The 122,419-nt window shown below is 45.8% G+C and overlaps 1 protein-coding gene across 1 annotated transcript; it reads left to right on the top strand.

Annotated features, from left to right (window-relative positions):
* The first annotated feature begins 14,498 nt into the window (after positions 1-14,498).
* trpc6b (transient receptor potential cation channel, subfamily C, member 6b) lies at positions 14,499-114,409 on the top strand. Its single transcript, XM_065024149.1, has 12 exons — positions 14,499-14,657; positions 45,547-46,312; positions 52,837-53,022; positions 53,245-53,409; positions 54,501-54,717; positions 93,127-93,354; positions 96,262-96,526; positions 104,380-104,575; positions 108,418-108,621; positions 109,189-109,245; positions 109,394-109,469; positions 112,605-114,409. The coding sequence occupies exons 1-12, from the start codon at positions 14,515-14,517 to the stop codon at positions 112,754-112,756; spliced, it is 2,655 nt and encodes an 884-aa protein (XP_064880221.1). The 5' UTR covers positions 14,499-14,514; the 3' UTR covers positions 112,757-114,409.
* Positions 114,410-122,419: the final 8,010 nt, after the last annotated feature.

The following is a 122,419-nucleotide window of genomic DNA, read 5'->3' as shown; positions in this document are numbered from 1 at the left end:
GCTATATATACAGGGTACCAGTACTGAGTCGATGATAACCAGGCTATATACACAGGGTACCAGTACCGAGTCAATGATAACTTGGCTATATACTATATACACAGGGTACCAGTACAGAGTCAATGATAACTTGGCTATATATACAGGGTACCAGTACTGAGTCGATGATAACCAGGCTATATATACAGGGTACCAGTACTGAGTCGATGATAACCAGGCTATATACACAGGGTACCAGTACCGAGTCAATGATAACTTGGCTATATATACAGGGTACCAGTACAGAGTCAATGATAACTTGGCTATATACACAGGGTACCAGTACAGAGTCAATGATAACTTGGCTATATATACAGGGTACCAGTACTGAGTCGATGATAACCAGGCTATATATACAGGGTACCAGTACTGAGTCAATGATAACCAGGCTATATACACAGGGTACCAGTACAGAGTCAATGATAACTTGGCTATATACAGGGTACCAGTACAGAGTCAATGATAACTTGGCTATATACACAGGGTACCAGTACAGAGTCAATGATAACTTGGCTATATACACAGGGTACCAGTACAGAGTCAATGATAACTTGGCTATATACACAGGGTACCAGTACCGAGTCAATGATAACTTGGCTATATACACAGTGTACCAGTACAGAGTCAATGATAACTTGGCTATATACACAGGTCAATGATAACCATATACAGAGGGTCAAGTCAATGATAACTTGGCTATATACACAGGGTACCAGTACAGAGTCAATGATAACTTGGCTATATACACAGGGTACCAGTACAGAGTCAATGATAACTTGGCTATATACACAGGGTACCAGTACAGAGTCAATGATAACTTGGCTATATACACAGGGTACCAGTACAGAGTCAATGATAACTTGGCTATATACACAGGGTACCAGTACAGAGTCAATGATAACTTGGCTATATACACAGGGTACCAGTACTGAGTCAATGATAACTTGGCTATATACACAGGGTACCAGTACAGAGTCAATGATAACTTGGCTATATACACAGGGTACCAGTACAGAGTCAATGATAACTTGGCTATATACACAGGGTACCAGTACAGAGTCAATGATAACTTGGCTATATACACAGGGTACCAGTACTGAGTCAATGATAACTTGGCTATATATACAGGGTACCAGTACAGAGTCAATGATAACTTGGCTATATATACAGGGTACCAGTACAGAGTCAATGAGTAATGATAACTTGGCTATATATACAGGGTACCAGTACAGAGTCAATGATAACTTGGCTATATACACAGGGTACCAGTACAGAGTCAATGATAACTTGGCTATATACACAGGGTACCAGTACAGAGTCAATGATAACTTGGCTATATACACAGGGTACCAGTACAGAGTCAATGATAACTTGGCTATATACACAGGGTACCAGTACAGAGTCAATGATAACTTGGCTATATACACAGGGTACCAGTACAGAGTCAATGATAACTTGGCTATATACACAGGGTACCAGTACAGAGTCAATGATAACTTGGCTATATACACAGGGTACCAGTACAGAGTCAATGATAACTTGGCTATATACACAGGGTACCAGTACAGAGTCAATGATAACTTGGCTATATACACAGGGTACCAGTACAGAGTCAATGATAACTTGGCTATATACACAGGGTACCAGTACAGAGTCAATGATAACTTGGCTATATACACAGGTACCAGTACAGAGTCAATGATAACTTGGCTATATACACAGGGTACCAGTACAGAGTCAATGATAACTTGGCTATATACACAGGGTACCAGTACAGAGTCAATGATAACTATATATTGGCTATATATACAGGGTACCAGTACCGAGTCAATGATAACTTGGCTATATACACAGGGTACCAGTACAGAGTCAATGATAACTTGGCTATATACACAGGGTACCAGTACAGAGTCAATGATAACTTGGCTATATATACAGGGTACCAGTACAGAGTCAATGATAACTTGGCTATATATACAGGGTACCAGTACCGAGTCAATGATAACTTGGCTATATACACAGGGTACCAGTACAGAGTCAATGATAACTTGGCTATATACACAGGGTACCAGTACAGAGTCAATGATAACTTGGCTATATACACAGGGTACCAGTACAGAGTCAATGATAACTTGGCTATATATACAGGGTACCAGTACAGAGTCAATGATAACTTGGCTATATACACAGGGTACCAGTACAGAGTCAATGATAACTTGGCTATATACACAGGGTACCAGTACAGAGTCAATGATAACTTGGCTATATATACAGGGTACCAGTACAGAGTCAATGATAACTTGGCTATATACACAGGGTACCAGTACAGAGTCAATGATAACTTGGCTATATACACAGGGTACCAGTACAGAGTCAATGATAACTTGGCTATATATACAGGGTACCAGTACAGAGTCAATGATAACTTGGCTATATACACAGGGTACCAGTACAGAGTCAATGATAACTTGGCTATATATACAGGGTACCAGTACAGAGTCAATGATAACTTGGCTATATATACAGGGTACCAGTACCGAGTCAATGATAACTTGGCTATATACACAGGGTACCAGTACAGAGTCAATGATAACTTGGCTATATACACAGGGTACCAGTACAGAGTCAATGATAACTTGGCTATATACACAGGGTACCAGTACAGAGTCAATGATAACTTGGCTATATACACAGGGTACCAGTACAGAGTCAATGATAACTTGGCTATATATACAGGGTACCAGTACAGAGTCAATGATAACTTGGCTATATACACAGGGTACCAGTACAGAGTCAATGATAACTTGGCTATATACACAGGGTACCAGTACAGAGTCAATGATAACTTGGCTATATATACAGGGTACCAGTACAGAGTCAATGATAACTTGGCTATATACACAGGGTACCAGTACAGAGTCAATGATAACTTGGCTATATACACAGGGTACCAGTACAGAGTCAATGATAACTTGGCTATATACACAGGGTACCAGTACAGAGTCAATGATAACTTGGCTATATACACAGGGTACCAGTACCGAGTCAATGATAACTTGGCTATATACACAGGGTACCAGTACCGAGTCAATGATAACTTGGCTATATACACAGGGTACCAGTACAGAGTCAATGATAACTTGGCTATATACACAGGGTACCAGTACAGAGTCAATGATAACTTGGCTATATACACGGGGTACCAGTACCGAGTCAATGATAACTTGGCTATATACACAGGGTACCAGTACTGAGTCAATGATAACTTGGCTATATATACAGGGTACCAGTACAGAGTCAATGATAACTTGGCTATATACACAGGGTACCAGTACAGAGTCAATGATAACTTGGCTATATACACAGGGTACCAGTACAGAGTCAATGATAACTTGGCTATATACACAGGGTACCAGTACAGAGTCAATGATAACTTGGCTATATACACAGGGTACCAGTACAGAGTCAATGATAACTTGGCTATATACACAGGGTACCAGTACAGAGTCAATGATAACTTGGCTATATACACAGGGTACCAGTACAGAGTCAATGATAACTTGGCTATATACACAGGGTACCAGTACAGAGTCAATGATAACTTGGCTATATACACAGGGTACCAGTACAGAGTCAATGATAACTTGGCTATATACACAGGGTACCAGTACGAGTCAATGATAACTTGGCTATATACACAGGGTACCAGTACAGAGTCAATGATAACTTGGCTATATATACAGGGTACCAGTACAGAGTCAATGATAACTTGGCTATATACACAGGGTACCAGTACAGAGTCAATGATAACTTGGCTATATACACAGGGTACCAGTACAGAGTCAATGATAACTTGGCTATATACACAGGGTACCAGTACAGAGTCAATGATAACTTGGCTATATATACAGGGTACCAGTACAGAGTCAATGATAACTTGGCTATATATACAGGGTACCAGTACCGAGTCAATGATAACTTGGCTATATACACAGGGTACCAGTACAGAGTCAATGATAACTTGGCTATATACACAGGGTACCAGTACAGAGTCAATGATAACTTGGCTATATATACAGGGTACCAGTACAGAGTCAATGATAACTTGGCTATATATACAGGGTACCAGTACAGAGTCAATGAGTAATGATAACTTGGCTATATATACAGGGTACCAGTACAGAGTCAATGATAACTTGGCTATATACACAGGGTACCAGTACAGAGTCAATGATAACTTGGCTATATATACAGGGTACCAGTACAGAGTCAATGATAACTTGGCTATATATACAGGGTACCAGTACCGAGTCAATGATAACTTGGCTATATACACAGGGTACCAGTACAGAGTCAATGATAACTTGGCTATATATACAGGGTACCAGTACAGAGTCAATGATAACTTGGCTATATACACAGGGTACCAGTACAGAGTCAATGATAACTTGGCTATATATACAGGGTACCAGTACAGAGTCAATGATAACTTGGCTATATATACAGGGTACCAGTACCGAGTCGATGATAACTTGGCTATATACACAGGGTACCAGTACAGAGTCAATGATAACTTGGCTATATACACAGGGTACCAGTACCGAGTCAATGATAACTTGGCTATATATACAGGGTACCAGTACAGAGTCAATGATAACTTGGCTATATACACAGGGTACCAGTACAGAGTCAATGATAACTTGGCTATATACACAGGGTACCAGTACAGAGTCAATGATAACTTGGCTATATACACAGGGTACCAGTACCGAGTCAATGATAACTTGGCTATATACACAGGGTACCAGTACAGAGTCAATGATAACTTGGCTATATATACAGGGTACCAGTACCGAGTCAATGATAACTTGGCTATATATACAGGGTACCAGTACCGAGTCAATGATAACTTGGCTATATACACAGGGTACCAGTACAGAGTCAATGATAACTTGGCTATATACACAGGGTACCAGTACAGAGTCAATGATAACTTGGCTATATATACAGGGTACCAGTACAGAGTCAATGATAACTTGGCTATATACACAGGGTACCAGTACAGAGTCAATGATAACTTGGCTATATATACAGGGTACCAGTACAGAGTCAATGATAACTTGGCTATATACACAGGGTACCAGTACAGAGTCAATGATAACTTGGCTATATACACAGGGTACCAGTACAGAGTCAATGATAACTTGGCTATATACACAGGGTACCGGTACAGAGTCAATGATAACTTGGCTATATACACAGGGTACCAGTACAGAGTCAATGATAACTTGGCTATATATACAGGGTACCAGTACAGAGTCAATGATAACTTGGCTATATACACAGGGTACCAGTACCGAGTCAATGATAACTTGGCTATATACACAGGGTACCAGTACAGAGTCAATGATAACTTGGCTATATATACAGGGTACCAGTACAGAGTCAATGATAACTTGGCTATATATACAGGGTACCAGTACCGAGTCAATGATAACTTGGCTATATACACAGGGTACCAGTACCGAGTCAATGAGTAATGATAACTTGGCTATATACACAGGGTACCAGTACAGAGTCAATGATAACTTGGCTATATACACAGGGTACCAGTACAGAGTCAATGATAACTAGGCTATATACACTGGGTACCAGTACCGAGTCAATTATAACTTGGCTATATATACAGGGAACTGTCATGACGTGCCCTGGGGGCAGGATCACAGCGCCCCCCCCCTCACCCCCAGTTTATGACAGTCGTAAATACTCTGCTTCTGGGTCTGTAGAATTGATATTGGAATGTGTGACTGTGGGACACAGAGAGAGACTTGGCCAAACTCCTAATTCCCCAAAATCAAAGAACTAAACAATATTTATATTTTTGAGAATGGTCCGTGGACACTTAAGGGACAGTTGTGACGAGTGTGTTTCATTTGGTGATCTCACGAAGGACAGGAAACACACATAACTGTATCTCTTAAAGTGACCGTTTCCCAGCTATCAGGTTTATATCTAAATATTGTGAAATGTATGTGATTAACCTCTTCAACCTATGGGGGGCGCTATGTCATTTATGTGATTAACCTCTTCAACCTATGGGGGGCGCTATGTCATTTATGTGATTAACCTCTTCAACCTATGGGGGGCGCTATGTCATTTATGTGATTAACCTCTTCAACCTATGGGGGCGCTATGTCATTTATGTGATTAACCTCTTCAACCTATGGGGGGCGCTATGTCATTTATGTGATTAACCTCTTCAACCTATGGGGGCGCTATGTCATTTATGTGATTAACCTCTTCAACCTATGGGGGGCGCTATTTCATTTATGTGATTAACCTCTTCAACCTATGGGGGCGCTATGTCATTTTTGTGATTAAACATGAAACTATTTGTGAAAAGATGCAATGTGATGTCAACCTTCTAAACGAGAGTATGGGTTTTTCATATAAAGATGAACTAGTCAGTGGCCACGCCCCCGTGAGCCCAGACATCACATTAGGAGTCATAGAACTGCCCCCTTTTTCCAAAGAGCATAAAACCCACTTCCTACAAAATGTACATTAAGTCAGAGAAGGCCGGGACAGAGTCCCCACGTTGGAATGACTACAATTCTATTGACCATTAGACCATACAGCTGTAGTTTTGGTTACATAGCTGGAAATGGTTCAAGTCTGAGACAATCGATCACGACAGAATAAGAGCAAATCTTAGACGTATAATTACTAGTATGCAGCTAGAAATTATGTAAGTCTAATACGGGAATAACGACAACTGCCGAAGCATCTATTCTATGAGAACATTTCCAATTTGTACCCTGAAGTATCCATTCTAACCACCTACAGCCACAAAAGACATTGTCAAAATCAAATCAAATCAAATGTATTTATATAGCCCTTCTTACATCAGCTGATATCTCATAGCAAGCAATGCAGGTGTAGAAGCACGGTGGCTAGGAAAAACTCCCTAGAAAGGCCAAAACCTAGGAAGAAACCTAGAGAGGAACCAGGCTATGAGGGGTGGCCAGTCCTCTTCTGGCTGTGCCGGATGGAGATTATAACAGAACATGGCCAAGATGTTCAAATGTTCATAAATGACCAGCATGGTCAAATAATAATAATCACAGTAGTTGTCGAGGGTGCAGCAAGTCAGCACCTCAGGAGTAAATGTCAGTTGGCTTTTCATAGCTGATCATTCAGAGTATCTCTACCACTCCTGCTGTCTCTAGAGAGTTGAAAGCAGCAGGTCTGGGACAGGTAGCACGTCCGGTGAACAGGGCAGGGTTCCATAGCCGCAGGCAGAACAGTTGAAACTGGAGCAGCAGCACGGCCAGGTGGACTGGGGACAGCAAGGAGTCATCATTCCAGGTAGTCCTTAGGCATGGCCCTAGGGCTCAGGTCCTCCGAGAGAGAGAAAGAAAGAGAGAATTAGAGAGAGCATACTTAAATTCACACAGGACACCAGATAAGACAGGAGAAGTACTCCAGATATAACAAAGTGACCCCAGCCTCCCGACACATAAACTACTGCAGCATAAATACTGGAGGCTGAGACAGGAGGGGTCAGGAGACACTGTGGCCCCATCCGATGATAACTCCAGACAGGGCCAAACAGGAATGGATATAACCCCACCCACTTTGCCAAAGCACAGACCCCACACCACTAGAGGGATATCTTCAACCACCAATTTACCATCCTGAGACAAGGCCGAGTATAGCCCACAAAGATCTCCGCCACGGCACAACCAAAGGAGGGAGGCACCAACCCAGACAGGAAGATCACGTCAGTGACTCAACCCACTCAAGTGACGCACCTCTCCTAGGGATGGCATGGAAGAGCACCAGTAAGCCAGTGACTCAGCCCCTGTAATAGGGTTAGAGGCAGAGAATCCCAGTGGAGAGAGGGGAACCGGCCAGGCAGAGACAGCAAGGGCGATTCATTGCCCCAGAGCCTTTCCATTCACCTTCACACTCCTGGGCCAGACTACACTCAATCATATGACCCACTGAAGAGATGAGTCTTCAGTAAAGACTTATAGGTTGAGACAGAGTCTGCGTCTCTGACATGGGTAGGCAGAGCATTCCATAAAAATGGAGCTCTATAGGAGAAAGCCCTGCCTCCAGCTGTTTGCTTAGGGACAATTAGGAGACCTGCATCTTGTGACCGTAGCGTACGTGTAGGTATGTACGGCAGGACCAAATCAGAGCGATGGGTAGGAGCAAGCCCATGTAATGCTTTGTAGGTTAGCAGTAAAACCTTGAAATCAGCCCTTGCCTTAACAGGAAGCCAGTGTAGGGAGGCTAGCACTGGAGTAATATGATCAAATTGTTTGGTTCTAGTCAGGATTCTAGCAGCCGTATTTAGCACTAACTAATTAACTGAAACTAAAACTTAAACTAACTAACTGAAGTTAATTTAGTGCTTTACACGGGTAGCCGGAAAGTAGAGCATTGAAGCAGTCTTACCTAGAAGTGACAAAAGCATGGATTCATTTTTTTGCATATTTTTTTGACAGAAAGTTTCAGATTTTTGCAATGTTGCGTAGATGGAAAAAAGCTGTCCTTGAAACAGTCTTGATATGTTCGTCAAAAGAGAGTAGGGTCCAGAGTAACGCCGAGGTCCTTCACAGTTTTATTTGAGACGACTGTACAACCATCAAGATTAATTGTCAGATTCAAGTTTGCAGCCATCCACTTCCACTTCCTTATGTCTGAAACACAGGCTTCTAGCGAGGGCAATTTTGGGGAACACCGAAATGTACAGTTGATTTGTCAGAGGACAAACCATTCACTGAGACAAACTGATATCTTTCCGACAGATAAGATCTAAACCAGGCCAGAACCTGTCCGTGTAGACCAATTTGGGTTTCCAATCTCACCAAAAGAATGTGGTGATCGATGGTATCAAAAGCAGCACTAAGGTCTAGGAGCACGAGGACAGATGCAGAGCCTTGGTCAGACGCCATTAAAATATAATTTACCACCTTCACAAGTGCCGTCTCAGTGCTATGATGGGGTCTAAAACCAGACTGAAGCATTTGGTAGTAAGTTGCTGAGCAACAGCTTTTTCTAACATTTTTGAGAGGAATGGAAGATTCGATATAGGCCGATTAGTTTTTTATATTTTCTGGATCAAATTTTGGCTTTTTCAAGAGAGGCTTTATTACTGCCACTTTTAGTGAGTTTGGTACACATCCGGTGGATAGAGAGCCGTTTATTATGTTCAACATAGGAGGGCCAAGCACAGAAAGCAGCTCTTTCAGTAGTTTAGTTGGAATAGTGACTTCTGGGAAAGTTAACCAGAGACTCTGATGAACTCTACAGGACGATCGAGAGACAACAACGACATTACAGGCGTAAATATGTATAATGCAATATATTTCAGAATGAGTGGCCGTTCATGTGCAAAGTACATGTCCATGAGTACCATTATCCACTGTGTGTAGTACAGGTAGATATGTACATATAGGTAGGGGTGAAGACACGCATGTCCATGAGGTAGATATGTACATATAGGTAGGGGTGAAGTTACTGGGCAACAGGATAGATAATAAACAGTAACAGCAGCGTATGTGATGAGTGTGGAAGTGTGTGTGTGTGTGTGTGTGTGTGTGTGTGTGTGTGTGTGTGTGTGTGTGTGTGTGTGTGTGTGTGTGTGTGTGTGTGTGTGTGTGTGTGTGTGTGTGTGTGTATTGGTAGAGCCCAGTGTGTGAGTGTATTGGTAGAGTCCAGTGTGTGAGTGTATTGGTAGAGTCCAGTGTGTGAGTGTATTGGTAGAGTCCAGTGTGTGAGTGTATTAGTAGAGTCCAGTGTGTGAGTGTATTGGTAGAGTCCAGTGTGAGTGTATTGGTAGAGTCCAGTGTGTGAGTGTATTGGTAGAGTCCAGTGTGTGAGTGTATTGGTAGAGTCCAGTGTGTGAGTGTATTGGTAGAGTCCAGTGTGTGAGTGTATTGGTAGAGTCCAGTGTGTGAGTGTATTGGTAGAGTCCAGTGTGTGAGTGTATTGGTAGAGTCCAGTGTGTGAGTGTATTGGTAGAGACCAGTGTGTGAGTGTATTGGTAGAGACCAGTGTGTGAGTGTATTGGTAGAGTCCAGTGTGTGAGTGTATTGGTAGAGTCCAGTGTGTGAGTGTATTGGTAGAGTCCAGTGTGTGAGTGTATTGGTAGAGTCCAGTGTGTGAGTGTATTGGTAGAGTCCAGTGTGTGAGTGTATTGGTAGAGTCCAGTGTGTGAGTGTATTGGTAGAGTCCAGTGTGTGAGTGTATGGGTAGAGTCCAGTGTGAGTGTGGGTAGAGTCCAGTATGAGTGTGGGTAGAGTCCAGTGTGAGTGTATTGGTAGAGTCCAGTGTGAGTGTATTGGTAGAGTCCAGTGTGTGAGTGTGGGTAGAGTCCAGTGTGAGTGTGGGTAGAGTCCAGTGTGAGTGTGGGTAGAGTCCAGTGTGTAAGTTTATGGGTAGAGTCCAGTGTGAGTGTATTGGTAGAGTCCAGTGTGTGAGTGTATTGGTAGAGTCCAGTGTGAGTGTATTGGTAGAGTCCAGTGTGAGTGTATTGGTAGAGTCCAGTGTGTGAGTGTATTGGTAGAGTCCAGTGTGAGTGTATTGGTAGAGTCCAGTGTGAGTGTATTGGTAGAGTCCAGTGTGAGTGTATTGGTAGAGTCCAGTGTGTGAGTGTATTGGTAGAGTCCAGTGTGTGAGTGTATTGGTAGAGTCCAGTGTGTGAGTGTATTGGTAGAGTCCAGTGTGTGAGTGTATTGGTAGAGTCCAGTGTGTGAGTGTATTGGTAGAGTCCAGTGTGAGTGTATTGGTAGAGTCCAGTGTGAGTGTATTGGTAGAGTCCAGTGTGAGTGTATTGGTAGAGTCCAGTGTGTGAGTGTATTGGTAGAGTCCAGTGTGAGTGTATTGGTAGATTCCAGTGTGAGTGTATTGGTAGAGTCCAGTGTGTGAGTGTATTGGTAGAGTCCAGTGTGAGTGTGGGTAGAGTCCAGTGTGTGAGTGTATTGGTAAAGTCCAGTGTGAGTGTATTGGTAGAGTCCAGTGTGAGTGTATTGGTAGAGTCCAGTGTGAGTGTATTGGTAGAGTCCAGTGTGTGAGTGTATTGGTAGAGTCCAGTGTGTGAGTGTATTGGTAGAGTCCAGTGTGAGTGTATTGGTAGAATCCAGTGTGAGTGTGGGTAGAGTCCAGTGTGAGTGTGGGTAGAGTCCAGTGTGAGTGTGGGTAGAGTCCAGTGTGAGTGTATTGGTAAAGTCCAGTGTGAGTGTATTGGTAGAGTCCAGTGTGTGAGTGTATTGGTAGAGTCCAGTGTGTGAGTGTATTGGTAGAGTCCAGTGTGAGTGTGGGTAGAGTCCAGTGTGTAAGTGTATTGGTAGAGTCCAGTGTGAGTGTATTGGTAGAGTCCAGTGTGTGAGTGTGGGTAGAGTCCAGTGTGAGTGTGGGTAGAGTCCAGTGTGAGTGTGGGTAGAGTCCAGTGTGAGTGTGGGTAGAGTCCAGTGTGAGTGTGGGTAGAGTCCAGTGTGAGTGTGGGTAGAGTCCAGTGTGAGTGTGGGTAGAGTCCAGTGTGAGTGTATTGGTAGAGTCCAGTGTGAGTGTGGGTAGAGTCCAGTGTGAGTGTGGGTAGAGTCCAGTGTGAGTGTGGGTAGAGTCCAGTGTGAGTGTGGGTAGAGTCCAGTGTGAGTGGGTCAGTGCAGATAGTCCAGGTAGCTATTTGCTTAACTGTTTAGCAGTCTCATGGATTGGGGGTAGACGCTGTCCAGGAGCCTTTGGGTCCTAGACTTGGCGTTCCGGTACCGCTTGCCGTGCGGTAGCAGAGAGAACAGCCTATGACTTGGGTGGCTGGAGTCCTGTCAGCAGATTACAAGATGAAGTGTTGACATTCAACATTCATTAATTGGAGAGGGGTTACATTTCCACGGTCTCATTCCTCAGCTGTATTAGAATGTTCTGGACTGTGATGCACATTATCGAAAGTCACACTGGTGTCCTTTTCCACAAAGCTCAGAAAATGAGCTATGAGAGTGTATGGCCTAATGGAGATTTAAGTGTTCAGAACCCTCAACTTTTTCCACATTTTGTTTCAGTACAGCCTGAAATCAAAGTGTATTTGTCACGTGCTGAATACAACAGGTGTAGTAGACCTTACAGTGAAATGCTGAATACAACAGGTGTAGTAGACCTTACAGTGAAATGCTGAATACAACAGGTGTAGTAGACCTCACAGTGAAATGCTGAATACAACAGGTGTAGTAGACCTTACAGTGAAATGCTGAATACAACAGGTGTAGTAGACCTTACAGTGAAATGCTGGACAACCATCTCTGCAGCACTACACCAATCAGGCCTTTATGGTAGTGGCCAGATGGAAGCCACTCCTCAGTAAAAGGCACTTGACAACCCGCTTGGAGGCACCTAAAGGACTCTCAGACGATGAGAAACAAGATGATCTTTTCTGATGACACCAAGATTGCCAAGTGTCACGTCTGGAGGAAACCTGACACCATCCAAACGGTGAAGCCGGGTGGTGGCAGCATCATGCTGTGGGGATGTTTTTCATCGGCAGGGACTCGGAGACTAGTCAGGATGGAGGGAAAGATGAATGGAGAAAAGTACAGAGAGATCCTTGATGTAAATCTGAACTTCAGACTAGGGCAAAGGTTCACCGTCCAACAGGACATTGACCCTAAGCACACAGCTAAGACAACGCAAGAGTGGCTTCGGGACACGTCTCTGAATGTCCTTGAGTGGCCCAGCCAGAGCCCGGACTTGAACCTGATCGAACATCTCGGGAAAAACCTGAAAATAGCTGCAACGCTCCCCATACGACGCACCCCTCTGAATCTCAGTGCTAGAGGCGTCACTACAGACCCTGGTTCGATCCCAGGCTGTATCACAACTGGCCATAATTGGGTGCCCCATAGGGCGGCTCACAATTGGCCCAGCGTCGTCTGGGTTTGACCGGAGCAGGTCGTCATTGTAAAATAAGAATTTGCTCTTAACTGACTTGCCTAGTTAAATAAAGGTAAAATAAAATACAATTTAAAAAAAAATCTAATTTATTTGTTAGAAGAAATGATGGCAGATACAAATTAGTATTTTAAACAGTTATTCAATACAATGCATGAGAGCCAATGTTTTACGGTATTTGTGATACAAGGATACAATTTATAGGCTTCACAACGTTATTTGTCTGTGTGTATTTAATGCATGGTAATGCTATACTTACAGTATATGTTTAGTTTAGGCACAGAGTTTCTAAACCCAAGAGGCGCAACATCGCAGGACTTCCGGGAATGCTTGCAAAGCAGACCAAACAAAACAGGCCGGGGTTTGAGAAGTCAATGAGAGAAGTGAAACGTTCTTCCTTAGTTGTTAATGATTAGATTCCCCCGCCCCCTCCCCATCTTGTACTTCTGAGTGGGAGACCTGCCTAGCTCACAAACTAGAACCAGGGCGCCCACTCCGACAAGGTTAAAACTGACTCATAAGTCCCACACGGTGACATGATATCATAGACGTGATGTGAAAATGAGCGATAGAAAACAGGTCGTTTTTTTTGTGCGGCCGCCCGGTGCCGCCCCCGGCAAGATGCTGCGGATGTCGCCTATACCTAAACCTGCCACTGGACCCCACTGTGCAAAGGGGAGATTCTCACAAAAATCATGGTGTTCTCCCACAAGTGTCACAAGACTCATCCGAAGGTTAAAAAAAAAACAAGGTAGTATTGAGGTAGTTTTGTTGCTACCAAGAAATGGGGTTAAATATGTGTAAAAAATGGTTTAGATTTCCTGAGCGTTCTTATATTTCCTAGAAATAGGACAGACACCGAATCATGTTTTTACTGTCTGTTTTGCCATTTATGAATGTTAGTCAATGCATTTCTATGGGCTATAGTAGTAAAGGCCAAATTCAATGTTTTATCATGTCATTTTTTGAATAAATCATTGTAATACCTAAAGGGATCCTACAATTCAAAATCCAATAACTAAATGATCCGTGGTATGACCTTAAAACAATTCCAGATGCTCCCCATCCCCCATTAGTCAATTATAGTAAAAAGCAATATTGTCTGTATATGTTCGATTTGGGAAATCCACACCGAGTGAGATTTTAGACACAGGAGGGGGGGGGGGGGGCTATGGCTTTTACCCATGGGAGTGAAAACTCAACTTGTGCCCTGAGCCCTAGGATTTGTAGGCCTATGTGGGAAAACATGTTCCGACAAGTTGGCAATAAACAAGAGCACTTCAAACTGGACCCCATTCACAACGGCAGTGAGTTGATTAACCTACCACAGCACACACAATTATTATCGTCAAAAGAACGTCACCATCAACCGTCTACGGTCGACTGTTCTGGGGTCAGGGTACAGACGCGCTCATTCTGCGCTCAGCGTCAGTCCATTCCAAGAGTGGATTTTAGGAGGTTTGTAAGCGTCTTTGTCTGTGCGCTTCTGTTGATGATCAGCTGGGTTGAGATTGACAAGAAATGACTCACAGAAGACTGTATTTCAATGAAAGTGATTCAACAAAACGATGTTCTACCGAAGGAAATTCTGCTAGAGATCATCCACCGTTGAAGACAGACTCATCTGCTAACAGTAGCGCAAACTGCCACGGACACGACAAGAGGTGAGTGTCATCATTTCAGAGTTGTATCAATGATAGCCTTACTATAAAGACAAAACAACATCCTGACCGTTACGCGTTGTTGTATGAAGGCTATATCGATGGTTAGACTATGAAAAAGGAAAATACAGTCATAATATCGCTATTAAAAAATGTTTAGACTACAGTCCCCAAAAGTATTTTTAGTCGATGATTGGACAGTATCTGTGTCCTCGTGGATGAAGAAACACAGCGGATGTTAAGTAGCCTTTCTCCGTGTCCAAAGGGACCCGATGGAAAAGGAAATACCTTGGACTCTATAGCCCAAGATGGACTGTTTAGGAGTGCTTAACATTGACAGTCCATGACATTGACTAATTGGACACTAGCTCTTGCTATTCATTTGATGTAATGTCAAGAGGACACTGTCTGTCCGTGTCCCCTTGATTTTGTGAAGGAAGCCTATACTTAAAGAAGATTGGATAAGATCTGCTTATCCAATGTATAGCCTACTTTTCTATACTGAAAATTAAAATATAAATGCAATCATTTAAATAATTTTTCAGATTTACAGTTCATATAATGAAATCAATCAATTGAAATGAATTCATTAGTTCCTAATCTATGGATTTCACATGACTGGCCAGGTGGAGCCGCCCTGGGAGGGCATAGGCCCACCCACTTTGGAGACAGACCCACCCACTGGGGAGCCAGGCCCAGCCAATCAGAATGAGTTTTTTCCCCACAAAAGGGCTTTATTACAGACAGAAATACTCCTAAGTTTCATCAGCTGTCCGGGTGGCTGGTCTGATGAATACGGATGTGGAGGTCCTGGGTTGGTGTGGTTACACATGGTCTGTGGTTGTGGAGGTCCTGGGTTGGCGTGGTTACACGTGGTCTGTGGTTGTGGAGGTCCTGGGTTGGCGTGGTTACACGTGGTCTGTGGTTGTGGAGGTCCTGGCCTGGTGTGGTTACATGTGGTCTGTGGTTGTGGAGGTCCTGGCATGGTGTGGTTACACGTGGTCTGTGGTTGTGGAGGTCATGGGTTGGTGTGGTTACATGTGGTCTGTGGTTGTGGAGGTCCTGGGTTGGTGTGGTTACACGTGGTCTGTGGTTGTGGAGGTCCTGGCCTGGTGTGGTTACACGTGGTCTGTGGTTGTGGAGGTCCTGGGTTGGCGTGGTTACACGTGGTCTGTGGTTGTGGAGGTCCTGGGTTTGTGTGGTTACACGTGGTCTGTGGTTGTGGAGGTCCTGGCCTGGCGTGGTTACACGTGGTCTGTGGTTGTGAGGCCAGTTGGATGTACTGACAAGTTCTCTAAAACAACTTTGGAGGTGGTTTATGGTAGAAAAACGAACGTACAATTCTCTGGCAACAGCTCTCGTGGACATTCCTGCAGTCAGCATGCCAACAGCTCTGGTGGACATTCCTGCAGTCAGCATGCCAACAGCTCTCGTGGACATTCCTGCAGTCAGCATGCCAATTGCACTCTCCTTCAAAACTTTAGACATCTATGGCATTGTGTTGTGTGACAAAACTGCACATTTTAGAGTGGCCTTTTATTGTCCCCAGCGCAAGGTGCACCTGTGTAATGATCATGCTGTTTAATCAGCTTCTTGATACGCCACACCTGTCAGGTGGATGGATTATCTTGGCAAAGGAGAAATGCTCACTAACATTGATATAAACACATTTTCGAGAAATAAGCTTTTTGTGCTTAATGAAAATGTATAGGATGTTTTATTTCGATTCATAAAACAAAGGAACCAACTGGTTCATGTTGCGTTTTATATTTTTGTTCAGTGTGATATATTGTAATAGGTTTGAACCCTCAACCTTCTGGCCCGAAGCCCAGTGCGCCATCGACTGTGCCGCAAACATGTGCTCAAGAGTCAGAGACTTTATGTGTGTTTATAAACCAGGGTCAAACATATGCTCAAGAGTCAGAGACTTTATGTGTGTTTATAAACCAGGGTCAAACATATGCTCAAGAGTCAGAGACTTTATGTGTGTTTATAAACCAGGGTCAAACATATGCTCAAGAGTCAGAGACTTCATGTACGTTTATAAACCGGGGTCGATACAGAGCCTTCAGGAAGTATTCACACCCCTGGGCTAGTCCCACATTTTGTTACGTTACTTGTTTTCAACGCCCGGGGAACAGTGGGTTAACTGCTTTGCTCAGGGCCAGAATGACAGATTTTTACCTTGTCAGCTCAGGGATTCGATCCAGCAACCATTCGGTTACTGGCCCAACGCCCTAACCACTAGGCTACCTGCCGAAGGGGCCCAAGTATATACAAAGTGGTCTAGTTAACCCAGAAGCGAGTAGCAAACTCTCTCATAAAGCCCAGCGTTGCCATGGTAGTGACCCACTCACCAAAGGGAAGGGGAGAGTCTTTTTTCCAATGCCTTCAGAGTAAGCGCTTAACCTTGTTTAGGTGGTCAGATATTTCTTCCTGTAGCAGGTGATCTCAGAGCCACCCCCTTGTGTGTTAATGGCTTGGTTAGTAATTCTTCAATGGTGCTGGCGATGGGACAGGCTGGCGTTGGGACAGGCTGGCTATGGGACAGGCTGGCGATGGGACAGGCTGGATGGGACAGGCTGGCGTTGTGACAGGCTGGCTATGGGACAGGCTTGATGGGGCTGGATGGGACAGGCTATGGGACAGGCTGGCTATGGGACAGGCTGGCGATGGGACAGGCTGGCGATGGGACAGGCTTGCTATGGGACGGGCTGGCGTTGGGACAGGCTGGCGATGGGACAGGCTGGGTGGGGCTGGATGGGACAGGCTGGATGGGACAGGCTGGCGTTGTGACAGGCTGGCTATGGGACAGGCTGGCGATGGGACCGGCTGGCTATGGGACAGGCTGGATGGGGCTGGATGGGACAGGCTGGCGATGGGACGGGCTGGATGGGGCTGGATGGGACAGGCTGGCTATGGGACAGGCTGGCTATGGGACAGGCTGGCTATGGGACAGGCTGGCGTTGTGACAGGCTGGCGATGGGTAAGGCTGGCTATGGGACAGGCTGGCGATGGGACAGGCTTGCTATGGGACGGGCTGGCGTTGGGACAGGCTGGCGATGGGACAGGCTGGATGGGGCTGGATGGGACAGGCTGGCGATGGGACGGGCTGGCGATGGGACAGGCTGGCATTGTGACGGGCTGGCGATGGGACAGGCTGGCATTGTGATGGGCTGGCGATGGGACAGGCTGGCATTGTGACGGGCTGGCGATGGGACAGGCTGGATGGGGCTGGATGGGACAGGCTGGATGGGGCTGGCGATGGGACAGGCTGGCGATGGGACAGGCTGGCGATGGGACAGGCTGGCATTGTGACAGGCTGGCGATGGGACAGGCTGGCTATGGGACAGGCTGGCGTTGTGACAGGCTGGCGTTGGGACAGGCTGGCTATGGGACAGGCTGGCGTTGTGACAGGCTGGCTATGGGACAGGCTGGCTATGGGACAGGCTGGCGTGGGGACAGGCTGGCTATGGGACAGGCTGGCGTTGGGACAGGCTGGCGATGGGACAGGCTGGCTATGGGACAGGCTGGCGTGGGGACAGGCTGGCTATGGGACAGGCTGGTGTTGGGACAGGCTGGCGATGGGACAGGCTGGCTATGGGACAGGCTGGCGTTGGGACAGGCTGGCGTTGGGACAGGCTGGCGATGGGACAGGCTGGCGATGGGACAGGCTGGCGTTGGGACAGGCTAGCGTTGTGACTGGCTGGCTCTGGGACCGGCTGGCTATGGGACAGGCTGGCGTTGGGACAGGCTGGCGTTGTGACAGGCTGGCGATGGGACAGGCTGGCGATGGGACAGGCTGGCGTTGGGACAGGCTAGCGTTGTGACAGGCTGGCTCTGGGACCGGCTGGCTATGGGACAGGCTGGCTATGGGACAGGCTGGCGATGGGACAGGCTGGCGTGGGGACAGGCTGGCGATGGGACAGGCTAGCGTTGTGACAGGCTGGCTCTGGGACAGGCTGGCTATGGGACAGGCTGGCGATGGGACAGGCTTGCTATGGGACAGGCTGGCGATGGGACAGGCTGGCGATGGGACAGGCTGGCGATGGGACAGGCTGGCGATGGGACAGGCTGGCGATGGGACAGGTTAGAGAGCTTCCCAGTCATTTTGACAAAGACTTTGCAATTGGAGATGACTCCAATATTGATCCTGTGGCAGATGATATTTATTAGAAATCTGGGCCAAGTTTAAGAATAGCTTAATACGGTTAAATAGAGCCTCCCTACATGTTACCACGGTTCCCAAAGGATGGTTTTACCTCCAAATAGGAAACGCTTATTGTGCCACAGAGGGGCCTGAGGTGATTTCTTCTGGTCCCAACGTCCACCTCTGTGCAATTTACCCCACAATGTTTTGGAGTTTCTAACAGTGGGGAGGTCCTTCGGCAGTGGTCTCACTGTGCTAAATATTCTGAGCCAGGGCTCCCCCACAGGGTTTAGCTCCTCCCTTCCATCTGGTACCAGCCTGGTTTAGAGCCTCCCATCTGGTACCAGCCTGGTTTAGCCCCTCCCTTCCATCTGGTACCAGCCTGGTTTAGCCCCTCCCTTCCATCTGGTACCAGCCTGGTTTAGCCCCTCCCTTCCATCTGGTACCAGCCTGGTTTAGCCCCTCCCTTCCATCTGGTACCAGCCTGGTTTAGCCCCTCCCATCTGGTACCAGCCTGGTTTAGCCCCTCCCTTCCATATGGTAGTAGCCTGGTTTAGCCCCTCCCATATGGTACCAGTCTGGTTTAGCCCCTCCCTTCCATCTGGTACCAGCCTGGTTTAGCCCCTCCCATATGGTACCAGCCTGGTTTAGCCTCTCCCTTCCATCTGGTACCAGCCTGGTTTAGCCCCTCCCATCTGGTACCAGCCTGGTTTAGCCCCTCCCTTCCATATGGTACCAGCCTGGTTTAGCCCCTCCTATCTGGTACCAGCCTGGTTTAGCACCTACCTACCATCTGGTACCAGCCTGGTTTAGCCCCCCCTCCCATCTGGTACCAGCCTGGTTTAGCCCCTCCCTCCCATCTAGTACCAGCCTGGTTTATCCCCTCCCATCTGGTAGAATAGTCTGAGGACATAGTCCCAGCCATGTCAACTTTAGAATAGTCTGAGGACATAGTCCCAGTCATGTCAACTTTAGAATAGTCTGAGGACATAGTCCCAGCCTTGTCAACTTTAGAATAGTCTGAGGACATAGTCCCAGCCATGTCAACTTTAGAATAGTCTGAGGACATAGTCCCAGCCATGTCAACTTTAGAATAGTCTGAGGACATAGTCCCAGCCATGACAACGTTCTTCTCTTTCGCTGCTCTGAGAATTTCCTCCTTTACCTGATGATGTCGCATGTTGACCATGATGGGCCGTGGCCAGCCTCCCTCTTTCTGCTGTCTTCTGGTCGGGCCTGTGGGGACTCTGGTATCTTAAGTGGCATTTCCCTCTGTAGAAACTATATCATGTCTTTCTCTTCTGCCATTTTAGGAACCCCTAAGATTTCAAAACGTCAGAGACACCCCCTGTTATCTAAATTATCAACATGGTCCTGTCATTTTTGCAATTCCTTCTGGATTTTGTCTACCTGACCTTTTGTTGTGAAGGCGCCCGTTCTTCAATGTTGCAACACGGTCCTCTGCTTCACTGTAGCGGGTGGCCAGCGTATCCAACTTTCCCTTCCGTTTACTCCATCGCCGTCTTTGTTTCTGACATGTCTTGTTCAATATTTTGGGTGGACAAACTCATTTCTCAGATTTACGGAAGGCAAGAAAGGTCCGAGTGGGCTTGCAAGTTGCAGTGTCTGGCTTTGCTGGCCCGTAAGCCTCCATTTTCTTGCTAAGCTTGGACCGTTGTGTCTGCAGTGAATCCTTTATGCGCTGTGGTTTGCAGCTATTCCCGGTTAGACATGTGTAATGTTTGGTTGTAACAAAAATCTGTCTTTCACTTGCATGCGTATCACTATGCCCCATAAATAAATGTTAAATAATTATTATAAAATTATTAAATATTGTTGCCAAAATCAATTTTAGTGTCGAGTTCGATGAAGCTCCTCATCTACACAGCCATCCTCGTTGAGAGCACACTTGGTTACCCTAGTAACAGTTTTGTTTTAAATCAGCTTGAAAATCTATGGCAAGAATTGAAAATGTCTGTCTTGCAATGATCAACAACCAACATATAACAGAGTTAAAATATTTTTTTAAAGAATTTGAAAAATATTGTACATTCCACGTGCGCAAATCTTTTAGAGACCTACCCAAAAAGACTCACAGATGTAATCATTGCCAAAGGTGATTCTAACGTGTGTTAACTCAAGGGTGTGAATATTTATGTAAATGAGATATTTATGTATTTAATTCTCAATACATTTCTAAAAACATGTTTTTACTTGGTCATTACGGAGTATAGTGTGGAAATGGGTGAGAGGAAAATGCAACAATTGAAATCATGTTGAATTCAGGCTGTAACACAACTAAGTGTGGAATAAATCAAGGGGGTATGAATACTTTCTGAAGGCTCAGTCCTTCCAAACCTGTTCTTCCATTACACATTAGACCGGGTGCATATGACCAAACATAGGTACACTTACAGCCACAGTGTTTGTATTAGCATGCCAATTCCTTGGCTTATTTTGTCATTCCAAATTTAAAACATGTTGGCTTGACGAGGAGAAATGGAGTTAGCAAGAGCACAAACAGATCAGGGAGCAGGCCGTGTCTGGGAGCAGGCTAGGGTCTGGGAGCAGGCCGTGTCTGGGAGCAGGCTAGGGTCAGGGAGCAGGCTAGGGTCAGGGAGCAGGCTAGGGTCAGGGAGCAGGCTAGGGTCTGGGAGCAGGCTAGGGTCTGGGAGCAGGCTAGGGTCTGGGAGCAGGCCGTGTCTGGGAGCAGGCCGTGTCTGGGAGCAGGCTAGGGTCAGGGAGCAGGCTAAGGTCAGGGAGCAGGCTAGGGTCAGGGAGCAGGCTAGGGTCTGGGAGCAGGCTAGGGTCTGGGAGCAGGCTAGGGTCAGGATGCAGGCTAGAGTCAGGGAGCAGGCTAGGGTCTGGGAGCAGGCTAGGGTCTGGGAGCAGGCTAGGGTCAGGATGCAGGCTAGGGTCAGGGAGCAGGCTAGGGTCTGGGAGCAGGCTAGGGTCTGGGAGCAGGCTAGGGTCTGGGAGCAGGCTAGGGTCTGGGAGCAGGCTAGGGTCTGGGAGCAGGCTAGGGTCAGGGAGCAGGCTAGGGTCAGGATGCAGGCTAGGGTCAGGGAGCAGGCTAGGGTCAGGATGCATGCTAGGGTCAGGGAGCAGGCTAGGGTCAGGATGCAGGCTAGGGTCAGGGTGCAGGCTAGGGTCAGGGAGCAGGCTAGGGTCAGGATGCAGGCTAGGGTCAGGATGCAGGCTAGGGTCAGGGAGCAGGCCGTGTCTGGGAGCAGGCTCTGGTCTGGGAGCAGGCTCTGGTCTGGGAGCAGGCTAGGGTCAGGATGCAGGCTAGGGTCAGGGAGCAGGCCGTGTCTGGGAGCAGGCTCTGGTCTGGGAGCAGGCTAGGGTCTGGGAGCAGGCTAGGGTCTGGGAGCAGGCTAGGGTCTGGGAGCAGGCTAGGGTCAGGGAGCAGGCTAGGGTCAGGGAGCAGGCTAGGGTCAGGGAGCAGGCTAGGGTCAGGGAGCAGGCTCAGATCAGGGAGCAGGCTAGGGTCAGGGAGCAGGCTAGGGTCAGGGAGCAGGCTAGGGTCAGGGAGCAGGCTAGGGTCTGGGAGCAGGCTAGGGTCAGGATGCAGGCTAGGGTCAGGGAGCAGGCTCTGGTCTGGGAGCAGGCTAGGGTCTGGGAGCAGGCTAGGGTCTGGGAGCAGGCTAGGGTCTGGGAGCAGGCTAGGGTCTGGGAGCAGGCTAGGGTCAGGATGCAGGCTAGGGTCTGGGAGCAGGCTAGGGTCTGGGAGCAGGCTAGGGTCAGGGAGCAGGCTAGGGTCAGGATGCAGGCTAGGGTCTGGGAGCAGGCTAGGGTCAGGATGCAGGCTAGGGTCTGGGAGCAGGCTAGGGTCAGGATGCAGGCTAGGGTCTGGGAGCAGGCTAGGGTCTGGGAGCAGGCTAGGGTCAGGGAGCAGGCTAGGGTCAGGGAGCAGGCTAGGGTCAGGGAGCAGGCTCAGATCAGGGAGCAGGCTAGGGCCTGGGAGCAGGCTAGGGTCAGGGAGCAGGCTAGGGTCAGGGAGCAGGCTAGGGTCTGGGAGCAGGCTAGGGTCAGGATGCAGGCTAGAGTCAGGGAGCAGGCTAGGGTCTGGGAGCAGGCTAGGGTCTGGGAGCAGGCTAGGGTCAGGATGCAGGCTAGGGTCAGGGAGCAGGCTAGGGTCTGGGAGCAGGCTAGGGTCTGGGAGCAGGCTAGGGTCTGGGAGCAGGCTAGGGTCTGGGAGCAGGCTAGGGTCAGGATGCAGGCTAGGGTCAGGGAGCAGGCTAGGGTCTGGGAGCAGGCTAGGGTCTGGGAGCAGGCTAGGGTCTGGGAGCAGGCTAGGGTCTGGGTACAGGCTAGGGTCTGGGAGCAGGCTAGGGTCAGGGAGTAGGCTAGGGTCAGGGAGCAGGCTAGGGTCAGGGAGCAGGCTAGGGTCAGGGAGCAGGCTAGGGTCAGGATGCATGCTAGGGTCAGGGAGCAGGCTAGGGTCAGGATGCAGGCTAGGGTCAGGATGCAGGCTAGGGTCAGGGAGCAGGCTAGGGTCAGGATGCAGGCTAGGGTCAGGATGCAGGCTAGGGTCAGGGAGCAGGCCGTGTCTGGGAGCAGGCTCTGGTCTGGGAGCAGGCTCTGGTCTGGGAGCAGGCTAGGGTCAGGATGCAGGCTAGGGTCAGGGAGCAGGCCGTGTCTGGGAGCAGGCTCTGGTCTGGGAGAAGGCTAGGGTCTGGGAGCAGGCTAGGGTCTGGGAGCAGGCTAGGGTCTGGGAGCAGGCTAGGGTCTGGGAGCAGGCTAGGGTCTGGGAGCAGGCTAGGGTCAGGATGCAGGCTAGGGTCTGGGAGCAGGCTAGGGTCTGGGAGCAGGCTAGGGTCAGGGAGCAGGCTAGGGTCAGGATGCAGGCTAGGGTCTGGGAGCAGGCTAGGGTCAGGATGCAGGCTAGGGTCAGGGAGCAGGCTAGGGTCTGGGAGCAGGCTAGGGTCAGGGAGCAGGCTAGGGTCAGGGAGCAGGCTAGGGTCAGGGAGCAGGCTCAGATCAGGGAGCAGGCTAGGGTCTGGGAGCAGGCTAGGGTCAGGGAGCAGGCTAGGGTCAGGGAGCAGGCTAGGGTCAGGGAGCAGGCTAGGGTCAGGGAGCAGGCTAGGGTCAGGGAGCAGGCTCAGATCAGGGAGCAGGCTAGGGTCTGGGAGCAGGCTAGGGTCAGGGAGCAGGCTAGGGTCAGGGAGCAGGCTAGGGTCTGGGAGCAGGCTAGGGTCAGGATGCAGGCTAGGGTCAGGGAGCAGGCTCTGGTCTGGGAGCAGGCTAGGGTCTGGGAGCAGGCTAGGGTCTGGGAGCAGGCTAGGGTCTGGGAGCAGGCTAGGGTCTGGGAGCAGGCTAGGGTCTGGGAGCAGGCTAGGGTCAGGATGCAGGCTAGGGTCTGGGAGCAGGCTAGGGTCTGGGAGCAGGCTAGGGTCAGGGAGCAGGCTAGGGTCAGGATGCAGGCTAGGGTCTGGGAGCAGGCTAGGGTCAGGATGCAGGCTAGGGTCAGGGAGCAGGCTAGGGTCTGGGAGCAGGCTAGGGTCAGGGAGCAGGCTAGGGTCAGGGAGCAGGCTAGGGTCAGGGAGCAGGCTCAGATCAGGGAGCAGGCTAGGGTCTGGGAGCAGGCTAGGGTCAGGGAGCAGGCTAGGGTCAGGGAGCAGGCTAGGGTCTGGGAGCAGGCTAGGGTCAGGATGCAGGCTAGGGTCCGGGAGCAGGCTCTGGTCTGGGAGCAGGCTAGGGTCTGGGAGCAGGCTAGGGTCTGGGAGCAGGCTAGGGTCTGGGAGCAGGCTAGGGTCAGGATGCAGGCTAGGGTCTGGGAGCAGGCTAGGGTCAGGGAGCAGGCTAGGGTCAGGATGCAGGCTAGGGTCTGGGAGCAGGCTAGGGTCTGGGAGCAGGCTAGGGTCAGGATGCAGGCTAGGGTCTGGGAGCAGGCTAGGGTCTGGGAGCAGGCTAGGGTCTGGGAGCAGGCTAGGGTCAGGGAGCAGGCTAGGGTCTGGGAGCAGGCTAGGGTCAGGATGCAGGCTAGGGTCAGGATGCAGGCTAGGGTCTGGGAGCAGGCTAGGGTCTGGGAGCAGGCTAGGGTCTGGGAGCAGGCTAGGGTCAGGGAGCAGGCTAGGGTCTGGGAGCAGGCTAGGGTCTGGGAGCAGGCTAGGGTCTGGGAGCAGGCTAGGGTCAGGGAGCAGGCTAGGGTCAGGATGCAGGCTAGGGTCAGGGAGCAGGCTAGGGTCAGGGAGCAGGCTAGGTGCAGGATGCAGGCTAGGGTCAGGGAGCAGGCTAGGGTCAGGGAGCAGGCTAGGGTCTGGGAGCAGGCTAGGGTCTGGGAGCAGGCTCAGATCAGGGAGCAGGCTAGGGTCAGGATGCAGGCTAGGGTCAGGGAGCAGGCTAGGGTCAGGATGCAGGCTAGGGTCTGGGAGCAGGCTCATCAGGGAGCAGGCTAGGGTCTGGGAGCAGGCTAGGGTCAGGATGCAGGCTAGGGTCAGGGAGCAGGCTAGGGTCAGGATGCAGGCTAGGGTCAGGGAGCAGGCTAGGGTCAGGATGCAGGCTAGGGTCAGGGAGCAGGCTAGGGTCAGGATGCAGGCTAGGGTCTGGGAGCAGGCTAGGGTCAGGATGCAGGCTAGGGTCAGGGAGCGGGCTATGGTCTGGGAGCGGGCTAGGGTCTGGGAGCAGGCTCAGATCAGGGAGCAGGCTAGGGTCTGGGAGCAGGCTCGGGTCTGGGAGCAGGCTGGGGTCTGGGAGCAGGCTAGGGTCTGGGAGCAGGCTCAGATCAGGGAGCAGGCTAGGGTCTGGGAGCAGGCTCAGATCAGGGAGCAGGCTAGGGTCTGGGAGCAGGCTCAGATCAGGGAGCAGGCTAGGGTCTGGGAGCAGGCTAGTGTCTAGGAGCAGGCTAGGGTCTGGGAGCAGGCTTGGGTCTGGGAGCAGGCTCGGGTCTGGGAGCAGGCTAGGGTCTGGGAGCAGGCTGAGGTCTGGGAGCAGGCTCGGGTCTGGGAGCAGGCTCAGATCAGGGAGCAGGCTCGGATCAGGGAGCAGGCTAGGGTCTGGGAGCAGGCTCAGATCAGGGAGCAGGCACAGGTCTGGGAGCAGGCTGAGGTCTGGGAGCAGGCTCAGATCAGGGAGCAGGCTAGGGTCTGGGAGCAGGCTAGGGTCTGGGAGCAGGCCGTGTCTGGGAGCAGGCTCAGGTCTGGGAGCAGGCTCGGGTCTGGGAGCAGGCTCAGATCAGGGAGCAGTCAGCTACCACAGGACTTGACCAATCCCCTATTAGAGTCCTGAGTTAATTCTGGTCATGTCTAATGGACTGGGCTTCTGATTAGAGTCCTGAGTTAATTCTGGTCATGTCTAATGGACTGAACTTCTGATTAGAGTCCTGAGTTAATTCTGGTCATGTCTAATGGACTGAACTTCTGATTAGAGTCCTGAGTTAATTCTAGACCGTACAGGGCCAGGCTATATCAGTGATACAGGGACTAGACAGTACAGGGCCAGGCTATATCAGTAATACAGGGACTAGACCGTACAGGGCCAGACTATATCAGTGATACAGGGCCTAGACCGTACAGGGCCAGGCTATATCAGTGATACAGGGACTAGACAGTACAGGGCCAGGCTATATCAGTAATACAGGGACTAGACAGTACAGGGCCAGGCTATATCAGTGATACAGGGACTAGACAGTGCAGGGCCAGGCTATATCAGTAATACAGGGACTAGACAGCACAGGGCCAGTCTATATCAGTAATACAAGGACTAGACAGTACAGGGCCAGGCTATATCAGTAATACAGGGACTAGACAGTACAGGGCCAGGCTATATCAGTAATACAGGGACTAGACAGTACAGGGCCAGGCTATATCAGTGATACAGGGACTAGACCGTACAGGGCCAGGCTATATATGTGATACATGGACTAGACAGTACAGGGCTAGGCTATATCAGTGATACAGGGACTAGACAGTACAGGGCCAGGCTATATCAGTAATACAGGGACTAGACAGTACAGGGCCAGACTATATATATGATACAAGGACTAGACAGTACAGGGCCAGACTATATCAGTAATACAGGGACTAGACCGTACAGGACCAGACTATAACAGTAATACAGGGACTAGACAGTACAGGGCCAGACTATATATATGATACAAGGACTAGACAGTACAGGGCCAGGCTATATCAGTGATACGGACTAGACAGTACAGGGCCAGACTATATCAGTGATACAGGGACTAGACAGTACAGGGCCAGACTATATCAGTAATACAGGGACTAGACAGTACAGGGCCAGGCTATATCAGTGATACGGACTAGACAGTACAGGGCCAGGCTATATCAGTGATACAGGGACTAGACAGTACAGGGCCAGGCTATATCAGTAATACAGGGACTAGACAGTACAGGGCCAGACTATATCAGTGATACAGGGACTAGACAGTACAGGGCCAGGCTATATCAGTAATACAGGGACTAGACAGTACAGGGCCAGGCTATATCAGTGATACAGGGACTAGACAGTACAGGGCCAGGCTATATCAGTGATACGGACTAGACAGTACAGGGCCAGGCTATATCAGTGATACAGGGACTAGACAGTACAGGGCCAGACTATATATATGATACAAGGACTAGACAGTACAGGACCAGGCTATATCAGTGATACGGACTAGACAGTACAGGGCCAGACTATATCAGTGATACAGGGACTAGACAGTACAGGGCCAGACTATATCAGTAATACAGGGACTAGACAGTACAGGGCCAGGCTATATCAGTGATACGGACTAGACAGTACAGGGCCAGGCTATATCAGTGATACAGGGACTAGACAGTACAGGGCCAGGCTATATCAGTAATACAGGGACTAGACAGTACAGGGCCAGACTATATCAGTGATACAGGGACTAGACAGTACAGGGCCAGGCTATATCAGTAATACAGGGACTAGACAGTACAGGGCCAGGCTATATCAGTGATACAGGGACTAGACAGTACAGGGCCAGGCTATATCAGTGATACAGGGACTAGACAGTACAGGGCCAGGCTATATCAGTAATACAGGGACTAGACAGTACAGGGCCAGACTATATCAGTGATACAGGGACTAGACAGTACAGGGCCAGGCTATATCAGTAATACAGGGACTAGACAGTACAGGGCCAGGCTATATCAGTGATACAGGGACTAGACAGTGCAGGGCCAGGCTATGTCAGTGATACAGGGACTAGACAGTGCAGGGCCAGGCTATGTCAGTGATACAGGGACTAGACAGTACAGGGCCAGGCTATATCAGTGATACAGGGACTAGACAGTGCAGGGCCAGGCTATGTCAGTAATACAGGGACTAGACAGTACAGGGCCAGGCTATATCAGTGATACAGGGACTATACCGTGCAGGGCCAGACTATATCAGTGATACAGGGACTAGACAGTACAGGGCCAGGCTATATCAGTGATACAGGGACTAGACAGTACAGGGCCAGGCTATATCACTAATACAGGGACTAGACAGTACAGGGCCAGACTATATCAGTGATACAGGGACTAGACAGTACAGGGCCAGGCTATATCACTAATACAGGGACTAGACAGTACAGGGCCAGGCTATATCACTAATACAGGGACTAGACAGTACAGGGCCAGGCTATATCACTAATACAGGGACTAGACCGTACAGGGCCAGACTATATCAGTAATACAGGGACTAGACAGTACAGGGCCAGGCTATATCACTAATACAGGGACTAGACAGTACAGGGCCAGACTATATCAGTAATACAGGGACTAGACAGTACAGGGCCAGACTATATCAGTAATACAGGGACTAGACAGTACAGGGCCAGACTATATCAGTAATACAGGGACTAGACAGTACAGGGCCAGACTATATCAGTGATACAGGGACTAGATAGTACAGGGCCAGGCTATATCAGTAATACAGGGACTAGACAGTACAGGGCCAGGCTATATCAGTGATACAGGGACTAGACAGTACAGGGCCAGGCTATATCAGTAATACAGGGACTAGACAGTACAGGGCCAGGCTATATCAGTGATACAGGGACTAGACCGTGCAGGGCCAGACTATATCAGTAATACAGGGACTAGACAGTACAGGGCCAGACTATATCAGTGATACAGGGACTAGACAGTACAGGGCCAGGCTATATCAGTGATACAGGGACTAGACAGTACAGGGCCAGGCTATATCAGTAATACAGGGACTAGACCGTACAGGGCCAGGCTATATCAGTGATACAGGGACTAGACCGTACAGGGCCAGGCTATATCAGTAATACAGGGACTAGACAGTACAGGGCCAGGCTATATCAGTGATACAGGGACTAGACCGTACAGGGCCAGGCTATATCAGTAATACAGGGACTAGACAGTACAGGGCCAGACTATATCAGTAATACAGGGACTAGACAGTACAGGGCCAGGCTATATATGTGATACAGGGACTAGACAGTACAGGGCCAGACTATATCAGTAATACGGACTAGACAGTACAGGGCCAGGCTATATCAGTAATACGGACTAGACAGTACAGGGCCAGGCTATATCAGTGATACAGGGACTAGACAGTACAGGGCCAGACTATATCAGTGATACAGGGACTAGACAGTACAGGGCCAGACTATATATGTAATACAAGGACTAGACAGTACAGGGCCAGGCTATATCAGTGATACAGGGACTAGACAGTACAGGGCCAGGCTATATCAGTAATACAAGGACTAGACAGTACAGGGCCAGACTATATCAGTGATACAGGGACTAGACAGTACAGGGCCAGACTATATATGTGATACAGGGACTAGACAGTACAGGGCCAGACTATATATGTGATACAGGGACTAGACAGTACAGGGCCAGACTATATATGTGATATAGGGACTAGACAGTACAGGGCCAGGCTATATCAGTGATACAGGGACTAGACCGTACAGGGCCAGGCTATATCAGTAATACAGGGACTAGACAGTACAGGGCCAGACTATATATGTGAGCTGCTTTAAATTGAGATAGGTACTTCCACCATCCGTTGCACTTTGATCATTCTGATATAGGTAGTCTCTCTCTTCTCTCTGGCTTTTTAAAATCATGTCTGGTCTGGTATCTGACCTGCCCAATTAGGGCCCCCTCTCTGCTCCGCCACCAGACTCTGGTTACGTCCCAAATTACAGCTTCTTTTCTATATAGTGCACTACTTTTGAACAGGATCCACAGAGCTCTGGCAGTGTGCTATGTAGGAAATAGGTTTCATAGGGCTCTGGTCAAATTTAGTGCGCAATGTAGGGAATAGGGTCCCCTCTCTCAACCACCAGACTGTGTCTGTCATTGTGAAATCACTGGCTTCCCGTGTGTGTGTGTGTGTGTGTGTGTGTGTGCTGGTCCTATACGTCGTTAGCAGTGTGGTATTGTTGTTGCCTACACATTTCAAGTCCTATCCCATTCCCCAATACCGCTGAACAGCCAACTTAAAAACATGAAATAATCGACAAGTAGTATTTGTCGAATGCTTCGTAAACATCAGGTGTAGACTAACAGTGAAATGCTGACTGAAGGGTGCTTCCCAACAATGCAGAGAGACAGTACCGAGTCGATGGGTACCAGTACCGAGTCGATGGGTACCAATAGGTACCAGTACCGAGTCGATGGGGTCCAGTACCTAGTCGTTGGGGCCCAGTACCGGGTCGATGGGTACCAATAGGTACCAGTACCGAGTCGATGGGTACCAGTACCGGGTTGATGGGTACCAGTACCGAGTCGTTGGGGCCCAGTACCGAGTCGTTGGGGCCCAGTACCGGGTCGATGGGTACCAGTACCGGGTCGATGGGGCCCAGTACCGGGTCGATGGGGCCCAGTACCGGGTCGATGGGGCCCAGTACCGGGTCGATGGGTACCAGTACCGGGTCGATGGGGTCCAGTACCTAGTCGTTGGGGCCCAGTACCGGGTCGATGGGTACCAATAGGTACCAGTACCGAGTCGATGGGTACCAGTACCGGGTTGATGGGTACCAGTACCGAGTCGTTGGGGCCCAGTACCGAGTCGTTGGGGCCCAGTACCGGGTCGATGGGTACCAGTACCGGGTCGATGGGGCCCAGTACCGGGTCGATGGGGCCCAGTACCGGGTCGATGGGGCCCAGTACCGGGTCGATGGGTACCAGTACCGGGTCGATGGGTACCAGTACCGAGTCGATGGGTACCAGTACCAGGTCGATGGGTACCAGTACCAGGTCAATGGGTACCAGTACCAGGTCGATGGGTACCAGTACCAGGTCGATGGGTACCAGTACCGAGTCGATGGGTACCAGTAGGTACCAGTACTGAGTCGATGGGTACCAGTACTGAGTCGATGGGTACGAGGTAGTTGAGGTAGATATGTACATATAGGTGGGGATAAAGTGACTAGGCAGCAGGCCAGATAATAAAAACTGTGGCAGCAACGTGATGAGTCAAAAGAGTTAGTGCATAAAGGGTTAATGCAGGTAGTTAACCTGGACTAACTACTTATCAGTCTTATGGCTTGGGGGATAGAAGCTGTTCAGGTTCCTGTTGGTTCCAGACTTGATGCATCGGTGCCGCTTTCCGTGTGGTAGCAGAGAGAACAGTCTATGACTTGGGTGGCTGAAATATTAGATTTTTTTTTAGGGCCTTCCTCTGACACCGCCTGGTATAGAGGTCCTGGATGGCAGGAAGCTCGGCCCAAGTGATGTACTGCGTTGTTCGCACTACCCTCTGTAGCCTATTGCGGTCGGATGCCAAGCAATGGCCGTACCAGGCGGTGATGCAGCCAGTCAAGATGCTCTTAATGGTTCAGCTGTAGAACTTTGAGGGTATGAGGACCCATGCCAAATCTTTTCAGCCTCCTGAGGCGGAAGAGGTGTTGTCATGCCTTCTTCATGACTGTGTTGGTGTGTCGGAAACATGATAATTCTTTAGTGATATGGAGGAACTTGGAGCTGAAGACCCACTCCCCTACAGCCCTGTCGGTGTGGATGAGGGCGTATTCGGCCCTCTGTTTCCTGAAGTCCATGATCTGCTCTTTTTGTGTTGCTGATCTTAAGGGAGAGATTGTTGTCCTCACACCACACTCCCAGGTCACTGATCTCCTCCCTATAGGCTGTCTTATTGTCGTCAGTGATCAGGCTAACCACTGTTGTGTCATCAGCAAAGTTAATAATGCTGTTGGAGTCATGTACGTCACAGAAAGTACAGGAGGGGACTAAGAACACACCCCTGAGGGGCTCCTGGGTTGAGGATCAGCGTGGTAGATGTGTTGTTATCTACCCTTAACACCTGGGATGGCCCATCAGGAAGTCAAGGATCGAGTTGCAGAGGGAGGTGTTCAGTACCAGGGTCCTGAGCTTAGTGATGAGCTCGGAGGGTACTATGGTGTTGAACGCTGAGCTGTTGTCAAATGAACAGCATTCTCACATAGGTGTTCCTCTTGTCCAGGTGGGAGAGGGCAGTGTGGAGTGCAGTAGGATGGCTTCATCTGTGGATCTGTTGGTGCGGTATGAGAACAGAAGTGGGTGTCCAGAGTGTCTGGGATGATGGTGCTGATGTGAGCCATGACCAGACAGTCAAAGTATTTCATGGCTGCAGATGTGAGTGCTATGGGGCGATAGTCATTTAGACAAGTTACCTTGGCATTCTTGGGCACTTATTAATGAAGCCGTTAACTCTACAATGCCATCGGATGAATCCTGGAACATATTCCAGTCTGTGCTAGCGAAACAGTCCTGTGGCTTAGCATCCGCTTCATTGGACCACGTCTGTATTGAGCGTGTCATTGGTACTTCCTGTTTGAGGTTTTGCTTGTGAGCAGGAATCAGGAGGATAGAGTTATGCTCAGATTTGTAAAATGGAGAGTGAGGGAGAGCTTTGTATGCATTTCCTACTGGTAGAAACGAGATAAGACCCAGATTTAAAAAAACAAACATAGGATATTACAGTTCTCGAACGGAGCTCTCCAACCTGTTCCGCATGACAATGAACAAACAGAGCAGTTGCACAAACAGACTGGATCAGACCAGTGAAGTCCTGGGTGTTGAACTCCAATGTATTCTGAGTGGGAGGTAGAACCATCCATCCTGGCCTAACCACCATCCGTCCAGCTGTCTTCCTCCATACGGAAGCAGTAGTCTTACCTCGCGACCTCAAACACAATTATGTTTAATTATGTCATTTCTAAATGCAATTATCTCAGACAGATGGTACGTCTAGTTGGTCTGTCTTTAACCTTCCCAAAGTGCAGTAAATAATTCAATGTATGTTGAAACTACTGCTTTTGTTGTTACGTACGTACCCTATATAATGGGGGTTGATGATTGATATGCTCATTGTCTCGTACGTACCCTATATAATGGGGGTTGATGATTGATATGCTCATTGTCTCGTACGTACCCTATATAATGGGGGTTGATGATTGATATGCTCATTGTCTCGTACGTACCCTATATAATGGGGGTTGATGATTGATATGCTCATTGTCTCGTACGTACCCTATATAATGGGGGTTGATGATTGATATGCTCATTGTCTCACGTACCCTATATAATGGGGGTTGATGATTGATATGCTCATTGTCTCGTACGTACCCTATATAATGGGGGTTGATGATTGATATGCTCATTGTCTAAACGTACCCTATATAATGGGGGTTGATGATTGATATGCTCATTGTCTCGTACGTACCCTATATAATGGGGGTTGATGATTGATATGCTCATTGTCTCGTACGTACCCTATATAATGGGGGTTGATGATTGATATGCTCATTGTCTCGTACGTACCCTATATAATGGGGGTTGATGATTGATATGCTCATTGTCTCGTACGTACCCTATATAATGGGGGTTGATGATTGATATGCTCATTGTCTCGTACGTACCCTATATAATGGGGGTTGATGATTGATATGCTCATTGTCTCAAACGCATACCCTATATAATGGGGGTTGATGATTGATATGCTCATTGTCTCGTACGTACCCTATATAATGGGGGTTGATGATTGATATGCTCATTGTCTCGTACGTACCCTATATAATGGGGGTTGATGATTGATATGCTCATTGTCTCGTACGTACCCTATATAATGGGGGTTGATGAGTGATATGCTCATTGTCTCGTACGTACCCTATATAATGGGGGTTGATGAGTGATATGCTCATTGTCTCGTACGTACCCTATATAATGGGGGTTGATGATTGATATGCTCATCTTGGAGTTCCTTGCAGTAATTACATGTATTTCACCACAGCTTTCCAGTATCCTGGGTCCAGAACTCATGGGGGTTTGAACAATTTATTTCTAAGCATATTTGGTGTGAGAACAAAAGGGAGAAGAGAAGAGTAAATAAGAGGAGAAGGGAGAGGAAAAAGGAGGAGAGGAGAGAATAGAGAGGAGGGGAGAGGAGTGGGGAGGAGTAGAGGGGAGAGGAGAAAGGAGGAGGGGAGAGAAGAGAGGAGGGGAGAGGAGTGGAAAGGAGTATAGGGGAGAGGAGAAAGGAGGAGAGGAGAGAATAGAGACGAGGGGAGGAGGGGAGAGGAGTGGAGAGGAGTAGAGGAGAGAGGAAAAAGGAGGAGAGGAGAGAATAGAGAGGAGGGGAGGAAAAGAGGAGTGGAGAGGAGTAGAGGGAGAGGAAAAAGGAGGAGAGGAGAGAATAGAGAGGAGGGGAGGGGAGTGGAGAGGAGTAGAGGGGAGAGGAAAGAGGAGGAAAAGAGGAGTGGAGAGGAGTAGAGGGGTGAGGAGAAAGGAGGAGGGGAGAGAATAGAGAGGAGGGGAGTGGAGAGGAGGTGAGGGGAGAGGAGAAAGGAGGGAGGAGGGGAGAGGAGAAAGGAGGAGAGGAGAGAATAGAGAGGGGAGGAAAAGAGGAGAGGAGTAGAGGGGGGAGAGGAGAAAGGAGGAGGGGAGAGAATAGAGAGGAGGGAGGAGGGAGAGGAGTAGAGGGGAGAGGAAAAAGGAGGAGAGGAGAGAATAGAGAGGGAGGAAAAGAGGAGAGGAGTAGAGGGGAGAGGAGAAAGGAGGAGGGGAGAGAATAGAGAGGAGGGAGGAGGGGAGAGGAGTAGAGGGGAGAGGAGAAAGGAGGAGGGGAGAGAAGAGGAGGGGAGGAGGGGAGATGAGTGGAGAGGAGTAGAGGGGAGAGGAAAAAGGAGGAGAGGAGAGAATAGAGAGGGGAGGAAAAGAGGAGTGGAGAGGAGTAGAGGGGAGAGGAAAAGGAGGAGAGGAGAGAATAGAGAGGAGGGGAGGAAAAGAGGAGTGGAGAGGAGTAGAGGGGAGAGGAGAAAGGAGGAGAGGAGAGAATAGAGAGGAGGGGAGGAGTGGAGAGGAGTAGAGGGGAGAGGAGGAGGGAGGAGGGGAGAGGAGTCAAAAGGAGTAGAGGGGAGAGGAGAAAGGAGGAGAGGAGAGAATAGAGAGGAGGGGAGGAGAGGAGTAGAGGGGAGAGAATAGAGAGGAGGGGAGGAGGGGAGAGAAGTGGAGAGGAGGGGAGGAGAGGAGAGGAGTAGAGGGGAGAGAAGAAAGGAGGAGGGGAGAGAATAGAGAGGAGGGGAGAGGAGTAGAGGGGAGAGGAGAAAGGAGGAGGGGAGAGAATAGAGAGGAGGGGAGGAGGGGAGAGAAGTGGAGAGGAGAGGAGTGGAGAGGAGTAGAGGGGAGAGGAGAAGAGAAAGGAGGAGTCTGTTAGAAGGCTGCAGTATGAACATAGTTACAGTTAGCAGGCTGCAGTATGAACATAGTTAGTTAGAAGGCTGCAGTATGAACATAGTTAGTTAGAAGGCTGCAGTATGAACATAGTTACTGTTAGAAGGCTGCAGTATGAACATAGTTACTGTTAGAAGGCTACAGTATGAACATAGTTACTGTTAGAAGGCTGCAGTATGAACATAGTTACTGTTAGAAGGCTACAGTATGAACATAGTTAGTTAGAAGGCTGCAGTATGAACATAGTTACTGTTAGAAGGCTGCAGTATGAACATAGTTAGTTAGAAGGCTGCAGTATGAACATGGTTAGTTAGAAGGCTGCAGTATGAACATAGTTAGTTAGAAGGCTGCAGTATGAACATAGTTACTGTTAGAAGGCTGCAGTATGAACATAGTTAGTTAGAAGGCTGCAGTATGAACATGGTTAGTTAGAAGGCTGCAGTATGAACATAGTTACTGTTAGAAGGCTGCAGTATGAACATAGTTATTTAGAAAGCTGCAGTATGAACATAGTTACTGTTAGAAGGTTGCAGTATGAACATAGTTACTGTTAGAAGGCTGCAGTTTGAACATAGTTACTGTTAGAAGGCTGCAGTATGAACATAGTTAGTTAGAAGGCTGCAGTATGAACATAGTTACTGTTAGAAGGCTGCAGTATGAACATATTTACTGTTAGAAGGCTGCAGTATGAACATAGTTACTGTTAGAAGGCTGCAGTATGAACATATTTACTGTTAGAAGGCTGCAGTATGAACATAGTTACTGTTAGAAGGCTGCAGTATGAACATAGTTAATGTTAGAAGGCTGCAGTATGAACATAGTTAGTTAGAAGGCTGCAGTATGAACATAGTTACTGTTAGAAGGCTGCAGTATGAACATAGTTACTGTTAGAAGGCTGCAGTATGAACATAGTTACTGTTAGAAGGCTGCAGTATGAACGTAGTTAGTTAGAAGGCTGCAGTATGAACGTAGTTACTGTTAGAAGGCTGCAGTATGAACATAGTTAGTTAGAAGGCTGCAGTATGAACATAGTTACTGTTAGAAGGCTGCAGTATGAACATAGTTAGTTAGAAGGCTGCAGTATGAACATGGTTAGTTAGAAGGCTGCAGTATGAACATAGTTAGTTAGAAGGCTGCAGTATGAACATAGTTACTGTTAGAAGGCTGCAGTATGAACATAGTTAGTTAGAAGGCTGCAGTATGAACATGGTTAGTTAGAAGGCTGCAGTATGAACATAGTTACTGTTAGAAGGCTGCAGTATGAACATAGTTATTTAGAAAGCTGCAGTATGAACATAGTTACTGTTAGAAGGTGAACATAGTTACTGTTAGAAGGTATGAACATAGTTACTGTTAGAAGGCTGCAGTATGAACATAGTTACTGTTAGAAGGCTGCAGTATGAACATATTTACTGTTAGAAGGCTGCAGTATGAACATAGTTACTGTTAGAAGGCTGCAGTATGAACATAGTTAATGTTAGAAGGCTGCAGTATGAACATAGTTAGTTAGAAGGCTGCAGTATGAACATAGTTACTGTTAGAAGGCTGCAGTATGAACATAGTTACTGTTAGAAGGCTGCAGTATGAACATAGTTACTGTTAGAAGGCTGCAGTATGAACGTAGTTAGTTAGAAGGCTGCAGTATGAACGTAGTTACTGTTAGAAGGCTGCAGTATGAACGTAGTTAGTTAGAAGGCTGCAGTATGAACGTAGTTAGTTAGAAGGCTGCAGTATGAACATAGTTACTGTTAGAAGACTGCAGTATGAACATAATTAGTTAGAAGGCTGCAGTATGAACATAGTTAGTTAGAAGGCTGCAGTATGAACATGGTTAGTTAGAAGGCTGCAGTATGAACATAGTTAGTTAGAAGGCTGCAGTATGAACATAGTTACTGTTAGAAGGCTGCAGTATGAACATAGTTAGTTAGAAGGCTGCAGTATGAACATGGTTAGTTAGAAGGCTGCAGTATGAACATAGTTAGTTAGAAGGCTGCAGTATGAACATAGTTACTGTTAGAAGGCTGCAGTATGAACATAGTTAGTTAGAAGGCTGCAGTATGAACATGGTTAGTTAGAAGGCTGCAGTATGAACATAGTTACTGTTAGAAGGCTGCAGTATGAACATAGTTATTTAGAAAGCTGCAGTATGAACATAGTTACTGTTAGAAGGTTGCAGTATGAACATAGTTACTGTTAGAAGGCTGCAGTTTGAACATAGTTACTGTTAGAAGGCTGCAGTATGAACATAGTTAGTTAGAAGGCTGCAGTATGAACATAGTTACTGTTAGAAGGCTGCAGTATGAACATATTTACTGTTAGAAGGCTGCAGTATGAACATAGTTACTGTTAGAAGGCTGCAGTATGAACATATTTACTGTTAGAAGGCTGCAGTATGAACATAGTTACTGTTAGAAGGCTGCAGTATGAACATAGTTAATGTTAGAAGGCTGCAGTATGAACATAGTTAGTTAGAAGGCTGCAGTATGAACATAGTTACTGTTAGAAGGCTGCAGTATGAACATAGTTACTGTTAGAAGGCTGCAGTATGAACATAGTTACTGTTAGAAGGCTGCAGTATGAACGTAGTTAGTTAGAAGGCTGCAGTATGAACGTAGTTACTGTTAGAAGGCTGCAGTATGAACGTAGTTAGTTAGAAGGCTGCAGTATGAACGTAGTTAGTTAGAAGGCTGCAGTATGAACATAGTTACTGTTAGAAGACTGCAGTATGAACATAATTAGTTAGAAGGCTGCAGTATGAACATAGTTAGTTAGAAGGCTGCAGTATGAACATGGTTAGTTAGAAGGCTGCAGTATGAACATAGTTACTGTTAGAAGGCTGCAGTATGAACATAGTTAGTTAGAAGGCTGCAGTATGAACATAGTTACTGTTAGAAGGCTGCAGTATGAACATAATTAGTTAGAAGGCTGCAGTATGAACATAGTTAGTTAGAAGGCTGCAGTATGAACATAGTTACAGTGGCTGCGTTGTTGACTTTGTAGGCTAGCTGGCAGTGGCTGCGTTGTTGACACTTGTTACGAATCCCTTTTGGCCCGACAGTCTAGGGGGGATGGTAATGAGACCCGTAACATAACTCATGCAAATTATTATTGTGACAAAGTAAAAGTGTGAACGAAATAACCACAACAACAGAAATCTACCGTCAAACTCTAGGTTTATTTATAAACACACGGTAATGGGCGGAGCAGGAAAAGGGGCTGAGCTGGACCCAAGGAAAGAAACAATAAGTATTCAAAAACACCCCTAAGCTAGACTAGCCTACTTTAACAACAGCTAACTAACCAACCAAAAATACAGTGGGTGGTCCGCCCAGTTCTAACTAGTGTATTTAACAAAGTTCACCTACGGGTAGTGTATGCCCATGGGCGACTTGTCTTGGTTTCCCCTTTTCCCACCAGCAAACAAACAAACACCATAACCCAAAAACAATACTCACAGGTGAGGACAAAGTGCGATGGAGGTGCTTTAAACAAAAGAGAGGTTAAGACACAAAGCGAGAGTGAAACACAGAGACCTACAGACATGGCATTTACAGAGAGATTGAGCTAGAGATTGCTCCAGAGCAAACAAATGATGGGGTTTTTAAACCATGGGGAAGGAACTGTGATAGGGTAGGAAATAGGAGGAGGTGTGTCTTCTGATTGATGATTGATTGTTGACTGATTGGGGAGTGATGATTTTCACCTGTGAGGGGAGAAGGAGAGAAAAGAAACACACACAGGATACACACACACACAGGATAACTGTATCCGTAACAACACTACACTAATCAAGTCGTTCCGTTGAGTGTAAAGTTTCTACAATGCTGCTATTCGGGGGCTAGCTGGCTAGCTAGCAGTGTTGATTACGTTACGTTGCGTTAAAAGAACGACAATAGCTGGCTAGCTAACCTAGAAAATCGCTCTAGACTACACAATTATCTTTGAAACAAAGACGGCTATGTAGTTAGCTATGTAGCTAGCTACGATCAAACAAATCACACCGTTGGGACTGTAATGAAATGAAATGAAAATGTGATACTACCTGTGGAGCGAAGCGGAATGCGACCGGAATGCGAAAGTTCTATTCAGTAGACGTTGGCTAGCTGTTGGCTAGCTAGGAGTGACTCCTACGTTAAGGACGACAAATAGCTGGCTAGCTAACCTCGGTAAATTAAGATAATCGCTCTAAGACTACACACTCTAAACTGCACAATTATCTTGGATACGAAGACAGCAAAGACAACTATGTAGCTAGCTAACACTACACTAATCAAGTCGTTCAGTTGAGTGTGATAGTTACTACAGTGCTATGGTAGACGGTGAACGTTTGCTAGCTGGCTAGCTGCTGGGCAGATAGGAGGACGACGAAATACGATAATTACGCAATTATCACTCTAAGACTACACACTCTAAACTACACAATTATCTTGGATACGAAGACAGCAAAGACAACTATGTAGCTAGCTAACACTACACTAATCAAGTCGTTCAGTTGAGTGTGATAGTTACTACAGTGCTACGGTAGACGGTGAACGTTTGCTAGCTGGCTAGCTGCTGGGCAGATAGGAGGACGACGAAATACGATAATTACGCAATTATCTTTGATACAAAGACGGCTATGTAGCTAGCTAAGAAGAAATTGCTAAGATTAGACAAATCAAACCGTTGTACTATAATGAAATGTAATGAAATGTAATGAAAAGTTATACAACCTGCAGACCGAAGCAGACCGAAGCGCGGATGCGACCGCTCGCTCCAACCCGGAAGTAAGTTAGTTAGAAGGCTGCAGTATGAACATGGTTAGTTAGAAGGCTGCAGTATGAACATAGTTACAGTTAGATGGCTGCAGTATGAGCATAGTTAGTTAGAAGGCTGGAGTATGAACATGGTTACAGTTAGAAGGCTGCAGTATGAACATAGTTAGTTAGAAGGCTGCAGTATGAACGTAGTTAGTTAGAAGGCTGCAGTATGAACATAGTTAGTTAGAAGGCTGCAGTATGAACATAGTTACAGTTAGAAGGCTGCAGTATGAACATAGTTACTGTTAGAAGGCTGCAGTATGAACATAGTTAGTTAGAAGGCTGCAGTATGAAAATAGTTAGTTAGAAGACTGCAATATGAACATAGTTAGTCAGAGGGCTGCAGTATGAACATAGTTAGTTAGAAGGCTGCAGTATGAACATGGTTACAGTTAGAAGGCTGCAGTATGAACATGGTTAGTTAGAAGGCTGCAGTATGAACATAGTTACAGTTAGAAGGCTGCAGTATGAACATAGTTACTGTTAGAAGGCTGCAGTATGAACATAATTAGTTAGAAGGCTGCAGTATGAACATAGTTAGTCGGAGGGCTGCAGTATGAACATAGTTAGTTAGAAGGCTGCAGTATGAACATGGTTAGTTAGAAGGCTGCAATATGAACATAGTTAGTTAGAAGGCTGCAGTATGAACATAGTTACAGTTAGAAGGCTGCAGTATGAACATAGTTACTGTTAGAAGGCTGCAGTATGAGCATAGTTACTGTTAGAAGGCTGCAGTATGAACATAATTAGTTAGAAGGCTGCAGTATGAACATAGTTAGTCAGAGGGCTGCAGTATGAACATAGTTAGTTAGAAGGCTGCAGTATGAACATGGTTAGTTAGAAGGCTGCAATATGAACATAGTTAGTTAGAAGGCTGCAGTATGAACATAGTTACAGTTAGAAGGCTGCAGTATGAACATAGTTACTGTTAGAAGGCTGCAGTATGAGCATAGTTACTGTTAGAAGGCCGCAGTATGAACATAGTTAGAAGGCTGCAGTATGAACATAGTTACTGTTAGAAGGCTGCAGTATGAACATAGTTACTGTTAGAAGGCTGCAGTATGAACATAGTTACTGTTAGAAGGCTGCAGTATGAACATAGTTACTGTTAGAAGGCTGCAGTATGAACATAGTTAGTTAGAAGGCTGCAGTATGAACATAGTTACTGTTAGAAGGCTGCAGTATGAACATAGTTACTGTTAGAAGGCTGCAGTATGAACATAGTTACTGTTAGAAGGCTGCAGTATGAACATAATTAGTTAGAAGGCTGCAGTATGAACATAGTTACTGTTAGAAAGCTGCAGTATGAACATAGTTAGTTAGAAGGCTGCAGTATGAACATAGTTACTGTTAGAAGGCTGCAGTATGAACATAGTTAGAAGGCTGCAGTATGAACATAGTTACTGTTAGAAAGCTGCAGTATGAACATAGTTAGTTAGAAGGCTGCAATATGAACATAGTTACTGTTAGAAGGCTGCAGTATGAACATAGTTACTGTTAGAAGGCTGCAGTATGAACATAGTTAGTTAGAAGGCTGCAGTATGAACATAGTTAGTTAGAAGGCTGCAGTATGAACATAGTTACTGTTAGAAGGCTGCAGTATGAACATAGTTACTGTTAGAAGGCTGCAGTATGAACATAGTTACTGTTAGAAGGCTGCAGTATGAACATAGTTACAGTTAGAAGGCTGCAGTATGAACATAGTTAGTTAGAAGGCTGCAGTATGAACATAGTTAGTTAGAAGGCTGCAGTATGAACATAGTTACTGTTAGAAGGCTGCAGTATGAACATAGTTACAGTTAGAAGGCTGCAGTATGAACATAGTTAGTTAGAAGGCTGCAGTATGAACATAGTTACTGTTAGAAGGCTGCAGTATGAACATAGTTACAGTTAGAAGGCTGCAGTATGAACATAGTTAGTTAGAAGGCTGCAGTATGAACATAGTTAGTTAGAAGGCTGCAGTATGAACATAGTTACTGTTAGAAGGCTGCAGTATGAACATAGTTACTGTTAGAAGGCTGCAGTATGAACATAGTTACTGTTAGAAGGCTGCAGTATGAACATAATTAGTTAGAAGGCTGCAGTATGAACATAGTTAGTCGGAGGGCTGCAGTATGAACATAGTTAGTTAGAAGGCTGCAGTATGAACATGGTTAGTTAGAAGGCTGCAATATGAACATAGTTAGTTAGAAGGCTGCAGTATGAACATAGTTACAGTTAGAAGGCTGCAGTATGAACATAGTTACTGTTAGAAGGCTGCAGTATGAGCATAGTTACTGTTAGAAGGCTGCAGTATGAACATAATTAGTTAGAAGGCTGCAGTATGAACATAGTTAGTCAGAGGGCTGCAGTATGAACATAGTTAGTTAGAAGGCTGCAGTATGAACATGGTTAGTTAGAAGGCTGCAATATGAACATAGTTAGTTAGAAGGCTGCAGTATGAACATAGTTACAGTTAGAAGGCTGCAGTATGAACATAGTTACTGTTAGAAGGCTGCAGTATGAGCATAGTTACTGTTAGAAGGCCGCAGTATGAACATAGTTAGAAGGCTGCAGTATGAACATAGTTACTGTTAGAAGGCTGCAGTATGAACATAGTTACTGTTAGAAGGCTGCAGTATGAACATAGTTACTGTTAGAAGGCTGCAGTATGAACATAGTTACTGTTAGAAGGCTGCAGTATGAACATAGTTAGTTAGAAGGCTGCAGTATGAACATAGTTACTGTTAGAAGGCTGCAGTATGAACATAGTTACTGTTAGAAGGCTGCAGTATGAACATAGTTACTGTTAGAAGGCTGCAGTATGAACATAATTAGTTAGAAGGCTGCAGTATGAACATAGTTACTGTTAGAAAGCTGCAGTATGAACATAGTTAGTTAGAAGGCTGCAGTATGAACATAGTTACTGTTAGAAGGCTGCAGTATGAACATAGTTAGAAGGCTGCAGTATGAACATAGTTACTGTTAGAAAGCTGCAGTATGAACATAGTTAGTTAGAAGGCTGCAATATGAACATAGTTACTGTTAGAAGGCTGCAGTATGAACATAGTTACTGTTAGAAGGCTGCAGTATGAACATAGTTAGTTAGAAGGCTGCAGTATGAACATAGTTAGTTAGAAGGCTGCAGTATGAACATAGTTACTGTTAGAAGGCTGCAGTATGAACATAGTTACTGTTAGAAGGCTGCAGTATGAACATAGTTACTGTTAGAAGGCTGCAGTATGAACATAGTTACAGTTAGAAGGCTGCAGTATGAACATAGTTAGTTAGAAGGCTGCAGTATGAACATAGTTAGTTAGAAGGCTGCAGTATGAACATAGTTACTGTTAGAAGGCTGCAGTATGAACATAGTTACAGTTAGAAGGCTGCAGTATGAACATAGTTAGTTAGAAGGCTGCAGTATGAACATAGTTACTGTTAGAAGGCTGCAGTATGAACATAGTTACAGTTAGAAGGCTGCAGTATGAACATAGTTAGTTAGAAGGCTGCAGTATGAACATAGTTAGTTAGAAGGCTGCAGTATGAACATAGTTACTGTTAGAAGGCTGCAGTATGAACATAGTTACTGTTAGAAGGCTGCAGTATGAACATAGTTACAGTTAGAAGGCTGCAGTATGAACATGGTTAGTTAGAAGGCTGCAGTATGAACATAGTTACTGTTAGAAGGCTACAGTATGAACATAGTTAGTTAGAAGGCTGCAGTATGAACATAGTTACTGTTAGAAGGCTGCAGTATGAACATAGTTACTGTTAGAAGGCTGCAGTATGAACATAGTTACAGTTAGAAGGCTGCAGTGTGAACATAGTTACTGTTAGAAGGCTACAGTATGAACATAGTTACTGTTAGAAGGCTGCAGTGTGAACATAGTTACTGTTAGAAGGCTGCAGTGTGAACATAGTTACTGTTAGAAGGCTGCAGTGTGAACATAGTTACTGTTAGAAGGCTGCAGTGTGAACATAGTTACTGTTAGAAGGCTGCAGTATGAACATAGTTACTGTTAGAAGGCTACAGTATGAACATAGTTACTGTTAGAAGGCTGCAGTGTGAACATAGTTACTGTTAGAAGGCTGCAGTGTGAACATAGTTACTGTTAGAAGGCTGCAGTGTGAACATAGTTACTGTTAGAAGGCTGCAGTATGAACATATTTACTGTTAGAAGGCTACAGTATGAACATAGTTACTGTTAGAAGGCTGCAGTATGAACATAGTTACTGTTAGAAGGCTGCAGTATGAACATATTTACTGTTAGAAGGCTGCAGTATGAACATATTTACTGTTAGAAGGCTGCAGTATGAACATAGTTACTGTTAGAAGGCTGCAGTATGAGCATAGTTACTGTTAGAAGGCTGCAGTATGAACATAGTTACTGTTAGAAGGCTGCAGTATGAGCATAGTTACTGTTAGAAGGCTGCAGTATGAACATAGTTAGAAGGCTGCAGTATGAACATAGTTACTGTTAGAAGGCTGCAGTATGAACATACAGTTAGTTAGGCCGTCAATGTAAATAAGAATTTGTTTCTAACTTACTTGCCTAGGTAAATAAAAATATCTGAGTCCAGGCTACCTATTAACCAGCCTCTCTAACTCTCTCTGACCTGAGATTCCAGGCTACCATAAACCAGCCTCTCTAACTCTCTCTGACTTGAGAGTCCAGGCTACCATAAACCAGCCTCTCTAACTCTCTCTTACCTGAGATTCCAGGCTACCATAAACCAGCCTCTCTAACTCTCTCTGACTTGAGATTCCAGGCTACCATAAACCAGCCTCTCAAACTCTCTGACCTGAGATTCCAGGCTACCATAAACTAGCCTCTCTAACTCTCTCTGACCTGAGAGTCCAGGCTACCATTAACCAGTCTCTCTGACCTGAGATTCCAGGCTACCATAAACCAGACTCTCAAATTCTCTCTGACCTGAGAGTCCAGGCTACCATAAACCAGCCTCTCTGACCTGAGAGTCCAGGCTACCATAAACCAGCCTCTCTGACCTGAGAGTCCAGGCTACCATTAACCAGCCTCTCTAACTCTCTCTGACCTGAGAGTCCAGGCTACCATTAACCAGCCTATCTAACTCTCTCTGACTTGAGAGTCCAGGCTACCATAAACCAGCCTCTCTAACTCTCTCTGACTTGAGAGTCCAGGCTACCATTAACCAGCCTCTCTAACTCTCTCTGACTTGAAAGTCCAGGCTACCATTAACCAGCCTCTCTCTCTCTGACTTGAGAGTCCAGGCTACCATTAACCAGTCTCTAACTCTCTCTATATGTTTTGGATGTTCAGATGGATCAATGAGGACCGTCACACCATGCTACGACAGACCCTGGCCAAGACACGGCGACTGGGCATGCGGGGGCCGGCCTACATGTTCAGCGCCCGCTCAGCCAGCCTATCCCTGACCGAGGAGCGCTTCCTGGACGCGGCGGAGTACGGCAACATCCCCGGGGTCCGCAAGATGCTGGAGGAACTTCCTGAACTCAACGTCAACTGTGTGGACTACATGGGCCAGAATGCATTGCAGCTGGCGGTGGCCAACGAGCATCTAGAGGTTACGGAGCTGTTACTGAAGAAGGATAATCTGGCCAGGATAGGGGATGCTCTACTGTTGGCAATCAGTAAAGGATACATTAGGATAGTGGAGGCCATATTGAGACACAGGGCCTTCGCAGACACACGGAGGCTCGTCGACAGTCCTGGCCGAGCAGAGACACAAGACGACTTCTTCTCCTATGACGAGGATGGTACACGGTTTTCTCATGACATCACCCCCATCATCCTGGCCTCTCACTGCCATGAGTACGAGGTAGTACACATCCTCCTGAGGAAGGACGCCCGTATCGATCGACCACACGACTACCTCTGTAAGTGTGGCACCTGCAGCTCCCACCAGAAGCATGACTCGTTCAGCCACTCTCGGTCCCGTATCAACGCCTATAAAGGGCTGGCCAGCCCGGCCTACATGTCTCTCTCTAGCAAAGACCCTGTGATGGCTGCCCTGGAGCTGAGCAACGAGCTGGCTGTCCTGGCTAACATCGAGAAGGAGTTTAAGGTACTGCAATGGGAGCATGACTCGCCCCATCAAGTAATTCAGTTATATGTCAAAGTTGTGTCCTTGCTAATGAAATTAGAAGTTGTTTATTAACAGACTGCATAGTCTGGTCATGAGAGATGGTCAAAAGATATACAGCTGGTTTTCCGGACCCAGGTTAAACCTAATCCTAGCCTAAAAACGACACTATTGGAAGTGTTTTTTAATGTCTAGGGTTCCACAATCTGGGTTGGGAAAACTGGCCCATAAGGCAGTTGTTCTTCTAATCTATTTGCTGTGGTTGCATCCCCTTTTAAACCTGTTCCCCTGAGAGAGAGAGAGAGAGGAGTGATCATCATGAATCATTTATTATATATATATATATATATATATATATATATATATTACATTATATTCTAAAATAATTTCACAGCTATTTCATGCAACCTTCTATAACTTTCCTGTATGTTTACAGTAAGATCTCCATGGGAACAGCTTTCCTGTATGTTTACAGTAAGATCTCCATGGGAACAGCTTTCCTGTATGTTTACAGTAAGATCTCCATGGGAACAGCTTTCCTGTATGTTTACAGTAAGATCTCCATGGGAACAGCTTTCCTGTATGTTTACAGTAAGATCTCCATGGGAACAGCTTTCCTGTATGTTTACAGTAAGATCTCCATGGGAACAGCTTTCCTGTATGTTTACAGTAAGATCTCCATGGGAACAGCTTTCCTGTATGTTTACAGTAAGATCTCCATGGGAACAGCTTTCCTGTATGTTTACAGTAAGATCTCCATGGGAACAGCTTTCCTGTATGTTTAGAGTAAGATCTCCATGGGAACAGCTTTCCTGTATGTTTACAGTAAGATCTCCATGGGAACAGCTTTCCTGTATGTTTACAGTAAGATCTCCATGGGAACAGCTTTCCTGTATGTTTACAGTAAGATCTCCATGGGAACAGCTTTCCTGTATGTTTACAGTAAGATCTCCATGGGAACAGCTTTCCTGTATGTTTACAGTAAGATCTCCATGGGAACAGCTTTCCTGTATGTTTACAGTAAGTTCTCCATGGGAACAGCTTTCCTGTATGTTTACAGTAAGATCTCCATGGGAACAGCTTTCCTGTATGTTTACAGTAAGATCTCCATGGGAACAGCTTTCCTGAATGTCTAGAGAAATATACTACATGACCAAAAGTATATGGACACCTGCCTGTCTAACATCATGGTAAATAATATAGAGTTGGTCCCTCCTTTGCTGCTATAACAGCCTCCACTCTTCTGGGAAGGCTTTCCACTAGATGTTGGAACATTGCTGCTATAACAGCCTCCACTCTTCTGGGAAGGCTTTCCACTAGATGTTGGAACATTGCTGCTATAACAGCCTCCACTCTTCTGGGAATGCTTTCCACTAGATGTTGGAACGTTGCTGCGGGGACTTGCTTCCATTCAGCCACAAGAGCATTAATGAGGTCGGGCAGTGATGTTGGGCGAATAGGCCTGGCTCGCAGTCGGCATTCCAATTCATCCAAAAGGTGTTTGATGGGGTTGAGGTCAGTGCTTTGGCCAGTCAAGTTTCTTCCACACAGATCTCAACCATACATTTCTGTATGGACCTCACTTTGTGCACGATGACATTGTCATGCTGAAACAGGAAAGGGCCTTCCCCAAACTGTTGCCACAAAGTTGGAAGCACAGAATCCTCTAGAATGTCATTGTATGCTGTAGCGTTAAGATTCCCCTTCACTGAAACTAAGGGGCCCAATCCAGGAAAAACAGTCCCACAAAATTATTCATCCTCCACCAAACTTTACAGTTGGCACTATGCATTGGGGCAGGTAGCGTTCTCCTGGCTTCCGACAAACCCAGATTTGTCCATGGGACTGCCAGATGGTGAAGCGTGATTCATCACTCCAGAGAAACGTCGACAAACAGTTCTTGTCGGCAGTGTGTGTTGCAACCGATTCCGATCCCATTCTGTGAGTTTGTGTGGTCTACCACTTAGCTGAGCCGTTGTTGCTCCTAGACGTTTCCACTTCACAATAACAGCACTTACAGTTGACCGGAGCAGCTCTAACAGGGTATATAACAGATGTATCTAACAGATATTTGGCGAACTTGTTGGAAAGGTAGCATCCTATGACGGCGTCCTATGACGGTGCCAAGTTGAAAGTCACTGAGCTCTTCAGTAATGCCTTCCTATACCTGCATTGCTAACAATCAGTGTCTGGATAACGTGTGAAATGCTTGATAATGTATGTGAGATCAACAGAGAGGTATATTTTCTGTGTGATTTAAATATTGACTGGCTTTCATCAGGCTGCCCACTCAAGAGAAAGCTTCACACTGTAACCAGTGTCTGCAAACTGGTTCAGGTTGTCAATCAACCTGCCAGTAACAAACAGCACAGAGAAAAAGACACCTTATGGAACAGCGGGGAGTGTGAAGAGACACATGCACACACACACATGATTACATACGCGCTATACACACACACACACACACACACACACACACACACACACACACGATAACATATGCACTATACATACACACATACATACACATGATTACATATGCACTACACACACACACACACACACACACACACACACACACGATAACATACACGCTATACATACACACATACACACACATGATTACATACGCACTACACACACACACACACACACACACACACACACACACACACACACATTACATACGCACTATACACAAAAAAATCTGTTGTGAAATCTGTTCTAATGTTTTTAAAATGGTAAAAACTACCTTAATTTTTGCTGGACCCCAGGAAGAGTAGCTGCTGCCTTGGCAGGAACTAATGGGGATCCATAATAAACCCCAGGAAGAGTAGCTGCTGCCTTGGCAGGAACTAATGGGGATCCATAATAAACCTCAGGAAGAGTAGCTGCTGCCTTGACAGGAACTAATGGGGATCCATAATAAACCCCAGGAAGAGTAGCTGCTGCCTTGACAGGAACTAATGGGGATCCATAATAAACCCCAGGAATGGGGAATAAACCCCAGGAAGAGTAGCTGCTGCCTTGGCAGGAACTAATGGGGAGCCATAATAAACCCCAGGAAGAGTAGCTGAACTGGGGATCCATAATAAACCCCAGGAAGAGTAGCTGCTGTCAGGAACTAATGGGGATCCATAATAAACCCCAGGAAGAGTAGCTGCTGCCTTGGCAGGAACTAATGGGGAGCCATAATAAACCCCAGGAAGAGTAGCTGCTGCCTTGACAGGAACTAATGGGGATCCATAATAAACCCAAGGAATAGTAGCTGCTGCCTTGGCAGGAACTAATGGGGAGCCATAATAAACCCCAGGAAGAGTAGCTGCTGCCTTGACAGGAACTAATGGGGATCCATAATAAACCCCAGGAAGAGTAGCTGCTGCCTTGGCAGGAACTAATGGGGATCCATAATAAACCCCAGGAAGAGTAGCTGCTGTCTTGACAGGAACTAATGGGGATCCATAATAAACCCCAGGAAGAGTAGCTGCTGTCTTGGCAGGGACTAATGGGGATCCATAATAAACCCCAGGAAGAGTAGCTGCTGCCTTGTCAGGAACTAATGGGGATCCATAATAAACCCCAGGAAGAGTAGCTGCTGCCTTGGCAGGAACTAATGGGGATCCATAATAAACCCCAGGAAGAGTAGCTGCTGCCTTGACAGGAACTAATGGGGATCCATAATAAACCCCAGGAAGAGTGGCTGCTGCCTTGACAGGAACTAATGGGGATCCATAATAAACCCCAGGAAGATCCTGCCTTGGCAATAAACCCCAGGAAGAGTAGCTGCTGCCTTGGCAGGAACTAATGGGGATCCATAATAAACCCCAGGAAGAGTAGCTGCTGCCTTGTCAGGAACTAATGGGGATCCATAATAAACCCCAGGAAGAGTAGCTGCTGCCTTGTCAGGAACTAATGGGGAGCCATAATAAACCCCAGGAAGAGTAGCTGCTGCCTTGGCAGGGACTAATGGGGATCCATAATAAATACATGGAATAGAATGGGATAGTGAAGGTATTCACCCGTTATCATTGAGGATCCCTTTACACAGTGTCTTTGCTGTTAGGGTGTTGTTTATTTTGACGCGCATGATATTCCACAGGAAAAAAGGCAATGGATGGGCAAAATAAAGGTGACTGGATGTGTCAGAAAGGTGGTCAGGAAAATGTACTGTAATTAAGCTGTTGCTATAGAAACCTGGAGTACATCCCAAATGGCACCCTATTTCCTGTATAGTGCACTACTTTTGACCATGAATTAGTGTACTACAGTATATAGTGAATAGGGTGTCATTTGCCTGGAGTACTGTATGAATTATAATACATTTATCTGAAACTAAGCTGTGTTTGTACATAATGAATATTTGTGAGGATGTGGGTGTACCTGGCGTGGCCTGTGTTTAGCATTGTCAGTGGCCTCTGACTACACGTGGGTGTACAGTACTTGTTCCAGATACAGTGCATTCGGAAAGTATTCAGACCCCAGATTTTTGTTACGTTACAGCCTTATTCTAAAATCTTATCAATCCACACACAATAACACCATAATGACAAAGCAAAACCCGGTTTTAAGACATGTTTGCAAATACATAAAAAATGAAAATATCACATTAAGTATTCAGACCCAGGATTTTGTTGAAGCACCTTTGGCAGTGATTACAGCCTCAAGTCTTCTTGGGTATGACGCTACAAGCTTGGCACACCTGAATTTGGGGTGTTCCTCACATTCTTCTCTACAGAGACATGTCCCGAAGCCACTCCTGCGTTGTCTTGCCTGTGTGTTTAGGGTCGTTGTCCTGTGGGAAGTTGAACCATCACCCCAGTCTGAGGTCCTGAGCGTTCTGGATCTCTCTGTACGTTTCTCCGTTTATCTTGTTCTCGATCCTGACTAGTCTCCCAGTCCCTCCCGCTGAAAAACATCCTCACAGCATTATACTGCCACCACCATGCTTCACCGTAGTGATGGTGCCAGGTTTCCTCCAGACGTGACGCTTGGCATTCAGGCCAAAGAGTTCAATCGTCGTTTCATCAGACCAGAGAATCTTGTTTCTCATGGTCTGAGAGTCCTTTAGGTGCCTTTTGGCAAATTCCAAGCAAACTCCAAGTGGGCTGTCATGTGTCTTTTACTGAGTAGTGGCTTCCATCTGCCACTTTACTGCAAAGGCCTGATTGGTGTTCTGCAGGAATGGTTGTCTTTCTGGAAGATTCTGTCATGTCCACAGAGGAACTCTGGAGCTCTGTCAGAGTGACCATCAGGTTCTTGGCCACCTCTCTGACCAATGTCCTTCTCCCAGATTACTCTGTTTCGCCAGGCGGCCAGCTCTTGGTGGTTTCAAACTTCTTCCATTTAAGAAAGATGGAGGCCACTGTGTTCTTGGGGACCTTCAATTCTGCAGAAATGTTTTGGTACCCTTCCCCAGATCTGTGCCTCGACACAATCCTGTCTTGGACCTCTTCTGACAACTCCTTCAACATCATGGCTTCGTTTTTCTCTGACCTGCGCTGTCAACTCTAGGACCTTATATAGACGGGTGTGCCTTTCCAAATCATGTCAAATCAATTGAATTTACACAGGTGGACTCCAATCAAGTTGTAGAAACATCTCAAGGATGATCAATGGAAACAGGATGCACCTGAACTCATTTTTGAGTCTCATAACAAAGGGTCTGAAAACTGATGTAAATAAGAAGGTATTTCTGTTTTTATTTTATTTGACATAAATCTGAAACAATTTCTACAAAGCTGTTTTCACTTTGTCATTAGGGGTATTGTGTGTTGATTGGTGAGGATTTGATTATTTATTCAATTAATTTTAGAATAAGGCTGGACTCCTGAGTGGTGCAGTGGTCTAAGGCACTGCACCACAGTTCAAGAAGCGTCACTACAGTCCCTGGTTCAAATCCAGGCTGTATCACATCCGGCCGTGATTGGTAGTCCCATAGGGTGGTGCACATTTGGCCCGGGTTTGGCCGTCCATAGTAAATAAGAATCTGTTCTTAACTGACTTGCCTAGTTGGGGGGGGGGATCAAGGGGTCTGAATATTTTCCGAATGTACATTCATTACAAGCATCAACTAGCTGATTTCTGCCATACTTCAACAGATGGTGGTTGAAAGGACAGTTCTGTTTGTCATGTCACAATGCTTTAAGACAGCATTCTTAACCATTGTGTTAGTTTTAGTTGTTTATGTGGAATTTTCTGCCAATCACTCCTGAAGAGGGTTGGATTTGAAGCTTTCCTATTCTCATGTGTTTGCTGATGATTATGGTTCTCTGATTGGAAGGGCTATAGCCTATAGGGTGTGACTGGAGGCTACGTGTGAGAAAGTACATTTCATGTAGGGTCATTGTATTTCCCTCAGACCTTTTGAGAACTAACCGTATGGTACAGACTAATCCCTAAGTTGTGGTTGCACTTGGAGCTCGGTACACTTTTAAGTACACGTTGGTTGAAAAGGTTCTCTCCTTTAACCACTTTCTTTCATTAAATGTTTCTTTCTTCCGTTACAGAAAGATTACAAGGAACTGTCCGTGCAATGTGAAGACTTTGTGGTCGGACTGCTGGACCTGTGCCGTAACACGGAGGAGGTGGAGGCCATCTTGAATGGGGACATTGATGCCAGTGAAAACAATGAGCCACATGAAAGACCTAGTTCTATAAGACTAAAGCTCGCAATAAAATATGAACTGAAGAAGGTGAGGGTAATTGTCATCAGCAGACATACGGTTGGTGTTGTTGTGGCTCAACAAATGTCTGGATGAGCAATTATGCTTTTCACTGCCACAATAGGACACAGAAAAGCAATGATTGCTAAGTAGGGGAGGATCATATGAGGTTTTACTTTTTAATATGTTATTGAGAGACACACACTTTCATCCCTCTCTACTTATCTTTCTCTTCTCATCCCTCCATCGTAGTTCATAGCCCATCCAAACTGTCAGCAGCAGCTCATGTCTATCTGGTACGAGAACCTGTCTGGACTGAGACAGCAGACCAACGTTGTCAAGTTTCTGGTAGTTCTGGGTGTAGCTGTTGGACTGCCTGTCCTGGCTCTGCTCTACTGGGTGGCACCGACTTGCAAGGTCAGCTTACACTGATTATACCTGTAGTGGAAGTGATTTGGAATCATGTTTTTGTGATGAGCTGAAACCCTAGAGACTTGTATGCCCCAATGTTGCCCTCGAAACCGTAAGGCTGTCCTTCTGGTCTCTGGGGTTCCATAGGGGTACTATTCATCTACCTTAAGGCTGTCCTTCTGGTCTCTGGGGTTCCCAGTGGTTCCATCGGGGTACTATTCATCTACCTTAAGGTAGATGTTCTGGTCTCTGGGGTTCCATAGGGGTACTATTCATCTACCTTAAGGCTGTCCTTCTGGTCTCTGGGGTTCCATAGGGGTACTATTCATCTACCTTAAGGCTGTCCTCCTGGTCTCTGGGGTTCCATAGGGGTACTATTCATCTACTTTAAGGCTGTCCTCCTGGTCTCTGGGGTTCCATAGGGGTACTATTCATCTACCTTAAGGCTGTCCTTCTGGTCTCTGGGGTTCCATAGGGGTACTATTCATCTACCTTAAGGCTGTCCTTCTGGTCTCTGGGGTTCCATAGGGGTACTATTCATCTACCTTAAGGCTGTCCTCCTGGTCTCTGGGGTTCCATAGGGGTACTATTCATCTACCTTAAAGCTGTCCTTCTGGTCTCTGGGGTTCCATAGGGGTACTATTCATCTACCTTAAGGCTGTCCTGCTGGTCTCTGGGGTTCCATAGGGGTACTATTCATCTACCTTAAGGCTGCCCCCCTGGTCTCTGGGGTTCCATAGGGGTACTATTCATCTACCTTAAGGCTGTCCTCCTGGTCTCTGGGTTCCATAGGAGTACTATTCATCTACCTTAAGGCTGTCCTCCTGGTCTCTGGGGTTCCATAGGGGTACTATTCATCTACCTTAAGGCTGTCCTTCTGGTCTCTGGGGTTCCATAGGGGTACTATTCATCTACCTTAAGGCTGTCCTTCTGGTCTCTGGGGTTCCATAGGGGTACTATTCATCTACCTTAAGGCTGTCCTTCTGGTCTCTGGGTTCCATAGGGGTACTATTCATCTACCTTAAGGCTGTCCTTCTGGTCTCTGGGGTTCCCAGTGATTCCATCGGGGTACTATTCATCTTCTTTCTTCTTCTCAGCTGGGTAAGATAATGCGTGGTCCCTTCCTGAAGTTCGTGGCCCATGCAGCTTCCTTCACCATCTTCCTGGGCCTGCTGGTGATGAATGCAGCGGATCGCTTCCAGGGTACCAAACTGCTCCCTAACATGACAGTACAGGACCACCCCTCTCAGCTGTTCAGGATGACGACCACCCCCTTCACCTGGATGGAGATACTCATCATATCCTGGGTCATAGGTCATATGCAAACTGTATATACTATGTTCAAAATATTTATTATAATAAATATGATTGTGTATTTTCTGTAGTACATACGCATGTGAGCGAGCGCTCACACACAAACACGGACACACACACAGACGCAAGCTCGCACGTACACTGAGTGTATAAAACATTAGGAACAACCACTCTTTCCATTACTGACCAGGTGAATCCAGGTGAAAGCTATGATCCCTTATTGATGTCACCTGTTAAATCCACTTCAATCAGTGTAGATGAAGGGGAGGAGACATGTAGATGAAGGGGAGGAGACATGTAGATGAAGGGGAGGAGACATGTAGATGAAGGGGAGGAGTCACGTTAAAGAAGGATTTTTAATCTTTGAGAACATAGAGACATGGATTGTGTCTGTGTGTCATTCAGAGGGTGAATGGGCAAGACCAAATATTTAAGTGCCTTTGAACGGGGTATGGTAGTAGGCACCAGGCGCACCAGTGTGTGTCAAAAACTGCAATGCTGCTGGGTTTTTCACGCTCAACAGTTTCCCGTGCGTATCAAGAACGGTCCACCACCCAAAGGACATCCAACCAGCTTGACACAACTGTGGGAAGCATTGGAGTCAACATGGGCCAGCATCCCTGTGGAACGCTTTAAAGACCTTGTAGAGTCCATGACCTGACGAATTGAGGCTGTGCTGAGGGCAAAAATGTAGCCAATCAGATTGCGGTGCTAGCACTAACCCTTAAATAACATTGAATTTAACAGGAAGCAAATGGTTGACCTCCATAACAGGAAGCAAATGGTTGACCTCCATAACAGGAAGCAAATGGTTGACCTCGATAACAGGAAGCAAATGGTTGACCTCGATAACAGGAAGCAAATGGTTGACCTCGATAACAGGAAGCAAATGGTTGACCTCGATAACAGGAAGCAAATGGTTGACCTCGATAACAGGAAGCAAATGGTTGACCTCGATAACAGGAAGCAAATGGTTGACCTCGATAACAGGAAGCAAATGATTGACCTCCATAACAGGAAGCAAATGGTTGACCTCGATAACAGGAAGCAAATGGTTGACCTCGATAACAGGAAGAAAATGGTTCACCTCCATAACAGGAAGCAAATGGTTAACAAATGATTGCCATGGACTTAGTTAGCAGAGATTCAATGATGATGAGAGACAAAAACTTCAATAAATCTTACAATTCCAACTCCTGAATCCTGCAAGATACTTATCTTATCTTATCTTATCTTGATACTTATCTTATCTTATCTTATCTTGATACTTATCTTATCTTATCTTATCTTGATACTTATCTTATCTTATCTTATCTTATCTTGATACTTATCTTATCTTATCTTATCTTATCTTGATATCTTATCTTATCTTATCTTGATACTTATCTTATCTTATCTTATCTTATCTTGCACGATTCAATAGTTGGAATTGTAAGATTTGTTGCACCATCCCTTTCTCTGTGATTGTCATTCTAACACCAAAAAATTGTTAAACAAATCTAAATATATTTTATATTTTAGATTATTCAAAGTAGCCACCCTTTGCCTTGATGACAGCTTTGCACACTTGACATTCTCAAAATCTTTTTTTTTTTTGTCACATACACATGGTTAGCAGATGTTAATGCAAGTGTAGCGAATTGCTTGTGCTTCTAGTTTCCGACCAGGTCTGGAGTACTGCTGGTTTCCTGTTAAACTCTTACCCTACCAGGTCTGGAGTGCTGCTGGTTTCCTGTTAAACTCTTACCCTCCCAGGTCTGGAGTACTGCTGGTTTCCTGTTAAACTCTTACCCTACCAGGTCTGGAGTACTGCTGGTTTCCTCTTAAACTCTTACCCTACCAGGTTCAGAGTACTGCTGGTTTCCTGTTAAACTCTTACCCTACCAGGTTCAGAGTACTGCTGGTTTCCTGCTAAACTCTTACCCTACCAGGTCTGGAGTACTGCTGGTTTCCTGTTAAATTCTTACCCTACCAGGTCTGGAGTACTGATGGTTTCCTGTTAAACTCTTACACTACCAGGTATGGAGTACTGCTGGTTTCCTGTTAAACTCTTACCCTACCAGGTTCAGAGTACTGCTGGTTTCCTGTTAAACTCTTACCCTCCCAGGTCTGGAGTACTGCTAGTTTCCTGTTAAACTCTTACCCTCCCAGGTCTGGAGCACTGCTGGTTTCCTGTTAAACTCTTACCCTACCAGGTTCAGAGTACTGCTGGTTTCCTGTTAAACTCTTACCCTACCAGGTTCAGAGTACTGCTGGTTTCCTGTTAAACTCTTACCCTCCCAGGTTCAGAGTACTGATGGTTTTCTGTTAAACTCTTACCCTACCAGGTCTGGAGTACTGCTGGTTTCCTGTTAAACTCTTACCCTACCAGGTCTGGAGTACTGCTGGTTTCCTGTTAAACTCTTACCCTACCAGGTTCAGAGTACTGCTGGTTTACTGTTAAACTCTTACCCTACCAGGTCTGGAGTACTGCTGGTTTCCTGTTAAACTCTTACCCTACCAGGTCTGGAGTACTGCTGGTTTCCTGTTAAACTCTTACCCTACCAGGTTCAGAGTACTGCTGGTTTCCTGTTAAACTCTTACCCTACCGGGTCTGGAGTACTGCTGGTTTCCTGTTAAATTCTTACCCTACCAGGTCTGGAGTACTGCTGGTTTCCTGTTAAACTCTTACACTACCAGGTCTGGAGTACTGCTGGTTTCCTGTTAAACTCTTACCCTACCAGGTTCAGAGTACTGCTGGTTTCCTGTTAAACTCTTACCCTACCTGGAGTACTGCTGGGTTCACCCTCCCAGGTTCTGCTGGTTTCCTGTTAAACTCTTACCCTACCAGGTCTGGAGTACTGCTGGTTTTCCTGTTAAACTCTTACCCTCCCAGGTCTGGAGTACTGCTGGTTTCCTGTTAAACTCTTACCCTCCCAGGTCTGGAGCACTGCTGGTTTCCTGTTAAACTCTTACCCTACCAGGTCTGGATTACTGCTGGTTTCCTGTCAAACTCTTACCCTACCAGGTTCAGAGTACTGCTGGTTTCCTGTTAAACTCTTACCCTACCAGGTCTGGAGTACTGCTGGTTTCCTGTTAAACTCTTACCCTACCAGGTCTGGAGTACTGCTGGTTTCCTGTTAAACTCTTACCCTACCAGGTTCAGAGTACTGCTGGTTTACTGTTAAACTCTTACCCTACCAGGTCTGGAGTACTGCTGGGTTCCTGTTAAACTCTTACCCTACCAGGTCTGGAGTACTGCTGGTTTCCTGTTAAACTCCTACCCTACCAGGTTCAGAGTACTGCTAGTTTACTGTTAAACTCTTACCCTACCAGGTCTGGAGTACTGCTGGTTTCCTGTTAAACTCTTACCCTACCAGGTCTGGAGTACTGCTGGTTTCCTGTTAAACTCTTACCCTACCAGGTTCAGAGTACTGCTGGTTTACTGTTAAACTCTTACCCTACCAGGTCTGGAGTACTGCTGGTTTCCTGTTAAACTCTTACCCTACCAGGTCTGGAGTACTGCTGGTTTCCTGTTAAACTCTTACCCTACCAGGTTCAGAGTACTGCTGGTTTCCTGTTAAATTCTTACCCTACCAGGTTCAGAGTTCTGCTGGTTTCCTGTTAAACTCTTACCCTACCAGGTCTGGAGTACTGCTGGTTTCCTGTTAAACTCTTACCCTCCCAGGTCTGGAGTACTGCTGGTTTCCTGTTAAACTCTTACCCTACCAGGTCTGGAGTACTGCTGGTTTCCTGTTAAATTCTTACCCTACCAGGTTCAGAGTTCTGCTGGTTTCCTGTTAAACTCTTACCCTACCAGGTCTGGAGTACTGCTGGTTTCCTGTTAAACTCTTACCCTACCAGGTCTGGAGTACTGCTGGTTTCCTGTTAAACTCCTACCCTACCAGGTTCAGAGTACTGCTAGTTTACTGTTAAACTCTTACCCTACCAGGTCTGGAGTACTGCTGGTTTCCTGTTAAACTCTTACCCTACCAGGTTCAGAGTACTGCTGGTTTCCGGTTAAACTCTTACTCTACCAGGTCTGGAGTGCTGCTGGTTTCCTGTTAAACTCTTACCCTACCAGGTCTGGAGTACTGCTGGTTTCCTCTTAACCTCTTACCCTACCAGGTTCAGAGTACTGCTGGTTTCCTTCTAAACTCTAACCCTACCAGGTCTGGAGTACTGCTGGTTTCCTGTTAAACTCATACCCTACCAGGTCTGGAGTAATGATGGTTTCCTGTTAAACTCTTACACTACCAGGTATGGAGTACTGCTGGTTTCCTGTTAAACTCTTACCCTACCAGGTTCAGAGTACTGCTGGTTTCCTGTTAAATTCTTACCCTACCATGTTCAGAGTACTGCTGGTTTCCTGTTAAACTCTTACCCTACCAGGTCTGGAGTACTGCTGGTTTTCCTGTTAAACTCTTACCCTCCCAGGTCTGGAGTACTGCTGGTTTCCTGTTAAACTCTTACCCTCCCAGGTCTGGAGCACTGCTGGTTTCCTGTTAAACTCTTACCCTACCAGGTTCAGAGTACTGATGGTTTCCTGTTAAACTCTTATCCTACCAGGTATGGAGTACTGCTGGTTTCCTGTAAAACTCTTACCCTACCAGGTTCAGAGTACTGATGGTTTCCTGTTAAACTCTTACCCTACCAGGTCTGGAGTACTGCTGGTTTCCTGTCAAACTCTTACCCTACCAGGTTCAGAGTACTGCTGGTTTCCTGTTCAAATCTTACCCTACCAGGTTCAGAGTACTGCTGGTTTGCTGTTAAACTCTTACCCTACCAGGACTGGAGTACTGCTGGCTTCCTGTTAAACTCTTACCCTACCAGGTTCAGAGCACTGCTGGTTTTCCTGTTAAACACTCACCCTACCAGGTTCAGAGTACTGCTGGTTTCCTGTTCAATTCTTACCCTACCAGGTTCAGAGTACTGCTGGTTTCCTGTTAAACTCTTACCCTACCAAGTTCAGAGTACTGCTGGTTTCCGGTTAAACTCTTACCCTACCAGGTCTGGAGTGCTGCTGGTTTCCTGTTAAACTCTTACCCTACCAGGTCTGGAGTACTGCTGGTTTCCTCTTAACCTCTTACCCTACCAGGTCTGGAGTACTGCTGGTTTCCTGTTAAATTCTTACCATACCAGGTTTGGAGTAATGATGGTTTCCTGTTAAACTCTTACACTACCAGGTATGGAGTACTGCTGGTTTCCTGTTAAACTCTTACCCTACCAGGTTCAGAGTACTGCTGGTTTCCTGTTAAATTCTTACCCTACCAGGTTCAGAGTACTGCTGGTTTCCTGTTAAACTCTTACCCTACCAGGTCTGGAGTACTGCTGGTTTTCCTGTTAAACTCTTACCCTCCCAGGTCTGGAGTACTGCTGGTTTCCTGTTAAACTCTTACCCTCCCAGGTCTGGAGCACTGCTGGTTTCCTGTTAAACTCTTACCCTACCAGGTTCAGAGTACTGATGGTTTCCTGTTAAACTCTTATCCTACCAGGTATGGAGTACTGCTGGTTTCCTGTCAAACTCTTACCCTACCAGGTTCAGAGTACTGCTGGTTTCCTGTTAAACTCTTACCCTACCAGGTCTGGAGTACTGCTGGTTTCCTGTTAAACTCTTACCCTCCCAGGTCTGGACTACTGCTGGTTTCCTGTTAAACTCCTACCCTACCAGGTCTGGAGTACTGCTGGGTTCCTGTTAAACTCCTACCCTACCAGGTTCAGAGTACTGCTGGTTTACTGTTAAACTCTTACCCTACCAGGTCTGGAGTACTGCTGGTTTCCTGTTAAACTCTTACCCTACCAGGTCTGGAGTACTGCTGGTTTCCTCTTAACCTCTTACCCTACCAGGTTCAGAGTACTGCTGGTTCCCTTCTAAACTCTAACCCTACCAGGTCTGGAGTACTGCTGGTTTCCTGTTAAATTCTTACCCTACCAGGTCTGGAGTAATGATGGTTTCCTGTTAAACTCTTACCCTCCCAGGTCTGGAGTACTGCTGGTTTCCTGTTAAACTCTTACCCTCCCAGGTCTGGAGTACTGCTGGTTTCCTGTTCAATTCTTACCCTACCAGGTTCAGAGTACTGCTGGTTTCCTGTTAAACTCTTACCCTACCAGGACTGGAGTACTGCTGGCTTCCTGTTAAACTCTTACCCTACCAGGTCTGGAGCACTGCTGGTTTTCCTGTTAAACTATTACCCTCCCAGGTCTTGAGTACTGCTGGTGTCCTGTTAAACTCTTACCCTACCAGGTCTGGAGTACTGCTGGTTTCCTGTTAAACATCTTACCCTCCCAGGTCTGGAGTACTGCTGGTTTCCTGTTAAACTCTTACCCTACCAGGTTCAGAGTACTGATGGTTTCCTGTTAAACACTCACCCTACCAGGTTCAGAGTACTGCTGGTTTCCTGTTAAACACTCACCCTACCAGGTTCAGAGTACTGCTGGTTTCCTGTTCAATTCTTACCCTACCAGGTTCAGAGTACTGCTGGTTTCCTGTTAAACTCTTACCCTACCAAGTTCAGAGTACTGCTGGTTTCCGGTTAAACTCTTACCCTACCAGGTTTGGAGTAATGATGGTTTCCTGTTAAACTCTTACACTACCAGGTATGGAGTACTGCTGGTTTCCTGTTAAACTCTTACCCTACCAGGTCTGAGTACTGCTGGTTTCCTGTTAAACTCTTACCCTACCAGGTTCAGAGTACTGCTGGTTTCGGTTAAACTCTTACTCTACCAGGTCTGGAGTGCTGCTGGTTTCCTGTTAAACTCTTACCCTACCAGGTCTGGAGTACTGCTGGTTTCCTCTTAACCTCTTACCCTACCAGGTTCAGAGTACTGCTGGTTTCCTTCTAAACTCTAACCCTACCAGGTCTGGAGTACTGCTGGTTTCCTGTTAAACTCATACCCTACCAGGTCTGGAGTAATGATGGTTTCCTGTTAAACTCTTACACTACCAGGTATGGAGTACTGCTGGTTTCCTGTTAAACTCTTACCCTACCAGGTTCAGAGTACTGCTGGTTTCCTGTTAAATTCTTACCCTACCATGTTCAGAGTACTGCTGGTTTCCTGTTAAACTCTTACCCTACCAGGTCTGGAGTACTGTTAAACTCTTACCCTCCTGGTTTTCCTGTTAAACTCTTACCCTCCCAGGTCTGGAGCACTGCTGGTTTCCTGTTAAACTCTTACCCTACCAGGTTCAGAGTACTGATGGTTTCCTGTTAAACTCTTATCCTACCAGGTATGGAGTACTGCTGGTTTCCTGTAAAACTCTTACCCTACCAGGTTCAGAGTACTGATGGTTTCCTGTTAAACTCTTACCCTACCAGGTCTGGAGTACTGCTGGTTTCCTGTCAAACTCTTACCCTACCAGGTTCAGAGTACTGCTGGTTTCCTGTTCAAATCTTACCCTACCAGGTTCAGAGTACTGCTGGTTTGCTGTTAAACTCTTACCCTACCAGGACTGGAGTACTGCTGGCTTCCTGTTAAACTCTTACCCTACCAGGTCTGGAGCACTGCTGGTTTTCCTGTTAAACTATTACCCTCCCAGGTCTGGAGTACTGCTGGTTTCCTGTTAAACACTCACCCTACCAGGTTCAGAGTACTGCTGGTTTCCTGTTAAACACTCACCCTACCAGGTTCAGAGTACTGCTGGTTTCCTGTTCAATTCTTACCCTACCAGGTTCAGAGTACTGCTGGTTTCCTGTTAAACTCTTACCCTACCAAGTTCAGAGTACTGCTGGTTTCCGGTTAAACTCTTACCCTACCAGGTCTGGAGTGCTGCTGGTTTCCTGTTAAACTCTTACCCTACCAGGTCTGGAGTACTGCTGGTTTCCTCTTAACCTCTTACCCTACCAGGTTCAGAGTACTGCTGGTTTCCTTCTAAACTCTAACCCTACCAGGTCTGGAGTACTGCTGGTTTCCTGTTAAATTCTTACCATACCAGGTTTGGAGTAATGATGGTTTCCTGTTAAACTCTTACACTACCAGGTATGGAGTACTGCTGGTTTCCTGTTAAACTCTTACCCTACCAGGTTCAGAGTACTGCTGGTTTCCTGTTAAATTCTTACCCTACCAGGTTCAGAGTACTGCTGGTTTCCTGTTAAACTCTTACCCTACCAGGTCTGGAGTACTGCTGGTTTTCCTGTTAAACTCTTACCCTCCCAGGTCTGGAGTACTGCTGGTTTCCTGTTAAACTCTTACCCTCCCAGGTCTGGAGCACTGCTGGTTTCCTGTTAAACTCTTACCCTACCAGGTTCAGAGTACTGATGGTTTCCTGTTAAACTCTTATCCTACCAGGTATGGAGTACTGCTGGTTTCCTGTCAAACTCTTACCCTACCAGGTTCAGAGTACTGCTGGTTTCCTGTTAAACTCTTACCCTACCAGGTCTGGAGTACTGCTGGTTTCCTGTTAAACTCTTACCCTCCCAGGTCTGGAGTACTGCTGGTTTCCTGTTAAACTCTTACCCTACCAGGTCTGGAGTACTGCTGGGTTCCTGTTAAACTCCTACCCTACCAGGTTCAGAGTACTGCTGGTTTACTGTTAAACTCTTACCCTACCAGGTCTGGAGTACTGCTGGTTTCCTGTTAAACTCTTACCCTACCAGGTCTGGAGTACTGCTGGTTTCCTCTTAACCTCTTACCCTACCAGGTTCAGAGTACTGCTGGTTCCCTTCTAAACTCTAACCCTACCAGGTCTGGAGTACTGCTGGTTTCCTGTTAAATTCTTACCCTACCAGGTCTGGAGTAATGATGGTTTCCTGTTAAACTCTTACCCTACCAGGTCTGGAGTACTGCTGGTTTCCTGTTAAACTCTTACCCTCCCAGGTCTGGAGTACTGCTGGTTTCCTGTTCAATTCTTACCCTACCAGGTTCAGAGTACTGCTGGTTTCCTGTTAAACTCTTACCCTACCAGGACTGGAGTACTGCTGGCTTCCTGTTAAACTCTTACCCTACCAGGTCTGGAGCACTGCTGGTTTTCCTGTTAAACTATTACCCTCCCAGGTCTTGAGTACTGCTGGTGTCCTGTTAAACTCTTACCCTACCAGGTCTGGAGTACTGCTGGTTTCCTGTTAAACTCTTACCCTCCCAGGTCTGGAGTACTGCTGGTTTCCTGTTAAACTCCTACCCTACCAGGTTCAGAGTACTGCTAGTTTACTGTTAAACTCTTACCCTACCAGGTCTGGAGTACTGCTGGTTTCCTGTTAAACTCTTACCCTACCAGGTTCAGAGTACTGCTGGTTTCCGGTTAAACTCTTACTCTACCAGGTCTGGAGTGCTGCTGGTTTCCTGTTAAACTCTTACCCTACCAGGTCTGGAGTACTGCTGGTTTCCTCTTAACCTCTTACCCTACCAGGTTCAGAGTACTGCTGGTTTCCTTCTAAACTCTAACCCTACCAGGTCTGGAGTACTGCTGGTTTCCTGTTAAACTCATACCCTACCAGGTCTGGAGTAATGATGGTTTCCTGTTAAACTCTTACACTACCAGGTATGGAGTACTGCTGGTTTCCTGTTAAACTCTTACCCTACCAGGTTCAGAGTACTGCTGGTTTCCTGTTAAATTCTTACCCTACCATGTTCAGAGTACTGCTGGTTTCCTGTTAAACTCTTACCCTACCAGGTCTGGAGTACTGCTGGTTTTCCTGTTAAACTCTTACCCTCCCAGGTCTGGAGTACTGCTGGTTTCCTGTTAAACTCTTACCCTCCCAGGTCTGGAGCACTGCTGGTTTCCTGTTAAACTCTTACCCTACCAGGTTCAGAGTACTGATGGTTTCCTGTTAAACTCTTATCCTACCAGGTATGGAGTACTGCTGGTTTCCTGTAAAACTCTTACCCTACCAGGTTCAGAGTACTGATGGTTTCCTGTTAAACTCTTACCCTACCAGGTCTGGAGTACTGCTGGTTTCCTGTCAAACTCTTACCCTACCAGGTTCAGAGTACTGCTGGTTTCCTGTTCAAATCTTACCCTACCAGGTTCAGAGTACTGCTGGTTTGCTGTTAAACTCTTACCCTACCAGGACTGGAGTACTGCTGGCTTCCTGTTAAACTCTTACCCTACCAGGTTCAGAGCACTGCTGGTTTTCCTGTTAAACACTCACCCTACCAGGTTCAGAGTACTGCTGGTTTCCTGTTCAATTCTTACCCTACCAGGTTCAGAGTACTGCTGGTTTCCTGTTAAACTCTTACCCTACCAAGTTCAGAGTACTGCTGGTTTCCGGTTAAACTCTTACCCTACCAGGTCTGGAGTGCTGCTGGTTTCCTGTTAAACTCTTACCCTACCAGGTCTGGAGTACTGCTGGTTTCCTCTTAACCTCTTACCCTACCAGGTTCAGAGTACTGCTGGTTTCCTTCTAAACTCTAACCCTACCAGGTCTGGAGTACTGCTGGTTTCCTGTTAAATTCTTACCATACCAGGTTTGGAGTAATGATGGTTTCCTGTTAAACTCTTACACTACCAGGTATGGAGTACTGCTGGTTTCCTGTTAAACTCTTACCCTACCAGGTTCAGAGTACTGCTGGTTTCCTGTTAAATTCTTACCCTACCAGGTTCAGAGTACTGCTGGTTTCCTGTTAAACTCTTACCCTACCAGGTCTGGAGTACTGCTGGTTTTCCTGTTAAACTCTTACCCTCCCAGGTCTGGAGTACTGCTGGTTTCCTGTTAAACTCTTACCCTCCCAGGTCTGGAGCACTGCTGGTTTCCTGTTAAACTCTTACCCTACCAGGTTCAGAGTACTGATGGTTTCCTGTTAAACTCTTATCCTACCAGGTATGGAGTACTGCTGGTTTCCTGTCAAACTCTTACCCTACCAGGTTCAGAGTACTGCTGGTTTCCTGTTAAACTCTTACCCTACCAGGTCTGGAGTACTGCTGGTTTCCTGTTAAACTCTTACCCTCCCAGGTCTGGAGTACTGCTGGTTTCCTGTTAAACTCCTACCCTACCAGGTCTGGAGTACTGCTGGGTTCCTGTTAAACTCCTACCCTACCAGGTTCAGAGTACTGCTGGTTTACTGTTAAACTCTTACCCTACCAGGTCTGGAGTACTGCTGGTTTCCTGTTAAACTCTTACCCTACCAGGTCTGGAGTACTGCTGGTTTCCTCTTAACCTCTTACCCTACCAGGTTCAGAGTACTGCTGGTTCCCTTCTAAACTCTAACCCTACCAGGTCTGGAGTACTGCTGGTTTCCTGTTAAATTCTTACCCTACCAGGTCTGGAGTAATGATGGTTTCCTGTTAAACTCTTACCCTCCCAGGTCTGGAGTACTGCTGGTTTCCTGTTAAACTCTTACCCTCCCAGGTCTGGAGTACTGCTGGTTTCCTGTTCAATTCTTACCCTACCAGGTTCAGAGTACTGCTGGTTTCCTGTTAAACTCTTACCCTACCAGGACTGGAGTACTGCTGGCTTCCTGTTAAACTCTTACCCTACCAGGTCTGGAGCACTGCTGGTTTTCCTGTTAAACTATTACCCTCCCAGGTCTTGAGTACTGCTGGTGTCCTGTTAAACTCTTACCCTACCAGGTCTGGAGTACTGCTGGTTTCCTGTTAAACTCTTACCCTCCCAGGTCTGGAGTACTGCTGGTTTCCTGTTAAACTCTTACCCTACCAGGTTCAGAGTACTGATGGTTTCCTGTTAAACACTCACCCTACCAGGTTCAGAGTACTGCTGGTTTCCTGTTAAACACTCACCCTACCAGGTTCAGAGTACTGCTGGTTTCCTGTTCAATTCTTACCCTACCAGGTTCAGAGTACTGCTGGTTTCCTGTTAAACTCTTACCCTACCAAGTTCAGAGTACTGCTGGTTTCCGGTTAAACTCTTACCCTACCAGGTTTGGAGTAATGATGGTTTCCTGTTAAACTCTTACACTACCAGGTATGGAGTACTGCTGGTTTCCTGTTAAACTCTTACCCTACCAGGTCTGGAGTACTGCTGGTTTCCTGTTAAACTCTTACCCTACCAGGTTCAGAGTACTGCTGGTTTCCGGTTAAACTCTTACTCTACCAGGTCTGGAGTGCTGCTGGTTTCCTGTTAAACTCTTACCCTACCAGGTCTGGAGTACTGCTGGTTTCCTCTTAACCTCTTACCCTACCAGGTTCAGAGTACTGCTGGTTTCCTTCTAAACTCTAACCCTACCAGGTCTGGAGTACTGCTGGTTTCCTGTTAAACTCATACCCTACCAGGTCTGGAGTAATGATGGTTTCCTGTTAAACTCTTACACTACCAGGTATGGAGTACTGCTGGTTTCCTGTTAAACTCTTACCCTACCAGGTTCAGAGTACTGCTGGTTTCCTGTTAAATTCTTACCCTACCATGTTCAGAGTACTGCTGGTTTCCTGTTAAACTCTTACCCTACCAGGTCTGGAGTACTGCTGGTTTTCCTGTTAAACTCTTACCCTCCCAGGTCTGGAGTACTGCTGGTTTCCTGTTAAACTCTTACCCTCCCAGGTCTGGAGCACTGCTGGTTTCCTGTTAAACTCTTACCCTACCAGGTTCAGAGTACTGATGGTTTCCTGTTAAACTCTTATCCTACCAGGTATGGAGTACTGCTGGTTTCCTGTAAAACTCTTACCCTACCAGGTTCAGAGTACTGATGGTTTCCTGTTAAACTCTTACCCTACCAGGTCTGGAGTACTGCTGGTTTCCTGTCAAACTCTTACCCTACCAGGTTCAGAGTACTGCTGGTTTCCTGTTCAAATCTTACCCTACCAGGTTCAGAGTACTGCTGGTTTGCTGTTAAACTCTTACCCTACCAGGACCGGAGTACTGCTGGCTTCCTGTTAAACTCTTACCCTACCAGGTCTGGAGCACTGCTGGTTTTCCTGTTAAACTATTACTCTCCCAGGTCTGGAGTACTGCTGGTTTCCTGTTAAACACTCACCCTACCAGGTTCAGAGTACTGCTGGTTTCCTGTTAAACACTCACCCTACCAGGTTCAGAGTACTGCTGGTTTCCTGTTCAATTCTTACCCTACCAGGTTCAGAGTACTGCTGGTTTCCTGTTAAACTCTTACCCTACCAAGTTCAGAGTCCTGCTGGTTTCCGGTTAAACTCTTACCCTACCAGGTCTGGAGTGCTGCTGGTTTCCTGTTAAACTCTTACCCTACCAGGTCTGGAGTACTGCTGGTTTCCTCTTAACCTCTTACCCTACCAGGTTCAGAGTACTGCTGGTTTCCTTCTAAACTCTAACCCTACCAGGTCTGGAGTACTGCTGGTTTCCTGTTAAATTCTTACCATACCAGGTTTGGAGTAATGATGGTTTCCTGTTAAACTCTTACACTACCAGGTATGGAGTACTGCTGGTTTCCTGTTAAACTCTTACCCTACCAGGTTCAGAGTACTGCTGGTTTCCTGTTAAATTCTTACCCTACCAGGTTCAGAGTACTGCTGGTTTCCTGTTAAACTCTTACCCTACCAGGTCTGGAGTACTGCTGGTTTTCCTGTTAAACTCTTACCCTCCCAGGTCTGGAGTACTGCTGGTTTCCTGTTAAACTCTTACCCTCCCAGGTCTGGAGCACTGCTGGTTTCCTGTTAAACTCTTACCCTACCAGGTTCAGAGTACTGATGGTTTCCTGTTAAACTCTTATCCTACCAGGTATGGAGTACTGCTGGTTTCCTGTCAAACTCTTACCCTACCAGGTTCAGAGTACTGCTGGTTTCCTGTTAAACTCTTACCCTACCAGGTCTGGAGTACTGCTGGTTTCCTGTTAAACTCTTACCCTCCCAGGTCTGGAGTACTGCTGGTTTCCTGTTAAACTCTTACCCTACCAGGTCTGGAGTACTGCTGGGTTCCTGTTAAACTCCTACCCTACCAGGTTCAGAGTACTGCTGGTTTACTGTTAAACTCTTACCCTACCAGGTCTGGAGTACTGCTGGTTTCCTGTTAAACTCTTACCCTACCAGGTCTGGAGTACTGCTGGTTTCCTCTTAACCTCTTACCCTACCAGGTTCAGGTACTGCTGGTTCCCTTCTAAACTCTAACCCTACCAGGTCTGGAGTACTGCTGGTTTCCTGTTAAATTCTTACCCTACCAGGTCTGGAGTAATGATGGTTTCCTGTTAAACTCTTACCCTACCAGGTCTGGAGTACTGCTGGTTTCCTGTTAAACTCTTACCCTCCCAGGTCTGGAGTACTGCTGGTTTCCTGTTCAATTCTTACCCTACCAGGTTCAGAGTACTGCTGGTTTCCTGTTAAACTCTTACCCTACCAGGACTGGAGTACTGCTGGCTTCCTGTTAAACTCTTACCCTACCAGGTCTGGAGCACTGCTGGTTTTCCTGTTAAACTATTACCCTCCCAGGTCTTGAGTACTGCTGGTGTCCTGTTAAACTCTTACCCTACCAGGTCTGGAGTACTGCTGGTTTCCTGTTAAACTCTTACCCTCCCAGGTCTGAGTACTGCTGGTTTCCTGTTAAACTCCTACCCTACCAGGTTCAGAGTACTGGTTTACTGTTAAACTCTTACCCTACCAGGTCTGAGTACTGCTGGGTTAAACTCTTACCCTACCAGGTTCAGAGTACTGCTGGTTTCCGGTTAAACTCTTACTCTACCAGGTCTGGAGTACTGCTGGTTTCCTGTTAAACTCTTACCCTACCAGGTCTGGAGTACTGCTGGTTTCCTCTTAACCTCTTACCCTACCAGGTTCAGAGTACTGCTGGTTTCCTTCTAAACTCTAACCCTACCAGGTCTGGAGTACTGCTGGTTTCCTGTTAAACTCTTACCCTACCAGGTCTGGAGTACTGCTGGTTTCCTGTTAAACTCTTACACTACCAGGTCTGGAGTACTGCTGGTTTCCTGTTAAACTCTTACCCTACCAGGTTCAGAGTACTGCTGGTTTCCTGTTAAATTCTTACCCTACCATGTTCAGAGTACTGCTGGTTTCCTGTTAAACTCTTACCCTACCAGGTCTGGAGTACTGCTGGTTTTCCTGTTAAACTCTTACCCTCCCAGGTCTGGAGTACTGCTGGTTTCCTGTTAAACTCTTACCCTCCCAGGTCTGGAGCACTGCTGGTTTCCTGTTAAACTCTTACCCTACCAGGTTCAGAGTACTGATGGTTTCCTGTTAAACTCTTATCCTACCAGGTATGGAGTACTGCTGGTTTCCTGTAAAACTCTTACCCTACCAGGTTCAGAGTACTGATGGTTTCCTGTTAAACTCTTACCCTACCAGGTCTGGAGTACTGCTGGTTTCCTGTCAAACTCTTACCCTACCAGGTTCAGAGTACTGCTGGTTTCCTGTTCAAATCTTACCCTACCAGGTTCAGAGTACTGCTGGTTTGCTGTTAAACTCTTACCCTACCAGGACTGGAGTACTGCTGGCTTCCTGTTAAACTCTTACCCTACCAGGTTCAGAGCACTGCTGGTTTTCCTGTTAAACACTCACCCTACCAGGTTCAGAGTACTGCTGGTTTCCTGTTCAATTCTTACCCTACCAGGTTCAGAGTACTGCTGGTTTCCTGTTAAACTCTTACCCTACCAAGTTCAGAGTACTGCTGGTTTCCGGTTAAACTCTTACCCTACCAGGTCTGGAGTGCTGCTGGTTTCCTGTTAAACTCTTACCCTACCAGGTCTGGAGTACTGCTGGTTTCCTCTTAACCTCTTACCCTACCAGGTTCAGAGTACTGCTGGTTTCCTTCTAAACTCTAACCCTACCAGGTCTGGAGTACTGCTGGTTTCCTGTTAAATTCTTACCATACCAGGTTTGGAGTAATGATGGTTTCCTGTTAAACTCTTACACTACCAGGTATGGAGTACTGCTGGTTTCCTGTTAAACTCTTACCCTACCAGGTTCAGAGTACTGCTGGTTTCCTGTTAAATTCTTACCCTACCAGGTTCAGAGTACTGCTGGTTTCCTGTTAAACTCTTACCCTACCAGGTCTGGAGTACTGCTGGTTTTCCTGTTAAACTCTTACCCTCCCAGGTCTGGAGTACTGCTGGTTTCCTGTTAAACTCTTACCCTCCCAGGTCTGGAGCACTGCTGGTTTCCTGTTAAACTCTTACCCTACCAGGTTCAGAGTACTGATGGTTTCCTGTTAAACTCTTATCCTACCAGGTATGGAGTACTGCTGGTTTCCTGTCAAACTCTTACCCTACCAGGTTCAGAGTACTGCTGGTTTCCTGTTAAACTCTTACCCTACCAGGTCTGGAGTACTGCTGGTTTCCTGTTAAACTCTTACCCTCCCAGGTCTGGAGTACTGCTGGTTTCCTGTTAAACTCCTACCCTACCAGGTCTGGAGTACTGCTGGGTTCCTGTTAAACTCCTACCCTACCAGGTTCAGAGTACTGCTGGTTTACTGTTAAACTCTTACCCTACCAGGTCTGGAGTACTGCTGGTTTCCTGTTAAACTCTTACCCTACCAGGTCTGGAGTACTGCTGGTTTCCTCTTAACCTCTTACCCTACCAGGTTCAGAGTACTGCTGGTTCCCTTCTAAACTCTAACCCTACCAGGTCTGGAGTACTGCTGGTTTCCTGTTAAATTCTTACCCTACCAGGTCTGGAGTAATGATGGTTTCCTGTTAAACTCTTACCCTCCCAGGTCTGGAGTACTGCTGGTTTCCTGTTAAACTCTTACCCTCCCAGGTCTGGAGTACTGCTGGTTTCCTGTTCAATTCTTACCCTACCAGGTTCAGAGTACTGCTGGTTTCCTGTTAAACTCTTACCCTACCAGGACTGGAGTACTGCTGGCTTCCTGTTAAACTCTTACCCTACCAGGTCTGGAGCACTGCTGGTTTTCCTGTTAAACTATTACCCTCCCAGGTCTTGAGTACTGCTGGTGTCCTGTTAAACTCTTACCCTACCAGGTCTGGAGTACTGCTGGTTTCCTGTTAAACTCTTACCCTCCCAGGTCTGGAGTACTGCTGGTTTCCTGTTAAACTCTACCCTACCAGGTTCAGAGTACTGATGGTTTCCTGTTAAACACTCACCCTACCAGGTTCAGAGTACTGCTGGTTTCCTGTTAAACACTCACCCTACCAGGTTCAGAGTACTGCTGGTTTCCTGTTCAATTCTTACCCTACCAGGTTCAGAGTACTGCTGGTTTCCTGTTAAACTCTTACCCTACCAAGTTCAGAGTACTGCTGGTTTCCGGTTAAACTCTTACCCTACCAGGTTTGGAGTAATGATGGTTTCCTGTTAAACTCTTACACTACCAGGTATGGAGTACTGCTGGTTTCCTGTTAAACTCTTACCCTACCAGGTCTGGAGTACTGCTGGTTTCCTGTTAAACTCTTACCCTACCAGGTTCAGAGTACTGCTGGTTTCCGGTTAAACTCTTACTCTACCAGGTCTGGAGTGCTGCTGGTTTCCTGTTAAACTCTTACCCTACCAGGTCTGGAGTACTGCTGGTTTCCTCTTAACCTCTTACCCTACCAGGTTCAGAGTACTGCTGGTTTCCTTCTAAACTCTAACCCTACCAGGTCTGGAGTACTGCTGGTTTCCTGTTAAACTCATACCCTACCAGGTCTGGAGTAATGATGGTTTCCTGTTAAACTCTTACACTACCAGGTATGGAGTACTGCTGGTTTCCTGTTAAACTCTTACCCTACCAGGTTCAGAGTACTGCTGGTTTCCTGTTAAATTCTTACCCTACCATGTTCAGAGTACTGCTGGTTTCCTGTTAAACTCTTACCCTACCAGGTCTGGAGTACTGCTGGTTTTCCTGTTAAACTCTTACCCTCCCAGGTCTGGAGTACTGCTGGTTTCCTGTTAAACTCTTACCCTCCCAGGTCTGGAGCACTGCTGGTTTCCTGTTAAACTCTTACCCTACCAGGTTCAGAGTACTGATGGTTTCCTGTTAAACTCTTATCCTACCAGGTATGGAGTACTGCTGGTTTCCTGTAAAACTCTTACCCTACCAGGTTCAGAGTACTGATGGTTTCCTGTTAAACTCTTACCCTACCAGGTCTGGAGTACTGCTGGTTTCCTGTCAAACTCTTACCCTACCAGGTTCAGAGTACTGCTGGTTTCCTGTTCAAATCTTACCCTACCAGGTTCAGAGTACTGCTGGTTTGCTGTTAAACTCTTACCCTACCAGGACCGGAGTACTGCTGGCTTCCTGTTAAACTCTTACCCTACCAGGTCTGAGCACTGCTGGTTTTCCTGTTAAACTATTACTCTCCCAGGCTGGAGTACTGCTGGTTTCCTGTTTCACCCTACCAGGTTCAGAGTACTGCTGGTTTCCTGTTAAACACTCACCCTACCAGGTTCAGAGTACTGCTGGTTTCCTGTTCAATTCTTACCCTACCAGGTTCAGAGTACTGCTGGTTTCCTGTTAAACTCTTACCCTACCAAGTTCAGAGTACTGCTGGTTTCCGGTTAAACTCTTACCCTACCAGGTCTGGAGTGCTGCTGGTTTCCTGTTAAACTCTTACCCTACCAGGTCTGGAGTACTGCTGGTTTCCTCTTAACCTCTTACCCTACCAGGTTCAGAGTACTGCTGGTTTCCTTCTAAACTCTAACCCTACCAGGTCTGGAGTACTGCTGGTTTCCTGTTAAATTCTTACCATACCAGGTTTGGAGTAATGATGGTTTCCTGTTAAACTCTTACACTACCAGGTATGGAGTACTGCTGGTTTCCTGTTAAACTCTTACCCTACCAGGTTCAGAGTACTGCTGGTTTCCTGTTAAATTCTTACCCTACCAGGTTCAGAGTACTGCTGGTTTCCTGTTAAACTCTTACCCTACCAGGTCTGGAGTACTGCTGGTTTTCCTGTTAAACTCTTACCCTCCCAGGTCTGGAGTACTGCTGGTTTCCTGTTAAACTCTTACCCTCCCAGGTCTGGAGCACTGCTGGTTTCCTGTTAAACTCTTACCCTACCAGGTTCAGAGTACTGATGGTTTCCTGTTAAACTCTTATCCTACCAGGTATGGAGTACTGCTGGTTTCCTGTCAAACTCTTACCCTACCAGGTTCAGAGTACTGCTGGTTTCCTGTTAAACTCTTACCCTACCAGGTCTGGAGTACTGCTGGTTTCCTGTTAAACTCTTACCCTCCCAGGTCTGGAGTACTGCTGGTTTCCTGTTAAACTCTTACCCTACCAGGTCTGGAGTACTGCTGGGTTCCTGTTAAACTCCTACCCTACCAGGTTCAGAGTACTGCTGGTTTACTGTTAAACTCTTACCCTACCAGGTCTGGAGTACTGCTGGTTTCCTGTTAAACTCTTACCCTACCAGGTCTGGAGTACTGCTGGTTTCCTCTTAACCTCTTACCCTACCAGGTTCAGAGTACTGCTGGTTCCCTTCTAAACTCTAACCCTACCAGGTCTGAGTACTGCTGGTTTCCTGTTAAATTCTTACCCTACCAGGTCTGGAGTAATGATGGTTTCCTGTTAAACTCTTACCCTACCAGGTCTGGAGTACTGCTGGTTTCCTGTTAAACTCTTACCCTCCCAGGTCTGGAGTACTGCTGGTTTCCTGTTCAATTCTTACCCTACCAGGTTCAGAGTACTGCTGGTTTCCTGTTAAACTCTTACCCTACCAGGACTGGAGTACTGCTGGCTTCCTGTTAAACTCTTACCCTACCAGGTCTGGAGCACTGCTGGTTTTCCTGTTAAACTATTACCCTCCCAGGTCTTGAGTACTGCTGGTGTCCTGTTAAACTCTTACCCTACCAGGTCTGGAGTACTGCTGGTTTCCTGTTAAACTCTTACCCTCCCAGGTCTGGAGTACTGCTGGTTTCCTGTTAAACTCTTACCCTACCAGGTTCAGAGTACTGATGGTTTCCTGTTAAACACTCACCCTACCAGGTTCAGAGTACTGCTGGTTTCCTGTTAAACACTCACCCTACCAGGTTCAGAGTACTGCTGGTTTCCTGTTCAATTCTTACCCTACCAGGTTCAGAGTACTGCTGGTTTCCTGTTAAACTCTTACCCTACCAAGTTCAGAGTACTGCTGGTTTCCGGTTAAACTCTTACCCTACCAGGTCTGGAGTGCTGCTGGTTTCCTGTTAAACTCTTACCCTACCAGGTCTGGAGTACTGCTGGTTTCCTCTTAACCTCTTACCCTACCAGGTTCAGAGTACTGCTGGTTTCCTTCTAAACTCTAACCCTACCAGGTCTGGAGTACTGCTGGTTTCCTGTTAAACTCTTACCCTACCAGGTTCAGAGTACTGCTGGTTTCCTGTTAAATTCTTACCCTACCAGGTTCAGAGTACTGCTGGTTTCCTGTTAAACTCTTACCCTACCAGGTCTGGAGTACTGCTGGTTTTCCTGTTAAACTCTTACCCTCCCAGGTCTGGAGTACTGCTGGTTTCCTGTTAAACTCTTACCCTCCCAGGTCTGGAGCACTGCTGGTTTCCTGTTAAACTCTTACCCTACCAGGTTCAGAGTACTGATGGTTTCCTGTTAAACTCTTATCCTACCAGGTATGGAGTACTGCTGGTTTCCTGTCAAACTCTTACCCTACCAGGTTCAGAGTACTGCTGGTTTCCTGTTGAACTCTTACCCTACCAGGTCTGGAGTACTGCTGGTTTCCTGTTAAACTCTTACCCTCCCAGGTCTGGAGTACTGCTGGTTTCCTGTTAAACTCCTACCCTACCAGGTCTGGAGTACTGCTGGGTTCCTGTTAAACTCCTACCCTACCAGGTTCAGAGTACTGCTGGTTTACTGTTAAACTCTTACCCTACCAGGTCTGGAGTACTGCTGGTTTCCTGTTAAACTCTTACCCTACCAGGTCTGGAGTACTGCTGGTTTCCTCTTAACCTCTTACCCTACCAGGTTCAGAGTACTGCTGGTTCCCTTCTAAACTCTAACCCTACCAGGTCTGGAGTACTGCTGGTTTCCTGTTAAATTCTTACCCTACCAGGTCTGGAGTAATGATGGTTTCCTGTTAAACTCTTACACTACCAGGTATGGAGTACTGCTGGTTTCCTGTTAAACTCTTACCCTACCAGGTTCAGAGTACTGCTGGTTTCCTGTTAAACTCTTACCCTACCAGGTCTGGAGTACTGCTGGTTTCCTGTTAAACTCTTACTCTACCAGGTTCAGAGTACTGCTGGTTTCCTGTTAAACTCTTACCCTACCAGGTCTGGAGAACTGCTACCAGGTTCAGAGTACTGCTGGTTTACTGTTCCAGGTTCAGAGTACTGATGGTTTTCTGTTAAACTCTTACCCTACCAGGTTCAGAGTACTGCTGGTTTCCTGATAATCTCCTACCCTACCAGGTCTGGAGTACTGATCGTTTCCTGTTAAACTCTTACCCTACCAGGTTCAGAGTACTGATGGTTTCCTGTTAAACTCTTACCCTACCAGATTCAGAGTACTGCTGGTTTCCTGTTAAACTATTACCCTACCAGGTCTGGAGTACTGCTGGTTTCCTGTTAAACTCTTACCCTACCAGGTCTGGAGCACTGCTGGTTTCCTGTTAAACACTCACCCTACCAGGTTCAGAGTACTGCTGGTTTCCTGTTAAATTCTTACCCTACCAGGTTCAGAGTACTGCTGGTTTCCTGTTAAACTCTTACCCTACCAGGTCTGGAGTACTGCTGGTTTCCTGTTAAACTCTTACCCTCCCAGGTCTGGAGAACTGCTGGTTTCCTGTTAAACTCTTACCCTCCCAGGTCTGGAGTACTGCTGGTTTCCTGTTAAACACTCACCCTACCAGGTCTGGAGTACTGCTGGTTTCCTGTTAAACTCTTACCCTACCAGGTCTGGAGTACTGCTGGTTTCCTGTTAAACACTCACCCTACCAGGTTCAGAGTACTGCTGGTTTCCTGTTCAATTCCTACCCTACCAGGTTCAGGGTACTGCTGGTTTCCTGTTAAACTCTTACCCTACCAGGTCTGGAGTACTGATGGTTTCCTGTTAAACTCCTACCCTACCAGGTATGGAGTACTGCTGGTTTCCTGTTAAACTCTTACCCTACCAGGTTCAGAGTACTGCTGGTTTCCTGTTAAACTCTTACCCTACCAGGACTGGAGTACTGCTGGCTTCCTGTTAAACTCTTACCCTACCAGGTCTGGAGTACTGCTGGTTTCCTGTTAAACTCTTACCCTCCCAGGTCTGGAGTACTGCTGGTTTCCTGTTAAACTCTTACCCTACCGGGTTCAGAGTACTGCTGGTTTCCTGTTAAACTCTTACCCTACCAGGACTGGAGTACTGCTGGCTTCCTGTTAAACTCTTACCCTACCAGGTCTCGAGTACTGCTGGTTTCCTGTTAAACTCTTACCCTCCCAGGTCTGGAGTACTGCTGGTTTCCTGTTAAACTCTTACCCTACCAGGTTCAGAGTACTGCTGGTTTCCTGCTAAACTCTTACTGTTCCAGGTTCAGAGTACTGATGGTTTTCTGTTAAACTCTTACCCTACCAGGTTCAGAGTACTGCTGGTTTCCTGATAAACTCTTACCCTACCAGGTCTGGAGTACTGATCGTTTCCTGTTAAACTCTTACCCTACCAGGTTCAGAGTACTGATGGTTTCCTGTTAAACTCTTACCCTACCAGGTTCAGAGTACTGCTGGTTTCCTGTTAAACTATTACCCTACCAGGTCTGGAGTACTGCTGGTTTCCTGTTAAACTCTTACCCTACCAGGTCTGGAGCACTGCTGGTTTCCTGTTAAACACTCACCCTACCAGGTTCAGAGTACTGCTGGTTTCCTGTTAAATTCTTACCCTACCAGGTTCAGAGTACTGCTGGTTTCCTGTTAAACTCTTACCCTACCAGGTCTGGAGTACTGCTGGTTTCCTGTTAAACTCTTACCCTCCCAGGTCTGGAGTACTGCTGGTTTCCTGTTAAACTTTTACCCTACCAGGTCTGGAGTACTGCTGGTTTCCTGTTAAACTCTTACCCTACCAGGTCTGGAGTACTGCTGGTTTCCTGTTAAACACTCACCCTACCAGGTTCAGAGTACTGCTGGTTTCCTGTTCAATTCTTACCCTACCAGGTTCAGAGTACTGCTGGTTTCCTGTTAAACTCTTACCCTACCAGGACTGGAGTACTGCTGGCTTCCTGTTAAACTCCTACCCTACCAGGTCTGGAGTACTGCTGGTTTCCTGTTAAACTCTTACCCTCCCAGGTCTGGAGTACTGCTGGTTTCCTGTTAAACACTCACCCTACCAGGTCTGGAGTACTGCTGGTTTCCTGTTAAACTCTTACCCTCCCAGGTCTGGAGTACTGCTGGTTTCCTGTTAAACTCTTACCCTACCAGGTTCAGAGTACTGCTGGTTTCCTGTTAAACTCTTACCCTACCAGGACTGGAGTACTGCTGGCTTCCTGTTAAACTCTTACCCTACCAGGTCTGGAGTACTGCTGGTTTCCTGTTAAACTCTTACCCTCCCAGGTCTGGAGTACTGCTGGTGTCCTGTTAAACTCTTACCCTACCAGGTCTGGAGTACTGCTGGTTTCCTGTTAAACTCTTACCCTCCCAGGTCTGGCGTACTGCTGGTTTCCTGTTAAACTCTTACCCTCCCAGGTCTTGAGTACTGCTGGTGTCCTGTTAAACTCTTACCCTACCAGGTCTGGAGTACTGCTGGTTTCCTGTTAAACTCTTACCCTCCCAGGTCTGGCGTACTGCTGGTTTCCTGTTAAACTCTTACCCTACCAGGTTCAGAGTACTGCTGGTTTCCTGTTAAACTCCTACCCTACCAGGACTGGAGTACTGCTGGCTTCCTGTTAAACTCTTACCCTACCAGGTCACTGCTGGTTTCCTGTTAAACTCTTACCCTCAGGTCTGGAGTACTGCTGGTTTCCTGTTAAACTCTTACCCTACCAGGTTAGTACTGCTGGTTTCTTACCTTACCCTCCCAGAGTACTGCTGGTGTCCTGTTAAACTCTGACCCTACCAGGTTCAGAGTACTGCTGGTTTCCTGTTAAACTCTTACCCTACCAGGACTGGAGTACTGCTGGCTTCCTGTTAAACTCTTACCCTACCAGGTTCAGAGTACTGCTGGTTTCCTGTTAAACTCTTACCCTCCCAGGTCTTGAGTACTGCTGGTTTCCTGTTAAACTCTGACCCTACCCAGAGTACTGCTGGTTTCCTGTTAAACTCTTACCCTACCAGGACTGGAGTACTGCTGGCTTCCTGTTAAACTCTTACCCTACCAGGTCTGGAGTACTGCTGGTTTCCTGTTAAACTCTTACCCTCCCAGGTCTGGAGTACTGCTGGTTTCCTGTTAAACTCTTACCCTCCCAGGTCTTGGTACTGCTGGTGTCCTGTTAAACTCTTACCCTACCAGGTCTGGAGTACTGCTGGTTTCCTGTTAAACTCTTACCCTCCCAGGTCTGGCACTGCTGGGTTAAACTCTTACCCTACCAGGTTCAGAGTACTGCTGGTTTCCTGTTAAACTCCTACCCTACCAGGACTGGAGTACTGCTGGTTTCCTGTTAAACTCTTACCCTACCAGGTCTGGAGTACTGCTGGTTTCCTGTTAAACTCTTACCCTCCCAGGTCTGGAGTACTGCTGGTTTCCTGTTAAACTCTTACCCTACCAGGTTCAGAGTACTGCTGGTTTCCTGTTAAACTCTTACCCTACCAGGACTGGAGTACTGCTGGCTTCCTGTTAAACTCTTACCCTACCAGGTCTGGAGTACTGCTGGTTTCCTGTTAAACTCTTACCCTCCCAGGTCTGGAGTACTGCTGGTTTCCTGTTAAACTCTTAACCAGGTCTGGAGTACTGCTGGTTTCCTGTTAAACACTCACCCTACCAGGTTCAGAGTACTGCTGGTTTCCTGTTAAACTCTTACCCTACCAGGTTCAGAGTACTGCTGGTTTCCTGTTAAACTCTTACCCTACCAGGACTGGAGTACTGCTGGCTTCCTGTTAAACTCTTACCCTACCAGGTCTGGAGTACTGCTGGTTTCCTGTTAAACTCTTACCCTCCCAGGTCTGGAGTACTGCTGGTTTCCTGTTAAACTCTTACCCTCCCAGGTCTGGAGTACTGCTGGTTTCCTGTTAAACTCTTACCCTACCAGGTCTGAGTACTGCTGGTTTCCTGTTAAACTCTTACCTCCCAGGTCTGGAGTACTGCTGGTTTCCTGTTAAACTCTTACCCTACCAGGTTCAGAGTACTGCTGGTTTCCTGTTAAACTCTTACCCTACCAGGACTGGAGTACTGCTGGCTTCCTGTTAAACTCTTACCCTACCAGGTCTGGAGTACTGCTGGTTTCCTGTTAAACTCTTACCCTCCCAGGTCTGTAGTACTGCTGGTTTCCTGTTAAACTCTTACCCTCCCAGTTCTGGAGTACTGCTGGTTTCCTGTTAAACTCTTACCCTACCAGGTCTGGAGTACTGCTGGTTTCCTGTTAAACTCTTACCCTACCAGGTTCAGAGTACTGCTGGTTTCCTGTTAAACTCTTATCCTACCAGGTCTGGAGTATTGCTGGTTTCCTGTTAAACTCTTACCCTCCCAGATCTGGAGTACTGCTGGTTTTCTGTTAAACTCTTACCCTACCAGGTTAGAGTACTGGTTTCCTGTTAAACTCCCTACCAGGTCTGGAGTACTGCTGGCTTCCTGTTAAACTCTTACCCTACCAGGTCTGGAGTACTGCTGGTTTCCTGTTAAACTCTTACCCTCCCAGGTCTGGAGTACTGCTGGTTTCCTGTTAAACTCTTACCCTCCCAGGTCTGGAGTACTGCTGGTTTCCTGTTAAACTCTTACCCTCCCAGGTCTGGAGTACTGCTGGTTTCCTGTTAAACTCTTACCCTACCAGGTTCAGAGTACTGTTGGTTTCCTGTTAAACTCTTATCCTACCAGGTCTGGAGTACTGCTGCTGGTTTCCTGTTAAACTCTTACCCTACCAGGTCTGGAGTACTGCTGGTTTCCTGTTAAACTCTTACCCTCCCAGGTCTGGAGTACTGCTGGTTTCCTGTTAAACTCTTACCCTCCCAGTTCTGGAGTACTGCTGGTTTCCTGTTAAACTCTTACCCTACCAGGTCTGGAGTACTGCTGGTTTCCTGTTAAACTCTTACCCTACCAGGTTCAGAGTACTGATGGTTTCCTGTTAAACTCTTATCCTACCAGGTCTGGAGTATTGCTGGTTTCCTGTTAAACTCTTACCCTCCCAGATCTGGAGTACTGATGGTTTTCTGTTAAACTCTTACCCTACCAGGTTCAGAGTACTGATGGTTTCCTGTTAAACTCTTACCCTCCCAGTTCTGGAGTACTGCTGGTTTCCTGTTAAACTCTTACCCTACCAGGTCTGGAGTACTGCTGGTTTCCTCTTAACCTCTTACCCTACCAGGTTCAGAGTACTGCTGGTTCCCTTCTAAACTCTAACCCTACCAGGTCTGGAGTACTGCTGGTTTCCTGTTAAATTCTTACCCTACCAGGTCTGGAGTAATGATGGTTTCCTGTTAAACTCTTACACTACCAGGTATGGAGTACTGCTGGTTTCCTGTTAAACTCTTACCCTACCAGGTTCAGAGTACTGCTGGTTTCCTGTTAAACTCTTACCCTACCAGGTCTGGAGTACTGCTGGTTTCCTGTTAAACTCTTACTCTACCAGGTTCAGAGTACTGCTGGTTTCCTGTTAAACTCTTACCCTACCAGGTCTGGAGAACTGCTGGTTTCCTGTTAAACTCTTACCCTACCAGGTTCAGAGTACTGCTGGTTTCCTGCTAAACTCTTACTGTTCCAGGTTCAGAGTACTGATGGTTTTCTGTTAAACTCTTACCCTACCAGGTTCAGAGTACTGCTGGTTTCCTGATAATCTCTTACCCTACCAGGTCTGGAGTACTGATCGTTTCCTGTTAAACTCTTACCCTACCAGGTTCAGAGTACTGATGGTTTCCTGTTAAACTCTTACCCTACCAGATTCAGAGTACTGCTGGTTTCCTGTTAAACTATTACCCTACCAGGTCTGGAGTACTGCTGGTTTCCTGTTAAACTCTTACCCTACCAGGTCTGGAGCACTGCTGGTTTCCTGTTAAACACTCACCCTACCAGGTTCAGAGTACTGCTGGTTTCCTGTTAAATTCTTACCCTACCAGGTTCAGAGTACTGCTGGTTTCCTGTTAAACTCTTACCCTACCAGGTCTGGAGTACTGCTGGTTTCCTGTTAAACTCTTACCCTCCCAGGTCTGGAGAACTGCTGGTTTCCTGTTAAACTCTTACCCTCCCAGGTCTGGAGTACTGCTGGTTTCCTGTTAAACACTCACCCTACCAGGTCTGGAGTACTGCTGGTTTCCTGTTAAACTCTTACCCTACCAGGTCTGGAGTACTGCTGGTTTCCTGTTAAACACTCACCCTACCAGGTTCAGAGTACTGCTGGTTTCCTGTTCAATTCCTACCCTACCAGGTTCAGGGTACTGCTGGTTTCCTGTTAAACTCTTACCCTACCAGGTCTGGAGTACTGATGGTTTCCTGTTAAACTCCTACCCTACCAGGTATGGAGTACTGATGGTTTCCTGTTAAACTCTTACCCTACCAGGTTCAGAGTACTGCTGGTTTCCTGTTAAACTCTTACCCTACCAGGACTGGAGTACTGCTGGCTTCCTGTTAAACTCTTACCCTACCAGGTCTGGAGTACTGCTGGTTTCCTGTTAAACTCTTACCCTCCCAGGTCTGGAGTACTGCTGGTTTCCTGTTAAACTCTTACCCTACCAGGTTCAGAGTACTGCTGGTTTCCTGTTAAACTCTTACCCTACCAGGACTGGAGTACTGCTGGCTTCCTGTTAAACTCTTACCCTACCAGGTCTCGAGTACTGCTGGTTTCCTGTTAAACTCTTACCCTCCCAGGTCTGGAGTACTGCTGGTTTCCTGTTAAACTCTTACCCTACCAGGTTCAGAGTACTGCTGGTTTCCTGCTAAACTCTTACTGTTCCAGGTTCAGAGTACTGATGGTTTTCTGTTAAACTCTTACCCTACCAGGTTCAGAGTACTGCTGGTTTCCTGATAAACTCTTACCCTACCAGGTCTGGAGTACTGATCGTTTCCTGTTAAACTCTTACCCTACCAGGTTCAGAGTACTGATGGTTTCCTGTTAAACTCTTACCCTACCAGGTTCAGAGTACTGCTGGTTTCCTGTTAAACTATTACCCTACCAGGTCTGGAGTACTGCTGGTTTCCTGTTAAACTCTTACCCTACCAGGTCTGGAGCACTGCTGGTTTCCTGTTTCCTACCAGGTTAAACTGCTGGTTTCCTGTTCAATTTACCCTACCAGGTTCAGAGTACTGCTGGTTTCCCTACCCCCAGGTCTGGAGAACTGCTGGTTTCCTGTTAAACTCTTACCCTCCCAGGTCTGGAGAACTGCTGGTTTCCTGTTAAACTCTTACCCTCCCAGGTCTGGAGTACTGCTGGTTTCCTGTTAAACACTCACCCTACCAGGTCTGGAGTACTGCTGGTTTCCTGTTAAACTCTTACCCTCCCAGGTCTGGAGTACTGCTGGTTTCCTGTTAAACTCTTACCCTACCAGGTTCAGAGTACTGCTGGTTTCCTGTTAAACTCTTACGCTACCAGGACTGGAGTACTGCTGGCTTCCTGTTAAACTCTTACCCTACCAGGTCTGGAGTACTGCTGGTTTCCTGTTAAACTCTTACCCTCCCAGGTCTGGAGTACTGCTGGTTTCCTGTTAAACTCTTACCCTCCCAGGTCTTGAGTACTGCTGGTGTCCTGTTAAACTCTTACCCTACCAGGTCTGGAGTACTGCTGGTTTCCTGTTAAACTCTTACCCTCCCAGGTCTGGCGTACTGCTGGTTTCCTGTTAAACTCTTACCCTACCAGGTTCAGAGTACTGCTGGTTTCCTGTTAAACTCCTACCCTACCAGGACTGGAGTACTGCTGGCTTCCTGTTAAACTCTTACCCTACCAGGTCTGGAGTACTGCTGGTTTCCTGTTAAACTCTTACCCTCCCAGGTCTGGAGTACTGCTGGTTTCCTGTTAAACTCTTACCCTACCAGGTTCAGAGTACTGCTGGTTTCCTGTTAAACTCTTACCCTCCCAGGTCTTGAGTACTGCTGGTGTCCTGTTAAACTCTGACCCTACCAGGTTCAGAGTACTGCTGGTTTCCTGTTAAACTCTTACCCTACCAGGACTGGAGTACTGCTGGCTTCCTGTAAAACTCTTACCCTACCAGGTTCAGAGTACTGCTGGTTTCCTGTTAAACTCTTACCCTCCCAGGTCTTGAGTACTGCTGGTGTCCTGTTAAACTCTGACCCTACCAGGTTCAGAGTACTGCTGGTTTCCTGTTAAACTCTTACCCTACCAGGACTGGAGTACTGCTGGCTTCCTGTTAAACTCTTACCCTACCAGGTCTGGAGTACTGCTGGTTTCCTGTTAAACTCTTACCCTCCCAGGTCTGGAGTACTGCTGGTTTCCTGTTAAACTCTTACCCTCCCAGGTCTTGAGTACTGCTGGTGTCCTGTTAAACTCTTACCCTACCAGGTCTGGAGTACTGCTGGTTTCCTGTTAAACTCTTACCCTCCCAGGTCTGGGGTACTGCTGGTTTCCTGTTAAACTCTTACCCTATCAGGTTCAGAGTACTGCTGGTTTCCTGTTAAACTCCTACCCTACCAGGACTGGAGTACTGCTGGCTTCCTGTTAAACTCTTACCCTACCAGGTCTGGAGTACTGCTGGTTTCCTGTTAAACTCTTACCCTACCAGGTCTGGAGCACTGCTGGTTTCCTGTTAAACACTCACCCTACCAGGTTCAGAGTACTGCTGGTTTCCTGTTCAATTCTTACCCTACCAGGTTCAGAGTACTGCTGGTTTCCTGTTAAACTCTTACCCTACCAGGACTGGAGTACTGCTGGCTTCCTGTTAAACTCTTACCCTACCAGGTCTGGAGTACTGCTGGTTTCCTGTTAAACTCTTACCCTCCCAGGTCTGGAGTACTGCTGGTTTCCTGTTAAACTCTTACCCTACCAGGTCTGGAGTACTGCTGGTTTCCTGTTAAACACTCACCCTACCAGGTTCAGAGTACTGCTGGTTTCCTGTTAAACTCTTACCCTACCAGGTTCAGAGTACTGCTGGTTTCCTGTTAAACTCTTACCCTACCAGGACTGGAGTACTGCTGGCTTCCTGTTAAACTCTTACCCTACCAGGTCTGGAGTACTGCTGGTTTCCTGTTAAACTCTTACCCTCCCAGGTCTGGAGTACTGCTGGTTTCCTGTTAAACTCTTACCCTCCCAGGTCTGGAGTACTGCTGGTTTCCTGTTAAACACTCACCCTACCAGGTCTGGAGTACTGCTGGTTTCCTGTTAAACTCTTACCTCCCAGGTCTGGAGTACTGCTGGTTTCCTGTTAAACTCTTACCCTACCAGGTTCAGAGTACTGCTGGTTTCCTGTTAAACTCTTACCCTACCAGGACTGGAGTACTGCTGGCTTCCTGTTAAACTCTTACCCTACCAGGTCTGGAGTACTGCTGGTTTCCTGTTAAACTCTTACCCTCCCAGGTCTGTAGTACTGCTGGTTTCCTGTTAAACTCTTACCCTCCCAGTTCTGGAGTACTGCTGGTTTCCTGTTAAACTCTTACCCTACCAGGTCTGGAGTACTGCTGGTTTCCTGTTAAACTCTTACCCTACCAGGTTCAGAGTACTGATGGTTTCCTGTTAAACTCTTATCCTACCAGGTCTGGAGTATTGCTGGTTTCCTGTTAAACTCTTACCCTCCCAGATCTGGAGTACTGATGGTTTTCTGTTAAACTCTTACCCTACCAGGTTCTGAGTACTGATGGTTTCCTGCTAACTCTTATCCTACCAGGTCTGGAGTACTGCTGGCTTCCTGTTAAACTCCTACCCTACCAGGTCTGGAGTACTGCTGGTTTCCTGTTAAACTCTTACCCTCCCAGGTCTGGAGTACTGCTGGCTTCCTGTTAAACTCTTGCCCTACCAGGTCTGGAGTACTGCTGGTTTCCTGTTAAACTCTTACCCTCCCAGGTCTGGAGTACTGCTGGTTTCCTGTTAAACTCTTACCCTACCAGGTTCAGAGTACTGCTGGTTTCCTGTTAAACTCTTACCCTACCAGGACTGGAGTACTGCTGGCTTCCTGTTAAACTCTTACCCTACCAGGTCTGGAGTACTGCTGGTTTCCTGTTAAACTCTTACCCTCCCAGGTTCAGAGTACTGCTGGTTTCCTGTTAAACTCTTACCCTCCCAGTTCTGGAGTACTGCTGGTTTCCTGTTAAACTCTTACCCTACCAGGTCTGGAGTACTGGTGGTTTCCTGTTAAACTCTTACCCTACCAGGTTCAGAGTACTGATGGTTTCCTGTTAAACTCTTATCCTACCAGGTCTGGAGTATTGCTGGTTTCCTGTTAAACTCTTACCCTCCCAGATCTGGAGTACTGATGGTTTTCTGTTAAACTCTTACCCTACCAGGTTCAGAGTACTGATGGTTTCCTGCTAACTCTTATCCTACCAGGTCTGGAGTACTGCTGGCTTCCTGTTAAACTCCTACCCTACCAGGTCTGGAGTACTGCTGGTTTCCTGTTAAACTCTTACCCTCCCAGGTCTGGAGTACTGCTGGTTTCCTGTTAAACTCTTACCCTACCAGGTTCAGAGTACTGATGGTTTCCTGCTAACTCTTACCCTACCAGGTTCAGAGTACTGATGGTTTCCTGCTAACTCTTATCCTACCAGGTCTGGAGTACTGCTGGATTCCTGTTAAACTCTTACCCTCCCAGATCTGGAGTACTGATGGTTTTCTGTTAAACTCTTACCGTACCAGGTTCAGAGTACTGCTGGTTTCCTGCTAACTCTTATCCTACCAGGTCTGGAGTACTGCTGGATTCCTGTTAAACTCTTACCCTCCCAGATCTGGAGTACTGATGGTTTTCTGTTAAACTCTTACCCTACCAGGTTCAGAGTACTGCTGGTTTCCTGCTAACTCTTATCCTACCAGGTCTGGAGTACTGCTGGTTTTCTCTTTTACCTGATCATTAATTGCACTCACCTTTTGTCCGAGGTCTGAATCAGTCCATGATTAGAGGGGATTAATAAAACAGGAACCAGGGACTCTGTGGAATTTATACCCTATATTGGCTGTTCCCTGCCATCAGTCTATACTAACCTGCCTGCCATCAGTCTATACTAACCTGCCTGTCATCAGTCTATACTAACCTGCCTGTCATCAGTCTATACTAACCTGCCTGCCATCAGTCTACACTAACCTGCCTGTCATCAGTCTATACTAACCTGCCTGTCATCAGTCTATACTAACCTGCCTGTTCCCTGTCATCAGTCTATACTAACCTGCCTGTCATCAGTCTATACTTACCTGCCTGTAGCCTGTCATCAGTCTATAATAACCTGCCTGCCATCAGTCTATAATAACCTGCCTGCCATCAGTCTATACTAACCTGCCTGCCATCAGTCTATACTAACCTGCCTGCCATCAGTCTATACTAACCTGCATGTTCCCTGTAATCAGTCTATACTAACCTGCCTGCCATCAGTCTATACTAACCTGCCTGTCATCAGTCTATACTAACCTGCCTGCCATCAGTCTATACTAACCTCCCTGTCATCAGTCTATACTAACCTGCCTGTAGCCTGTCATCAGTCTATACTAACCTGCCTGCCATCAGTCTATACTAACCTGCCTGCCATCAGTCTATACTAACCTGCCTGTTCCCTGTCATCAGTCTATACTAACCTGCCTGTCATCAGTCTATACTAACCTGCCTGCCATCAGTCTATACTAACCTGCCTGCCATCAGTCTATACTAACCTGCCTGCCATCAGTCTATACTAACCTGCCTGTCATCAGTCTATACTAACCTGCCTGTCATCAGTCTATAATAACCCGCCTGTTCCCTGTCATCAGTCTATACTAACCTGCCTGTCATCAGTCTATACTAACCTGCATGCCATCAGTCTATACTAACCTGCCTGTCATCAGTCTATACTAACCTGCCTGTCATCAGTCTATACTAACCTGCCTGCCGTCAGTCTATACTAACCTGCCTGCCATCAGTCTATACTAACCTGCCTGTAGCCTGTCATCAGTCTATACTAACCTCCCTGTCATCAGTCTATACTAACCTGCCTGTCATCAGTCTATACTAACCTCCCTGTCATCAGTCTATACTAACCTGCCTGTCATCAGTCTATACTAACCTCCCTGTCATCAGTCTATACTAACCTGCCTGCCATCAGTCTATACTAACCTGCATGCCATCAGTCTATAATAACCTGCCTGTCATCAGTCTATACTAACCTGCATGCCATCAGTCTATAATAACCTGCCTGCCATCAGTCTATACTAACCTGCCTGCCATCAGTCTATACTAACCTGCATGCCATCAGTCTATAATAACCTGCCTGTCATCAGTCTATACTAACCTGCCTGCCGTCAGTCTATACTAACCTGCCTGTCATCAGTCTATACTAACCTGCCTGTCATCAGTCTATACTAACCTCCCTGTCATCAGTCTATACTAACCTGCCTGCCATCAGTCTATACTAACCTGCATGCCATCAGTCTATAATAACCGACCTGTAGCCTGTCATCAGTCTATAATAACCTGCCTGTAATCAGTCTATAATAACCGACCTGTAGCCTGTCATCAGTCTATAATAACCTGCCTGTAGCCTGTCATCAGTCTATACTAACCTGCCTGTCATCAGTCTATACTAACCTGCCTGTCATCAGTCTATACTAACCTCCCTGTCATCAGTCTATACTAACCTGCCTGTCATCAGTCTATACTAACCTGCCTGTCATCGGTCTATAATAACCTGCCTGTCATCAGTCTATAATAACCTGCCTGTCATCAGTCTATAATAACCGGCCTGTAGCCTGTCATCAGTCTATACTAACCTGCCTGTCATCAGTCTATAATAACCGGCCTGTAGCCTGTCATCAGTCTATAATAACCGGCCTGTAGCCTGTCATCAGTCTATAATAACCTGCCTGTCATCAGTCTATAATAACCGGCCTGTAGCCTGTCACCAGTCTATAATAACCGGCCTGTAGCCTGTCATCAGTCTATAATGACCTGCTTGTAGCCTGTCATCAGTCTATAATAACCGGCCTGTAGCCTGTCATCAGTCTATAATAACCTGCCTGTCATCAGTCTATAATAACCGGCCTGTAGCCTGTCACCAGTCTATAATAACCGGCCTGTAGCCTGTCATCAGTCTATAATGACCTGCCTGTAGCCTGTCATCAGTCTATACTAACCTGCCTGTAGCCTGTCATCAGTCTATAATAACCAGCCTGTCCCCTGTCATCAGTCTATAATGACCGGCCTGGAGCCTGTCATCAGTCTATAATAACCGGCCTGTCATCAGTCTATAATAACCAGCCTGTAGCCTGTCATCAGTCTATAATAACCAGCCTGTAGCCTGTCATCAGTCTATAATAACCAGCCTGTAGCCTGTCATCAGTCTATAATAACCGGCCTGTCATCAGTCTATAATAACCGGCCTGTCATCAGTCTATAATAACCAGCCTGTAGCCTGTCATCAGTCTATAATGACCTGCCTGTAGCCTTTCATCAGTCTATAATAACCGGCCTGTCACCAGTCTATAATAACCGGCCTGTAGCCTGTCATCAGTCTATAATAACCGGCCTGTCACCAGTCTATAATAACCTGCCTGTAGCCTGTCATCAGTCTATAATAACCAGCCTGTAGCCTGTCATCAGTCTATAATAACCTGCCTGTCATCAGTCTATAATAACCAGCCTGTAGCCTGTCATCAGTCTATAATAACCAGCCTGTAGCCTGTCATCAGTCTATAATAACCGGCCTGTAGCCTGCCACCAGTCTATAATAACCAGCCTGTAGCCTGTCATCAGTCTATAATAACCGGCCTGTCATCAGTCTATAATAACCTGCCTGTAGCCTGTCATCAGTCTATAATAACCAGCCTGTAGCCTGTCATCAGTCTATAATAACCGGCCTGTAGCCTGTCATCAGTCTATACTAACCTGCCTGTAGCCTGTCATCAGTCTATAATAACCAGCCTGTAGCCTGTCATCAATCTATAATGACCTGCCTGTAGCCTGTCATCAGTCTATAATAACCTGCCTGTCATCAGTCTATAATAACCGGCCTGTAGCCTGTCACCAGTCTATAATAACCGGCCTGTAGCCTGTCATCAGTCTATAATGACCTGCCTGTAGCCTGTCATCAGTCTATACTAACCTGCCTGTAGCCTGTCATCAGTCTATAATAACCAGCCTGTCCCCTGTCATCAGTCTATAATAACCGGCCTGTAGCCTGTCATCAGTCTATAATGACCGGCCTGTAGCCTGTCATCAGTCTATAATAACCGGCCTGTCATCAGTCTATAATAACCAGCCTGTAGCCTGTCATCAGTATATAATAACCAGCCTGTAGCCTGTCATCAGTCTATAATAACCAGCCTGTAGCCTGTCATCAGTCTATAATAACCTGCCTGTCATCAGTCTATAATAACCGGCCTGTCATCAGTCTATAATAACCGGCCTGTCATCAGTCTATAATAACCAGCCTGTAGCCTGTCATCAGTCTATAATGACCTGCCTGTAGCCTTTCATCAGTCTATAATAACCGGCCTGTCACCAGTCTATAATAACCGGCCTGTCATCAGTCTATAATAACCGGCCTGTCACCAGTCTATAATAACCTGCCTGTAGCCTGTCATCAGTCTATAATAACCAGCCTGTAGCCTGTCATCAGTCTATAATAACCTGCCTGTAGCCTGTCATCAGTCTATAATAACCAGCCTGTAGCCTGTCATCAGTCTATAATAACCAGCCTGTAGCCTGTCATCAGTCTATACTAACCTGCCTGTAGCCTGTCATCAGTCTATAATAACCAGCCTGTCCCCTGTCATCAGTCTATAATGACCGGCCTGGAGCCTGTCATCAGTCTATAATAACCGGCCTGTCATCAGTCTATAATAACCAGCCTGTAGCCTGTCATCAGTCTATAATAACCGGCCTGTCATCAGTCTATAATAACCAGCCTGTAGCCTGTCATCAGTCTATAATAACCAGCCTGTAGCCTGTCATCAGTCTATAATAACCAGCCTGTAGCCTGTCATCAGTCTATACTAACCTGCCTGTAGCCTGTCATCAGTCTATAATAACCAGCCTGTCCCCTGTCATCAGTCTATAATGACCGGTCTGGAGCCTGTCATCAGTCTATAATAACCGGCCTGTCATCAGTCTATAATAACCAGCCTGTAGCCTGTCATCAGTCTATAATAACCAGCCTGTAGCCTGTCATCAGTCTATAATAACCGGCCTGTAGCCTGTCATCAGTCTATAATAACCGGCCTGTCATCAGTCTATAATAACCAGCCTGTAGCCTGTCATCAGTCTATAATAACCAGCCTGTCCCCTGTCATCAGTCTATAATAACCAGCCTGTAGCCTGTCATCAGTCTATAATAACCGGCCTGTCATCAGTCTATAATAACCGGCCTGTCATCAGTCTATAATAACCAGCCTGTAGCCTGTCATCAGTCTATAATGACCTGCCTGTAGCCTTTCATCAGTCTATAATAACCGGCCTGTCACCAGTCTATAATAACCGGCCTGTAGCCTGTCATCAGTCTATAATAACCGGCCTGTCACCAGTCTATAATAACCAGCCTGTAGCCTGTCATCAGTCTATAATAACCAGCCTGTAGCCTGTCATCAGTCTATAATAACCAGCCTGTAGCCTGTCATCAGTCTATAATAACCAGCCTGTCACCAGTCTATAATAACCGGCCTGTCCCCTGTCATCAGTCTATAATAACCGGCCTGTAGCCTGTCATCAGTCTATAATAACCGGCCTGTAGCCTGTCATCAGTCTATAATAACCGGCCTGTAGCCTGTCATCAGTCTATAATAACCGGCCTGTCATCATTCTATAATAACCGGCCTGTAGCCTGTCACCAGTCTATAATAACCGGCCTGTAGCCTGTCATCAGTCTATAATAACCGGCCTGTAGCCTGTCACCAGTCTATAATAACCAGCCTGTAGCCTGTCATCAGTCTATAATAACCGGCCTGTAGCCTGTCATCAGTCTATAATAACCGGCCTGTAGCCTGTCATCAGTCTATAATAACCGGCCTGTCATCATTCTATAATAACCGGCCTGTAGCCTGTCACCAGTCTATAATAACCGGCCTGTAGCCTGTCACCAGTCTATAATAACCGGCCTGTAGCCTGCCACCAGTCTATAATAACCTACCTGTTTCCCGTCAGCAGTTTGATGTGTCTTGTCTACATCCCATTATGTGAAGGGAAGGAGGTTCCCACACTGTTGTTCTAAAATAGCCCTGTAGCAGAGGAGGATCACAGAGGTCAAAGACAATCACAGAGGGGCCAAAATACTGTAATCACTCTAACATATGTGACACCAGGAAATAGTTAGTTACTTGTCTACTTGGATGGGTTCTTGGCAAAGATTTGACTTTAAATTAGACAAAGCATTGAACTTAAAGCCATGTCTCTTTTACATTATATGGCAGACAAGCACAGACATTTGATGTGGGGCTAGAATTTTTTAAATTTTTATTTATTTATTTAACTAGGCAAGTCAGTTAAGAACAAATTCTTATTTTCAATGACGGCCTAGGAACAGTGGGTTAACTGCCTGTTCAGGGGCAGAACGACAGATTTGTACCTTGTCAGCTCATAGATTCGATCTTGCAACCTTTCGGTTGCTAGTCCAACGCTCTAACCACTAGGCTACCCTTCCGCCCCAATAGAATAGAATGTGGAATGATACCAAATGTATGCTACACATACTGGAAGAAATAAGCTATGTCTGTCTGTGTCGATGGGATCTGGGAAAGGGGACACGTTTAATTGAATGCAAAGCATTGATGTGATAGTCAAGTCTCTCTAATATATGATTGCCTAGTTACGCCCACCACACCTCAGGTAGCTGTACTGTAGGCCAGTACTTCACAACCTGGGAGTATACCTACCCCTGGGGAGACTTGGCCTATCCACAGGGCTACTTACTGTATACTGCTTACTGAAGAAATGCACATGAGAAGACACGTTAGTCTGTTCTTATATGCTGGCACCACATTAGTCTGTTCTTATATACTGGCACTATATTAATCTGTCCTTATATACTGGCACCACATTAGTCTGTTCGTATATACTGGCACCACATTAATCTGTTCTTATATACTGGCACCACATTAGTCTGTCCTTATATACTGGCACCACATTAATCTGTCCTTATATACTGGCACCACATTAATCTGATTTTATATACTGACACCACATTAGTCTGATTTTATATACTGGCACCACATTAATCTGATTTTATATACTGGCACCACATTAGTCTGTCCTTATATACTGGCACTATATTAATCTGTCCTTATATACTGACACCACATTAGTCTGTTCTTATATACTGGCACCACATTAGTCTGTTCGTATTAGAGGAAAAATGAAAGTCAATATCTTCCTCCCACATGGTAGCCTCTTCCATACATAATGCATTACTTTGGCCAAGATCCCTATGGGAGAGGGAGAGCTCTATGGGGCCTGGTCCAAAGTAGTGCACTATACATAGGGTGCCATTTGTGAGGCAGTATATGTCTTTCTGACATGTGGTTGTTTTCTCTCTCTTCTTCCAGGAATGGTCTGGGCTGAGTGTAAGGAGATTTGGTCCCAGGGAGCTCGGGAATATCTTTCGGAGACATGGAATCTTCTAGACTTTGGAATGCTGAGCCTTTTCGTGACATCCTTCATCACTAGATTTATGGCGTTCTGGCATGCGTATTCAGCACAGAGCTACGTCAACAAGCACTATACCGACCTGTCCAACATTACCCTGGTCCCGGAGATAGAGTACTACAGACTGGGTGAGTGCAGACAGAACCCTGTCCAACATTACCCTGGCCCCAGAGATAGAGTACTACAGACTGGGTGAGTGCAGACAGAACCCTGTCCAACATTACCCTGGCCCCAGAGACAGAGTTCTCCAGCTGGCCCCAAAGACAGATTTCTCCAGCTGGCCCCAGAGACAGATTTCTCCAGCTGGCCCCAGAGACAGAGTTCTCCAGCTGGCCCCAGAGACAGAGTTCTCCAGCTGGCCCCAGAGACAGAGTTCTCCAGCTGGCCCCAGAGACAGAGTTCTCCAGCTGGCCCCAGAGACAGAGTTCTCCAGCTGGCCCCAGAGACAGAGTTCTCCAGCTGGCCCCAAAGACAGAGTTCTCCAGCTGGCCCCAGAGACAGATTTCTCCAGCTGGCCCCAGAGACAGAGTTCTCCAGCTGGCCCCAGAGACAGAGTTCTCCAGCTGGTCCCAGAGACAGAGTTCTCCAGCTGGCCCCAGAGACAGAGTTCTCCAGCTGGCCCCAAAGACAGAGTTCTCCAGCTGGCCCCAGAGACAGAGTACTACAGTCTGGGTCTGCTAGGGGGGCTGGTCAAGGTTGCTTTATATTAGTAATATTTCATAGCCTGTTCCCTGATCCGTTTGTTGCCAGCTAGCCTGATCCCTGATCCGTTTGTTGCCAGCTAGCCTGATCCCTGATCTGTTTGTTGCCAGCTAGCCTAGTCCCTGATCCATTTGTTGCCAGCTAGCCTAGTCCCTGATCCGTTTGTTGCCAGCTAGCCTGGTCCCTGATCCGTTTGTTGCCAGCTAGCCTGATCCCTGATCCGTTTGTTGCCAGCTAGCCTGGTCCCTGATCCGTTTGTTGCCAGCTAGCCTGGTCCCTGATCCGTTTGTTGCCAGCTAGCCTGGTCCCTGATCCGTTTGTTGCCAGCTAGCCTGATCCCTGATCCGTTTGTTGCCAGGTCCTGGTCCCTGATCCGTTTGTTGCCAGCTAGCCTGGTCCCTGATCCGTTTGTTGCCAGCTAGCCTGGTCCCTGATCCGTTTGTTGCCAGCTAGCCTGGTCCCTGATCAAATTGTGCTCTTGCCAACTCCATTGCTCATTGTCAAGCCAAACGGAAAGAAACCGGCACCCAAGCTAAACATATCACAGTGCATGTTATTCATGACAGTAGAATAAATTCAAAAGGCACCTTTGCCCAGACAAAAGCTGCAGAACATATCAGGTGCCAGAGTTATCGGTCACTTCATGACCAATGAAAAGGAAAATGCTGCACACTACTGCTCATGCTCCATTTGCCGAGACCCCATCCTAGTAGACATAGTGTATACAGTTGAAGTTGGGAAATTTACATACACCTTAGCCAAATAAATTTAAACTCAGTTTTTCACAATTCCTGACATTTAATCCTGGTAACAATTAGGTCAGTTAGGATCACCACTTTTTTTTAACAATGTGAAATGTCAGAATAATAGTAGAGAGAATGATTTATTTAAGCTTTTATTTCTTTCATCACATTTTGCCACAACTTTGAAAGTGTGCTTGCAGTCATTGTCCATTTGGAAGAACCATTTGCGACCAAGCTTTAACTTCCTGACTGATGTCTTGAGATGTTGCTTCAGTTTATCCGCATAATTTTCCTCCCTCATGCTGCCATCTATTTTGTGAAGTGCACCAGTCCCTCCTGCAGCAAAGCACCCCCACACCATGATGTTGCCACCCTTGTGCTTCATGGTTGGTGTTCTTCGGCTTGCAAGCCTCCCCCTTTTTCCTCCAAACGATGGTCATTATGGCCAAACAGTTCTATTTTTGTTTCATCAGACCAGAGTACATTTCTCCAAAAAATACGATCTTTGTCCCGGTGTGCATTTGCAAACCGTAGTCTGGCTTTTTTATGGCGGTTTTGGAGCAGTGGCTTCTTCCTTGCTGAGTGGCCTTTCAGGTTAGGTTGATATAGGACTCATTTTGGGGTGGATATATATACTTTTGTACCGGTTTCCTCCAGCATCTCCACAAGGTCCTTTGCTGTTGTTCTGGGATTGATTTACACTTTTCGCACCAAAGTACATTCATCTCTAGGAGACAGAACACATCTCCTTCCTGAGCGGTATGACGGCTGCGTGGTCCCATGGTGTTTATACTTGTGTACTATTGTTTGTACAGATGAACGTGGTATTTTCAAGATTTTGGAAATTGCTCCCAAGGATCAACCAGACTTGTGGAGGTCTACAATTTTTTACTGAGGTCTTGGCTGATTTCTTTAGATTTTCCCATGATGTCAAGGAAAGAGGCACTGAGTTTGAAGGTAGGCCTTGAAATACATCCACAGGTACACCTCCAATTGACTCAAATGATGTCAATTAACCTATCAGAAGCTTCTAAAGCCATGACATCATTTTCTGGAATTTTCCAAGCTGTTTAAAGGCACAGTCAATTTAGTGTATGTAAACATCTAACCCACTGGAATTGAGATAAAGTAAATTATAAGTGAAATAATCTGGCTATAAACAATTGTTTGAACAATGACTTGTGTCATGCACAAAGTAGATGTCCTAACTGACTTGCCGAAACTATAGTTTGTTAACAAGAAATTTGTGGAATGGTTAAATAACGAGTTTTAATGACTCTAACCTAAGTGTATGTAAACGTCCTACTTCAACTGTATGTTAAATATCTATTTCCTGGTGTCACATATGTTAGAGTGATTACAGTACGTTGGCCCCTCTGTGATTGTCAGTGTTCTGTCTTTGACCTCTGCTACAGGGCTATTTCAGAACAACAGTGTGGGAACCTCCCTCCCTTCACTGTGATGGACACAGTGGGATCAGTCTACCTGAACATGAGATTGAGCCATACTTCTCATCTCCATGGAAAAAGTTCTGAATGATACAGCAATCTCTGTATCTCTCTTTCTTATTCTCTATCTCTCTCTCTCTAGCCCGTAATAACTGGGTTCCCTCGGACCCCCAGATCATCTCAGAGGGTCTGTATTCCATCGCTGTGGTACTGAGCTTCTCTCGCATCGCCTACATCCTCCCAGCCAATGAGAGTTTCGGGCCCCTGCAGATATCTCTGGGACGCACGGTGAAAGATATCTTCAAGTTCATGGTGATCTTCATCATGGTTTTTGTGGCCTTCATGTTTGGAATGTTCAATCTCTACTCGTACTACCTGGGAGCCAAGCAGAACGACGCCTTCACCACGTGAGTTATGTAATTATGGAGGAAATGGGATACATACAGTGCCGTCGGAAAGTATTCAGACCCCTTGACTTTTACCACATTTTATTACGTTACAGCCTTATTCTAAAATCGATTAAATAGTTTTTTCCCCTCATCAATCTACACACAATACCTCATAATAACATCACAACACCCCATAATGACGTCACAATACCCCATGATAACATCACAATACTCTATAATGACGTCACAATACCCCATAATGACATCACAATACCCCATAATGACGAAGCAAAAATGGGTTTTTAGAACATTTAGTTAATTGATTTAAAAAAAAACATTTACATAAGTATTCAGACCCTTTACTCAGTACTTTCTTGAAGCACCTTTGTCAGCGACTACAGCCTCAAGTCTTCTTGGGTATGACACAGAGGTGGAAAAAATACCCAATTGTCAAACTTGATAAAAACATTTTTTTTTAAATACCTTTAATATGAAATGACTCCAGTAAAAGGGAAAGTCACCCAGGAAAATATTACTTGAGTAAAAGTCTAAAAGTATCAGATTTTAAATGTACTTATGTACAGTGGTGGAAAAAGTACTCAATTGTCATTCTTGAGTAAAAGTACAAAGTAAAAGTAAATACTATATACATTTCTTATATTTAGCAAACCGGGGGAACACTCCAACACTCAGACATCATTTACAGATAGCCAGGGGAACACTCCAACACTCAGACATCATTTACAGATAGCCAGGGGAACACTCCAACACTCAGACATCATTTACAGATAGCCAGGGGAACACTCCAACACTCAGACATCATTTACAGATAGCCAGGGGAACACTCCAACACTCAGATATCATTTACAGATAGCCAGGGGAACACTCCAACACTCAGACATCATTTACAGATAGCCAGGGGAACACTCCAACACTCAGACATCATTTACAGTCAGCCAGGGGAACACTCCAACACTCAGACATCATTTACAGATAGCCAGGGGAACACTCCAACACTCAGACATCATTTACAGATAGCCAGGGGAACACTCCAACACTCAGACATCATTTACAGATAGCCAGGGGAACACTCCAACACTCAGACATCATTTACAGTCAGCCAGGGGAACACTCCAACACTCAGACATCATTTACAGATAGCCAGGGGAACACTCCAACACTCAGACATCATTTACAGATAGCAAGGGGCTCACTCCAACACTCAAACATAATTTACAGTCAGCCAGGGGTACACTCCAACACTCAGACATCATTTACAGATAGCCAGGGGAACACTCCAACACTCAGACATCATTTACAGATAGCCAGGGGAACACTCCAACACTCAGACATAATTTACAGTCAGCCAGGGGTACACTCCAACACTCAGACATCATTTACAGACAGCCAGGGGAACACTCCAACACTCAGACATAATTTACAGTCAGCCAGGGGCACACTCCAACACTCAGACATCATTTACAGATAGCCAGGGGAACACTCCAACACTCAGACATCATTTACAGATAGCCAGGGGAACACTCCAACACTCAGACATCATTTACAGATAGCCAGGGGAACACTCCAACACTCAGACATCATTTACAGATAGCCAGGGGTGCACTCCAACACTCAGACATAATTTGTCAGCTCTACCCTTTAGCTCAGTGTGGATGTTGCCTGTAATCCATGGCTTCTGGTTGGGATATGTATGTACGGTCACTGTGGGGACGACATCATTGATGTACTCATTGGTGAAGTCCAATGACTGATGTGGTGTATTCTTCAATGCCAGGAATTGGATTTATGTTTCCCTGCATTTATGTCCCCGGCTACTAGCAGCGCCGCCTCTGGGTGGGTGTTTTCTTGTTTGCATATGGCAGAATACAGCTCATCCAATGCTGTCTTAGTGCCTCTGACTGTGGTGGTATGTAAACAGCTACGAAGAATACAGATGAAAACTCTCTCGGTAGATAGTGTGGTCTACAGCTTATCATGAGATACTCTACCTCAGGTGAGCAATAGCTTGAGACTTCCTTATATATCGTGCACCACCTGTTATTTACAAAAATACATAGTCGCCTCCCCTTGTCTTACCAGATGTCGCTGATCTATCCTGCCAGTACAGCGTATAACCAGTCAGCTGTATTTTGATATTGTCATCGTTCAGCCACGACTCCGTGAAGGATAAGATATTACAGTTTTGAATGGCCTGTTGGTAGTTTAATCTTGCAGGTAGGTAATCTATTTTATTCAACACAGATTGCACGTCTGCTAGCAGAATGGAAGGAAGTGGGGGTTTATTCGATCGCCTACGAATTCTCAGAAGGCAGCCGGCCCTCCGGCCCCTTTTTCTCCGCCTCCTCTTCAAGTAAATCACGGGGATCTGGGCCTGTTTCCGAGTAAGCAGGATATCATTCGCGTCGGGCTCATCAGACTCGTTAAAGGGAAAAAAGTATTCTGCCAGTACGTGATGAGTAATCGCAGTCCTGATGTCCAGAAGTAAGAGACGGTGGCAGGAACATCATGTACTGAAATGGGATACATATATAGCACTGAAATGGGATAAATATACGGCACTGAAATGGGATAAATATACGGCACTGAAATGGGATAAATATACGGCACTGAAATGGGATAAATATACGGCACTGAAATGGGATACATATACGGCACTGAAATGGGATAAATATACGGCACTGAAATGGGATAAATATACGGCACTGAAATGGGATACATATACAGCACTGAAATGGGATACATATACGGCACTGAAATGGGATACATATACGGCACTGAAATGGGATACATATATAGCACTGAAATGGGATACATATATAGCACTGAAATGGGATACATATATAGCACTGAAATGGGATACATATACGGCACTGAAATGGGATACATATACGGCACTGAAATGGGATACATATATAGCACTGAAATGGGATAATATATAGCACTGAAATGGGATAAATATATAGCACTGAAATGGGATAAATATACGGCACTGAAATGGGATACATATATAGCACTGAAATGGGATACATATATAGCACTGAAATGGGATAAATATACGGCACTGAAATGGGATACATATACAGCACTGAAATGGGATACATATACCGTACAGTGCCTTCAGAAAGTATTCACACTCCTGGACTTTTTCCACATTTTGTATTGTTAACAGCCTGACAAATGTATTACATTTATATTTTTGTCTAACCTACACACAGTACCCCATAATGCCAAAGTGGAATTAAAAAGGGCAGATAGATGGGTAAATAAAAAGCAGATATTACATATCCCCTTGATCGTGGTGAAGTTATTAATTACACTTTGAATGGTGTATCAATACACCCAGTCAATACAAAAATACAGGCATCCCTCTTAACTCAGTTGCCGGAGAGGAAGGAAACCGCTCAGGGATTCCACCATGAGGCCAATGGTAACTTTAGAACAGTTATAGAGTTTAATGGCTGTGAGAGGAGAACACTGAGGATGGATCAACAACATTGTAGTTACTTCACAATACTAACCTAAATGACAGAGTGAAAAGAAGGAAACCTTTGTAGAATAAAGTTATCCAAAACATGCATTCTGTTTGCAATAAGGCACTAAAGTAATTCTGCAAAAATGTGGTAAAAGAATTAACTGAATACAAAGTGTTATGTTTGGGACAAATCCAATACAACACATGCTCTCCATATTTTCAAGCATAGTGGTGGCTGCATCATGTTATAGGTATGCTTGTAATATTTAAGGACTGGGGACTTTTTCAGGATAAAAAATAAATGCAATGGAGCTAAGGACAGGCAAAACCCTAGAGGAAAACCTGGTTCAGCCTGCTTTCCACTAGACACTTGGAGATTAATTCATCTTTCAGCAGGACAATAACCAAAAACACAAGGCCAAATCTACACTGCCTACCATGTCGACAGTGAATGTTCATGAGTGGCCTAGTTACAATTTTGACTTAAACCTACTTGAAAATCTATGGCAAGACCTGAAAATGGTTGTCTAGCAATGATCAACAACCAATTTGACAGAGCTTGAATATTTTTTTGAAGAATAATGGGCAAATGTTGCACAATCCAGGAGTGGAAATCTCTGATTTACCCAGATAAACTCCCAGCTGTTAAAAATAATTCTAATTTGTTTTGATTCAGGGGATTGAATACTTATCTAATCAATATATATTGTGTATTTGTGTACAGATGGATTCCAAGTCTGGAAGTATTCTGCTTTGTTTGATACATAATCATATATTTTGTTAACAGTTCACTTATGCATCCAGCTTATATTACATTCTAATCCAGGTATAATACATTCTGATCCAGGTGTAACCCATTCTGATCCAGGTATAACCCATTCTGATCCAGGTATAACCCATTCTGATCCAGGTATAACCCATTCTGATCCAGGTATAATACATTCTGATCCAGGTATAACCCATTCTGATCCAGGTGTAACACATTCTGATCCAGGTGTAACCCATTCTGATCCAGGTATAACCCATTCTGATCCAGGTATAACCCATTCTGATCCAGGTATAACCCATTCTGATCCAGGTATAACCCATTCTGATCCAGGTATAACCCATTCTAATCCAGGTATAATACATTCTGATCCAGGTATAACCCATTCTGATCCAGGTATAACCCATTCTGATCCAGGTGTAACCCATTCTGATCCAGGTGTAACCCATTCTGATCCAGGTATAACCCATTCTGATCCAGGTGTAACCCATTCTGATCCAGGTATAACCCATTCTAATCCAGGTATAACCCATTCTGATCCAGGTATAACCCATTCTGATCCAGGTGTAACCCATTCTGATCCAGGTATAACCCATTCTGATCCAGGTATAACCCATTCTGATCCAGGTATAACCCATTCTGATCCAGGTATGACCCATTCTGATCCAGGTATAACCCATTCTGATCCAGGTATAACCCATTCTGATCCAGGTATAACCCATTCTGATCCAGGTATGACCCATTCTGATCCAGGTATAACCCATTCTGATCCAGGTATAATACATTCTGATCCAGGTATAACCCATTCTGATCCAGGTATAATACATTCTGATCCAGGTATGACCCATTCTGATCCAGGTATAACCCATTCTGATCCAGGTATAATACATTCTGATCCAGGTGTAACCCATTCTGATCCAGGTATAACCCATTCTGATCCAGGTATAACCCATTCTGATCCAGGTATAACCCATTCTGATCCAGGTATAACCCATTCTGATCCAGGTATAACCCATTCTGATCCAGGTATGACCCATTCTGATCCAGGTATAACATTCTGATCCAGGTATAATACATTCTGATCCAGGTATAACCCATTCTGATCCAGGTATAACCCATTCTGATCCAGGTATAACCCATTCTGATCCAGGTATAATACATTCTGATCCAGGTATAACCCATTCTGATCCAGGTATAACCCATTCTGATCCAGGTATAACCCATTCTGATCCAGGTATAACCCATTCTGATCCAGGTATAACCCATTCTGATCCAGGTATAACCCATTCTGATCCAGGTATAACCCATTCTGATCCAGGTATAACCCATTCTGATCCAGGTATAACCCATTCTGATCCAGGTGTAACCCATTCTGATCCAGGTATAACCCATTCTGATCCAGGTATAACCCATTCTGATCCAGGTATAACCCATTCTGATCCAGGTATAACCCATTCTGATCCAGGTATAACCCATTCTGATCCAGGTATAATACATTCTGATCCAGGTATAACCCATTCTGATCCAGGTATAACCCATTCTGATCCAGGTATAACCCATTCTGATCCAGGTATAACCCATTCTGATACAGGTATAACCCATTCTGATCCAGGTATAACCCATTCTGATCCAGGTATAACCCATTCTGATCCAGGTATAACCCATTCTGATCCAGGTATAACCCATTCTGATCCAGGTATAACCCATTCTGATCCAGGTATAACCCATTCTGATCCAGGTATAACCCATTCTGATCCAGGTATAACCCATTCTGATCCAGGTATAACCCATTCTGATCCAGGTATAACCCATTCTGATCCAGGTATAACCCATTCTGATCCAGGTATAACCCATTCTGATCCAGGTATAACCCATTCTGATCCAGGTATAACCCATTCTGATCCAGGTATAACCCATTCTGATCCAGGTATAACCCATTCTGATCCAGGTATAACCCATTCTGATCCAGGTATAACCCATTCTGATCCAGGTATAACCCATTCTGATCCAGGTATAACCCATTCTGATCCAGGTATAACCCATTCTGATCCAGGTATAATACATTCTGATCCAGGTATAATACATTCTGATCCAGGTATAATACATTCTGATCCAGGTGTAACCCATTCTGATCCAGGTATAACCCATTCTGATCCAGGTATAACCCATTCTGATCCAGGTATAACCCATTCTGATCCAGGTATAACCCATTCTGATCCAGGTATAATACATTCTGATCCAGGTATAACACATTCTAATCCAGGTATAATACATTCTGATCCAGGTATAATACATTCTGATCCAGGTGTAACCCATTCTGATCCAGGTATAACCCATTCTGATCCAGGTATAACCCATTCTGATCCAGGTATAACCCATTCTGATCCAGGTATAACCCATTCTGATCCAGGTATAACCCATTCTGATCCAGGTATAACACATTCTGATCCAGGTGTAACCCATTCTGATCCAGGTATAACCCATTCTGATCCAGGTATAACCCATTCTGATCCAGGTATAACCCATTCTGATCCAGGTATAACCCATTCTGATCCAGGTATAACCCATTCTGATCCAGGTATAACCCATTCTGATCCAGGTATAACACATTCTGATCCAGGTGTAACCCATTCTGATCCAGGTATAACCCATTCTGATCCAGGTATAACACATTCTGATCCAGGTATAACACATTCTGATCCAGGTATAACCCATTCTGATCCAGGTATAACCCATTCTGATCCAGGTGTAACCCATTCTGATCCAGGTGTAACCCATTCTGATCCAGGTATAACCCATTCTGATCCAGGTATAACCCATTCTGATCCAGGTATAACCCATTCTGATCCAGGTATAACCCATTCTGATCCAGGTATAACCCATTCTGATCCAGGTATAACCCATTCTGATCCAGGTGTAACCCATTCTGATCCAGGTGTAACCCATTCTGATCCAGGTATAATACATTCTGATCCAGGTATAACACATTCTGATCCAGGTGTAACCCATTCTGATCCAGGTGTAACCCATTCTGATCCAGGTATAACCCATTCTGATCCAGGAATAATACATTCTGATCCAGGTGTAACCCATTCTGATCCAGGTATAACACATTCTGATCCAGGTATAACCCATTCTGATCCAGGTATAACCCATTCTGATCCAGGTATAACCCATTCTGATCCAGGTATAACCCATTCTGATCCAGGTATAATACATTCTGATTCAGGTGTAACCCATTCTGATCCAGGTGTAACCCATTCTGATCCAGGTATAACCCATTCTGATCCAGGTATAACACATTCTGATCCAGGTATAACCCATTCTGATCCAGGTATAATACATTCTGATCCAGGTATAATACATTCTGATCCAGGTATAATACATTCTGATCCAGGTATAATACATTCTGATCCAGGTATAACCCATTCTGATCCAGGTGTAACCCATTCTGATCCAGGTATATTACATTCTGATCCAGGTATAACCCATTCTGATCCAGGTATAACCCATTCTGATCCAGGTGTAACCCATTCTGATCCAGGTGTAACCCATTCTGATCCAGGCATAACACATTGATCTCCAATCTCTTTCTCTTTTCGCTCCTTCCAGGATTGAGGAAAGTTTCAAGACGTTATTCTGGGCCATATTTGGCCTGTCCGAAGTCAAGTCAGTGAAGATCAACAATGGCCATAAGTTTATCGAGAATATCGGCTATATCCTTTATGGGGTTTATAACGTCACCATGGTGATCGTCCTGCTCAACATGCTCATTGCCATGATCAATAACTCCTTCCAGGAAATAGAGGTAACTAATGAATGAACTAATCATTGATTGTCCCTTAGAGATAATAAGGCTCTGGTCTTGATACTTGTTAACATGTTATACTGCTCTTGTATGAGGAATTTACAGGATATAGTTAGTATACCATTTACTATAAGGCCCTGCGATAGACTAACGTCTGGTCTAGGGGGTGTACTTGTAGATCAAGCTGCCTCACTATAGAAACAGGAGATAGACTAGTGTCCTGTCTTGGGGGTGTCCTGGTAGTTCAAGCTGCTTCACTATAGAAACAGGAGAAAGACTAGTGTCCTGTCTAGGGGGTGTCCTGGTACTTCAAGCTGCCTCACTATAGAAACAGGAGATAGACTAGTGTCCTGTCTTGGGGGTGTCCTGGTACTTCAAGCTGCCTCACTATAGAAACAGGAGAAAGACTAGTGTCCTGTCTAGGGGGTGTCCTGGTACTTCAAGCTGCCTCACTATAGAAACAGGATATAGACTAGTGTCCTGTCTTGGCGGTGTACTAATGTCTATGGTATACAAATAGACACAGTTATTTAACATCTTCAGTATGCTCCTTTAATTAATCAATATGGCTCCCTTGTGAAGCCACCATTTTGTAGATGTATTGTTGTAGGCTACATCTGCACGCTTGGCCCCAATGCAGCACTGCAGCTTCCATCTAATCTACTACATGGTGTCTGATACTGTGGAGGCTGTGGGTTAACAAGAGGCATGACAAGGCCACGTTCCAAATGGCACCCTATTCTCTTTATAGTGCACTACATTTCACCAGGGTTCATTGGGCTCTGGTCTAAAGTAGTGCACTATATAGGGAATAGGGTAGCATTTGGGATGCACACCAAGTATTTCTGAGTAATTACAAATGCTTTGAGCCACATAGATAAGGTCATTGTAGAATGATTTAGTTTCATACTGTCTTCTGAGTAAAACATGAATTCAGTGAATTATTGTCTGTTGCGATGGTAATTGCAGCTACTTACAGGGTTGGAAGAGAAAATGAAATCCTCTCTCATCCAGTTTAGAGGCCGCAGCTTCTTCACCGTTGGGTTGCATTAGGATGTTCAGATCTGGTATTGGCCGTGTACCAAATGGCACCCTGTTCTCTATAAAGTGTCCTACTTTAGGCCAGAGCCATATGGGCCCGGCTCAAATGTAGTGTAGTATATAGGGAAGAATGTGTCATTTGGGACGCACACGTCGGCTGCCATCCATATCAATTAGGTTGCTATGGCTCTCCCACTCAATGCTTTTAGTATTTACCTCTGGACAATTATTATGGATGTAAAGGATTTTTTTAAAAATTTTATTAATGAAAACCAGAAGCTTGGAATTATGTTATAAAACTGACTGTTGTTGTTTTAGAGTTGATTGTTTCTAAATACTCAGTTCCCTTTCAGTTGGTCAACTCACTGCAACACAGCTGTGTGGAGTTTGTGCTAGCGCCCTCTACTGAAGAATATTAGAATCACGCTTGACAGGGCCAATGAACACTGTGCCTCACTGGAAGCCCCGCCTTCCACAGGGGATAAACCTGAGGCATGAATTCATTCGCTGTGACAACAGTACCCCAAAGTGGCAGTGGTACATCAGAGTAGACGTAATCACATTGTTTCTACCCCACGGTGTTGAGATACGTTGTTTCTACCCCACGGTGTTGAGATACGTTGTTTCTACCCCACGGTGTTGAGACACATTGTTTCTACCCCACGGTGTTGAGATACATTGTTTCTACCCCACGGTGTTAAGATACATTGTTTCTACCCCACGGTGTTGAGATACATTGTTTCTACCCCACGGTGTTGAGATACATTGTTTCTACCCCACGGTGTTGAGATACATTGTTTCTACCCCACGGTGTTGAGATACATTGTTTCTACCCCACGGTGTTGAGATACATTGTTTCTACCCCACGGTGTTAAGACACATTGTTTCTACCTCACGGTGTTGAGATACGTTGTTTCTACCCCACGGTGTTGAGATACGTTGTTTCTACCCCACGGTGTTAAGACACATTGTTTCTACCCCACGGTGTTGAGGTACATTGTTTCTACCCCACGGTGTTGAGATACATTGTTTCTACCCCACGGTGTTAAGACACATTGTTTCTACCCCACGGTGTTAAGATACATTGTTTCTACCCCACGGTGTTGAGATACATTGTTTCTACCCCACGGTGTTAAGACATTGTTTTTGTCGCTCTGGATTTTGCACACAGTGACGTTGGGGTACAGGCATTGTTTCTACCCCACGGTGTTAAGACATTGTTTTTGTCGCTCTGGATTTTGCACACAGTGACGTTGGGGTACAGGCATGGTTTTTGTCGCTCTGGATTTTGCACACAGTGACGTTGGGGTACAGGCATTGTTTTTGTCGCTCTGGATTTTGCACACAGTGATGTTGGGGTACAGGCATTGTTTGTGTGTCCCCCATGTTTTTACAACGTCATTAGGTTGACTGTTCTTGTTATGAGGGAGATTTCTGCCCTTCTCCAGAAGCAGGTGATCAGATTGGTTCCTATGTGAGAGGCCAAGTACAGCTGGTTCAGCCGATATTTCTAAGTTCTCAGAAGGGGCAAGACATTGATTCCATTTTTAGACCTGTGTGCCCTGTACACCTCAGGATCTACAAATTCAGAATGCTCACGAACAGCCTGTTGTTAGTCAGTGCAACCGGGTGATTGGTTCACCTCCATCAACCTGAAGGATGCATACTTTAATGTGAACAAATATCCCCCTCACAAGAAGTTGCTGAGGTTCCGTTTCGAGGCTAAAGCCAACAAGTTTTTGGTCCTCCCTTTCAGGCTTTCCCTCGTACTTTCACCAAAGTTGTGGAGCCGGGTTTGGCACCTATGCGGATATTGGACTCCCTGGACGATTGGCAAGTGGAGTTGAGGGAGCTGGTGGCGTTGCACACCTCTATGCTGGTTTCCCGTGTTCAGTGTCTGTAGCTGTTTGACTCCATCTCAGCGCATTCTGTTTCTTGGTCTCAAGACTCAGTCGAGAATTCTTGTCCCCACAGAGGGAGACTCGGTTTCTTGGCTTTGCTTGGCCCAATTTCGTCTGGATTGCGTTTTTCGCCAGTGACTAGATCGATTGGGGTTGATGGCTTCCAAATCAACAGACAGGGAGGGGTATGGTCTCACCTCCTCTTGTCCTTGGCTCACTCCCTACTGCTGTGGAGCAGTACACACTTTTCCTCGCTCCGGGTGACGTATCTCCAGGGGAGGAGTCCGCTGCACCCCAGGGGGGTTTCCCAGATATAGGAAATGTCCGACAGATCTTGAGAAAATGAGCATTGTGGGCTGTTTTTCTCCATATGTAATCTCTGTTGGGAACGGATGCTCTCGTGAACCAGTGGCCTCAGACTTGATTCATTCCACGCTGGAGACGGTGCGTCAGAGACGAGTTGTCATTGATCCTTGTGGCTCCCCGTTGGCCCAAACGACCTTGGTTCGTGGAGATCATTCGCCTTTTTTGGCAGGGACCCATGGCAACGCAACTCTCGCAACTTTGGCCGGAGATTTGGAATCAGTGGGCCCTGAAAGATCCGATATGATGGCAAGAGGTTTACCTCTAAACAGTCCGCAAGGGCACCCTCCACGAGAGGCTTGTATAAGAGGCAGGTGTTCAAGCTTTGGTGCCAAAATAAAGGAATTGTTCCTTTTCTCTGGTGGACATTTTAATGTTCCTAAAGGTGTTTTTCAAGCGGGGTTCATTCTCTCTCCCTCCCCTCCCCACCTTTCCTCCCCTCCCTCCTCCACTCCTCCCCTTCTTTCTTCTTCCCAACTCCTCTCCCCTCCCTTCTCCTCCCCACCTCCCCCATCTCCTCCCCTCTCCTCTCCCCAGGATGACGCTGATGTAGAGTGGAAATTTGCCCGGGCTAAGCTATGGTTCTCCTACTTTGAGGAAGGTGGGACATTACCTGTCCCCTTTAACCTGGTTCCTAGTCCCAAGTCAATCATCGCCCTGGTCCTGGAGCTAAGGGACCTCATGCTGAAGGCCCTCAACAGACACAAGAGCTGTCACAATGAGGATACAGAGCTCAATAAGGTGAACCTCATAATCATGCGTGCTCTCTCACACACACACACACAGTAAGTAGGTAGTACCGTACTGGGGGGAATTAGTCTGGCCATTATTGATATATGGTTTAGATTATCCCTTATAACCTTGTCCCTAGCCCTTTCTCTTGCTCTCTCTCTCTCTCTCTCTCTCTCTCTCTCTCGCTTGCTCTCTCTCTCTTTCTCTCTCTCTCTCTCTTGCTCTCTCTCTCTTGCTCTCTCTCTCTTGCTCTCTCTCTCTTGCTCTCTCTCTCTCACTCTCTCTCATAGCAATTATGCCTGTGGACGAAGTTCTCTCCATAGATAAACTTTCAGAATCATCCAGCCTATAGATGATGTTATGATAGATGTATGTCCTGACTCTATACGGTGGTTTCCTAGACCCGTATTAGAAGTTGTACTGGACTAAATATAATTGTCAATATTGGAAACTATTTTGTGTGTACTGAGCCCTCTAGTGTCCTGTTGGAAAAGTACAGCTTTACTTTTTATTTTCTTGATAAATTGTTGAATTTACACTTAATGAAGTATTGTTTGATTGTGTCTTAAACTCCAGTTGGATCATCATAAGAATTCAACTGTTGGAGGTCTGGCTTGTCCAGGTCGGCACCAGGTAAGTAGACCTATAGATATAGATATAGATAGATAGTATTTTCATGTCACATTGCTTAGTTCCATAGCTTTTTATCACCACAAGGCATTGCATACTATACAAGCTTATACAACTATCATGTTTTCCTCTTTTTCCCCCTATTTCACAGAAGATCATGAAACGCCTCATCAAGAGATATGTGATGAAAGCACAGATCAATAAAGACAGTGAGGAAGTGAATGAAGGTATTGTGTCCTATTTGACTGTTTTGTGACCCACTGAACACCTTTCCCGGTCAGAGAGATTTAAGGCTGAACACAAATAGTTGTTGTTGCAAGGAGTCATGGTCTGTAATTAAGAAAAAGGAGTCATGAGTAATTATTAATAATAATATTAATAAATACAGGGAAATGAACATGAATAAAGGCAACAGGAAGGAAATAGAGTAATTACAATGGCTAAAGTTGAGACGGTGATAAATCGACTGATCTCTAATCTGGCAGGAGACATTGCATGCTGTTTGGGGGTTTTAGGCTGAGTTTCTCTCTAGCAGTTTGTGACATCTGCAGATGTAAAAAGGGATAGATACACTTGATTGGATTGATAAATAGACTGATCTCTGATCTGCGCTGGCAGGCAAAGGCTTAGTAGAGTCAAAACGAACAACACCTCACAAAGGTACAAACAGAATAAACGGAACTAAATATGGAGCTGATGAGACCAGGTGAGTAATTAACACAGGTGAAATCAATGAGAGACCGGGCTACGTTCCAGAACACAAAGAAACAGGACTAAGTTCCAGAACACAAAGAAACAGGTCTACGTTCCAGAACACAAAGAAACAGGGCTACGTTCCAGAACACAAAGAAACAGGGCTACGTTCCAGAACACAAAGAAACAGGGCTACGTTCCAGAACACAAAGAAACAGGGCTACGTTCCAGAACACAAAGAAACAGAACACAAGGTTGACTAAGAAAATATATGCAGAACCTTACAATCAATCTACATACAATACGCCATAATGACAAAGCATAGAAATGTTTGTAGAAATGTTTGCTAATTTATTAAAAATTCAAAACATCACATTTACATAAGTATTCAGACCCTTTACTCAGTACTTTGTTGAAGCACCTTTGGTAGCGACTTCTGCCTCTAATTGGGTATGACACTACAAGCTTGGCACACCTGTATTTGGGGAGTTTCCCCCATTCTTCTCTGCAGATCCTCTCTGTTAGGGTGGATGGGAAGCGTCGCTGCACAGATATTTTCAGGTCTCTCCAGAGATGTTCGATCGGGTTCAAGTCCGGGCTCTGGCTGGGCCACTCAAGGACATTCAGAGACTTGCCACTCCTGCGTTGTCTTGGCTGTGTGCTTAGGGACATTGTCCTGTTAGAAGGTGAATCTTCACCCAGTCTGAGGTCCTGTGCGCTCTGGAGCAGGTTTTCATCAATGATCTCTCTGTACTTTGCTCCGTTCATCTTTCCCTCGATCCTGACTAGTCTCCCAGTCCCTGCAGCTGAAAAACATCCCCACAGCATTATGCTGCCACCACCATGCTTCACTGTAGGGATGGTGTCAGGTTTCCTCCAGATGTGACGCTTGGCATTCAGGCCAAAGAGTTCAATCTTGGTTTCATCAGACCAGAGAATCTTGTTTCTCATGGTCTGAAAGTCTTTTGGTGCCTTTTGGCAAACCAAGCGGGCTGTGTGCCTTTTACTGAGTCATGTGCCTTTTACTGAGGTGTGGCTTCTGTCTGGCTACTCTACTGCAAAGGCCTGATTTCTCGAGTGCTGCAGGAATGATTGTCCTTCTGGAAAGTTGTCCCATCTCCACAGAGGAACTCTAGAGCTCTGTCAGAGTGACGATCTGGTTCTTGGTCATCTGACGAAGGCCCTTCTCCCCAGATTGATCAGTATGGCCGGTCGGCCAGCTCTCATTCTTCCATTTAAGAATGATGGAGGCCACTGTGTTCTTGGGGACCTTCAATGCTGCAGAATTTTTTTGTGTGACCTTTCCCAGATCTGTGCCTCGACACAATCCTGTTTCGGAGCTGTCTGGACAATTCCTTTGACCTCATGGGTTGGTTTTTGCTCTGACAACTGTGGGATCTTATATAGACAGGTGACATCCTTTCCAAATCATTTCCAATCAATTGAATTTACCACAGGTGACTCCAATCATGTTGTAGAAACATCTCAAGGATGATCGGTGGAAACAGGAAGCACCTGAGCTCAATGTTGAGTCTCATAGTAAAGGGTCTGAATACTGTTTCAGTTTTATATTTATATTTATTAAAAGCCTGCTGTCACTTCATCATTATTGTCACGCCCTGATCTTAGAGATCCTTTTTATTCTCTATGTTTGGTTAGGTCAGGGTGTGACTCGGGTGGGAATGTCTGTTAACTTTTCTTTGTTTTTTGGCCGTGTGTGTGTGTGTGGTTCCCAATCAGAGGCAGCTGTCTATCGTTGTCTCTGATTTGGGATCACATATAAGTTGTCATTTTCCTTTTGGGTTTTGTGGCATCTTCTTTTCTGTTTAGTGTCTGTACCTGACAACTGTTTCGTTTGTTATTTTTGTTTGAGTGTTTTTGAAAGGAGTATCATGAACACTTTCCACGCTGTGCTTTGGTCCACTCTTCTTTCTACCAATGAGAACCCATTATGGTGTATTGTGTGTAGATTGCTGAGGATTTGTTTTTATTTCATCCATTTTAGAATAAGTCTGTAACGTAACAAAATGTGGAAAAAGTCAAGGGGTCTGAACACTTTCCCGAAGGCATGTACATATGAAAATGGGTAAAGATTATTGAAGTGACTCGTGTTCCATAGTGATGGAAGAGCATGCATTGGGCCTGGCTAGCCAGTTCAGAACCAGCTAGATGTTCTTAGCCAATCAGAGGTTGCATGATCAGCTCATTGCACAGAGGGTGGGGCGAGTGGGCACCTGCTGATTGGCTGAGGAGAGTAGGAGAGCCAAACATAAAGAAATCGGCAAACAACACAGTGAATGAAATAGTCCCGTAGCTCAGTAGCATACTCAGCAGGGGGAAGTGGATACGTGTGTATTCAGTTGTTCTACTGTATACTGTGTATTAGGCTGCTTAAGCAATTAGGACTTAGGGGTTGTGGCCAATATAGCGCGGCAGAGGGCTGTGCTGGATGTAGACCATCAGCATCCAAATGACCTGTTTTATAAAGCAACAGAGGACCTATGGGCTGCAGTTTGAGTTCTCCCAAGGGATACATCCATTCTATAAATTCATTGCAGATCATCTGTCAGCTGACTGAATGAGGGACAAATTCAATATCCCCCCAAAAAATGTATGAATGCAGTCTGTACCCCTCATTTTTGACCTCTTCCCCCATCTCTGTCTCCCAGGAGAGCTGAAGGAGATTAAACATGACATCTCCAGTTTACGCTACGAACTCCTGGAGCAGAAGAACCACAATACGGAGGAGTTAGCTGAGCTGATCCGGAGACTGGGAGAGAAGATACCTGCCGAGCAGCAGAGGCATCAGGGTCAGATATAGATATATGTATCCTACATCATCTAGGATCAATGATGAGTGAGCTGATCAGGAGGAGACTGGGAGAGAGGACACCTGCCGAACACCAGCCACATACGCTGAACATATAAAACATCAAAGCTTTTTTCCATGACTGAGTCCAGGTGAAAGTTATCATCCCTTATTGATGTCACTTGTTAAATCCACTTCAATCAGTGTAGATGAAGGGGAGGAGACATGTAGATGAAGGGGAGGAGACATGTAGAGGAAGGGGAGGAGACATGTAGATAAAGGGGAGGAGACATGTAGAGGAAGGGGAGGAGACATGTAGATAAAGGGGAGGAGACATGTAGATGAAGGGGAGGAGACATGTAGATGAAAGGGAGGAGACATGTAGATGAAGGGGAGGAGACATGTAGATGAAGGGGGAGACATGTAGATGAAGGGGAGGAGACATGTAGATGAAGGGGAGGAGACATGTAGATGAAGGGGAGGAGACGGGTTAAAGAAGGATTTTTAAGCCTTGAGACAATTGAGACTTGGATTGTGTATTTGTGCTATTCAGAGGGTGAACGGACAAGACAAAATATTTAAGTGCCTTTGAACGGGGTTTTGTAGTAGGTGCCAGGAACACCGGTTTGTGTCAAGAACTGCAACGCTGCTGGGTTTTTCACACTCAACAGTTTCCCTGTGTATCTCGAACGGACAACCACCCAAAGGACATCCAGCCAACTTGACACAACTGTGGGAAGTATTGGAGTCAACACGGGCCAGCATCCCTGTGGAACACTTTCCACACCTTGTAGAGTCCATACCCTCACTAATTGAGGGCAAAGAAGGGGTGGTTTCACCTCAATATTAGGAAGGTGTTCTTAATGTTTGGTATACTCAGTGTATAAGAGGTATACCCAACGTCCCTGTGGAACGCTTTCCACACCTTGTAGAGTCCATACCCTCACTAATTGAGGGCAAAGAAGGGGTGGTTTCACCTCAACATTAGGAAGGTGTTCTTAATAATGTTTGGTATACTCAGTGTATAAGAGGTATACCCAACGTCCCAGTAGACTCCAGAAACAATATTATCCCCACTGTTTATTCAATGCAATGGTCAAATGAATGAATTATTTTAGGTGAGTAACCCAGAAACTCATAATGGGATTTTGCTGGATTGTCTCTTGGTGACACGTCCTGACAGGACTCTAAATGCAGGTGCTCTTCCTGTTTCAGTGATCCATCATCTCCTGGGATTGGATAATGAACATACCTAAAGTACCACATAGATTCATTTAAAACCATGTACAAATGTATGTATGTATGTATATGTATGTATGTGTGTATGTGTGTGTGTGTGTGTGTGTGTGTATATACTTTCATCGATGACTTGATATCCAGAAACTGGCAAAGATTCTAACTAAAATACATGGGATTACTTCCTCACTGAATTCACAATGGTATGTAATGAACACCGTGGAGTGAAAGTTAAAGGAGCTGCCTTAACACATCTGTTCAGACAAAGGGATAAAGCCTATAGAACATGAAGAAACACCAGTAAAATCAGCTATAATGACCATTAGGCTGGGGGGCGTCGGAGTGCAAACCTAGTACGTAAAGGGACCGGTGGACTCAGAGGTTAGAAAGGTGATGAAGATGAAGAAACACCAGTAAAATCAGCTATAATGACCAAATGCAAACCTAGTAGGGACCGGTGGACTCAGAGGTTAGAAAGGTGATGAAGATGAAGAAACACCAGTAAAATCAGCTATAATGACCATTAGGCTGGGGGGCGTCGGAGTGCAAACCTAGTACGTAAGGGACCGGTGGACTCAGAGGTTAGAAAGGTGATGAAGATGAAGAAACACCAGTAAAATCAGCTATAATGACCATTAGGCTGGGGGGCGTCGGAGTGCAAACCTAGTACGTAAGGGACCGGTGGACTCAGAGGTTAGAAAGGTGATGAAGATGCAAGAGGTGTGATTCAGAAGGGATGTGATATGGCCTTTCTTGGGCGGGACATTTTAGGACATTTTAGGGGAGGGACAAGGAAGACAGTTAGAAACATACATCACGGTACATTTTGGGTAGTCATTATGGTAGTCATTATGGTAGTCATTGTCGTAGTCATTATCATAGTTGTTTTGGTAGTCATTCTCGTAGCCATTTGGGTAGTCATTATCGTAGTCATTATGGTAGTCATTATGGTAGTCATTGTCGTAGTCATTATCATAGTCGTTTTGGTAGTCATTCTCGTAGCCATTTGGGTAGTCATTGTCATAGTCATTTTGGTAGCCATTTGGGTAGTCATTATCGTAGTCATTTTGGTAGCCATTGGGGTAGTCATTATCGTAGCCATTTGGGTAGTCATTGTCATAGTCGTTTTGGTAGTCATTATGGTAGTCATTGTCGTAGTCATTACGGTAGTCATTTTGGTAGTCATTATGGTAGTCATTATCATAGTCGTTTTGGTAGTCATTACGGTAGTCATTACGGTAGTCATTACGGTAGTCATTATGGTAGTCATTTTGATAGTCATTTTGGTAGTCATTATGGTAGTCATTATCGTAGTCATTTTGGTAGCCATTGTGGTAGTCATTTTGGTAGTCATAATATGGTATACTTGAAACTTGTATCTCATTATGGTGTGCACTGTGTGCTATTTATAGCACATACGACGAGCGTCAGAGTTGGTTTAGTAGGATTCAATCTTAGTCATGTATTGATGCTTTGCACTGTGTGCTATTTGTACCACACAGTGTTTCTTGATAGTCTGAAACAAATCTACCCATGAAACAAAAGGTCACACATATGGTTAATAAACACCAGACAACTGTATAAATATAATGTCACCGGAGGGGATGTTTTATGGCTCCTAACCAACTGGGCTATTTTGTAGGTTTTTCCTCATTGTAACTTATTGTGTACATAATGTTGCTGCTATCGTCTCTTATGACCGAAAAGAGCTTCTGGATATCAGAACAGGGATTTACTCACCTCGAACTGGACAAAGATTTTTTCTTTAATGAGTCCCGGCACGAAGGATGTACTGCTTTGTCGAGACAAGGCCCAAATCCCTGTCATTCGAGGGGAAGAAAAGACAGAGGAAGAGGGGGAGGAGGGTGACTTCGCAGACGACTAGGTAAACCACCACTTCCCTGCACATTATTGGAAAACAAAAAATTGGAAGATCTACGATTAGGACTATCCTACCAACGGGACATTAAAAATGGTATTATCTTATGTTTCCCAGAGACGTGGCTGAATGACGACACAGATCATATAGAACTGGCTGGCTTCTCAGTGCATCGGCAGGACAGCTCAGCTAAGTCTGGTAAGACGAGGGATGGGGAGTGTGTCTATCAGTCAATAGCTGCTGGTGCGCAATGTATAATATTAAAGAAGTCTTGAGTATTGCTCGCCTGAGGTAGAATACCTCATGATAAGCTGTAGACCACACTATCTACCAAGAGAGTTCACATCTATATTATTCGTAGCCATCTATTTACCAACACAAACCGATGCTGGCACTAAGACGGCACTCAACAAGCTGTATAAGGCCATAAGCAAACAGGAAAATGTTCATCCAGAGGCGGCGCTCCTAGTGGCCGGGGACTTAAATGCAGGGAAACTTATTCTGTTTTACTTCATTTCTATCAGCATGTTAAATGTGCAACCTGAGGAAATAAAACTTTAGACCACCTTTACTCCGCACACAGAGACACATACAAAGCTCTCCCTCCATTTTTGCATATCTGACCATAATTATATCCTCCTGATTCCTGCTTACAAGCAAAAACTAAAGTGGGAAGTACCAGATAGTGGTCCGATGATTCGGACGCTATGTTACAGGACTGTTTTGCTAGCACAGATCGGAATATGTTCCGGGATTCATCGAATGGCATTGAGGAATATACCACCTCAGTCATTGGCTTCATCAATAAGTGTATCGACGTCGTTGTCCCCACAGTGACCGTACGCACATTTCCCAACCAAAAGCCATGGATTACAGGGAAAATCCTCACCGAGTTAAAGGCTCAGAGCTGCCGCTTTCAAGGAGTGAAACACTAATCCGGTCGCTTATAAGAAATCCCGCTATGCCCTCAGACGAACCATCAAACAAGCAAAAGCATCAATACATGACTAAGATTGAATCCTACTACACCAACTCTGACGCTCGTGGCAAGGCTTAAAAAATATTACAGACTACAAAGGGAAACCCAGCCGTGAGCTAAATGCATTTTATGCTCGTTTTGAGGCAAGCAACACTGAAGCATGCATGGGAGAACCAGCTGTTCTGGATGACTGTGTGATTACGCTCTCCATAGCCAATGTGAGCAAGACCTTTAAACAGATCAACATTCACTAAGCTGCGGGGCCAGACGGATTACCAGGATGTGTACTCAAAGCATGCGTGGATCAACTGGCATGTGTCCTCACTGACATCTTCAACCTCTTCCTGAACGAGTCTGTAACACCTACATGTTTGAAACAGACCACCATAGTTCCTGTGCCCAAGAGAGCGAAGGTCACATCGGTAGCCATGAAGTGCTTTGAAAGGCTGGCCATTGCTCACATCAACGTCATCATGCCGGAAACCCTAGACTCACTCCAATTCGCATACCGCCCAAACACATCCACAGATGACGCAATCTCAATCGCACTCCACACTGCCCTTTCCCACCCAGACAAAAGGAACACCTATGTGAGAATGCTGTTCATTGACTAGAGCCCAGTGTTTAACACCATAGTGCCCTCAAAGCTCATCACTAAGCTAAGGACCCTGGAACTAAACACCTCCCTCTGCAACTGGATCCTGGACTTCCTGACGGGCCGCCCCCAGGTGGTAAGGGTAGTAAGGGTAGGTAACAACACATCTGCCACGCTGATCCTTAACACTGGGGCCTTTCAGGGGTGTGTACTCAGTCCCCTACTGTACTCCCTGTTCACTCATGACTGCACGGCCAGGCACAACTTCAACACCATCATTACGTTTGCTGACGACACAACAGTGGTAGGCCTGATCACCGACAATGATGAGACAGTCTTTAGGGAGGAGGTCAGAGACCTGGCAGTGTGGTGCCAGGACAACAACCTCTCCTTCAATGTGAGCAAGACATAGGAGATGATTGTGGACTACAGGAAAAGTGGGTCCGAACAGGCCCCCATTAACATCGACAGGGGTTAGTGGAGCAGAAAAAGGATGATCTGACTTTTTCAGAAAGTAGAAAGTATTCACCAGAAAGTATTGGATTAAATTGTCATTTTTTTGGCAACGATCTACACAAATCAAATGTATTTATATTATATATATATATATATTATTATATTATTTATATATATATATATTTATATCCTTCTTACATCAGCTGACCAGGCAATGAGGGGTGGCCAGTCCTCTTCTGGCTTTTTTAATTGACCTTTTTTTTTTTTTTTAATTAGGCAAGTCAGTTAAGAACAAATCTTATTTTCAATGAACAGTGGGTTAACTGCCTGTTCAGGGGCAGAATGACAGATTTGTACCTTGTCATCTCAGGGGTTTGAACTTGCAACCATTCCAGTTACTAGTCCACCGCTCTAACCACTAGGCTGCCCTGCCGCATATCTATCTCTAGAGAGTTGAAAACAGCAGGTCTGGGACAGGTAGCACGTCTGGTGAACAGGGCAGGGTTCCATAGCCGCAGGCAGAACAGTTGAAACTGGAGCAGCAGCACGACCAGGTGGACTGCACAAAATACTCTGATGTCAAAATGGAACATAGTTATATAAAAAAAAAGAAATACTAAATAATATCTTGATTAGATACAGTCGGAAGTTTACATACACCTCAGCCAAATACACTTAAACTCAGTTTTTCACAATTCCTGACATTTAATCCCAGTAAAAATTCCTTGTCTTAGGTCAGTTAGGATCACCACTTTATTTTAAGAAGGTGAAATGTCAGAATAATAGTAGAGAGAATGATTCATTTCAGCATTTATTTCTTTCATCACATTCCCGGTGGGTCAGAAGTTTACATACACTCAATTAGTATTTGGTAGTATTGCCTTTAAATTGTTTAACTTGGGCTTGGGTCAAATGTTTCGGGGTGACTTCCACAAGCTTCCCACAATAAGTTGGGTTAATTTTGGCCCATTCCTCCTGACAGAGCTGGTGTAACTGAGTCAGGTTTATAGGCCACCTTGCTTGCACACGCTTTTTCAGTTCTGCCCACAAATTTTATATGTGATTGAGGTCAGGGCTTTGTGATGGCCACTCCACTACCTTTGTTGTCCTTAATCCATTTTGCCACAACTTTGGAAGTATGCTTGGGGTCATTGTCCATTTGGAAGACCCATTTGCGACCAAGCTTTAACGTCCTGACTGATGTCTTGAGATGTTGCCCCCTGTGCTTCACGGTTGGGATGGTGTTCTTTGGCTTGTAAGCCTCCCCCTTTTTCCTCCAAACATAGCGATGGTCATTATGGCCAAACAGTTACATTTTTGTTTCATCAGACCAGAGGACATTTCTCCAAAAAGCACGATCTTTGTCCCCATATGCAGTTGCAAACCATAGTCTGGCTTTTCTATAGAGGTTTTGGAGCAGTGTCTTCTTTCTTGCTGAGCGGCCTTTCAGGTTATGTCAATATAGGACTTGTTTTACTGTGGATATAGATGCTTTTGTACCGGTTTCCTCCAGCATCTTCACAGAGATACCAGTGAGAGAGGATACCTGCTGGGTAGAGATACCAGTGAGAGAGGATACCAGTCAGAGAGGATACCTGCTGAGTAGAGATACCAGTGAGAGAGGATACCAGTCAGAGAGGATACCTGCTGAGTAGAGATACCAGTCAGAGAGGATACCTGCTGGGTAGAGATACCAGTCAGAGAGTATACCTGATGGGTAGAGATACCAGTCAGAGAGGATACCTGCTGGGTAGAGATACCAGTCAGAGAGGATACCTGCTGAGTAGAGATACCAGTCAGAGAGGATACCTGCTGGGTAGAGATACCAGTCAGAGAGTATACCTGATGGGTAGAGATATCAGTCAGAGAGTATACCTGTTGGGTAGAGATACCAGTCAGAGATTATACCTGCTGGGTAGAGATACCTGCTGGGTAGAGATACCAGTCAGAGAGTATACCTGTTGGGTAGAGATACCAGTCAGAGATTATATCTGCTGGGTAGAGATACTGGAAGGATGAGTCTAATCACAAACCTTGAAATCATTGTTGAAATTCATCAGATACAAATGTCATTATTTAATGTTGTGCAGTTATACAGAGACATAACTGGGAGTGTATAATGTCTATGTAGGGGTTCCTTCCAACACCTGGGATGAGGAGAACTAGGACATATTCAGTCTCTCAACACCTGGGATGAGGAGAACTAGGACATATTCAGTCTCTCAACACCTGAGATGAGGAGGACTAGGACATATTCAGTCTCTCAACACCTGAGATGAGGAGGACTAGGACATATTCAGTCTCTCAACACCTGGGATGAGGAGGACTAGGACATATTCAGTCTCTCAACACCTGGGATGAGGAGGACTAGGACATATTCAGTCTCTCAACACCTGGGATGAGGAGGACTAGGACATATTCAGTCTCTCAACACCTGGGATGAGGAGAACTAGGACATATTCAGTCTCTCAACACCTGGGATGAGGAGGACTAGGACATATTCAGTCTCTCAACACCTGAGATGAGGAGGACTAGGACATATTCAGTCTCTCAACACCTGGGATGAGGAGGACTAGGACATATTCAGTCTCTCAACACCTGAGATGAGGAGGACTAGGACATATTCAGCTGTTGCTAATAATCATTGCCCGTCATTCGTATCGAAATGAGTCCAACAAACAACAACAACAACAACTAACACTATTATCATTGTTTAAATTCCCAACAAGAATAAACCTTTTAAATTAAATAGAATTGTCTCGACGTCTTTACTATAATGTAGTTAATTTCTTCAAAATAAAGCCACCTATGTTGGCCACACGGTGGCACTGTGACTTTTGTCGAACTCAACCTCAGTTTGTCTAGCTCATCCATTCATCCTGAACAGTGGGAAGAAACTAAAGCTGAATCATGGTAGTTTCTTCCAAGTTAATTCACTTTCTAGTAGGGAAAAGAAATGTCAGACATCTCCGTGAGGCATGTCTCTGTATGGTTACCTTAGTGAGGGCATATTTTACTCCTTCCCATTTCTCCTTTATACCTCACACACTTGCTGTTCTGTAACACATGTTGGTACATCATCAGAAACAGGGTAGAGGATAGGACTGTATTAAGTTCGTCTACAGTCGTCCATTCATCTTCTGCCCCAGATATACTGTTCTGTTCCCACAGCCCATTATACTTAGCTGTAACACAAGCCTCACAGATCACCCTGACCTCTCAGGGTGGTTAACAGCTCACCCCATACTCCCCCTCCATACACACACCCACACACACACACACACACATACACACACACACACACACACACACACATATATATACACACACACACACACACACACCCACACACACACACATATATATACACACACACACACACACATTTACATTACATTTAAGTCATTTAGCAGACGCTCTTATCCAGAGCGACACACACATATATATACACACACACACACACACACACCCACACACACACATATATATACACACACACACACACACACACACACATATATATATATACACACACACACCCACACGAATATACACACACACACACACACCCACACACACACACACATATACACACACACACACACACACACATACACACACACACACACACACACACATATATACACACACACACACACACACACACATATATATACACACACACACACACATTTACATTACATTTAAGTCATTTAGCAGACGCTCTTATCCAGAGCGACACACACATATATATACACACACACACACACACACACCCACACACACACATATATATACACACACACACACACACACACACACACATATATATATACACACACACACCCACACACACACACATGAATATACACACACACACACACACCCACACACACACACACATATACACACACACACACACACACACACACACATATATACACACACACACACACACACACACATATATACACACACACACACACACACACACACACATATATATATATACACACACACACACACACACACACACACACACATATATATATATACACACACACACACACACACACACACACACACACATATATATACACACACACACACACACACACACACACATATACACACACACACACACACATACACACACCAGGGATGGGACAGTCAATTCAGGAAGAAACTTAAAATATTTTCAAAATATATAATTTTTAAATGGAATCTATTTTCAATTACTTCCCAATAAACTAAGAAGTAGAAGCTATTTATTTCAAAAGTTTTTTTCATTTTTTTTTCAATACTAAATTAAAGTCACTTGACAGCTGTCAATTCAAATTGACCCCAGCCCTGAAACACAACCACGAGGGATGAGGTCATCAAGACTAGAGGTCACCCACAAGGCTCTATTTCCTCAGCTCTGTCAGGCAGCAGCAGAGACCGTTATCCTACAGTGAAGCCCTGGTCTAAAGTAGTGCTGTGGATAGAGTGACATTTAGTATGCAACCAGTGTGGATGACAGGTATGGCT

The sequence above is a fragment of the Oncorhynchus nerka genome, linkage group LG11, assembly GCF_034236695.1.
Source record: "Oncorhynchus nerka isolate Pitt River linkage group LG11, Oner_Uvic_2.0, whole genome shotgun sequence".
Lineage (NCBI taxonomy): Eukaryota > Metazoa > Chordata > Actinopteri > Salmoniformes > Salmonidae > Oncorhynchus > Oncorhynchus nerka.
This window is presented reverse-complemented; position numbering and strand designations above follow the sequence as displayed.

Coding starts and splice junctions, on each gene's coding strand:
- trpc6b (XM_065024149.1), top strand. CDS start 14,515: ATGACTCACAGAAGACTGTATTTCAATGAAAGTGATTCAACAAAACGA. Junction 104,576..108,417: donor ACTCCTTCCAGGAAATAGAG/GTAACTAATGAA, acceptor TCCTCTCCCCAG/GATGACGCTGATGTAGAGTG. Junction 109,246..109,393: donor CTTGTCCAGGTCGGCACCAG/GTAAGTAGACCT, acceptor CCTATTTCACAG/AAGATCATGAAACGCCTCAT.